Source organism: Squalius cephalus, assembly GCF_949319135.1.
Source record: "Squalius cephalus genome assembly, chromosome: 18".
Classification (NCBI taxonomy): domain Eukaryota; kingdom Metazoa; phylum Chordata; class Actinopteri; order Cypriniformes; family Leuciscidae; genus Squalius; species Squalius cephalus.
This window is the reverse complement of record NC_137139.1, coordinates 17,376,851-17,514,439: the sequence shown is the minus strand read 5'-3', so window position 1 is coordinate 17,514,439 and position 137,589 is coordinate 17,376,851. Positions and strand designations below refer to the sequence as shown.

General features: G+C 37.3%; 7 protein-coding genes across 19 annotated transcripts in view; 4 read left to right on the top strand and 3 right to left on the bottom strand.

Moving 5' to 3' along the window:
- Window positions 1-44,317: 44,317 nt before the first annotated feature.
- On the bottom strand, window positions 44,318-56,427 carry slc17a9b (solute carrier family 17 member 9b). 2 transcript variants are annotated; one of them, XM_079849487.1, is made up of 13 exons: window positions 55,759-56,427; window positions 54,534-54,731; window positions 52,880-53,019; window positions 51,087-51,186; window positions 50,880-51,010; window positions 50,302-50,398; window positions 48,686-48,782; window positions 48,315-48,402; window positions 47,988-48,022; window positions 47,456-47,571; window positions 47,208-47,263; window positions 45,543-45,572; window positions 44,318-45,414 (listed from the first exon to the last, which is right to left on the bottom strand). In XM_079849487.1, the coding sequence occupies exons 1-13, from the start codon at window positions 55,887-55,889 to the stop codon at window positions 45,236-45,238; spliced, it is 1,398 nt and encodes a 465-aa protein (XP_079705613.1). In that variant the 5' UTR covers window positions 55,890-56,427; the 3' UTR covers window positions 44,318-45,235. The 2 variants fall into 2 exon arrangements, with proteins under 2 accessions (XP_079705613.1, XP_079705612.1); XM_079849486.1 differs by lacking the exon at window positions 47,988-48,022 and having other exon boundaries at window positions 55,759-55,989.
- Window positions 56,428-57,487: 1,060 nt separating this feature from the next.
- Window positions 57,488-66,239, bottom strand: gid8b (GID complex subunit 8 homolog b). Its single transcript, XM_079849483.1, has 5 exons — window positions 66,160-66,239; window positions 65,406-65,534; window positions 65,106-65,302; window positions 64,493-64,690; window positions 57,488-58,293 (listed from the first exon to the last, which is right to left on the bottom strand). Exons 2-5 carry the CDS (start codon window positions 65,524-65,526, stop codon window positions 58,120-58,122), a joined length of 690 nt encoding a protein of 229 aa, XP_079705609.1. The 5' UTR covers window positions 65,527-65,534; window positions 66,160-66,239; the 3' UTR covers window positions 57,488-58,119.
- Window positions 66,240-66,579: 340 nt separating this feature from the next.
- dnajc5ab (DnaJ (Hsp40) homolog, subfamily C, member 5ab) lies at window positions 66,580-88,431 on the top strand. 2 transcript variants are annotated; one of them, XM_079849484.1, is made up of 5 exons: window positions 66,580-66,767; window positions 80,762-80,922; window positions 81,409-81,622; window positions 82,140-82,311; window positions 84,959-88,431. In XM_079849484.1, exons 2-5 carry the CDS (start codon window positions 80,813-80,815, stop codon window positions 85,060-85,062), a joined length of 600 nt encoding a protein of 199 aa, XP_079705610.1. In that variant the 5' UTR covers window positions 66,580-66,767; window positions 80,762-80,812; the 3' UTR covers window positions 85,063-88,431. The 2 variants fall into 2 exon arrangements, with proteins under 2 accessions (XP_079705610.1, XP_079705611.1); XM_079849485.1 differs by lacking the exon at window positions 66,580-66,767 and adding an exon at window positions 80,440-80,472.
- A 566-nt stretch (window positions 88,432-88,997) lies between these two features.
- On the top strand, window positions 88,998-96,167 carry trim101 (tripartite motif containing 101). The gene is made up of 10 exons (XM_079849163.1): window positions 88,998-89,297; window positions 91,879-92,027; window positions 93,797-93,974; window positions 94,050-94,145; window positions 94,263-94,496; window positions 94,593-94,615; window positions 94,707-94,831; window positions 94,911-95,140; window positions 95,465-95,556; window positions 95,719-96,167. Exons 1-9 carry the CDS (start codon window positions 89,133-89,135, stop codon window positions 95,549-95,551), a joined length of 1,287 nt encoding a protein of 428 aa, XP_079705289.1. The 5' UTR covers window positions 88,998-89,132; the 3' UTR covers window positions 95,552-95,556; window positions 95,719-96,167.
- Window positions 96,168-97,694: 1,527 nt separating this feature from the next.
- On the top strand, window positions 97,695-108,735 carry tpd52l2b (tpd52 like 2b). 11 transcript variants are annotated; one of them, XM_079849029.1, is made up of 10 exons: window positions 97,702-97,908; window positions 99,010-99,161; window positions 99,725-99,873; window positions 101,111-101,170; window positions 103,479-103,526; window positions 104,436-104,537; window positions 105,670-105,696; window positions 105,957-105,998; window positions 106,204-106,252; window positions 107,113-108,735. In XM_079849029.1, exons 1-10 carry the CDS (start codon window positions 97,890-97,892, stop codon window positions 107,197-107,199), a joined length of 735 nt encoding a protein of 244 aa, XP_079705155.1. In that variant the 5' UTR covers window positions 97,702-97,889; the 3' UTR covers window positions 107,200-108,735. The 11 variants fall into 11 exon arrangements, with proteins under 11 accessions (XP_079705159.1, XP_079705155.1, XP_079705152.1 ...); XM_079849026.1 differs by having other exon boundaries at window positions 105,954-105,998; XM_079849030.1 differs by lacking the exon at window positions 105,670-105,696.
- Window positions 108,736-109,818: 1,083 nt separating this feature from the next.
- ppdpfb (pancreatic progenitor cell differentiation and proliferation factor b) lies at window positions 109,819-111,862 on the top strand. Its single transcript, XM_079849038.1, has 5 exons — window positions 109,819-110,016; window positions 110,566-110,658; window positions 110,746-110,823; window positions 111,213-111,312; window positions 111,470-111,862. Exons 2-5 carry the CDS (start codon window positions 110,604-110,606, stop codon window positions 111,591-111,593), a joined length of 357 nt encoding a protein of 118 aa, XP_079705164.1. The 5' UTR covers window positions 109,819-110,016; window positions 110,566-110,603; the 3' UTR covers window positions 111,594-111,862.
- Window positions 111,863-123,894: 12,032 nt separating this feature from the next.
- The window catches only part of ptk6b (PTK6 protein tyrosine kinase 6b), a 14,994-nt gene continuing 1,299 nt past the window's right edge, over window positions 123,895-137,589 (bottom strand). The window contains exons 2-8 of the mRNA XM_079850080.1: window positions 130,881-131,002; window positions 130,624-130,784; window positions 130,105-130,273; window positions 127,502-127,660; window positions 127,231-127,412; window positions 125,298-125,451; window positions 123,895-124,739 (exon numbers count right to left, since the gene is read on the bottom strand). Coding sequence (XP_079706206.1) covers window positions 124,528-124,739; window positions 125,298-125,451; window positions 127,231-127,412; window positions 127,502-127,660; window positions 130,105-130,273; window positions 130,624-130,784; window positions 130,881-131,002 — 1,159 coding nt within the window. The 3' untranslated portion in view covers window positions 123,895-124,527. The remainder of the gene's footprint in view (window positions 124,740-125,297; window positions 125,452-127,230; window positions 127,413-127,501; window positions 127,661-130,104; window positions 130,274-130,623; window positions 130,785-130,880; window positions 131,003-137,589) is intronic.

Here is a 137,589-nt window from a genome sequence, read left to right as displayed (position 1 = left end):
TCTTCACTGGTAAGACGGGGCCTGCTGGCGGAAGCGCCCCGGGGCCGGAGGGTCCTGTCCTTGAGTATTTGTGTGATCGTGAATCGTGTTCTGTAACCTATAGCCCTTCCACTTATTAACACGATTTCAGCGCCTGTCGTCCACAGCCTGATAATGCATGAGCGCAGCAAAGACAGTTTCATACACACTGATCTTTAACCAAACCAGACCTTTGTCACTGATCTAACATTGAATCGATATATCACCTCGTTTTGGACTGTTCTTCTTGATGTTTGTTTAGCCTCAGAGAATATCGTTTTTAATCGTTTTGCACAGCCTATTACCATCAGAGGAGGCAAATATAAAGCTTTGCGCGTTCAAATAAGAATTAAATTATATTCTTAATATATTTAAAAGATAATATATTTTTACTTGTTAATGTAGGCATGTAGCCTACTGTTTTTTCGACTTCTGATTTTCAATAAGAATTTATGTAATAGAAAAAATTATAACACACTCCTAGGTCATGGCACGAAAAATGTGCTTTTAGTTCCCCAATAAACATAGACAGTGCCGCTAACAAAGACAAGATGACACCAACTTTTACTTATGGTATTATATGACACATAAACAATCTAGTAGCCTGACTTAATTTCATTTGATCTTTTCTTTAGGATTTTTTTTGTTTTGGTCTATCTCCACGCTGTCTTTCCACCTTCTCTAATGTTCACATTTTCTTTAGAAAAACACCGTGTCCCAGGGCAATGGCTAACTCCGTTCAAATAATCAAACACGTTACCTTTTAAATGCATTCAAATGTTTACGCAGGCTATAGCTCGATATGGCACAATGCAAGTTATTCACACTTGTTAAATTGCATAATGAAATTGAATGAACTTATTTGCATATTATTTGTCTGAGGGAATGTTTAAAATCTTTTTCTTTAAAAAAAAAGCAGCTTTTCAAAATGAAAAACGCTCCCATTTCGTGCAATGAGATAATATTTATTTTACATATCACAGGAGCATGACCTTATGCACGAGGATATTTTGAATACCCGCTATTTTAACGTGTATTTATTATCTACAGTTCTCAAAGTTTGTGTTTTATGGTTATTACAATGAAAAGTGTTCTTTAAATATAGGATTCCCCTCGCATTATGCCATCACCTATAACGAGCTTCAGTCTTTGTACCTGTCCACTAAGTGTGCACTCGGGAGAAAGTGATCTTGAGCTCGCGCTGCGTTAAATGAAAGGTCATCATCACTCCCAGTGGGGTGTCGAACCGGCGCTGTCCTGACACAAGACTTACCACTGAACACTTCTGACAAGGAAGAAAGCGGCGATTTAGAGTGACACGCGAGCTGCTGTTTCAGTTTTCTTAATCACTCTTGATTTAATCTAATTGGTGTGAATGAGGCCTATAAAAATTTGACTGCTGTAATGGAGTTTATTTATTCATTGCTCTTTTAAACTTGTTTAAAGATTTGTTTCTGATAATTGTTGAGGATTCTTGCTTGACTGCTGGTTTTAAAGAACTTATAAATAGCTAAAAAAAAAAAAAAAAAAGGTTTTGCACAAAAAAGTATAGAGCCTACAGCATGTTTACTCACAAGACTTTAGACATCAGCTTTCTGGAAAAATGTATTATTTTACCATCGCGAATGAATTGTTTTGTAAATGATCGATGTTTTTAGCGAATCATGTTGACTCGCAAATACTCATTAAAAGACTCTCGTTTATCGCCACCTACTGGCGAGAATCGTGAGATTCACAGAGTCGATTATTGTCGGATATTTACGTTACTTACAAAACATATAGCCTATGGTATTTAAAATATTAAATAAAAAAAATAGTTAAGAGTTAATTATGTGAAGCGATACATGTAGGGGAAAGTAAAAGAAATATAGGCTATAACAATAAATATAAATACATAGCCTTGCCTGTAGTAAATTAACACTGTAAAAAGGTGTTGTTTACTTACCTAAAAAAACTTAGTAAACCCGTTGCCTTACAATTATTTGACAATTATACTTGACAATTCCACATTACTTAATTTGTTCGATTAAGCATGAAGTTTATATATAATTTTAATGCAACGGTTTCCTCGATTTTTTTTTAAGCTAAGCCAACTGATCACTTTTTACAGTAATTTACAACAAAATAACTGAGTTACTTTTTTAAGTAAGTAATGCAAGTTACTGTTTTCCCATTTATTGACTGACACCTCTCCTGTCCCCATGAGGGAAATCAGGAGTAAGTGCAGAGGCGGTGTGTGCGGTGTGTAAACATGATGAATATTATGGTTCTAATGTGAGCATGTATTTACTCATCTTACTTTCACAAAAACATATTCGGTATTCCTCAAAATGAATAAAAACAGTGAAATGCAAACTCAGAATATTAAGCAAACCTGCAATAATTAAATATGTTAAATAATACAAATATATTTTATGTATTTAATCTCACTTTATTAACCAATTTCTTTGCTGTTGACCATTGATGATTCATCTCAACATGCAAATGAGAAAAAAAATTACATAACATTTGTGTTTAATTTTTTTATTGCTAAAGTACACACCAAAACACACCGAAAAAACTAAGCCGACCGATGGTCAAAAGCGACCCGACATTGCCCTACGGCCGACCATCAGCTTGGTATGTTCTGGCCTTAAGAGTGTTGAACTTTCTTCTCCTGCATCCTATTCTTATGCAATCCAGAATGGCAGCACAGCTGATTTTGGTTTGTTTGAGCTGCGCCCTCTACTGTACAGGTGTGAATGTGCATTTCCTTCAGCCTGAGGCTTATTTATTTTTACTTTTGGTGTGAAAGGGACTTTACATTTTTTTGTTATATAAAAAAAGCAAGCGAGCCTATAGGTGAGAAAAAGTAATGCAAAAGTAACTTTAGTGTCAATTCTACTGTACAGGACATAGAGGATTGAAATTCCGTTTCCCTCAGACCCACGGTGTAAAACACCAACATAACACAAGACAAGTATTCAAAATAAATAAAATACAATACGTACAATAAAAACATCACTTAACATGAGGGTTTAAATATGTTTACATTGTATAGTGCAAACGATGCATAAGAGATAGCAGCAATTGTAAAAGTGTCTAGTGCATTCCATAAAATGTAACTAAGTAATGTAATAAGTTACTTTTTTAGGGAATAACACAATATTGAAACCCATTACTTTTAAAAGTAACTTTCCCCAACACTGGTGGCCAAAACAAACTAGTCAACCAAACCTGAGCTTTATCGGGCACAATAGAAAATGGCTGCAGAACACAGATATTGAGAATGCTGTGTCTAACACTGATTTCGCCAGACAACACTTGAAGTATGAAAACAACACTTGCTGACAAGACGTAAATCTGTAAGTTATGTAAAACTATTCCGCCTATTCTTCAAACATATTTGTCAGAATATGCCATTAGATGCGTTTCCGTCTTTCCTGCAGCCAGATGTCTGATATGCAAACAAATGAGTCTAATGCACTGGTTCTTTTTAATGAGTCTGTCAAAAGAATCACGAAACAGCCTTGAATTTCCATGTAATGACAGGAACACACTACATGATTTGCCGGGGAACACTACACAAAGTCGTCGGATCGCTGTTCTTCTCACACTACATGACTGGTGTAACATTAAACGACGAATCAGTAATAGGGGGTCACACATTACACAACATTTCAATAGGAAGAATCACTGACTTCTCTGCCTGGTCTACAAACTATGTTTCACAACCAAACACACGCAAGTGATACAGGAAATAACATAAGATCACGCGTGAAGCCGCTGTCACACTAGACTTTAGCTGCGTCCCAATTCAGAGGCCGCATCACTTCGAAGGCTGATTGTGTCCCCACGGCGCGACGAAGGCTGTCCCAATTCAAAGGCTCCTTTAAATGCGGCCTCCAAATATGGCCTTCGTTTCCCTTGAAATGGAGGATACAACAGATGGATCCTTCGTGGCCTTGCCTACCCAAGAATTTATTGCGCACCAGTGACAACAGGATTTTTTTTGAGAGAAATTGACAAATTACACTTTTAAACGTTCAGCTTACTCAAATATCTAATGATACAAATGTAAAAAATAAAAACTTTAAAGCGGTTCAAATGTTGACATCTCTGACTAAGATTAGATTATAGTTAATACTCTGTATTATACAGAAATGGACCATGGTGAACATATTTAGATAGTTTGTGAACCCTGTTTTGTTTTCAGACAGATTAATATAATTTTTACAAAAAGTCCAGTACAAACATTACAGTCACTCATCGACTGGAGCTGTCACAGTTGCCGGCAAGAACAGTCCTCTGTAGGCTAGACCGTCCCATTTAACAATGCTCAGTCCAACCTTCGTGGCCTTCGAAGGATGCAGCCTCTGAATTCGGGACACAGGCAATGACTCCTTCCCCTGAACTTTCCCTTGCCCTGTATCTTGCTCTCTTATTGGCTGTAGGTCATCGCTGATGTAATTTCCAGTCAAAACACATTTCACACTGCATGACTGAGTTGCAGACAGGTCCAGATATTTAGTATGCTACATATCTCATGGGCGTCTGCAAAAAATCTTTCAAAAAAATAGTAAAAAATCCCCCAAATCAGAGACAAATTGGTGCTTGTTCACATGAGTGACAATCGCTTTGCGTCTTTGATAATACACACAAAGCGATTGTCACTCACGTGAACAAGCACCAATTTGCTTCCTTTTTTGGGAACTGTTGGCAAGTGAAATTCAGGGCTAAAATTGTGCAGTGTGTACCTGGCATAAATGGCAATTTGATTCAGACTCACTCTCGAATCGTTCAGAGTCGTTTACATCTGACTCCTTCACTGAACTGCAGTTAATTTTTCGGTCTGAATCGAAATGAAACAGGAACTGTGATGTATAGGCCTACTTTAGGATTTATTAGCAATGCGCTCAATGAGCTGAAGCGCTTCTAAACAACCATTTTTATTGAGTGAATCTAATTTGTCAACTAATTAAGTAAGACTCCTAAATGCTTCATTCATTGTCCTGCACCTGATCAGCTGAACTATTTAAAGGCTTATTATGAGCGTTTCTTATAGAGAAAGATAGGCACTATATGAAAAGCTCTTATTATTTGTAATCTGAGCATTTATATTGTGTATTGCAAAACTTTATTCTGACGAGAAAATCTAATTTGCACTTTCTTTAATTCAGACATGTAATCAGACTAACAACATGCAAACCCATTAATTGATGTTTTATGGCATATATCGTTGCTGATAAGTGCACCTTCTATATCAGCCTCCTAACACAAGTTGTTTATAATAGGGTTACAGTTATTTCTCACGTCTTACAGTATTTGCCCTTCTTTTCCGTGGGTTCACTGCAGAATGATTTCATTACCGTAGCTGGGAGCTTCTGTTTGTGTGTGTTTGTCGCTCTTTCCAGGCGGCTGAGGAGAGGGAAAAACATATGCCCTTAAGTGCCGGACTCTGCCGAGTGTTTCTGACAGCACTGCTGAGAGACATTAAGCTCTTGAGGAAGCACATCACAGCTCTGGCCTCGCTCATGTACATTCGCATATAGCTGCACACACATGTTTGGGACTGTGAGTTTCGGCGATGCAAACAGGCCGAGAGCAACAAAGGAGAGATGGGGGCGGACTGCTGGAAACCTCACTCAGGTTTATGCTTGTTTATGCACAACAGACACTGGAAGGCACTCAGGCTTAGTGTCAGAGGCCCCTGGAATCAGAAGAGGTAGTTTGGAAGGAAATATGAAAGTGCATAAAGCAGTACGTCTGCATGTGATGACCCTCAATAGACCTGCGTGTGCGTGAGCGCGGGTTGAAATGCTGATTTAGAGGGTACAGATGGTCCGTATGAGATAATTAGCTTATTTTTATGTCCCTTTAGTGCTGTTTTTGTTTGTTTCTCCATATCTTGTACTGTATGTCCATGTATTCAGGTGCTGGGGATCCCCTTCGGTGGGTCTATGACATCATCGCAGCCCCCCTGCTTGCGGCCCAGTTTGTCGTATGCGATGACCGACTAAGTCATTTGGTTCCGAGGAGCCATGTGATTCAGGCCGACGTGAGGGACAATGCGGCGTGACGGACCAGCCCTCTGTTCGTTACTCTAATCAGACGTGGATGCGGGAGGGCGGCGCTGCCCGTCTATATGCCCGCTAACTCTCTTAACATGGCACGCAGGCCAGAACCCTCACCCATCGCCACAAGGCACCTGACACCATGCATTTAAACTATAGAATTACTGCTGGATGAGGCCGAGGGGCAGAGCGAAGAAGAAAAGAAGGTTAATGATCCTAAGGAGGAATACCAAGGTCCATTCAGATATTTTATAAATATATATTAGTGTAGTCTAACAGAACCAGCTGCAATATTCAGAATCAGCATCTTTATTTTCGGTCTTTTTAATTGCACAGGTAAAGGAATAATCCAGTTTCGATTAAGTTAAACTAAATGGTAACAATTTACAATAAGGTCTATTAGTTAATGTTAGTTAATGCATTAACTAACATGAGCAATACATTTGTTACAGTATTTATTAATCTTTGTTAACACTGATAACTGTTCATTGTTATTTCATATGAGCTCAGGGTCCATTAAACAATATTAACAGATACAATTGGATGATTAACCTACGCTTAATAATTGCTTTAGAAGTGTTTTTCATTGTTAGCTCAGATTAACATATTTCAACAAATGGAACCTTGTTGTAAAGTGCTACCATTAACATTACGCCACAAATGTTTCAAATTTAGCCTGACTCATATTGAAGCAAATAAAAATACAGAGAAAGTTTTGCTTTAGGCCTTGAGGCAGGTGGGCTTGCCAAGTCTTTAAAAGCTGTGTAAAAGAACAAGAGAGGAAGGATGAGAGATTAAGTGGTTGTCTCCCGGTTTGTCAGTGTATGTGAGCTGACACACAGGGCAGCCAGTCCACTTCCTCAGCTTAATCTCTGTAATGGCCCTCAGACGCCAAACTGGTGGGGGGAAATTTGGGGACACGCAGGAGAATAGAAACACTGAAAAAAGAGACATGCACCAGTTCAACCACATTCCCTCTCTACTGTCAAGGCCATTACATTCATGAACATGTAATCAGAGCTTTTGTGGTAGCACACGACATGCCGACACATACACGCGAACAAAGTCTCTTTGAAAAAAAAAACATAAATTGATTTTTAAATATGTAATGTGCAATTGTAGTACATTAACTAACATATGGACATTGTGTTGTACATTAATTTATTTAGATGCCACCCTACAGACAATACGCCTACACACACACAGTCGCTCGGGCTGCCCTCCTTGAGGCAGCTTAGTAGAAACTGTTTTGTAAGGAGCAGGGGGAGATGGTTAACATCATTAATTAATGCCAGAAACTATGTAATTGGCCATCCATAATCTTCCATGCATGCAGAATTCTGACAGGCAGGGAGAGGTGTGCTCCACTGCAAAGACTGATAAACACATTCAGAAGATTAAATCGTAACGCATCACGCAAGTGTGTGTGCATGTGTTTTTCAGGAGGAAAATCATAGTTTTTACCTTTATAAAAGAACATGTTGGCTTCAGTTCAAATTCAGTTTTGAGTATGGTGGCTTCAGTTTAACTTTCAACAAAAATCTGAATGAGGCAATACAAATGAAAATGGGTTAAAATACTCACTTTTTCAAAAGTATAGCCAGAAGATGTAAACAATATTGTGTTGACATGATTTTAGTGTAAAAAAACAACAACTTTTAATTGCTTACCTTTTCTGTGTATTACATTTTTTAACAATTTGCTCAATGCTTAAAACCCAGAAATGACCATAGAAAGTGATGCGCTCAACTTTACAGCTCAAATAATCACAAAAATTAATGAGTCCTTTTATAAAATTAAGTTTTTCATTATATTCTAAAATTGGGTCCATTTACATCCATTGTAAGTTGGTATCCATAACCTTGATTTTTAATTTTTTTCCCCCAAGGAATTAGTTCAAATTCATTTTGTTGTAGTCAACATCATGCCACAAATGCTGTCAGCAAAACTATTGATTTGAATATTCCTTTAATTAAACCTCTAATCCAACAATGGCAAATGTTTCTCACAGATTCCTGTGTAGCCTCATATGTATGGAGCGTTTCTTTTTTTCTATACAGTTTGACATGCTTTCACTTGAATATTGAATTCATTAAGCGTTGTGAAATGCCTTTCGGTTTTCACACTGATGAAAGAAACTCCTCCTAACTTGGACATGCTCGTCCGCCGCCCCCAGCTCAAGCCGGCGCACACATTCCCTCAGGCTGGCTGGCAGACAGGAGGCGGAGGCTGTGAGCGCGAGCAGGGCTGGCTCTCCGCATTCCTGGGCGTCTGAGATGGAATGAAAGGAAAGATTAATGGCGTTTAGCACGGCGGTGAGACTCGTGCGTTCCTAATTAAAATCGGACGAACAAGCGCACGGCCAAGGATCAGTGGCTTTTAATGAGGAGCTTGTAGGCTGATTTGGGCATAATTTTCTGCTTAATAAGGCTGGTTTAAAAAGTCATTTTGGAGGGATGGCACTCTTTTGAACCTGCTCATTATCAATGAGGACACCTCACTTAAGTACTTCAGGAAACGGTGGCTTTAATTAATATAGAGCTGCCACGTGGCTGTGCTGACAAGACAGAGAGAGAGAGAGAGAGCGAGCGAGGGAGGGAGGGTTGAAATTGATGAAGAACTTTCAAGGGCAATGGTTTCATTAAGTGGCTTCATTACGAACTGAATAACTCTTTGTGTCATTTGAATTCCTGCCGCTTGCGCTGTACAGTGCAGACTGGGAGGTGATGTACTGTCACTCGACAAGTCTTGACATGAGAGAAGAGCTGTGTAGAGTCAGACATACTAACAGGCCCTAATGACCCCCCCGCCCCCCTTCAATGTCCCATTCAGAGTTTACAATTCACCACACACCCTTGTTATCTACATCAACGGGTGATAGGGCAACGGGACAAAGCATTTGTAGCACAAGATTAGTGTTGTTAGGGTAGCAGGCAAACTCAGCGTGAGCGCTGGTAAGTCATGTACTCGTTCTCAGCGAGTCATTGGTTTCTGGACATGGCCCACGCTGCATCAGGTCCAGATGAGGCATGCGGGGTTCAAGAGGGATGTTTGGCCTGAAGGGCTGAGTGCAGGCAGGCAGGGAAGGAGGGGGGCGTTGAGATTTATCTAGACTAGTCGCAGTCGATCTCTTCTGCAGTGAATTGGGCTAAAGACTCTCAAAGCCTCCTCATCCCATTGTACTAATCTGCTTATGGATGATTCTACAGTTCAGGATCTTTATCACGGGAAAGTGCTTCACTCCAGGGATTCCCACTTAAAGCCCAGTCAATCACTAACACTCGTGTGCCTGTGCCACTTTTCTCTTTTTAAACTGCTTTTATGTTCTGCTAATTACACCTCACTTTTGAAGAAGTCTGAACTTTGATTTATGCACGCTTTTGATAGATTGATTGATTCATAATATAGTTAATATTAACCTGTATACCAATGCAGTATAATTAATATAAACACATGTAAGATATTCAGAATCTATAAACACATCTATGCAAACACAATATGGTTAATATGTACACAGTCTATAAACACATTTATACTAACACACAGAATAGTTCATATTAAAGTCCCCCTGTGGTGAAAACCGAGCTTTTAATGTTGTTTATATGTCTATGTGGTGTTTTTAATAATATTTTTTAAGACAAACCATGTGTGAATTCACAAGTCAACACCTTTGCTGAGTATTTTCTCCTTAAAACTGCAGTGATCTAAAGACAGTCTCAAAAACGCGGTTTGAAATCGCTGGTGTTTCTGACGTCACAAACTACCTTGTAACCAATCACGTCAACGTTTGATCGTCAACGAGTGGATCTCTGAGCTGGTGTGAGTGGGTGGAGGCGGGGCTCATTTTCATAACCACGTATTCTAAATGAGGCAAGAGTGTAGAGTTACATTCAAGCTGTTGTAAGGCATGAAGAAATAATTTTTCAAGGAAAAAACTTTTAAATATGTCAGTTTGGTGATCAAAGATGAGTTATAAGGGATACAATTATTGACTACAGGGGGACTTAAACATGTATATAAAGGCAATCACTGTAAAAAGCGATCAGTTGACTTAATCAGTTGACTTAACTTAAAAAAGTGAGGAAACCCGTTGCCTTATGCATAATTGAAAACATTAAGTTATGTTCACATAACTTAATTTTTTCAATTACACATGAAGTTTATTACTTAATAATTTTAAGGCATCGGGTTTCCTAATTTTTTAAAAGTTAGGTCAACTGATCTAAACAGATTTATTTTTGTATTTTTTCCCTTTATTCTGATAGTGTAGTTGGAGACATGACAGTGTGGGAGACAGGATCGCCACAAACCAGGACTCGAACTCAGGTCGCCCTAAGCACATTTCAGAGGGCTGCCCACAAGGCCATCGTCTCTGACTAAACACATCTATACATCTTTCTATACATTTTCTTTCTTTCTTTCTTTCTTTCTTTCTTTCTTTCTTTCTTTCTTTCTTTCTTTCTTTCTTTCAGACACTGCTTGCTTCTCTATTTTTTGTTTTTGTTGTTTACTTTCTCTCCAATTTTAATTTCTACCAAAACATTACAACCGATTTGAATGGGTTATAATGGTTTCTAATTCTGAAGAGTGGATAGAGGCACGCCCATGCAGTGAGCAGGAGCACACACACACACACATACACACACACATACACGCACACACAGCGGCTCATTTTAATCATCTCAATGGGATCCACAGACATGATTCCAGGCTTTTAGACTTGTTGATGTCATTCACACTCTTACCCCATGCAAACCCAATCAGTATCAGGTAATATCAGCCACTCTTTGAAGGATTAAAAAGAATAAATGGGGTTTTATGGCGTTTTGTCTGAGGGATAATGCCTCTGAAATATTGTAATAATGAAAATGGATTTGATTTATGTAATTTCTTTCTGACTTAGTTTTCTCCAGGATATGGGGGGTGGCAGAAGGGCTTCTTAACATGCTTTGACATTAAAGGGATCCAATTGTTTTTCAGTTCTTCTGCCCTTGAGATGGAAGCTTTAGAGTAGGATAGTGAGAGAAGAGATGTTCCCTAAAGCCTCCTCAACTAATACTAATATTCAAGATAAGCCCTTTCACAAATAACTTGTTATCGCACACGCAATACCACTGAAAGTCAATGATGTATAGTGTTTTTTGTTATATTTATCTTCATTGTTTCATGTTTGCTTTGTTCCTTTGTAGCACAACTGCTCACTTGTTTTGAATCTGCAGGCTCGTGACTTTATCATGTTTACTGTAGAGTGACAATTTATCACCTCAATCCACTATAAAGCCCACCATTAAACAACACATTGTAAATTACATTTGCGTTTATTCATTTAGCAGATATCGTTTCTCTAAAGAGTCTTAACATTTTCCAGTTTGCGCAAACCTACAGTGGTTTGAATGATCTTGATTATTGATTGATTGATCTTTTATTCTTTGCCAAAAGAAGCCATATTTTTCCAGTTTCCAGTCCAAATTAAATTTTAAAAGACAACAGGCCACAAAATAATTGCAAGAAAACACGCCTTTCTATTGAGCCGTCTTCACAGGCTGCACACAAGCACACAAGATTCAATTTATCAACAAATCTTTAAATTAATCATTCAAAAAGACTCACTGAATCCATCCTAGTGATTACTGAAACAACATGTTATTATCATTTTCACTGGTGGAATAAAACACTCAAACATTTATTTACCCTACCGTTCAAAAGTTTAGGGTCAGTCTCTCTCTGATACTCACCAAGGCTGCATTTGTTATCAAAAATACAGTAAAAACAGTAATACTGTGAACAATTTTCTCTTATAAAATATTTTAAATCCAATTATGTCATTTATTCCTGTGATGCAAATCTGAATTATCTTCAGTAAGTCTTCAGTGGCACATGATCCTTTTGAATCATTCAAAAATCATTTGTAACATTCTAAACGTCTTTACTGTCACTTTTGATCAATTTAATGGATATTGTCTTAATAAAAAAATTCATTTATTTTAAAAAGTTAGAAACTTCCCTGTATAAACTAAACTGAGAGAGAATTTCTTAATGAATTTATATGAAAATGAATTGGAATTGAATCTCAATGAAAATCTAAATGAATTGAGAGCTTAGTGTATAAAGCAGAATCAAATTGAATCAGGAAATATGTATCAATATCCAACCCTACTTACAAATGAGGAAAACGTGATTATAATGAGCATGTTATAAGATGAAATACATGAATTATGCCTAGATGTCATGGCTTTCCAAATCTAAGTAAACCTCATTCAAGACGGTGTTATTACTCAGCGATCTGAGTAATAGCCATCTGCATTTTGACAATTAGAGTGTGTAATGACAAGTGTTTGGTTTTATGTGATTAGAGGTGTGTTATGACCGGTCCTGCACCCCTCTGCTGCTCAGGTTGATGTGACAGCCCTCCATCCATCATGCTGAGAGGGGCCGATCCATGAGAGGGTGAGGAGGTGTATCTGGGGTAATATTCTCCCTCTTAATTACTCTGGAAGGATAATGGCCCAGATGACTTTGAGGAGGATCAAGACAGAACACAACAGATAAACTGATACTGGGTAGAATCACTCTCACATTCAGTATGAAGAAACATATATAGCCCTCAAAATCTTGATAAACAGCCATAGAGTCTATTATAGAGTGCGCATATTCTAGTGCATAGCATGAATGAACACTGCCTTACTGAGCCTGGTGTGTGTGTGTGTGTGTGTGTGTGTGTGTGTGTGTGTGTGTGTGTGTGTGTGTGTGTGTGTGTGTGTGTGTGTGTGTGTGTGTGTGTGTGTGTGTGTGTGTGTGTGTGTGTGTGTGTGTTCTTACGCTTTCGAGGAGGTCTCTTCATTACTGCCACTCCCCTGCACTTCCTCAGATAATCCTCACACCCTGCAGAGACTACAGGAAAACTGGCAGAAACACACACACACAAACACTCACGATCTGCATACACACACCACTTCAAGCAGTAAATCAACTCTATAGGATGTTTTAGAGCCATTATTGAAAAATTAAGCATTTTGCTCTCTTTACAGCAAGCTTACACTGGAAAAAAAGGTTTTATTCCAAAACAATTGCTAGAAAATTGCTAGTAAATTTCATGAATAATTACAAAGAAATGGCAAGTAACACGTTGAATCAAATGTGAAATTTTGAAGAATGAAGCAGAAATAGCATTTTCTTACTCCAATAATCTTTTAATACAACTTTCATATTTATGAAAATCCCTAATAAATCTATTTGTTATAATATGAAATGCATACCACTATTTAGGTTTATTTTAAATTCATGTTTTAAGCATAAAAAAAGAATAAATATCTGGAACTTAATTTAAGATATATTATTCATCTGCAAATGTATCTTGTTTTAAGGATGTTTAGATTTCATTATTGTAAACCGAGACAAAAATACACATTAGGAAAATTATTTTTCGCAGTGTAACAGACAATAACAGTCTTTTAAAATGAACAGCCAAAAACCTTTACATTCTCCACCTGAAGCTTTTTGGGCCAGTGGTTGACACTCTGTCCCTGTCAACCAATCATCTCTGGCCCGTGTATTGTTATCACATAACAGCAAACAATGGCTGATCCGTATCAGAGACTTACGACAGATAAATTTGCGTTCCTCTGCCCCTCCTGATATCTCTTATATTCAGAACATGGGATTTTCCATCATGTTCTTGGCTCTCTTTTCATTTTAATCATGACAATGGGATCAGATAATCCAGGCCAGAGAGTGGGTTTTGATTGTTCTGATTGAGTCTCTTTTGTTGGGCAGATATGTAATATGGAGTTGTAAGAGGATTTAACACAGTAGATTGTCTGATTTAATCATGTTTGCAGAGGTAAAGCAGCACTTACATGCTTGGAGGGGGTTAAACAGAACATGACAGTAGTTTGAGGCAGTGAAGGGTTTTGTTTAATACTCAATGGTCTGATCGCCGGTTTAAATGTTTCTAATTTGGAGCTAAAACTTCCCTACACTGCAAACATGAATATGTGCAGTTAAGGAACTATTTCCACCAGAAGTGGCCCTTAAAAATTACACTAAATTATCTAGCCCTTCATTATAACCGCATGCCCAGGGCACACACTCCCTCAGATTCTTAAATGGGTTTTGAATATAACTCGTAAATGCATCACACCTTGTGCAGATCAATTACTTTAAATGTTTATATATTTACATGCATATATTTTACATTGTGGGAGTATGTAAATTCATAGGAATATATTCTTAAATATTTTCTTGCAGTTATGTTATATTTATCCTCTCTATCTCCATCAGTGAGAGTTTCAGTCTAGCTGAGAGTGAAAGGCAGTGTGAGACAGAAGACACACACACACACACACACACACACACACACACACACACACACACACACACACACACACAGGGCAGCATGGAGTGTGTGGGGATTAGGGGGAGATATACTCACCCCATCTATTAATCCCCTCAGTGGCAGGAGAAAGAGTCTGCTCATACACACACACAAATGCATGACATTTTAGCATGTCTGAATGGCCTTGCTTTATTTCTGTAGACCGGCAAACTGTTTGACTCTGGTTTACAATGACAACATTTCTGTTTGTGTCTGTGTGTGCATGTACATTACTGTCAGTTACCATATTAATTCAGTACTGACCATCTGACAGTGCCAGATCTGGTGATTACTTGTGTATAATCTATATGACTGGATGTTTATTGGTAAGTGTTAGTATGTATTTGTGTATGGATCTGTGCTAACAGTCATTATTTACATTAGAGCTGAATGGTTTTCTGTGGTCTCTGCTCTAATGCTCTGCTGTAATCCAGCTGAGAACTCGAGCCGGTCTCAGACTGAGCAGGAACAATTTCCCTCACACACCCAATACAGAAACATTCTGTTTCATTCATCTCATGCAGCTCTTCGCAACCTTCGCATTTATAGTGGGATCCAAAAGACTGAGGCCACATTGGGAATAAAAAAAAAAAATCAAATTTAAACCCAAATAGAATGTTTTGAGAATTCTAAAATAAAGCACCACTAGCTTTTGCCATAAAATAATAAGGAATAATGTGATACTGCACTATTTCTATGGCACTAATCAAATACTTTGTGGCTTACTGTGGTGATACCATAGTGCGATGATAGTATCTAATATCAATACCATGGCACTTTAATATGTGGGTAATTAACAAATAACATATGGAAACAGGAAATGCAAGAACACCAATATTTTTGTATAGAGAGAGAGAGAGAGAGGGGAAAATGTACATCTCTATATCTATAAAAACAATATTTAACAAATTTTTAACAATTTATTTATATTTATTGCCATTTTTAATGATCATTTAGCATTTTTGCAGCAGTTTACTTAAACTGGTCGTGAATAAATAAATTCATGAATTAATTAAGTAATAAATATTCCTTGTAGTCATTCAATTAGTAAGAAAATGATTCATAAAATGGCATGTACAATAATTTAAAAAATATATATTTTAAAAACTTTAAAATAGTTCTAGATATAGTGTGTAACTCTGCAGCACACTAAATGATTGCCATAATTATGTTTTCTGGTATTAGAATGGTACTTCAACATGCTTCAAAGAACACCATGGTATTAGTTTTGTTAGTGAAACATTATCCAGTTATAACAAACATGAGAATACTAGATCATAAATCAGCAATGCATATTACAGATTTTCCAGTCATTGATGTTAATACCAGTAACATTCTGTTAATAGCATAACTATGCACATTAAGGTGCATCAGCTCTCAAAGTACATCTGTTATCATCAAGTGCCACATGTGCCATTTGGATCAGACGATCTCTTCCAGACAGGAGAGACAGACCCCCATCTGCCTGTGTCTCCTCCCCAAGAAAGAGATCTCTTCTCTGGGTCATGGGTGGGCCTCTTCCCTCCCCTGTGAAGTATCATAGCTGCTGATTTGTGTGTTCATATTTAATGTGTGTTTGTAAGTGATTATGACTGATATCAGGTCACAGAGGCTCAGATTAACACCAATAACTGTAATGGCGACCAGCTGTTTAGTCTCTTACTGGAGTCTCTCTGTCTCTGGTTAAAATCACTCACTCTCCTGTCCTAGAGATTGTTCTAGATTAGGAGGGGGTGTGGCGGTGAACGGGGGTTTTGTGCTCAACCAAACGATGATCCATATTAAATCTCTCTAAAATGAAAATTGCAAAGATTTAGCCAGGGATCATGAGCAGTGGTGAATTTAATCACAACCTGCTGGTGGTGAAGTGAGTGTGTGTGTGTAATGTACCAGCATTGTAAACCAGGATTACTGTATTTATTTACTGTTAATGTACACTGTAAAAAATGGGATTATAGCATAATTTTAACAGAAAATGTCCTTGCTATATACAGTGAATAAGTGTAATGAATCTAACGGGTAAGTTTACAGTAAAATATTGTTAAATTTACTGTTCTTGGACATGAAAAAGAACACGCCGCCTTATAATTTACAGTGAAAAATTGTAAATTGGTATTCCCATAATTCCTTTATATTTGATGGTTAAATAATAATTATTATTTTATCAGTTATGTACATGCTTATTGCATTGTTTTAGTGTTGTGTTTGTTACCATTTTGTATTGTTTTGTGCACCTTCAATATATTAGTAATTACCTCAAGTTGTGGAAAGGCTTTTTGGTGAGCTTTGACTCTACATGTGGCTTTCTCATTACCACCTGTGTTTTTATGGTGGTTGTCAGTAAAGTACAAATCAGATTTTTTTTTTTTACTTCAGTATAAATTGACATTATCAGTTAATGAAATAACTATTAGTTTTTTTTTACTGTATATTTTTACAGTAAAGTTCTGGCAACCTCAGATGCTTAATTTTACAGCACATTCTTAATTAAAAAAATTAAAACGGTATTTTCTTGATTCACACACAAGAATTCACACACTTTCTCCTGATCTGAGTGGTAACTTTACTTTACATCTGTGAGTCACATGTGTTGTATTTTCTACCCCAGGGCTGTATGTGTGTGTGTGTGTGTGTGTGTTTTGCTGTGACACCTCTGAGTGTGAGACTCATGTCTGACCGTCCTACTTGTGCTCACCTTCATCTGTGTCTGTTCTTTCCCTAAACACACATGATGGATCGCTCGCCTCTGAGCAAATCTCTCTCTCTCTCTCTCTCTCTCTCTCTCTCTCTCTCTCTCTCTCTCTCTCTCTCTCTCTCTCTCTCTCTCTCTCTCTCTCTGTGTGTGCTCCTGGCTTGATCTCTCTCTATATCTCATTCTCTTTCTCTTTCCCTCACACATACACATACACACACACACACACACACACTGTCTTTCCATCTCTGACTGTCTTCAGTAAGTGTGCTTGGCTGTTGATTCGTTCTCAGAACACAGTCGTGTATAGAGCAGATGGTGACCGTATTCAGTTTTCCAGACTTGCATTAAACGTTCGTTATCGACCACAAATGCAGCCAAGCTCTTCTTCCACCACCAGCACCCCCTCAACCACCATAAACTTACCCCCTCCACACACACACACACACACACACACACACACACACACATTTTCTCTCTCTTTGTCTTGTCATAAAACAAGTTAGATCCATTATCTCTTGGTACTTTTTCTATATTATACATTATTATTATACAGCAAAGCTGCATTTACTTGACAAAAAATACAGTAAAACATGTAATATTGTGAAATATTATTAGAAATTTAAATAATTTTTTTCTATTTTAATATATTTTAAAATGTAATTAATTCCTGTAAATACAAAGCTGAATTTTCAGCATCATTACTCCAGTCTTCAGTGTCACATGATCCTTCAGAAATCATTCTAATATGCTGATTTAGTGCTCAAGAAATATTTCTCATTTTTTATTTTCAATGTTGAAAACTGTTGTGCTGCGTAATATTTTTGTGGAAACCGTTATGCATTTTTTTAGGATTCCTTGAATAGAAAGTTAAAAGGAACAGCAGTTTTTCAAAATAGAAATCTTTTGAAACATTATAAATGTATTTACTGCCACTTGATAATTTTATTGTATCCTTGCAGAGTAAAAGCATTCATTTTTCCAAACCTTACTGATCACAATCTTTTGATTATCATTATATCAGATTGTCTGTCATTGTGCTGGAGAATTGTCACTTTGTGGACAGACAAATTGCTTACTACCCAGAAACGTCCCATGATGCCTCTGGTTAGGACGCAGTGTTAATCTCCATGTTGCATGCTGAGTAACTCCATGATTACATCCTTCCTGTACATTTGCAGAAATAAAGGTTCTTCAATGATTCATCAAAGAACCTTCTTAAAATTGGTAAAAAGATTAAGGTGGGGATAAGTAAAAGTAAAGCTCTGTTTAGGAGTATCATGTCCAATCATATCTATAGCACGAATTGTTTTTATCAAGCAATTTATATGCAAATAATATTTGATACGTGCATATGATACGTAGATACGCATATGATATGATATGTAAACCCCTTGGGTAGGATTAGTGGTGTGGAGTAGGTGCGCATTACACGCCATAAAGTGCGTATCATATGCACGCGAAAACTGCGTATATCGTATGCACGTAAAAACTCTTTTTTGTGTATAAATTGCACAATAAATACAATTCGTGCTATAGATACGCATTTTCATGAGATCGTGTTGGATGTTCTGATATAAACCAACAGTTTGTAAACACTTTTAAATGTAGCAACTCCACTTACAGGAATTACATCAGTAAAATAAGGACTGCACATAAGATAATAAACTATTTTTACTGAATAATTATAGTAAGTGCTTTAACAAAAACAAGCTTCACATTTCTATATTTAACTCAGGATCATCCCATTGACTTCATTACTGTAGAAGCATTTTGCGTGCTTTTATAAACTTTAAACCTTTATTTATCTAAAGTATTTATTTATTTAGTTACTAATTAATTTATTAGAAAAAATCCACCAAGCTTTGCATGGTCCTCCAGTTCTCCAGTCTTCCTCCAATCTTAGGTTCCCCATATTGGATGATCAAATATCCCCAACATCCTAAAAACTTCTAATGAAAGTTTCTAAAACCACCTAGAACTTTTAAGCTACCAAATGCGGTACAGACCTTCTGTCTAATAAACTTTACACATAAAGGCTTTTTCAACTTTTTTAAACTTCCAGGCAAGACTTTGTCAAATTGAACATACTGTCGATTGCTACAGGCGTGGACTAAAACCATAGACTAAAAAAAAATAAAAATAGGTTAAAACCCAGAAGACTAATTGGCCACTGGTTCCCTCAAGATTTCCTATTCTCAATATTTTTTGTACAGTTTATGGAGGAATAAAATGTTTTGAACAATTTAGTATTTTTTTAAGAATTGTATTAGTAGCCTACAATTTTTGTGAAGACTTTCAAAGAAATTAATAAAAGAATACATAAAATCTGTTACAAGTGAATTATAAGGCAACGGGTTTCCTCAATTTAAGTAAGTAGACAGAACTCAGAAAAACCTGTTAGTTTTAAGTTAAGTAACATTTTTAAGTAACTGCAATTTATATTAAGTTAATCCAACTTAAAATAAAAAGTTATCACAAATCATTTATTTTGTTTAAACTATTACTTGTTTACTTGGTAAACTTGAAATTGGAATTGTCAAGTTTACATAACTTATTTTTTTCAATTACGCATACGTTTATCTACTTAATAATTTTAAAGGAGTCATAATCTAGTATTACCTTGGATACCCACGCTCTATTATAGTCTTTCAGGCCCTTCTAAAAAAGAAAAGTGGAAAAAAAATAAACACAGAGCTCCTCTGACCCTTATTTCTGAAGGCATTATTGTCTCGCGAGATCTGATGCGATATTTTGGCTGTCGTGGACGGTCATTTTAATAATGCAAATGAGGGGCGCGTTGATTGGTGGCAGGAAGGAGGGGGGTTGACACCGCAGGTAATTCAGCATATCATTCCAAAATGACATCATGATGGCGCAAGTTGTGAATGAACCCAACCTGGCCGCGACCTACGGGATTCAACCGTATATGTATGAGCCAGACTCTGAACCTGAGCTGGAAAGGGAAGATGTAGAGTCGATGGAAGGACGTCTACATCAAGATGTCTCTGAATGGTAAAGACAATCATTTTGACTGAGACATACATTATACCTTTTATTTAATGTAGATTACATTAACGGAGATGTAGTCTACTTTTTTTATCAGCTTACAGTGGTTATTGAGATCAACGTTTGCTATCATGTGGTGTTTTTGCCTTGTTTCACGTTGTGGTTTTTTAGACATTCAATATTTTTGATATCAATATCCGAACGATTCCGGCGTAAAATGTTTAGTTAGCACAGACACCTAACGTTAAGCCAGTGGGAAGGGTTGTAGGAACCGCGTCATTAAAATGAATTTAATCCACTGGTCCCTGACAGCTTGGTCCGTTCTTGGGAGAGAAAACACATTTACATGTTGATTCCGGCAGTCAACAACAGAGCAACTCACGTGTGCACTACGTTTCTGCATCTTTCGCGACTGAATATGAGGGGGAGAGGGGCAGGGCGGGCTTCCTGCAGCATAGGTCTGCGTGTCCATATATGGTATATCCTGCCCCGTCTTGACGTCAAGTCGGGGCAGAAATTAAAATCTCGTATTTGAGTGCGCGTGCACGTGGGCTGGTTTACGAACCCAGGGGTAAACAAACGCTTCACTTTTAAATATCGGCTTCCCGGCCAGTGTATAATCGTTAGGCAATCATAACATACATTGATTCTCGTGGAAAAGTGAAAATTACAGGTCATGACTCCTTTAAGGCAACTGGTTTCCTCACTTTTTTTAAGTTAAGTCAACTGATCACTTTTTCAATGTTTAGGGGTTTTCAATTTATGAGTAAAATAAAGCCTGTGGTAAACATCAACGTAAACTGCACACATTCACACTCCAAACTGTCTTACTTATTAGAAACATACCTTTAAAAAAAATAAAAATAAATAACAGCTTCAAAATTCACGTTTTCGATATGAGTGTGTGTAATTTACGTTGTACAGCAAAATGTTCAAGTATCATCAAGTTATGTTTACCACAGGCCTTATTTTACACATTGAAACCCCCCATTATAAAACCCCATAGGAAAATCTTGAGGGAACCAGTGACGGATTAGTTTTCTGAGTTTTGATGTCATTCCTGCACAACTCTATTGTCTTGACAAACTTTCCTTATAGTTTTAATTGGCACATTAATTCAATTCAACAAGTCAATTGTTCCTCTTATCTGCAGAATGCACGTCTTTTAACATCTTCTCATATCTTTTGCCTCTCCCTCTCACTTTCCCTTTCTCTCTCTCTCTCTCTCTCTCTCTCTCTCTCTCTCTCTCTCTCTCTCTCTCTCTCTCTCTCTCTCTCTCTCTCTCTCTCCTCTTTCACTGTAATCAGAATTACAGAGAAAGATAAACCCTGTTAGCAGTGAATAAGCTCTAATCTCCTTCATGAGGCAAAGATGAACACTAATCCACATCTGTCCATACAAAATGTTTACCACTTATATTTCATACTGTCCTTCACATGCCATATATACAATCAGTCATATGTGAGAGAGAAGAATATATATAAACTATATGTGTATGTAATGGAGTGCATGTTGTATAAGGTATTTGCAATGCACAGTGCTTTTTTGGACAAATTGAGCTTATGGTCAATCTAAGACATAAATATGCAGCAATGAATGATTTAGCTTATGATTACTCAGCGAGGTCAAAGCTTAAAGGCACTGGTATGGCTTTGTGTAGGTGTTGATGATCACATAAAAAGGCTGAAAGAGGGAAAACAAGACACTTATGGAGGAAACTTCTGCTACAGCCTTGCACTGCATCTACTTGTATTCTAACACGCTAACTGCATTTGCACTGTGATTCAGTTAGTTGTAAATTATCCAAAAAACTATTTATACAGACATTGACTGTATGCATGGTGCACAGGCATTAAATGGTCTTTATTTCATGTCCAGGTCTCCCAAGGCGCTAGACCAGATCAGTGCTGGGTCTGATTTTTGTATGAATCATCTGTGCAATAGGACACCATCTGGCAAAAGCCTGATTAAGAAGACAGAGTGTATTTTGGCTGACCACGCTTTTGCTCATGCATTAAGCAGAGTGTATTGAGCTCAATATCACCTTTAAAATACATATTTAAAATATTATTAAATATTATAAAATTATATATAGGCCTATCCTTTAATTTAGATTAACTTTGGAGTGATTTGACGCACCTAATATAATGCCATCTCTTTTGTGTTTTAAAGGAACACGCCGACTTTTTGGGACTTTAGCTTATTCACCATATCCTCCAGAGTTAGATAAGTCCATACATCCCTTTTTCATCTCCGTGCGTGCTGTAACTCTGTCTGACGCACCCACCGCTAGCCTAGCTTAGCACAAAGACTGGAGGTAAACGGCTCCAGCTAGCATACTGCTCCCAATAAGTGACAAAATAACGCCAACATTTTCCTATTTACATGTTGTGATTTGTATAGTCACTGTGTGTACAAATAACAAGGTCACATGAGACACAGCCATCTTCTAACCGTATACATACTGGGAACTATATTCTCAGAAGGCGAAGCACTGCTACTTGGGCGGAGTGATTTGCTCGCAGCACCTGAGAAGCCCTGTGGTGAGGAGCAGAGAGTTCGCTCAGAGTTGGAGTAAATCACTCCGCAGACGTAGCAGTGCTTCGCCTTCTGAGAATATAGTTCCCAGTATGTATACGGTTAGAAGATGGCCATCATTATACGGTGAATAAGCTAAAGTCCCAAAAAATCGGCATGTTCCTTTAAGAGGATATTCCATAAATTGACTAAATAATGAATGTCCAGATAAACAGTTTATTTCTCAAGAGTTTGCTCTTTCATTGCTCTGTAAAATTCCTTAGGAAAAATAAAAAGAGACAACTGCTGACAATTGTTGATATAGAGGTATAAAATGAATATGGATACACCTATACCATTTGGTCTTGGAAGAGTTTGATGAGAAATGTTCATGTTGAGATCTTTAAAGCAAAGGTCTTCAAACTTTACAGAAAGAATCAAGAGAGATGAAGTAGGGACTGTGTTTTGCATATTAAGCCTGCTCTATAAAACATGCATAGACTACAATATTAATGTATTTACATGCTTTATAATGCTCACATTGTAAAGCCATACAGTACATTATTTAATTTGACTTAATACATTTTAATGTGGGAGGAACAATGAAGCTGGGTACAGCTATGAAGTTTGAGATCCAATAATAATTGATAGCCCCACAGAGGTTGAAAAAAGCAAAAGACTGTTGCAAAATACTCAATTTGCTCTCCATTTATGAGAAACAGTTGGGTTTATTATTTGTGCTTTTACTTGCTTATGAGGAGTTGTTTGTGGTAACTCTTTACCAGATGTTTCAGAGCACACAATTCACAAAAAGATATTGTCAGTTTAACACCACAACAAATTCACTCAAAATGACATGCCACATTTATTTGTTTGCCATTTACTAACCTGGAAGTCATCTTTGAGTGAAAAGGAGATGTTTGACGGCCACAGTATGATTTGAAATGTTATGTTGTCATTGTATTCGTATGGTCATACTGTACTCCATCCATCCATCCATCCATCCATCCATCCACGTCTCTATCACCCCCCACTCTCTCTCTCTCTTTCTCTCACACACACACACACACCTACACACAGCGTGGTGGGCCACCTGTCTCTAATGGCTGTGATCTGCTGAGTTGCGTAACCAGAATGTCCATCAGCTCCGGCCTCCTGCTGACAGCGCCACAGTGGTCCGTGTGTTTGTGTGTGTACACTTGTGCAGAATGCTGCATCTATTAGCGTTCGAGCATAACCCATGGATTCCTGCCGGTCAGAAAACTTTCAAGAGGCGTCCTTGTCCCAAGGAAATTACGAGCGCTTTTCACCCACACTGAGCTGCCCACTGCCCCAGATGACTTAATCTGTTAAGCGACGTTTACCACTGAGGACGGTGCCTAATAGAGAATCTGCAGTGATTTAAAGGGATTGCTTTAATTACTGTGATCTGTGCGCCGTATTTATTTAGTAGGATCTAAAGTAAAAAGCCAAGCGTTTGGCACATAACTAATGCGAACCATTAGTCTGATTATGTTGTCTTGTACTCTGGTACGAGCCGTGCACCTCTCGCTCTCTCTCTCTCAGGAGAGACGGGGTGTAATGGCTTTTAAATAATGGTTCATTGTTGCAGTTAATCCAGATTAACGGAGGATATGCTGTCTCCGTTATGTAGTTAAGAATGAATCTGTCTACTGACTTTTTGGCACAAATTTCATTTATGATCCAAATCCCATAGTAACAGCAATACAGCTGTTCTCCCAACCTGCACTGATATTCATTAATTAAACTTTTTTGTGTGTTGTTGGGACGGCAGTGACAGGACCTACACCTAATTGCAGGCCTGGACATCTCGTTTAATATTTGATGAAATGTATTTTACAGTGTTCTTGGACATGTGAGTGAGAAGACAGCTTGACCAGGCACCGTGTTCCAAAATCCTCCCCCGTGCAGTCCACACTTCCCTCACGTCCATCTCTGATGCGTGTGTGTGTTTGGCGTGGTGGTGTTAGAGGTGTGAGATCGGCGTGGATGTGCTGCCAGGTGGCTCGGCCCACTTGTTCGCCATTGACTTTTACCTTAAATACTGTCTCCCTGATCCAGTTCTGCAGCCTGTTATTCAAATCTTTGAGGGACACTTCTGTCATCATTTACTCACCCTCATGTCATTCCAAACCTGTATGACTTCTGCTGAACACAAGAAGAAATATTTTGAAGAATGCTTCTGTCCATACAATAAAAATCAGTGGGGTAAAAACAACATTGGACCTAACTGACTTTCATTGTATGGACAGAAAAAGAGATTATTTTGTGTACAAATATGTTTCATTTTTAAATTGTATTTGATCTAATATAGGTTCATTTGAAAAACTTGCCTCTACATTTGGAAAACTCCCAGAAAATACCTTTACATACAATTCAACTGAATACTAGTGGCATTAAAATACCAACAACTTATTCCTTTTTACACAAATTAGTATTGCCACTTTTACATTCATTGGTTTCAGATAAACACTTTTAGCTAAACTCACTTTGAAAGTTCTGTGAAAGGTGCAAGAAGCAACATACTATCATTTTGCATGCTTTCCTAATGAGCCTAGGCTTATTTTATCAGATATTTTATTTTTTTCCAAGGCAATAGTGAGTACTACTGTTGCTCATGTTTTGATACTTTGATTTAAACAAACCCCAACCCTAAGTATTAACTATGGTGTGTAACTCATCCTGAACCGTTTGTGTGAAACAGACTTTTACAGCTTGTGGAACATAAAAAGTGCATTGAAATGGTCACAAATCTAGAGACCAAAATACCATAGACTGAAAGGGATAGTTCACTCATAAATTATGTCATCATTTACTCCCCCTCAAGTTGTTCCAAACCTGTATGAGTTTGAAAGAAATGCATACAGGTTTGGAATTACATGAGGGGGAGTAAATTATGATATCATTTTCATTTTTGATTGAACTATCCCTTTAAGGAGACTCTTAAGACTTGGTCCATAAGAAAACACCTTATACTGTGCTAAAAAAAAACACACCTAAAAAAACTTTAGCAACCGCATAGCAACACCCTGGTAACCGCCCACAACATCCAAGCATCATGGTAGTGAATTTTGCATTGTCAAACATTCATATTTTCTTCCAAAAATATAAATATCTAGAAATAAATGAATAATAATTGTATAGTTCATACAGCAATGAGCCACTATAATGCAGGTACACTGTCACACTCCTCTCTTACCTTACAAAATGGATTACGTGCAGGATATTTCAAACCATACTTACTAGTGAATGTTTATATCTCTCTCTCAGTCTCTCTCTCTCTCTCACACACACACTCTTTCCAGCTCTCAGATTGCAGATTATTACAGATATATTGCTATAATTATCTAACTTTATAGCACCTTTAAATGTCTCATGTAGTCAGAGTTATGGACTTAATATTACAAAGAGGGTTGAGGCACACGGATGCCTTAATAAAATCAAAATTTCAGCGAAGCCAATCTCCATTTATTTTGTGCCTGTTTCTACATATTTAACCTTTGTGTATGTGTGTGTGTGTGTGTGTGGGTATAGAAACAGAAACCGAAAAATATATAAATGATTCAACTTTGGATCAGATGGTATGCATTTGTAAATGAATGAGATTTTAAGGCAGTGTTTTAACAATCCGGATATAAGTAACTGACAAGTGTCAGAGCTGTGAGGATGAATCATATGTCAGCTGCCCGCAGTTGAGTTATTTATTTAATTATGACTCATGTGTTTGGGCCATTTCAAATGTCCACTTCTGGAACATCTATATACATGCTATTAGCATTAAACACTCATTTATGAGGTGATAACACGTAATAAGGTTCTCGGGTTCTTGTTCCGTTGTGTAACCAGGAAGAGAGTATTTGGCCAGTTCTGATGTTTCTTTACAAGCTTCCTGTTCACAGTTCACTTTAGGATTCAGTTTAAGGTCTTATTAATTGTTTTTAAGGGCCAACATGGCTTGACATCACATTATATTTCTCTCAGTATCAGACTCAAAGGTATTAAATGGCCTACATCTGTCTGTTCCCACGTCTCGTTTAAAGTTTAAGGGTGATCGTTCTCGTTTGTGGTCACATGGCTTTGGCATAGTTTGCGACTTCACTTTCGATTCTCTCCCACTGTAGATGCTCAGTTCAAGTTCAGTTCGGCTATGAGCAGCTCTACAGAAGACAATACTGTCATTATTCAGCTCAAATTAGTTCAGGGTTGATTCAGTCAGATGAAATGTTTTTAATATTAATATGCAGTGGGGTCTTTAAAATATTGAATGAAAATATAATATTAAAATATGAAATGTAGAAAAAAAAATTCTTAGAAATGTCATTATTTTTTCCTTCATTATAATAGGACAGTTGTATCACCAAAAATTTTTAATTAACTTATTTTTTATTTAGTTAGTTCATTTTTATTTTATTATTGAAAATGTTTTTTTTTACCAGTGCATTCTTTAAAATTGCTTTTTATGTTATATGACAAAAAAGAAACCATGAATTATTTTTATTTTTTGGGGGGTGTATGATCCCTTTAAATCTCTTTATTTAATTACTCTAATTGTGCAGCTCTTCGGTCACCATTTGTTGTTTGTAAAATGTGCAATAGCAAAAGATGTGGCTTGACTAACCAAAAATCATGAGTTTAGGCACAGGGGGTTCAATTAAGTTTGTTGTCTCTCCCTAAACAGGTTTGTTTTCGAGTGTTTTTTATGAAGGACTCTTTTTTTTTTTTTTTTTTGCTACCTGTTTCCAGCTTTGCTCTCACCTGGTGTCACAGTGGAATCCAAAATGAGATATTTGAATGGCCCACGCTCTGCCAAAACCCGGCCTGAGCTGTTTACTCAGTGATGGGAGCACATTTGGGATCTGTTCAAATTCAAAGACATGCCAAATCATTCTCTCTTTCTTCTTCGTTCCCCCTCCGTCGCTTTGTGCGCCCGTGTCTGTGCCTCTCACCCTCACCCTCTCTCTCCCTTGTGGTAAATGGAGATGTGAAATATTTAAACACACTTTGTTGTGCGGGGACAATGCACTCTAGCAGATGGACAGGCCCCGCACGGGTTGGATGTATGCAAATCTCCATACAAAGCAGCCCAGGATGTTTTCAATCTAACACCAGCGCCTCAGGCCCTGTTTTAATCCCCCTTTACCCACAGCCAGCCTGGTTTTTTATCAAGTCAAACGCCGTAAGCGCTGTGTCAACCTGGACATCTGGCCCCACCACGAAACCAGAGGGAGAGCAAGACAGGCGAGCGAGTGTGGGAGAGAGGATCTGGCTGGCCTGAAACATTTGGAGATGGGTATGGGATATGGAAAGACTCGGAGAGATGAGTAAAGGACTGTGTGGGATTGTATTGGAGCTTCTGAATAAAAGCTCTCTAACCCTCTTACTTCACTCTGCCGCCTCTGTGGAGATTCAGGCCTGGGAGGCTTACGTTTGCCTTGGAGGTAAACATGTTGCTGAGACGCTCTCTCTCTCTCTCTCTCTCTCTCTCTCTCTCTCTGTCTTTCGTTTCTCCACCACTTCTTCTTTCCCTGCCGCTTTCTTTTGCGTTTTCAAAGGAAATGAGTGATGCTGGGGGCTGTCGGGTTTGAATTATTGCTTTCTGATGTGACAAATGAAGCAGAGAGCAGCCAGACACCTGGAGACACCTGGCACCGCGGCGCCGAGCGAGCGCACCATCACACAGGCATGCGCACAGCTACACGGACACTCCTTATTCAATTACTGGCTCAATTAAAACATCGAACCGATGGTGCGTGAAAACTTCACATTTCCATGTTACAACACCCGCTAACTGATGAACTGATAAACCAGCCGGTTAACTGGAGCCGACTGATGTCTGAGAGGAAAGAGGGTGGGTTTGATAGATGGTTTGTCTAATTGGATATGCGAGTATTCAACGGAGTCTACTAATATCTAGGTCAATGATATATATGATGTTCACAATAAAGGAAAGGAAAAATCTACACTCTTAAAAGAAAAGGAATCTTAAAGAGTTCTGTTAGGCGCTATATATAGAATCTTTTAGGGGTTGCCGTCGTGGGCATTTTATGAATTAAACAGCTTGTAAACACACTTTATCTCAAGGGGAAAAATTAAATAACCTGTTAAATATTATGTTAAGACATTTCTCCTTATATAAAACCTTTTTTGCATAAAGGGTTCTTGAGTCAAAAATGAAGTCAACATTGAGTCAAGAATCCCATGAAGGGTATTTAACACCCCACTGAACCTTTTTTTTTTGTGCCAAGTTATTAGAAATACTCTTTGCGTTCATGTTCATTTCATATGGTTTTTAAAATACATTAGTCAGTGTACTCATGTTGCATCCTTTGAAGAAATCTGAGGTTCGGATCTCACACCACATGACATGACTTTGCTGTGTCATTAAAAGTTCAGATTATCAAATATTTTAAAAGACTTATTGATTTTAACCCACAGTCTTGAGGGTCTTCAGACGCCCTCTCTATGATATCATTTCCTGTTTGATCTTATCACATTATACAAAAGCATACAAAAAGTTTCAAAGCAGCTCCACAAAATAATATACAAATATTCAGTAAATTATATTCAGTTCAATAACTGTGTCAATGTTACAAAGTTCTTTAATTATGAAACAATTCAACTCTACAGAAGACAAGTGTCATTATTAAGCTCAAATCAATTCAATGTTCTTTCAATTCAGTTGCATTACGTGCCTTTGCAAACATTTATTTTTGCAGTGAAGTGTTTAAAATATTTAATTATATATAAAAATGTTAAAGGAAGAAAACAAATCAATTCCCTATTGTCATTCTTTTAGTCTTTTGTTCTTCAGTTTTTTGCAAATTTTTTACTTTATCCCCCAAAAATATTTAATTTAGTAACTAAAAACATGTTCATCAATAGAAGGTGTGTTCAAGTAATTGTATATAGAAAATACACCTTATAAATCTACACCTTCTCTTTGTTTTTTTCCAAAGAAATGTAGAAAAAATTCACCTCTGGCTCTCTTGTGAGACGGAAGGTAAGCGAGAAACATCCCCTCTCTCTCTATCTCTCTATATGTGTGTGTGTGTTTGTGTGTGTGTGTGGGGCAGACGTACCTGTCTCTTTCACAGCTGCCTCTCAGACTGCAGGAGCCCAGCTAGCATGACACCTCACATCTCTGAACAACAGGGCCTGAGGACTGGAAAGATAAACACACACACACACACACACACACACCGCTGCTCCAGCCCTCCAGACCACCACCTGCCTCCATGCACTCGTCTGCACACAAAAACACAAGATTGTCTCTCTTCCTGCGTTTTTCTTTTCATAAACTTCATCTGGCATACACGCATTACCTTCCTATGCTCACGTTAGTCTACATGCATACACAAAAATGAATATTTGTATGATTTCTGTACGATTATATACATGATCAGTGCCTAAGGCCCTCGTTGCACGCTGCAGGCCAGGCTATGACCCTGTACGGTCCCAGTGACCCTCACTGAGTTCACTCATTCCTTCAGGTGCAACACAACACACACACATATTTGACTTTCTAACATGGTTTCTATTGTTTTTTATACAGAGATTTCTCAATCCCCTTCACCTAAAATGAACACTCAAATAAACCTTTTTGCAGTTTTAGATCTTAGTTAAGACATTATTTAGTATGGTTATTCAGGTGATTTCAGGTTTTACTGTACATCTGATGTTTGTAAAACCTGACACACACACAAATACGCCATCTATATAGATAACACAACTTGAAGGTGGTTTTTGTTTGTTTGTTTGTTTTTATTTTATATGAGAGATTATGGCCCTGACTTAAAAAAGACAAAAAGAAAGAGAGAGAGATAGTTGGAGAAAGAGCGAGGAAAGAAAGAGAAATCTGGGGGTAAAAGCAAGTGTGAATCTGACAGACCAGATTGCCTGGCAACAGAATGACCATCATCTGGTGCAAGAGAAAGAGTGAGAGAGAAAAAGAAAGGGATTGAACATAAAAAAGAGAAAATATGGTGGCAGTTATAGTTTCCACTATGCCAATACCAAATAATCATTTTGACTGAATTAATTATCTTCAGATGTCCATTTTACATTTACAGTATGTGAGAGTCAGTTGTGTTAATCGTAATTACATGTATCAGAAACCTTTGCAATAATAATGATGCTGAAGCAGAAAACTTCTCCTCTGTGTGAATAGGACATACGAGCAGTGTCAAGGGTCAAATCTTCATTTAACGATGGGGTATTATTACAGAGATTCCCACTGGCCCCATCAGCGAATGACATTTTGTTTTCCTGATGTCTGGTTGAGACTTTTAGCCAAACGTTCTGGGCTGACTGTCACAGCACAGCCTCAGGCACAAACTACACCAGTCCCCTCTCTTCACACACAGCTCACACTCGCTCGAAACACGCTGGAGGAGGGGGACATCAACCTAGACTGTGCCAAATTATGTTTTGTATTCTTAATCTATATTTTATTTTTAATATTTTAGTATAAAGTGAAGCACACTGTATCCCACAAAGCAGCGCTCCCAATTTGAACTTTCATTCCTGTGACCTGGAAGTAATATCAACCATGATTTTTATAGAAGTTCTTTCTTCACTCATTATTTCAGGGGACATTTACACGAAAACAATGTACAATGTCGACAACGTTGTCAAAGCGATGCAAAACGCTGTATCGTTCATGACTGGCCAGTAGTTGGCGATGTCACTTTGTAAAGAAACACTACGCTCCTATAGACTGAACAGGTAACATGCATGCACATGATGTCACCGTTTTCAAAAATAGTTTACACAACAATAATGGTATTGTTTTCAAAAACTTGCTCTTCGAAACCCGTTTTCAAGTTTGGGGTTTCAGGCCCCCAAAACGCTGTTGTTGTGTAAATGAACGGCCAAAATGCATACAATTTTTCCGTTGTTTAGTTAAAAACGGTGTCGAACTCAATATTTGATTAAAATGCACAATAAATATGCAACATTATGAGATCACTATACTGTTTGAAACAATGCTTCATATGTTCTCTCACATTGGCTTCATGTTAAAATATAGTAGGCAGTTTACAACACACTACAGTATGCATTAGGCTAATGTTGCATTCTGAATATAACCATGTTGCTAATTCAGGTGTCCCAGATACTTTAACTATGTCCGAAATCACATACTGTGAGAGGATTTACTGCATTTGATGAAAAGCTACATTTTCTGCATCATTTCTCCAGTTTTTATTGTTACATGATCCTTTAGAAATCACTTTAATATGCTTATTTGCTGCTCAAGAAACAGTTATTGAAAACAGTTGTGCTGCTTAATATTTTTGTGGAAACTGAGATCAGGATGCTTTGATGAATAGAATGTTCAAAAGAACGGGATTTATTTGAAATATATATATATATATATAACAATGTAAAATTCTTTACTGTCACTTCCGATCAAGTAAATGCATCCTTACTGAATAAAAGTATTAATTTCTTTAAAAAAAAAAAAAATCATTCTGAACCGTGTTCCACCCAGTGTTTCCTAGTCAGGTCTGCTTTTATAAGCGACTTGGGCTTGTTTTTCCAATAAGTCGCTTATAGATTTGGCAGTCACAGGTTGCGTTTTTTTGGGCCTATTTCCAGAGTACAGTTGCACATTTGTGCTTGCTAGTGGTTGGCACCCATAGGACAGTATGTTTGACCACTTTATCATTAGTGTGTGATGATGTTTCTCTGTCTGTCAATAGCATGGCTGCTCTGTCTGTTTGAATGAGCACTATGAGTCAGGGTCAGAGGCAAGTAAGCGCACTCTTCTTTTCCACCGAAACGGTCTGTTATTCGTCCCAGTGCTGCATGTGTTTAAAGATATATTACTGAAACCACAAACTGATACAGGTTGACTTCAGCATCTTTATGCCATTACAACAGTAAGTTGTATTTTTTTTTTGAAAGGGAAATGTTTCAAGGAAAGAAAGCGAACAGCATTTCTGGTAGAACATAATAGAAAACTTAAACAAAATCATTTTAAAGGGGAGCATATGGGGTACCCTATGCAGACTGTGTCATGTGCGTACGTCCCACCCCCAATTTGGGCTTACTTTTAAAAAACATTTTATGACAACATATGTTTTTGCATTGCTTTAACTCATCAAAATTTTTTTTTATAAATTAAACAAGATTCAACTCATTTTTTTTTAAATCAGTTAAATGTGATTTATGTTAAAATGAATTAAACATCCAAGTTGATTGAACTTAAAATTTTTTTTTTTTTTACAGTGAATTGTTTTTTCCTGACCGGGTTGCTTATTTTTTTTTGTTTTGTTTTTCAGACCAGGTCACTTGTTTCTTATGCACATTTCAGACTTTCAGCAGAAGTAAATGTAGGAATTTGTATAGGCTTACTATATAATAGAATAATACTGAGTAGTATAAGTCATGCTGTCAAATGGTTGAAGAATGCACAAATCTGTCCTTGACCCTAGTTTCACCTAGTACATTGATTAAAAGTAAATTAATTAAAAACAATGAGATACAAAAGCACATATTACAAATAAAGAAGTCTAATTAGCCTTTAGGTTTATGGCTACGACATCATTAGAAACATGGATATTAGCTACTCACACCACACACTCTGCTGGCATTTTCATTAAAGACGTAAAACCAGAAGTTGTAGAAAACGACATAAATAAGCTGTCTGGAGAATGGTTTATGGTCCGGCTGGAGCTCGTGCTCACCCTCTAAACTTCTTCAATAATAACAGTATCTCGCAGCTTTAATGGTGTCCTCCGTATGTGTGCGAGTCAGTCTTTCTTTTCCCTCTTTTTCACCCAGTAAACTCCCGCTGTACTAATTAATGAATGCTTAGTGTGGGTGCCCTTTCTTTTGAGTCCCTTTAGTATAAACATAATTAATGCCCGGCCTCTTTTATGGAGGCTGTCATCAGTATTCATCCGCATCCCCCGGAGGAGCGTGAGCCGGACCGGCTCGCCTCGGCACAGCAACACTTGGAGCCAGAGTAAAAAGACCTGGGAATGCACACAAGTGGTATTTGTGAGCCGAGATCAAAAAGCATTTACCTTTAGATGTTTTCCTGTTATGAATATTCAGTGGCCTTATTGAAATCTAATTTAGGTCTCCTTATCTCTGGGGGTTTTTAATCAGTGCACATAGCCGGAGGGTAGATCTGATTGACAGCCGAACTTTAGTGAAAGACAGAGAGAGCTGGTGGAGGGGGGAACAGACACAGGGCATGGACAGAAGCAGAGAGACAGATTTAGTGGTGCACTTGTGTTTGGGACACAAGAAATGAAGTGTAAAGCAAGGTGCTGTTTTGAATTCAAAACAAACTGGTACCTGAACAACATGTTACAGCAACTCTGTTTGACTATAACGAGAACGAAATATAACAGTTCGCCCCAAAATGAACATTTTGTCATTAGGCCTATTTACTCATCCTCATCTTGTCCTATATGACATTAATTCTTCTTTTGAACACAAAAGGACAATTGACCCTTCGCTAAGCCACGCCCGAAAACCGCCACAGGCCAATCGTGGCTTAGCAACCGTAACTAGGCACGGGAGGTCTGGCAAGCTTTCGAGCGAGGGAAACATGCCGAAGCGTTGTGCGTATGGATTGTGCAAATCTGATACCCGGTATCCTAAAAGTTTTTTTTCCCTTCCCAAAACCTAAAACCCATGGGGAGAAATTCCGGGCGTGGATCAAGCATTGTGGGAGGCCCCATTCACAACTAAATGTCGACAGGTTTAACAAAAACACCTACGTTTGCTCCATGACATGCGAGCAGTAGCCTGGCGCGCTAAAAATATAAGCGGGAGAATGTTATCATTGCAAAGTGGTCAGGCTAATGTCTTGTGTTTATTCCACAAGACTTATGGATAAGCTGTTTGATTTATAATTATTTGATTATTTTCAAATTTCACTTACCCTGCTGTGTATGAACAAAGCTGTTCCTCAATTTGTGTGTTTCCCGTTTGAATGGCAGCGTATGAGGCGGCTGCTGCTTGCGCTGGGACCTATAGGCTTTATGATTCAATTATTCTCTAATCGGTTGCATATTATGTCGTGGATATATCCCTCGAATGCATACTGCAGTCCCTTTTGTCTTGTTTTGTCAGATATTTCACCTGTTCACCAAAAATTACTAATTATCTCCTTGGGAATGTCTGACACTGGTGCATACATACTGTAATAGACGTGCCAGGCGCGAAAGCTTGTCAGGCGTAGCAACAGTAACTAAGGAGGGTGGGGCTTAGCGAAGGGTCAATTCAGCTTAATGTTCACATATATGAATTTTTCAATTCAGACACATAATTTTTATTTCAGTTACTCAGCCCACGGACCGTTGGTTGAACGTCTGATTCATATGGCACACTTTACTGGAAACACTTCAGGAGTTTCAAAGTCGCGATCTGATTGGTTGAATTCTACAGGATGTCCGGGAGATGTGTGTGTTGCGTTCTTTAACGGTCCACCTGGAAACAAATGCCATGACGCCAAACCCCTTTGCGGAAGAAGAACGACGTCATGTTTACAACTGTGACAATGAGCGCTTACCATGATCAGCTAAACGCTGAATTTTCAAAAGTACGTGAAGTTCGCGGCTCCATTGTTGCAGTAAACTTGCACAGCGTTCTTGAATGAATAATTTATAGATGCATGTCGGTGTGTTATTGTAGGGACATTTCCATGCTCCTAAACATGACTCTGAACAAAACGAACGGTGATTGGTTGTGTTACTCTGGGCGGTCCTTGGCCAATGAAAGCTGCGATAGAGTCCAGACCTTCTGCCGTCAGTCTGAAGGTCTGGCTACACCCCTGACCTCACGATTCACTCTTAAAAATAAAGGTTCCTTATTGGTATGGTTCCATGAAGAACATTTTACATCCATGTTCTTTAAAGTGGAAATTTGATGTGTTTTTTTAGTAAAAGGAAAGAGCTGTTAGTGTTTAATGCTGTTATGTTTGACATTTGAAAGAGTTCCTGTTATGTTGAAGTTTGTGCTAATGATTAGTGTTCATGGTTAGGCTGTGGGTGACAGAAATGTGTTATATTAGGTTACAGTGATTCTATGAGCAACAATTGTGCTGATACAAATAGTAATATCTTTACATGTTAAATTCAATCCATTTAGCGTGTGATGTGCTATAGCTGTAACAGCTGAAATAGATAAGTTTGATTGGTTCCAGGTCCGCCACTCAATTATGTTGACATTTGTTGGAACAACTTAATTCTTTTGACTAATCATCATAAAAATGTGTGTTTACTCTTCAAGTTAGTTCTTCTACCTCAATGTAGTTTGTTGGTTGAACATAATTTCGTAGAATTTGTCAACTTTTGTGAAATGAATGCAAACTCTTACGATATGTTTTTGTGTTGTTGATGAGCAAAACTTTTTTTCAGAGTTTGCATTACAACTGCCCTCTGTTGACTTAAGAAAACATGAAATACAGCACATAGGTCAGGTTACTTGATCATTTTATTTTATGGAAAACAGCCACTTGGACATTCTTCCAAAATATCTCCTTTTGTTTTCCACTGAAGAAATAAAATGGGTTTGGAACAACATGAGGGTGAGTAGATGATGACCAGTTTTTAAAAAATCCAGTAAAACTTGAAAAATCCAGTTCAACTTTACTAGTCTAAGAAGTCTTTTTTTGTTGTTTTTTTTTTTAACAGTGAAGCGCTGCTAAGCTTCACTGATAAGCGATGGCACGTTTTGAGCTAATGACTTACAGAGACTGCTCAGTTTGAAACAAGAGAATGAAATTTCCTTGCGTGATGAGCTGATAATCAACAAAGAGGAGACTGCCAGAGGATTGAAGTGGTCCACCAAAGCTCTGAGCTAATAAAGATCCTTTGTTTGGAAAAAGCCTTCTTGTCCAATTCTTAAGGACATATAGCGCTATCACTCCTGCAATTATAAAACACACTCATCGATGAGCACAGCGAGAACTAAGTGAGTATTAAGCACATTGTTGTGTCTGATCATTTGAGACCTTCTGTCAGGGAGAAAAAGATGGAGGGGGTTGGAGTTATTTCTGAAGTGGCCAGCATACGACGACTCCCTGCCAGAGCAATGCATCATATTGTTCTGTAAACATACATTTGGCATTTGTTGCAGTTTGTGTGTCGGTTTAAGAAAGCAGGATACAGAACTAACTGTCAGAATCAGAAAGATGAACGGAAAGCATATTTCGGGGTTCTTTCTGTTTGTTTATGTCAATGACATCAGGACATTCAAAAGCAAGAAATACAGACAATCCGAAAATAACAGCAGCTGTCCTCAACAACAATATCAACTTGATTAAATAAATTTAAAGCGACAGTTCAACTGAAAATGAAATTTTGTCTTTATTTTCTCACCCTTATCGAGTTACAAATTCATGACTTAATTTCTTGTGGTGAACAAAAAAAAAAAAGATGTTTTGAAGATTCTTGAAGAAGCATTTAAGCAAATAAAGCAGCATAATGCTATCATAAAAGTTGGTCCAGAGCCGATCCTGACCTTCCTGGGGCCCTAAGCAAAATTCTGTTAAGGGGCCCTCCCTGACCCGTGAGCCATGTCAACAAATTGCCATTGCCACACAGTCACACCTGACACCCCAGTGCTCCCATTACAATCCTCCTTCCTTTAACTAGTACTAATGAAAATGTAATTCCTGATATCAGAAATAGACATTGCTACTAGAAAAAGTACATTCTTAATATCAAGAGTTCACATTTTAAATAGAACAAATGTAATTATTAATATCAAAAATGCATCCTGTGAATGAGTAAAAGCTAAAATGGCGTACCACAGCATGTCACTGTGTTTTAAATGATAAAAGCAATACTTGATGGTTATTATTTACTGAGGGATGTGCATCCATATTAACCAGTAGGCCTATGTCCAGCCAGTCAACATTTTAAATGCAATATAGCCTAGGCTATAAATCAATAGTCATTGTCAATATATTGCTTTCCATCTTGCTTTATTGCAGAGTTGTAAGAGACTAGATAATTAATTGTCTTATTTTAAAAGTATGTGCGCCTATAATGAGGAGTGGCATCACGCCCATATTGTACTGGTCCCCACAGATGTTGCTGGAAAGTGTGCGTTTCATTTCGTGCACGCGCATATGAACGCATGTTAACGCGCGACGCGGTTTCCGCAGTTTATAAACAAACACCGTTGCCCTTTGTCGTTTATCAAACGTAATATTTCACTCTCACTTTTTTTTTTTTGTCAGGCACAAAGTCACAGAAGCCCTGGAAGTGGCCGGCTTTAGCAAGCAAGACACAGAAATACCAAAAGGTGCACTGCCCCGCTGGGTGAGACTAGAGAGAGATGCACATATTTGCTGACATCAAACTTGGAGAGGAGAGAACACAAGTCTACCTGATAGCTGTTTCCGCAATTCACTCCCATGGTGTGTTTTTTTCTCTCTTTTCGTGACCAGAATGATAGTTCCGCTTAATTTTCTCATCGATTTTTTCAACTTTGATCGACGCGCTTTGACACGAGGGGGAGTCGGGGCCTTGAGTAATTTGCGGGGCCCTACGCAACTTGCGTAGTGTGCGTATAGAGCTGATCGGCTCTGAGTTGGTCTGTATGACTTGTACACTATATTTCATCTAAAGTCATTATAGCTTTTTATGTAAGGAACAGGTTGAAATTTAATTAGTTTAGTAGTTAGTTTAATTGCTCCTTTATACGTTCATGAGAGAAGTTGCAGTTTGTTCTGGGTTGGATCTTTTTAATGAATCACAAAAAGTGGTCAGAATGATTTGTTCACAAATTTAACTGATTCATTTCATCTCATTAATCCAATAATTTGGTCATAGCCAACAATAGCTCACTTCAGGATAAAAAATTATCAGCAAACGGTGATTTTAATTTTGGTCTATTTCTCACTGAAAGATCGTATGTATTATATTGAGCTGTATGGACCAGTTTATATTTAAATGGTGTTTTTGCATCCTATTTTAAAGTACATTCAGTGGTTCTTTAGCTAGCATTAGCATGTCTATTCTTTGTACACTCCTGGGCGAAAAAAGGAAATTAGCAAGAATTGCAAAAATACTGCAGATAAAGTAACTTGGCACAGAATAGCCTTCCCCGACTTGCAGACAGCTTTTTTACAGTGTCAGTGTTGTTCCACTTAATGTTAAAGGCTTCAAACAGTTCATGAGTAGTTGAATAATGTCTCCCAGTTCGTTTGAGTTTAATGTAAGACCAAATATTCTCTATAGGGTTCAAATCTGGACTCTGACCAGGCCAAACATGAGCCTGATGGACTTGATCTCAAGCCACTACTTGGTTGTCTTTGTAATTTGTGCAGGAGCATTGTCTTGTTGAAAAATAACATCTGATTATTCTTCTTTAGATAACAACTTTTCATTTGTGGGAAGCAAGCCATTCTTCAATATTCTCCTGCACTCCAAAGCATTAAATGGCTTTTCACCGTGAAGTATTTCACCAATACAGCAGCTAAAAAGACTCCACACACAATGACACAGTCTCTTCCTCCATGCTTCACTGTGGTAGAGATTTGTTTATTATTATATTTCTCACCAGATTTTTAAAGACACATCTCTAGAGCAACACCTTGTGTTTCATTGTGATCCATCACTCCACACACAACTTCCCAAAAACTTAATTCTGTCCTTGATGTTTTGCTGTGACAGCAATTGCTTTTTAAGTAGTGCATTTGCTTAAATTTTGCCGATTTCCTGCCAGATAAGACAATTTAAAGCTCAGTGTTTAGCCATTTTGGTCTTGTCCTTTTTTTTCTTTTGCCCAGGATTGTATATAGTTCAAATACTGACACAACTGCCATCTATCGACAAGGTTCAGCATGATTGTCCCTCGAGTTTTATGTAAAGTTACACTGATAGGCTCCTAGTGAGTTTTAGAGTGGTCAACACAATTCCCTTACGTAAAAAGAAACAACCTGGGTGTCACCACTCAGGATTTGCTTAAATCTTTCCACCCTCATTTGCCGTACCATTTTTTGTCTTGGACTTCTGAAGTGTTCTGCTTCTTTAGCTCCTGTACAGGTATGCCTACTGATTCTCCCATTTTCTCCACTGTTTTAAGCACGATAATAAGTGTTACATTGCCTAATTTCATTGCGTCACTGAACAATACTACAAAACAAGCGTATTCATGAAATTACAGTGTCTTGGACATTCATCACTGATTTCAGTTAGAAGACAGAGAAGTTCTTGCAACACCTCTTGATATATCATTATATGGGTGCTTCGCTGACACTTCCTCAGCACGGCATGAGCGCAGGTGTGAGGTCCTGTCCCGGAGGGCTCCATTAAAACACTGTCCCTCGCTGCTCAGAACTACAGGACAGTGTGTGTAACGCTGGCCATATGCTTACCAGGAAGCCAACAGCTGACTCAGTTAATTGACAGAAATCAACATATCTGGACACGCGCGTGTGTTTGTGTGAGATGTGAGCCGGCGGAAATGATTGGCGATCAGCAATACTAGAGTCGCTCCACAGGGAACGCTAAACAAAGTGAGGGGTAATTTAGTTAGTAGAGGGAGAGTTTATAGCCACAGGGCTCAGCTTTTAACAGGCGAGAAAGACAGAGAGGAAGCTTGGAGCTTTCTTGTGGTCATTGAATATCTTTGTTTTTTGGTTTATTTATTCATTCATTTCCATTAAGCAGCCTAAAAAAAAAAAATTAGTTCACCAGATACTCCATTAAATTATTTAAAGTAATCCCATTTGAAGATGCAGTAAAATGTATTCTTATGGATTTGAAGTGTATAATAAAAATATTTTGTTATTGTGGAGTCTAAATAGTGCATGTGTTGGAGTAATTAGCATGCAGATCAGGTCTAAGTGGGGGGGGGGCTTTATAAGGAGAGGGTATTCGTTGAGACGACGACACAGTGACATTGTCATTAGCTGGAAGTTAATTAGTAATTAACGGCGCTATTTCACTCAGGCGCATCTCTCGGTCCTCTGACAGGCTCTTTACTCCTCCATTGCGACGAAAACCAATAATGCGCGGTGGGCTGTTCCTCTGTCACTTCCCGCGTGAGTTAATTAAGAGCTTTGCCACGATCCTTAAGATATGTAAAAGCTGTGATATTACGGCATGTCACAACCAGCTGTGTTAAATTCAATAACATCCCGAAAACATACAGTGCCCTACCTCAGTTTTGATGTTGTTTAATTAAAAAGATTAGTAATGGAAGATTGTAGGCTATTTTATATGGTTTTAAGATTAGACTAACATTAACTCAATTACTTTTAAAGGTCTGTGTTAAATGTAACACCATAATTTATCACAACAAAGCTTGTTTATTCATTCTTGGAGTAGTATTAGTATTGGTAATGGTAACAGTAGAATGGACTGTTATGGCATGTGGATTGAAAGCTGATGTGAGCACATGCAAAATAAAACCCACAAAGAACAGCCAGTACACTGGAGAATCATTTCATTTTCAGTCATTTGAACCTCATGGTCACTTCCAACACATCTCAAGCATTCTGTGGTGGAAATGATGGAAGGAAAATTACATTTTTGGAATAAAATGACTGAATCCTCTGTTTCATAGCTGATTTCTAGCTAGTACTTTTATAGGCCTATGTGAAATACACACAATTAAATAATATTTTCAGACTTTTGACGTCTGCCTATGTATGCCACATAAGAAAAAAACTTGTGCTTTGGAAAATTATAACTGAGATGAAAAGTCATAATGAGATAAAGAGTCCCGTTTCATTTTATCTCATATTTCAATGTTTTGGGTTGTTTTTGTCACAATGTTGACCTTTTCTCATAATTATATCTTAGGCCTATCTCATTATTTATCTCTTAGTATGTCAATTTTGACTTTTTATCTCATAGCCTAATTATGACTAGTATCTCATAATTTCGCTTTTTGATGTCATAATAACGCATGATTGCATGCATGATGTTTTCCCCCTTATGTGGCGGAAATGATCTTCCATATATTTACCTTGATTTTGCTTTATTTTTTCATACATCCGATTACATCTCAAGTTCTTCACTGAAACTGTTGTTTTCTTGGTAAACAAGCTTGTGAAAACATTTTCTTAGTCAATCATTTTTAGTCATTGTGGAAATGATGGCACAATTAAATGACATCATTTATGTAACAAACATAGGCTACCGAAAATCAATTTAAGACAAATAGGCCTAATAAAATTTATTTCAATCATGCTTTGTTTCAATTATTCTATTTAAAAAAAAAAATTAATTGATCATTTTTTACTGTAGATTTTTACATTTAAAAACATCGTCCCAGCTTGGGACCAGGTAACACAATAAAACTGCATCTAAAATGCCAGGAGTATTACTGTTGTCTACATGTACACACACAGACATTGCATTCGCACATCAGCACAGATCTGGATATTGTCACCTGTCACTCGAACGGTCTGGACATAAACCGGATCAGACTCTGAGAGCCTGGGGATGTTATTCTCCTCTCACTGTAAAACATTATTTTCATGAATTGTTATCACAACTTTTAAAATCTTTTATCAAATCAACTAATGTGGTTCAGAAAACAATCTTTTGAGTTTCTATTTATTATACCAATCTCCATTGAATTAACTAAATTTTTTAATTTCAATGAACTTACTTTTTAAAGTTAAATCAACAATAATCTTTAGCCTTTCACACATTTTACAAATATCAAAATCAGTAAAGGCCAAGTGAACATAGGTGTGACAGTAACTAAATATCCTTTCAGATAATAAACAATCAGGCTATCTGCATTACTGAATCACACGAACGCAATATTTTGTACTGAAAACAATCAGATATTTTAGATAAACTATTACCAAACAAAACGAGCCCAACATATATCTGGTCTCTTGAACCTCTTTCAGTAGCCTACATGAAGCACCTCTCATCTTCAGGTGTGACACAGTGTCGCCCACTTTGCCCCAGGCCCCTGATCTCACCCCCCCTTCCCACCGCCATCGCCATCTGTCTCTATGGTAACCCGAGAGAGTCCCGTGAGAGGGGTGACGGATGCCTGGCACACGTACACATTGCCAACTCACCAGCATGGCACGCAGCGACCTGCCATATGGTGCCACCCCATATATCTAGCGACAGAAGCAGAGGAAGACCTGCATGTCCATCCATGCTGATACAGCTCTGGAATTACGACAACAGTGTGAACAACTAGTTGTATGGCTCAGGCTCTATACGATTAATTAACGCGCTAGCATTTCTAGTACAGACTACTTACAGGCATATATTTAGGCTACTCAGAGCGTTGAGCTCCACGAAAGTGTGTTAGATTATCGGAACTGAAGTATACTACTAAAGAGCCTGTGTGGAAGTTGGTTGGACGCAGTTGGCGAAGTTTGACTGGAATTTGAGGTGTAATGATGCTACAAACAGTCAGGAGGTGTTAGCCATGACACTTCAGCTAAATGCACACATATGCCCGCCCTCGCACTTTCAGTTGCACGCATAAAGGCCTCTTTTTCAGCATTTAAATGTTTGTGCCAGACAGTTAGCTGACTGTAAACCTGTAAGCAAGGCAGGGCCGCTACACTACGCTATTTTCTGGACTCTGCTGCCTCCTGGTGGTGTGGTCCCAAACACAACTTTAATACGTCTTGGATCACCGTTGAGAGTAAAATGAATACACAAAACTTATTTCCCTTGATAAAATATAGTTTTATATTTCAGCAAAATATGCTTACAAATACAGAATACTGCATTTACATGGGTTTACATTTCTTTTTTCATGTGATATTTGTCTCTAAAAGAATGCAATATTGATTAATTCAGTTTTCTGCAAAACCTATCATTCATCCACAACTCAGGACAGTATGACATTGCGTTAATTCACAGCTCATCTATTGTATTTCCTAGTCTTGAGTGAGAAAAGTGACGCAAGCGTAATAAATATGCAAAGTTTCTTCATCGCAACTCAAATGCAAGTAATTGTCAGCTGTGATGGTGAAACAAGCCCCACAATCATTATCCAGTTATTGCTATTGTAGAACAATAACACGTTTAAATATCAAATTAAATGGAATGGAACATAATATATGCGTGATATGGCATTTCTATAAAGCTGCATCAGCCAGAACAAGAAAACATGACAGGAAAGAAAACATACAATATATATATGGTGGACATAGACAATAATCATATAAGCATTTTTAATCTATTCTCTAAATCAAATATAAATCAATAAATATAAATGTATTCTGATATTGTCTACTGTATATATTATACACAGTGGTATCTAATCTATGTATAAAATAAGATTTTAATCACAAATAATCTTTGTGAACATATTTCCTATGATTTTATGTACTGGAAAAAAATAAAACTTCTTTGAGTCCCTTGCAGAGAAGAGAGTTATACAATAATTCAAGTTTTTTTTTTTTTTCACCGTTTCTTTGCAAATCTGCCATGATCTTCCCTAGCAGTAGGCCTGCAATAACAGCAGAAACGTATTGCATGTTTTAATGCACATTGAAATAAGACCCATTAAAGCCCAGCCAAGCCTTCCTAGGAACTCGTTTTCCTTCAAATTCTTTATGTAACTAACAGTAACATTTACATTACTTCTCAAAGCAGTAACAACTGGGGAATGGGAGATCTACAGCACGATTTATGAGATAATATCATTTTGTGACCCTTTCAGAATTGAACTTAAAAATATGCACTTACAGGCTACATATTCGAAATAGGTTTTGGTCAAATCATTCCCATAACGTTCAGGATCTTGTCTCTACATAATAAAGCTTTTCACCATAATACATTCATTTCATTGTGCAACTTCTTGGTCCAAACAAATGACCCATGAGAAAAGGTCCCTGATAATTAAATCAGACAAAGACAAAAGGAAACGAGCAGTTTGTCTCAAAGGCTGAAACAGAAACTTCCTTTAAAGATCAGAAACTCTTCTCAACAGGAGACAGCGGAGACAAAGAAAATGCTTTAAGGAATCAGCCAGCTAAAAGATGCACAAGAGCACGTGTTTAACTAACGTTTAACAAGACAGTAACTTTCTTTTCCAACTGGGACAAACTCTAATTCTGCAGTAACAAAAAAAAAAAAAAAAAAACAGTAATCTCTATCAACAGCTCATACCCAGTGGAAGAAACAGACGTCTGAGGTGAGGTATTTTAAAATAATATGGTATTAATAATTTAATAAACACTGTAAATTCCCAGACTGTCAAACTCTAGCTATTGGCCTTCATCTAATTAAATGGACGGCGTACTGCGGGTTTCTGAACTGCTTTGGTCACACTGGCACAAGTGCTAGAGGATAAAATAGAAATGAATGAAAGCATGGACCTTAACAAAATACTCAGTAACACTCTTCATCCTGCGGCTCCTTGTAATCTATTACAGATCTATTAAGTATCCTCCTACAGCTTTTCCAATATTCTCTTCAGCCAAAGAGAGCAAAATAGTTTCCATAGTGAAGAAACCAGTGACTGTTGAGGACGTCCCCCTTCTTCTCAGAGCCAGTCATTTCTCTGTGTCCTTCCCCACCCCTCATACACAAAACTCCATATATCCTGATGGTGTTGCTCTGCTCCAGGCCCCTGTGCTCTCAGATGTGGATGTTGTGGTAACGGCCCTTCACTAGATCTATGTCCACTCTGCGAGCTTCTGCAAAGCTTAAGAACGTGGCTAAACCCAGCAGATTCACTACCGTGATGAGGCCGAAAACTGACGCCCAGGAACCACTGGCCTCGATCAGATACCCTGAGAGATACACCATGATGACCCCTAACAAGGACACACAACAGCATTAACACATACAGCATACTAACAAAAAAACAAACAAGTGTCCCTGTTATATCATTTGATATGAAGAGATTAACATTAGATTTTAAATGTAAAAGTCATGTTCTTACCTGTAAAAGCTCCACAGGTATTCATCACCCCTATAAGAAATAAAAAAAAACATATTACAGATTCAGAAAAGACAAAGGAAATAATGAGACTTATAATATTCACTGTACTTTGTTTAAATAGCAGATGATCCTATTGCTCATTGTATTACAAAAAATCTGTGCCATCTGTGCAAAACAATGACACCGTAGAACAATATCGCTAGAATCAGGATTATGGTTAACTAAAACTATTAGAAAACATTTTCTTACTCATTTATGAAACGTTAAACATAACGTCCTTCAAATAATTTCCGCCGTGTTCTTTTCGAATGAGAAATGAATCATGTTGTTGAAGAATAGGGAATTGTATCGAAATTTTAGATTTATGGTGAAGGTAGACATTCTTATGGTGATTGTAAGAATGATAAATGCATTTTGATGGAACAGCAATGTTGAGAATCAAAACAAAAAAAATCTTTGTACTCTCTCATTTTCTTTTTGCCACATTTCATTACGTCTTTCCAGATTAATCTGATTAATTACAACATTTCTAGTGCTGTTTTTTATTACCTATAATCAAGCAATAATTTAGTTTTTTTCAAATCAGGAATTAAAAATAAATGAGTTTGTTCGGAGCAAAAACTCAAGACAGTTACCGGTTAGAACGAAATAAAATACTGCTTTATTTATTTCGAAACAGAAGTCATTTAAAATGTTCTTTGTACAGTATATTTTCATTTTCAATTGATCAGTCTACAGTAAATGTACACCGCTCACAATTTTCTATTTACCGGGACTGGTAACATTGAAAACCCAGACGAAATATCAGGACACTATTTCCTCATCATATGTTCTCAATTAGATATAATTAAAGTGTAGCCTAAATATGATTTTTTTTTTTTTTCTTTTACAAATTTTTTTTTGTTGGACAATATAAATATTAAATATTCAGAAACAGGTGCAGTTACAGCCTACATAAGCTACCATTTAATTTTTTCTGTTTCACTTTTATTAGACTGCAGATCGAAATAAAAGAATACTTAATATTATTATAAAATGAGAGAAATTCTTATTCTGAATTTTTACAGAATGCAGTTTCGTCTTTTTTTCGTCTGCAGAACAAAATTAATTTTAATTGCAATGTTAAAAAAATTATTGCAATGTTAACTTATGAAGTAATATAAAAGAAACATAAAAAAACGATGTGTAATCAAGAAAAAATATTTGACAAAATTACAAAAATAATGATGAATGATGTTTGACAGGGAATGCACAGCATGCAGTCAGTAACTAAAACATTAATAAAAACTATATAGACAACAAAAATGACTAAATAAATGACTAAAATTGAAATGAAAATGAATATAAAACTAAAAACTATATATATTAATGATACCAAAATAATACATGCAATAATCACTTTATAATTTTTTTTTTTTTTTCAGCTGATGATTGACAGCCAATCAAAATCCTTCCTACTTTAAAGCGTACACTGAAGAACAGAACACAGAGCATGACGGAAGCGTTACAAAGGTATTCTCCATCAGTGTATATGCCAATACATATAGCATTATGGTTATCATTAAAGTTATCATTTGGTGTATCATCAGTATTCATTCACTTGGTGTGAATAAGCCTTAAGTGTGCAATCATAGTTCTGTTTAGAGCAGAGAGAATGACACTTACCAAACAGAGCCCCAGCACAGGATGGAGCGAGATCTTGGACATTCACTGAAACCCCACTACAAAGACAGAGATAATGATGTGTTTACATTCACATTCATGCATTTGGCAGATTCTTTTACATATATTTGATCAGTGCTTGCATTACCCGGGAATCAAACCCATGACCTTGCGGTTGCTAGCATTTACCAAGGTCTACTGTTTGTCTGTTTGTTTGCTTCAATGCATGTGTAAGCAGTGTGTGGCATTACCTGTGGCTGAATGTGGTGAGGCCCATCGTAGCAGACACGAAAGCCACAGCTGTGGGGAACGTATTGGTCCCGCACAGTAACAGAGTGAACACACTGGACACGCCCATAGAGAAGAACTGAAAAACACACAGATCAATACATTGTTATATACACTACAATTCAAAGGTTTTTTTTAAACCTTTATACAGCAAGGACATATTAAATTGATCAGAAGTGACAATTAAACATTTATAATGTTACAAAAGATTTATATTTCAAATAAATGCTGTTCTTTTGAACTTTCTTTTCATAAAAAATATTTTCATATTTTAAGAAGCATAACTGTTTATTGATAATAATAATAAAAAATGTTTCTTGAGCAGCAAATCAGCATATTGTTTCTGAAGGGTCATGTGACACTGAGGTCTGTGGTAATGATTCTTTGCCATCACTAAATATATTAATACATTAAAATAAACAACATTTATTTTATATTGTAATAATATGTTGTTGTTAATGCAGCCTCATGAGAGAGTGTGGATTTCAAGTGTACCTGCATGAGTTTCCTCACTGACGCAGTATCAAAACCTTTAAGAGTCAAAGAAAGGGGCGAGAGTATGAGGAACATTTAACAGATTTTATAGGACAATTACAGTTGAGTAGACTTGACATTTACAACACCGTAAAACTCGAACAGATGCGTAACATTGGCAGGAAAGAGCAAAGTCACGACACAATGATTACAGAGCCGTTGACACTAAAGAAAGGAACGGGGACTATTTAATTGCCTTCCTATTGTCAATCAAGAAGACATTGATGCGAGAAACAAATGTGAGCTTATATCTTTAAATGCGTTTGTGTAGTACGTGTGGTTTCGTACCCTGACTGATTAGATGGTCTGAAAGGCATCCACTAAACAGGGAAGAGGGGATGGCCACAAACCATGGGATCACGTTAAACACCCAACCCTGAAGAAACACACACATGCAGACATACAATCAAACACACACACAGGAACACGCAATGAACAATAGGTCCGCCCAACGCATGTGGACATACAGTTCTGCATACTCAGATGTGCTGTTGTTATGCGGAGCCCCCTGCTGGAGTTCAACCAGAACAGCATCATACGAACAACATAAACAATCTCCAGTTATTCATGTCTCACATAGAAGGAGAGAAATCTCAGTATGCAAACTGATATTATTTTGCTTTGACACAGATCATGTTCTCACACGCAGTTCAGTTTACCTTGGCATCAGGGAAGGTGTCCTTGAAATACGTTGGCAGCCATGACAGCAGTGTGAAGAAGGTGCTGGCGGTGCACAAGTGTGTAATAATGACGGCACTGAAAAACAGACAGAATGAATGACACCAACGCAGCTGGCGGACAAAAGACACCGAAGGTGCACTCAGTCATTTTTCTTCCTCATTAAAAAAAGGTTTTGAAAGATAAATAGGTTTCGGCAAATATGTTTACAACTATGTACAAGATTCTCCAGTCATGCCACCAAGTTGCGATCACATGAACAGCCGAAGACTAACATTTACCTTGGTAAACCCTTATATCTGGAGACTTTTGCTCATGGAATAAATGAATCATGGCTAACCGCAAATAGTGCACTTCTACAAAGGCATTAGTGATCATTATTTGCGTGATACTGCATCCACTATGTTTACGATAACACAATATTAACAAAGGTTACAGAGAATTCAAAATTGATTGAGAGCATTATAATATTTGAATAATAATTCATATAAATTATATAATGAATGCAAAAAGAATCATTTTAATTAAAAAAAATAATGTGGGTCCTTTAAAAATGCAAGAAAACTTAAGTAAGTCTTAATCGAGTGCTGCAGGGAGGACATATTTTTATAGGCCAGAACCCGGAAATGAGCATTTTAGCACTTCTGGTTCCATTGTCCTGAAGTCAATAGGTTTTTTGAGTGTTTTTTGGTTAAATGCCTGAAAAAAGGTCTGTGGTTAACACAAGATCCAGACATTTTCATATTTTACCCTAGGACATGAAATACATAAGCCCTTTAAAGCTTTAAAAAATCGATTTATAACAAGTTGTTAAATGGGACTACATGAGTTATAGCTGAACAGTAAAATCCTCTACGCACTAGTCCACTTTCACAGCCTCATTATGTTTATAATTGTGCTCTTGCAAACTATTTTAACAAACGTTCAAATAATTTTTATTTTTTATTTTTATTTGTCAGAAGATTAGTGATGGTTACGTTTGGCTTTAGCTTGATGAAGTTAACTTCAGCTTTTTTTCTGCCGACTGTTTTTAGGCTTCAAAACGTGTAAGAATCATACAGTTTTGTAGGTCACAGAGCTTATTTTCTGCAATAATCCAAAAGCCAATGAAAAAAATCCTCTGTTTTTTTTGTCGAGGGAACCGTGGTGATGCAAACTTCCGGGCTGGCCTACGAAAACACTGCAGTCCTCTATTGCTACAACAATAACATCAGTAACAACAATCACTACTAGAGCACTCACTCTCACTCAACATGGTAAAGTACAGTTGGGCAGTGACAGCAAATTCTTTTATAATTACTATCTACTTTTCCTTATACATTAATATCATTTTTTTTAAATATCACAAAAAACATCCACGTCATGTGTGCAGTCAGAAACACTCTGGCTGACGGGACAGAGTACTGTGTTACTGTGTGCTCTATATATAGACAGACATAGAGTGGATGTGAATCAGGCCTTTATGGGAGCTCAGTAAAGACCCTTTGTTCAGCACACACACACACACACACACACACACACACACACACACACACACACACACACACACACACACACACACACACACACACACACAGTATTCAGGTGCTAATCTCACCACACAGCTGGCTGTCTGAAGAGACGCAGCCAGTTTCTCTTAGACACTTTGGACTGGGTTCCAGCGCTGCCGAGAGACTCCAGTGTGATGATGGGACCTGACAAACACAAGCACAATCGGCCTTTAAACAAACCGTTGTTAACACCTGTTATGGAAAAGAATAACAGCACGACTTTACATACAGAAAGGATACAGTAAATTGATCAAGAGTGACAGCAAAGACATTTAATAATGTTACAAAAGATGTTCTTTTGAACTTTCTATTCATCAAAGAATTCTTATATATAGTTTACACAGTAATGTTTTTTGAGCAGCAATATTAGAATGATTTCTAAAGGATCGTGTGACACTGAAGAATGGAGTAATGATGCTAACAATTTTACATCAAAGGAATAAATTACATTTATTATTATAATCAAATATAAAACAGACGTTTGAAATTGCAATAACATTTCACAGTATTACTGTACTTTAGATCATATAAATGCACCATACACTTCTTTCAAAAACATTAAAATCAAACTGACCCCAATCAAAATAAATGTGTGTATGTTTGTGCTCGCGTATCCTGTACATACCCTCTCCTTTGAGCAGATACTTCCACATGCAGTACGCCCACAGCACAGACAGAAGCCCAGAGACGTAGAACACGCTCTCCCAGCCGTACAAGTCCAGCATGAGAGAGCCGAGACCGCCAATCACCAGGGTCCTACACACACACATTCAATCTGAAAGACATCGGCTACATTTCCACATTTCCACAGAGACAGCGATCAGACACTAACCCCAGGTATGAGCCGCTTCCCACTGTGCTCATGAGGAAACCCCTCTCACTCTCCACCACCTTCTGAGAGCACAGACTGGCCAGAGACGGGTAGTGAACACCTGAGCACCAAGAAAACAAACACACTCATTTTTGGATAGCCATAAGTGTAAGTATTATAGTTTATGACTAACAACAAACCAACAAATATGCCCACCCTTTACTAAAAACAAACTATTACACACTGTGGTACTAATAAATTTACTGATACATGTTATACTGGCCATCCACACACTTTAAAAATATTCACTGTGTATTTTATCCTGTATTGTAGATTCTGTGTTGGAATGTGCAAGTAGTATTGTATCGTAATATTGGGTCTCATTCATGAAAAACGAGCAGAACGAATTTGTGTGTAAATCGTGTGTAAAGTGGTTCTGGCGTAAATTTTCGGATTCATTAAAATGTTTGTATTTTCGAAATGTTAGTTGGTACGAAAGAAATCTACACCTGCTGCAGCCACGCGTAAATAGTGCGTTTAACATCCGAACGTTTTGCTCATTAATAAGGCTGCATTTGAATTCACCTTAATCGGGTACATATTTACACAGCATTTTGAAAAAATATTATATATAGTAATTACAGTTTTTCTTTTTACTTTTATTATGAGAGCCAGTAATAGCATCTGCAAACGGAACACAAGTCCGCAAGTCACAAGTGTTGCAGTCAAGCTTCATGTCGAACCATTTTCTTTTCACTTCTGGGACTGTTCGATTAACAGATGAAACTCCATTAACTGCATCTGTAATATGCTGCCAAGCTTCCTTTTTTTTAGGACCTGATACGCCACTATGTACGCTTGAAAATAAAATGAACTTCTGATAATAAAACTTCAATTTCTGCATCTGAGAAATTTCTCTTTTTCATTCGCTTTTGAGAAGACATGTTGAAATCCTTCGTTTGGTGTCATATGATGCCGATATATAGTTGTCAGTCGGATTTAATGGGTGGGATTTATGGTAATTGAGAATGAGCGTGCACGCGCGTCCCATTTACGACTGATTGGAATTCATTAACACACACACACACACACATTTCACTGACACATCTGACGTTTACGAAATATTTGTGAATCAGGAGAAGAGTTTTCGGGAAGGTATCTTTACGCGCAAATCACTCACATATTTACTCGTATATTTACGAATGTTTCATGAATGAGACCCATTATGTTTTGTACCCATCTCATAATTCTGAATAATAATGCAAAGCTGTTTTGCTGCATTCACGCCATGTCGTAATTACGAGATCACATCGTGATTCGTAACAGAAGCATGGAAAAGATGATGCCATTAATAAATTTGAGCAAACTTAAACATTTTTATAACAAAAAGCCAAACTGCAGCTCCCTCTATGCTGATAAAGGAATCAAAGTGGCATATTTTATAGCAGTCCAGTGACTGTTTTTCAGGCCCCTTTCACTAGATTCAAGAGAACACAACAGCAGAACAATGACATACAGCATAATAAAAAACAGAGCATGATAGTGGTTGGATTCCTCGCTTTGCCAACCACAGCACAATTATGCTCCTCTTCTAATACAAAGAGGTCAAAATTTGCAGGAGGGAACATTTAGCAATTTGCAATGATTTACTAAGCAAGCAAAGTTTCCCCTAATAACAGCACAGCTCTGCTGCATTTGCAACTTCCTCCAAGCTTAAACTATTATTGTACTTCAATATCCTTAGAAACCTTCGAAAGTACACAATCCGCACAGCATGAAAGCACAGTTATGGGAAGTTTGGTACGCTCTCTCACCCTGCAGAAGGCCCATGAGGAAGCGGGAGACCGTCATGGAGACGATGGGCTGGGAGCAGAAATGGGCTAAGATCGGAGTGAAGGCTGTCATTGCTCCCCATGCCGCCGCTGACAACAGCATCACTTTCTCTCCTCCCACCCTAAACACCCAACAAATCAACAAAAACACATACACACGCATTTATCAACATGACATCAAATCCAAACATATCTTTATGAGTATTTCTCCAGCAAAACAGACATTCCATTCCACATTTTAAAAACGTCACAGTGCTGTTTCAGTCCTTAGATCTGCAGCATGGGACCAATGCAGACCAGCGGTTCATGGCAAGCTTCAGTTGCATCACATACTTCATTGTGTTCAGTCCTGTTTCTGAGCAGGTTGTGGCTCTCTGGTGGCCAATAGACTTGAAAATGACTGCATTTTAGCTCACAGTTTATAAGTGTATCATATTATTTGAATGTCAGGAAATGGAAATTACCGCTGGACTAAACCGGTGCGATTAACCAGACGGCATGGAAAAGAGTCCTCACTCAGAATTGTTTGCATATTAGCCACAACCTGTTTAACAAATATTTAAAGCAGTTTCAACAGATGGCAAAGGATGACATTATAAAATAGAGCCACACCCTTAAACCAGAGACTGCCATCACATTCACGTCATTTCTTCCAATGAATTCACTGTGCACTCGCCCTTTAAATGCTGCGTTACTTTCAATAACGAGATAGTGATTCATTCATTCAACTGCTGAAGCTAACTTATGTGACTGACTTATGCCCAATTAAAGATACAAATATTTACATTCTATTAAAGGGGTGGTTGATTATGATTTCACTTTTCTAACTTTAGTTAGTGTGTAATGTTGCTGTTTGAGCATAAACAACATCTGCATAGTTACAATGCTCAAAATTCAAAGCAAAGGGAGATATTTGCTTTTAAAGAAATCGTTTTTTAAAGACTACAACAAACGACTGGTAGGAACTACAAGACATGCCTCCCGGGTTAGTGACATCATGAACCCAAGAATTTACATAAACCCCGCCCCCGGGAACGTGATTTATAGATTATCATGACAGAATATGCTAATCAATGACTAGAAGATAACTACACTTAAGCTGTATAAATTCATCAACTAACCATTCAGAAATGATTACATGTTGTCTACATGTTGTCACATCTTCTTGAGTCTCTCCATCATTGTCTGACTCTGGTTTGAACATAAAAGGCTAGAGGTTTTTGAAATTTTCAGTGCATGTCTGTGTGAGGTAAAAGGACACGAAGCTCCGCCCCCTGTCCTGGGAGCAGCAGCTCATTTGCATTTAAAGGGACAGACAGAAAATTGTTGCGTTTTTGCTCAACCTCAAAAAGTGACAATATTAACATGTTATATAAAAATATCTGTGGGGTATTTTGAGCTAAAACTTCACATACACACTCTGGGGACATCAAAGACATTATTTTACATCTTGTGAAAAGGGCATTATACCACCCCTTTAAATATTAACTTATAAATGTAAGGGCCACTTTAAATTGTAGAACTCAAGATCCAATATTACTTAATATTACAAACTTAAAGAAATCTTTATGTAAAGTACACAAATAAAGACATTTATTTTCAGGTTTCAGCAACAGAAACAATGGAGTCAGAGGACCTGTCACTGACGTAGCCTCCAAGGACCTGAGTGAAGCAGTAGCCCCAGAAGAAGCTGCCCAACACCATGCCCGTCTCTCTCTTGGACCAGCTGAAGCGCTCTGCCATGCTCACTGCACAGATAGGCATGGCCACACGGGCACAGTACAGCAAACATGTGCCCAGCAACAGCACCACCGTCCATATCCTCGCTACTGGCCTAAAGACAGAGAGATAAACCGTATCTTTAAAATCAAACAAGATTCATGTGAAAAGTTGTTACAGGCCAAAGCACACAAACTGGCAGGTGCCCATCTTGGTTGATTTGCTTCAGATGCACTATGATGCACAGATGAGCCTTAGTTCATCAACCTTTTTACTCAAAAGATGACCTAAATACCAAGTTTAACAAAGTTTATTTTAATCCTCTGATTTAGAACAGAACTGTGACTAAGCACTTAATTAATAATAATAATAATAATAATAATTATTATTATTATTAGTATGTTAACACTTTACAATAAGTTTACATTTGTTAACATTGGTTAACTATTAGTTAACATGAATTAACAATGCATGAATGAATACGTCTAAAGCCGTGCTGTCAAATCGATTAATCGCGATTAATCACATCTAACATAAAAGTTTGTATATATATATACACACACACGCGCACACACACACTAATATATATATATATATATATATATATATATATATATATACATATACATACACACACACACATATTATGTAAAGAAAACATTCTGTTAGATGTGATTAATCGATTTGACAGCCCTAGTCTAAAGCATTTATTTCAAAATTTACTAATACATAATTAAAATGAAAAGTTGCATAAGATAATATTATTTAATTGACCTGAGCTAACATAAATTAAAAATGAAAAGCTGTATTTTTATTAAAATTAAATGCAATTTATTACTAATGCTTGTTTAAAATGCATATGAAACGTGTGAAATGTTTGAAAAACTGACATTAAAATAATACTTTTAACTACTCATAATTTGTTGCTGAGATAAATTTAAATTTGAAATGGTAATTGGTGTGCCTTAGAATAAAGTGGATATACATACCATTAATATACTTTTGCTATACAATGTATTCATACTTTATTTAGGCTACTATACTTTATTATCATAGTAATGCACTTATATTAATTAATTGTTTGCATCAGACTAATAAGCATTATTTTAGAGGAAAGTTTGGTGAGGTGGTGGTGGTCTCACCTTGTCCAGGTCTGACTTGACTCTGCCCACTTCTTCTGTGATCCAGCTTGTCCGATATTTTCTGCGGGATTCTCCTTAATACTGGGCAAATCTGGACAAGAGTTCTTTCCATGTTTTTGTAAAATTGCCATTCAACGACAAATATATTCGTTTGTGACTATCTGCTCTGATGTCCTCTCGGGTCAGTCTTTGCGAGCGTGATAGGCAAAAGAGCAAAGCAATGAAAACAATATGTTTCTATCCCAGTTTCTTCGCGGAAGCATCTCCTTATAACATCCCTGCCGCAACCAATGCGCTCCAGCGACCAGCAGAAACCAGCGGACTTTCGTCTTTCACAGCTGCTATAACGCAGCGAGACGAATTTCAGCTTGTTCCTGATTCCTGAAGTATTGATGATGATCCACGTGTCAGTTTCTTTTTTCAGCCACGCAGTTCCTCCAACCACTGGCGCCCCAAACCAGGAAGTAACGTGACTCAGCCCCTTCCACATTCAGTCATCATTTCGCATCTGTCCTAGGCAACAAACCTGAGCGTGAAACTGAAAACCTTACGAAGACGGATTTCTTTCATGCAAAATGCAAGCGGACAGGTTTAGTAGACGTAACACGACTGATTGGTATTACAGATACACCAGGTCCGACTCATGTGCGCGAATCGATTCTTTTAAACATTTTGTTTAACCAAACGACTCTCAAAATATCCTGTAAACGACTCATTCCTGTATGTATTATGTTCAAATAAGGTTTAATGCTGTTTTTAGGGTGCGTAATGTAAATTCAAGCATCCCAGTTTGGTTTGTTGCAGTCATAGTTCAGCTCATTCAAAGTTTTTAACATAATTAGCTTTTACACGAAACAACTCTCGTTAACATCTCCTGACTGAAAAAAGTTTTCACTCTTCTTTTACAGACTTCTGTTTATTAAACTAACTCTGTTCCATATAAATGTTGATAAAACGTTATTAATCAAGTCATATGCTTTATTTTTGTAACATTTCTACGATTAATAAAGTAACTTACTTTTCAGCCTATCAGTAAAATATTTGGTTAAATCTATTATGCATCGCTTTATAATGAATCAGACATCGTCTGATAGAGATGATTATGTTCAGTCCAGTTACAGCTGAGAACCGAATCAGTCCGATTAAGTTAACGACTCCTTTGGACTCGCTTTGTGAACCGGTTCATCTGATTCATTAAAAAGATTCGACTCAAAATAATTTTTTTTCATTAATCGGATATCGCTGTATTATATATAAAGAAATAATTGTAGGCCCTAGGGTAATAATCGTGTCCATTACGTGCACAAGATTACATTGCTAAAAAAATCAACTTTTACAAGTCAGAATCCAAGTTGTCATAGTAGATTCTTGTTCTTCTGACTCATTTGAAGTGTAGTTTCTGAGGTTGCGTCTTTACCAGCCAACAGCAAGCAATTATCATAATCAGTCATGACATGAGACAGCCCATGTGGGTGGCTTTCATTCACCACATATTAATTTGTTATAAAAATAGCCTTCTGCAACCTTTAATTAGGCATCACAGCATAAGTATTTGGCCATAACATTCAACAACAGCAGCAATTTTGATATTCAAATAGAGTTTGGGGATTAAAAAAAGAATATTTAATACCTATGTAAAGCATCTGATTTCAGAAGCTTACAAATTGATCTCTGCAATATCTATAAATCACAATTGAATGTCAATGTAAGCAGGAATACTATGACAATGTACAGTAGAAAACAATGTCACATGACTTTATAACATTATAATGCAATAACATTAGTACTCAAAAGGGCAGATTTTCTTTGACAGGGCCCTTTTACACGCATACAAAATGTATACCCGTGCACTGCAAATAAAAGTTGTGAAAGCACACATAACTCGTTCATCGTATTGGTACAATCAATTCACTGTCCTTGATGACACCACTATTGTGCCTTAGGTACCTCACGTCAGAGGACACAGTCAAACAGAAGGAAAATCTAAATAGTGTGGTTCAGTCCTCAACTGTATTTGTAGACTTTCGCTGACAAAATAGAAAGATAATAATCCTCTGCAAAAACAAAATGGCTAAAATGCTATCAATTCAGCTCAGCAAGTCAAACATTGTGGTAACAAAAATCACAGAAATCCATCTGCGATAAAAAGTGTTTCCATTTTGGCTAGAAGTCATCCTTAAATCTTAATCTCATTTCCACAGCCCATTTAATGCAAAGTCTCTGACAAGCGACGAGTAAACGAAACAAAAGGTTGATAAAAGGATGTTTGAGTGTCAGTCACTGAGTATAAATAGTTAAAGAGAGGGAAAGCGTCCGTTTTTGTTCCCCGCAGAACGCAAGCATAGAGATGCCGGTTCGTTTTCACTTGGGGTCCTCGATGGTGCCTTTGCTAAGATCTGTCATTTTGGGGTACTTGACTTTCTTCTGGTCCAACTCGTTCTGAGCCCACAGCAGCAGTTTGAGGAGTTTGGCAAGTTTCGGTGTCGACTCCCTGTTTTCGTAGTCCAGCACTGCCTGGTTTACCTCGCTCCACACCTGTTATAGAGGACCACATGCTGTCAATCACTGGCAGATTAAAAGGGGCTATATGTAAACATTTTCATGCATTAATCGCTTTTTTATTGCGATTGTTTGAACAGCTTGTAACGAAAGCCTATAGACTGACTTTTATGTGAAGGACTCTTAAAATCAAATGAATGTATTATTTACGTGAGCTCCCGAGATCCTCTCTTCCGTTCTATGACATGAAATTAATGCGTTTAGGATAATGCAGAAAGGGCCATTCTGTACTGTAATGTTAATGTGTCATGGAAAGAAAAGGGATTAAGTCAAACTATAGTCTCACATAATCTCAAATATACTTTATAATCAAACTACCATAACAGTGTAATTTTAATGACCTCATCTGTCAACATAATGCGGGTGAAATGCAGACCTGGTGCAAACATATCCATAGCACTATGATCAGATGCTTCTTAATTGCTGTTTTCTCACCACTGTAATTTTTGTTCTGTGTATTGAGAGGAAAGCATGCAGCACATATTTACATATACATCTAAACAGTGAATGAAAAAGAACTCTGCTGTGAGTATATCGGGCATTTAATCACGTATGTTACGTGTGCTTGAGCAATAAGTTGCTGGCTGCAGTTCACATACCGGCCACCGGTGTCGCTAATAACAAGGTTTTCTGAATTCTACATATAGCCCCTTTAAATAAATGATGCCTTTCATTACAATCTACAAATATCGTATCAAGTGACATCTGCAGAAACGGAAAGTCATTTCAGAGTTATTACATTTTGATACAGATTACAAAAGACAAACTATATATATTTTTTTTTTTTAAATAATAAGCGCTGATGTATAATTTACAGTAAAACTGGGAATGTACATTAAGTACATAGGATAAATTTCATATTGACATAATTTACCTTTTTGCCTACTGGCCAAAGTACACCACCTTTCAAAAGTGTGGGGGCAGTAAGATTTAAAAAATGTTTTTATACATATAAATTAATACCAGCAAGAAATGTTATCTAACAGGAATATAATTAATCAAATATGACAACAAAGACTTTTACATTGTTAACAAAATATATATATTTCAAATAAATGTTTTCTTTTGAACTTTTTATTCATCAAAGACTCCTGCAAAAATGCATCACGGATTCCACAAAAATATTAAGCCAGTGCAGGAATAAATTATATTTTAAATTATACTGAAATAGAAAATAGTTCATTTAAATTGTAATAATGTGTTACAATATCATTGGTTTAATACATTGATCAAACAAATACAGCCTTGTTGAGCATAAGACTTTCAAAAGATTTTTCAAAGAGATTTTTTATTTATTTTTTGTAATGGTTTTAAATGGTAGTACAGCTGATGAATGCACTTTTTAACTAGCCACTCAGATTTCTTATCAGACATTTTTATTTTTCAATTCAAATATATAAACTACCTTTATCTGCCAATGTGTAAAAGGTATCCACAACTGGTTGGTAGATGTTTATTTTATACCATACTTAAAGGGATAGTTCACCAAAAAATAAAACCCTCACTCTCATGTCGTTCCAAACCCAAACTTTCATTAATTTTCGGAACACAAATGAAGATCTTTCTGATGAAATCTGAGAGCTTTCTGTCCCTCCATAGACAGCTATGCCACTACCACTCTGACGCTTCAAAAAGTTCATAAAGAGATCGTAAAACGAATCCACATATAAATCGAGCGGTTTAGTCCAAATTTTCTGTAGAGACACGATCGCTTTTTATGATGAACAGATTGAATTTGAATTTCACATATAAATATTCACCAACTCACACATCAGCTGTGGTAAACGGAAGCTCAAGCATGTTCACTTGAAGTGAGGTTCATTCTCGTGTAACGCAGCACGTTTGAGCTTCTGCAAGAACCAATGAGGTTCAATCTCATGTTACACAGCACGTTTGAGCTTCACCAAGAACCAATGAGGTTCATTCTCATGTTACACAGCACGTTTGAGCTTCTGCAAGAACCAATGAGGTTCATTCTTGTCTTACGCAGCACGTTTGAGCTTCTGCAAGAACCAGTGAGGTTCATTCTCATGTTATGCAGCACGTTTGAGCTTCACCAAGAACCAATGAGGTTCATTCTCGTGTTACACAGCACGTTTGAGCTTCTGCAAGAACCAATGAGGTTCATTCTCATGTTACACAGCACGTTTGAGCTTCAGCAAGAACCAATGAGGTTCAATCTCATGTTACGCAGCACGTTTGAGCTTCAACAAGAACCAATGAGGTTCATTCTCGTGTTACGCAGCACGTTTGAGCTTCTGCAAGAACCAGTGAGGTTCATTCTCATGTTATGCAGCACGTTTGAGCTTCAGCAATAACCAATGAGGTTCATTCTCATGTTACGCAGCACGTTTGAGCTTCTACAAGAACCAATGAGGTTCATTCTCATGTTACACAGCACGTTTGAGCTTCTGCAAGAACCAATGAGGTTCAATATCATGTTACGCAGCACGTTTGAGCTTCTGCAAGAACCAATGAGGTTCATTCTCATGTTACACAGCACGTTTGAGCTTCTGCAAGAACCAATGAGGTTCATTCTCATGTTACACAGCACGTTTGAGCTTCTGCAAGAACCAATGAGGTTCATTCTCATGTTACGCAGCACGTTTGAGCTTCTACAAGAACCAATGAGGTTCATTCTCATGTTACACAGCACGTTTGAGCTTCTGCAAGAACCAATGAGGTTCAATATCATGTTACGCAGCACGTTTGAGCTTCTGCAAGAACCAATGAGGTTCATTCTCATGTTACACAGCACGTTTGAGCTTCTGCAAGAACCAATGAGGTTCATTCTCATGTTACACAGCACGTTTGAGCTTCTGCAAGAACCAATGAGGTTCATTCTCATGTTACGCAGCACGTTTGAGCTTCTGCAAGAACCAATGAGGTTCATTCTCGTGTTACGCAGCACGTTTGAGCTTCAGCAAGAACCAATGAGGTTCATTCTCGTGTTACACAGCACATTTGAGCTTCTGCAAGAACCAATGAGGTTCATTCTCATGTTACGCAGCACGTTTGAGCTTCTGCAAGAACCAATGAGGTTCATTCTCATGTTACACAGCACGTTTGAGCTTCTGCAAGAACCAATGAGGTTCATTCTCATGTTACACAGCACGTTTGAGCTTCTGCAAGAACCAATGAGGTTCATTCTCGTGTTACGCAGCACGTTTGAGCTTCAGCAAGAACCAATGAGGTTCATTCTCATGTTATGCAGCACGTTTGAGCTTCACCAAGAACCAATGAGGTTCATTCTCGTGTTACGCAGCACGTTTGAGCTTCAGCAATAACCAATGAGGTTCATTCTCATGTTACGCAGCACGTTTGAGCTTCTACAAGAACCAATGAGGTTCAATATCATGTTACGCAGCACGTTTGAGCTTCTGCAAGAACCAATGAGGTTCATTCTCGTGTTACGCAGCACGTTTGAGCTTCAGCAAGAACCAATGAGGTTCATTCTCGTGTTACACAGCACATTTGAGCTTCTGCAAGAACCAATGAGGTTCATTCTCATGTTACGCAGCACGTTTGAGCTTCTGCAAGAACCAATGAGGTTCATTCTCATGTTACACAGCACGTTTGAGCTTCTGCAAGAACCAATGAGGTTCATTCTCATGTTACACAGCACGTTTGAGCTTCTGCAAGAACCAATGAGGTTCATTCTCATGTTACACAGCACGTTTGAGCTTCAGCAAGAACCAATGAGGTTCATTCTCATGTTACACAGCACGTTTGAGCTTCAGCAAGAACCAATGAGGTTCATTCTCGTGTTACGCAGCACGTTTGAGCTTCAGCAAGAACCAATGAGGTTCATTCTCGTGTTACACAGCACGTTTGAGCTTCAGCAAGAACCAATGAGGTTCATTCTCGTGTTACGCAGCACGTTTGAGCTTCAGCAAGAACCAATGAGGTTCATTCTCATGTTACACAGCACGTTTGAGCTTCAGCAAGAACCAATGAGGTTCATTCTCGTGTTACGCAGCACGTTTGAGCTTCAGCAAGAACCAATGAGGTTCATTCTCGTGTTACACAGCACGTTTGAGCTTCAGCAAGAACCAATGAGGTTCATTCTCATGTTACGCAGCACGTTTGAGCTTCTGCAAGAACCAATGAGGTTCATTCTCATGTTACACAGCACGTTTGAGCTTCTGCAAGAACCAATGAGGTTCATTCTCATGTTACGCAGCACGTTTGAGCTTCAGCAAGAACCAATGAGGTTCATTCTCGTGTTACACAGCACGTTTGAGCTTCTGCAAGAACCAATGAGGTTCATTCTCATGTTACACAGCACATTTGAGCTTCTGCAAGAACCAATGAGGTTCAATCTCATGTTACACAGCACGTTTGAGCTTCTGCAAGAACCAATGAGGTTCATTCTCATGTTACACAGCACGTTTGAGCTTCAGCAAGAACCAATGAGGTTCATTCTCGTGTTACACAGCACGTTTGAGCTTCTGCAAGAACCAATGAGGTTCAATCTCATGTTACACAGCACGTTTGAGCTTCAGCAAGAACCAATGAGGTTCATTCTCATGTTACACAGCACGTTTGAGCTTCAGCAAGAACCAATGAGGTTCATTCTCATGTTACACAGCACATTTGAGCTTCTGCAAGAACCAATGAGGTTCAATCTCATGTTACACAGCACGTTTGAGCTTCAGCAAGAACCAATGAGGTTCATTCTCATGTTACACAGCACGTTTGAGCTTCAGCAAGAACCAATGAGGTTCATTCTCATGTTACACAGCACGTTTGAGCTTCAGCAAGAACCAATGAGGTTCATTCTCATGTTACACAGCACGTTTGAGCTTCAGCAAGAACCAATGAGGTTCATTCTCATGTTACACAGCACATTTGAGCTTCTGCAAGAACCAATGAGGTTCAATCTCATGTTACACAGCACGTTTGAGCTTCTGCAAGAACCAATGAGGTTCATTCTCATGTTACACAGCACGTTTGAGCTTCAGCAAGAACCAATGAGGTTCATTCTCATGTTACGCAGCACGTTTGAGCTTCAGCAAGAACCAATGAGGTTCATTCTCGTGTTACGCAGCACGTTTGAGCTTCAGCAAGAACCAATGAGGTTCATTCTCGTGTTACGCAGCACGTTTGAGCTTCAGCAAGAACCAATGAGGTTCATTCTCGTGTTACGCAGCACGTTTGAGCTTCAGCAAGAACCAATGAGGTTCATTCTCGTGTTACGCAGCACGTTTGAGCTTCAGCAAGAACCAATGAGGTTCATTCTCGTGTTACGCAGCACGTTTGAGCTTCAGCAAGAACCAATGAGGTTCATTCTCGTGTTACACAGCACGTTTGAGCTTCAGCAAGAACCAATGAGGTTCAATATCATGTTACACAGCACGTTTGAGCTTCAGCAAGAACCAATGAGGTTCAATCTCATGTTACGCAGCACATTTGAGTTTCTGCAAGAACCAATGAGGTTCAATCTCATGTTACGCAGCACGTTTGAGCTTCTGCAAGAACCAATGAGGTTCAATATCATGTTACGCAGCACATTTGAGCTTCTGCAAGAACCAATGAGGTTCATTCTCATGTTACACAGCACATTTGAGCTTCTGCAAGAACCAATGAGGTTCAATCTCATGTTACGCAGCACGTTTGAGCTTCAACAAGAACCAATGAGGTTCATTCTCGTGTTACACAGCACGTTTGAGCTTCAGCAAGAACCAATGAGGTTCAATATCATGTTACGCAGCACGTTTGAGCTTCAGCAAGAACCAATGGGGTTCATTCTCGTGTTACGCAGCACGTTTGAGCTTCAGCAAGAACCAATGAGGTTTGTTCTCGCTTGTCAAGCAGGTTCGGTAGAGCTTCTGTTTATGTTTGCAGATCAAAGTGAATAAAAGCCTAAATTAAACCTGTTCATTATTTAAAGTGATCGAGTCTCTTCGGAAAATTTGGAGTAAACTCAATTCATATGGATTAGTTTTACGATCTCTTTATGAACTTTTTGAAGCGTAAAGATTTTAGTTGCATGGCTGTCTATAGAGGGATAGTAAGCTTTTTTGAGTGAACTATCCCTTTAATAATATATTAAAATAACAACGTTTATAAAGAGACAGACAGCATATCATCAATTGTACTGGTTTCAGGTTCAATAAATAAATAAATAATATTTTAAAAAATGACGGATGTTTTATGTAAAACAATATGTTACCTTCTGTCTCTGCATCATGTTAAGCAGGTCTCCGAAGGGTGACTCTTCTGGGTTATCAAAAGCCAGGAGTGCAAGGGTGCGCTCCATCTCTGTCAGGCACTCTCGGCTTTCCTCTCCCTGTTCAGCCAGCTGTGTCTGTGCAAACTCCAATGCAGCCTCAGTTTCCCGCAGGCGAATCAACTCAATCAGGTGTTGTTGCTACAGGAAGGAAGCACTAGTTGTAAGTTTGGAATCAGACAGTCTTTCTAAAAACTACAAATCTATGATTCACTATGAAACAGTGCAAAACCTTTTGCAAGCGTTATATACATATATATTAATAGGTTAACAGCCAGTTTACAAAATAAAAGTCCAAAAGTGAACAACTTATAGTGGCCCCAAATAGTATTTTGGACTCTTAAGCCACACCTTTAAGTTGGTTTGATGTTTTGTTAGGTTCTGAATGATAAAGTAACAGATTTACTTTTCGAAATTGAAATATTATTTTTAGTCAGATGCATTTTTACATTGAGATTTTCTCAGATGCAATCAACTGAAACAGTGTCTGCAAATGTGTGTTAAACAAATGGTCCACACAATTAGAATCGTCAAATGAATAATTGATCTGCTTTACCTGAAGATGAAAGTACAGGTAGCGGTTAGTGTCCAGCAGCTCAGGATGCAGACTGTTGATCAGTGCAATGGCCTCTTGAATTTGTCCCTTCAAGACCATCTCCCTAATTTTTATCCTTTCATCCAGAGAGTCCAGATCAACACTTGGTTCAATGCCTGATTCCATCCTGAACTTCTCAGCTGCCTCTTTAAAACCCTCTATGTAAGTAAAAACAAGCAAATTATGAAAAAGATCTACAGACACTTGTATTAAAGCTGTAATGTATGGTGAATAAATACAAGTGTTCAGTTGACCGCTTACCTGTCACCAAATAATTCATAATGAGTCGATTCATGTCTGCCCGCTGAATGTGAACATTATTGAGCTTTTCCATCCACTCATCTCGTGTTATGTCGTCTGGCTTTTCAGCATAACTCATCATGAAGTGTTCTGCACAGACAAAAAAATACACAAACATGATGTATAATAATAAGATAATAATAATAAATACATACAATTTTAAATTATAGTTTCAGTTATGGGAAAAGTGGCAGCTTGAAAGCTAGACACTTTTTTATGTATGGGTTGTTATAATCTCACAGTTATAATCTTCATCTAAGTTAAATAAATGAGTTTAATTAAGGTCATTTAAAATACATATTTGTTAGTGTATAGTCTGCAAATGACACTCTTGATATAAACGCATACTATTATGTTTACTTTATAAAGCTTTTAGTTCGAGAAAGACTAGGGCAACGAAACAATAATCTAAAGAAAACGCCAAAGAATCAGTGAATATACAATGAGAATATATATATAAATCAATAATGTTACTGAAATCAAGCAAGATGACATTTGCGCTTATGATGACCGGAAGCTCTAATTATAAAGGCCTGTATCATAACATTGAAGCCTGTGCCGCTGGATAGAAGACAACAACAGATTCAATACTTTACGTAACAACAACCACATATGAACGTTAATAAACACAAATATTCTCCAAGCATTTACACAGTACGACTCGTTGGCGACATTTGGAGTAACAAGTCGATTATGCAAAAATGTTGCATTTTACCTGAATGTGTACACTTTCCTCACCAGCAGCTCGGGGAGAAAGGCCGTACTGAGCTCTCGCGATGTTCAAGAAAAAACGAGATTACAACGATACCTCGTTTGGATTGGCTGGCGATCAAACGTCAACTTTATAACATCAACGTAGCGGACTGCTTACATTTTTATAAATTAATGTATTGTCAAAATAATTAAAATATTGCGTTCGTTGTAACTGTTGATTCTTCATTTTTTTGTTTATTTTTAAATGTTACATCAGCCATCACTTAGCAGCACTTACCTTGGCGTTTTCTTACAATACCACATATATACCACTGCCCTCAATAATTTCGACAATGAAAACACAGCAGCTTTCACGTTCAGAAATGCATTCGTTAGCTCTGGTCATTTTGCCCGTCTCTCGTTTCCGCCCATTATCCTTTCTAGATCGGTTGTGACGTCAGGCACGACTCCCATAGAGCGGAGACGCTGCTTCACACGATCATAAGACCAGGACGCCGTATCTGAGCACCGCAGGTTGATTCACTCCTATTTGAAGGCCGTTATAGATATAGGATATACTATACGAAGAACTGACGATCTGCACTTCTACCTACGTTTCTCTCCTAGACGGTAAGAAATGTGAACGGAGCCAGAGGAGAATCTGTGCGTCTCAATCCTGCTGCTAACGTTACACATACATGCTGCCCTTGCTCGTGGATTAGTACTGCTGTCTGCTGTAGTGGGGTTTTGAGCGAGAAAGATTAATGCAGTCCGGTGAACCAGCATTAAAGGGATAGTTCACCCTTAGTGAAAATTGTGTCATCATTTTCTCACCCTCATGTCGCATGACTTTCTTTCTTCCTGGAAGACCAAATGAAATGGGAAGCACTGACATCTTCAATCACTGTTCACTTTCATTGCATTTTATTTTCCAAACAATTAAAGTGAATGGTGACTGCGGCTGTCGTACTGCATCTTCTTTCTTTTTTTCTGACGTCTTACGGATTTGAACAAATAAATGATTTGATATAATAAGGTTAGATGTGTGTGAACTATCTCTTTAACAAGCAAACCAATATGGATGCTGAGCGCAGGGGGATTAAAGGCTCTAAATCTCCAACCGGTCAGTAAACACGCGTTTGGCCTCCATCAGTATTGAAACTCTTCCCATCAGGCTGTCAACGTATTTGAGGTTTTTGTTAGATTTGTGCTCCTGCTGAATCTCAATGGTCTTGCTAAACCTCATTGGGTAAGACACTGCCAGTTGTTATTGGCTTCCCTGTATCTTGACAGAAGGAGAAGTAATACGTCCTTTGCTCTTTTTTGCTATCTGGTCTCTGATTTGTAATGATCATCTACACATAGGCGCTGATTTGTTTCTGTCAGTGGGTCCTCATCATGTTTATTGATGAAACAGCTTGTTCTTGTTGTTATAGTCCAGATATGACTTGCCATAACCAAGTTTTCCTTCTTATTTCATCTTATGATATAGATACTCATTTTTTGTGCTCTTTCTGAAGTACTCAGTCTTCCACCTTCTTCTGTTGTCATTAGCACATATTTAATGAATCAAATCTCAGGTTTGAATTTGGGTTGTCCATCTGTTTTGCTCTAAAATGCTGCATAACTCTAAGTGGTCCATCTCATTGAGAGGACCTGCTGAAAGCACCTTTGTGCTCCATTAGCTAATTAACTGGATGGTTTTAGAAGTTGTTTTCTCGCTATCGCTGTGCCAGGATTCTTGAAGAGTTTTGTTTAGTCAGTATTGCGGTTAAAGCTGGCTAACTAACTGCGTATAGTCTATGACGGGGGTGTTAGGAGGTCCTCCTCTGTGGCGTGAGATGGTCTTCTGAAATGAGGACGAAAAGTCCCCTATCTGCCATCCCCTATCTGAAAAGTCCCTTGGTTTTTTTTTTTTTTATCCAGCCAGTGTAAACTCATGTTCAGTGGTCTCATCAGGTTATGCTTTTTTAATATCACTTCAAATAACCACAATAGTACAGTTTTTAAAAAAAATCAGGTATACTAACTTTCAAAAGTTTGGGGTCAGATGATTTTTAATGTTGAAAGAATTGTCTTATGTTCACCAAAGCTGCAATTATTTGATCAAAAATACAGTACAATAACTGTTTTCTATATTTTAAAATCCAGTATTCAGTGTCACTTGATCCTTCAGAAATCATTCTAATATGGTGATTTGCTGCTTAAGAAACTCTTATTATTATTATCATCAGTGTTGAAAACAGTTGTGCTGTTTAATATTTTTGTAGAAACCATTATATATATATTTTTTCAATATTATTTGAAAGTTCAAAATAGCAGCATTTATTTGAAATAGAAGATATTTGGTATCATTATAAACGTCTTTACTGTCTCTTTTGATCAGTTTAATGTGTGAATATTCTCACCCTGAAGTCTTGAACTGTAGTTCGGTCATTCCGTGTCAACTCAGAGGTTAATTTTTTATTTTATTTTGATCATTTCTTTTCATTTCATTGTGAAACGTAAAAAGAAATACCCAGGGTCCCATGGCAGAGCCCTTAAATGTTTAAAAGTCTGAGGTATTATCAGTCACTTCACCAAATATTATGCCCCTGTGCATACTACTCGATCTTTGACTATGCTTCACATGTTACAACAATTGGAGATTGTAATGCAATCCAAGCCGGTGAAGCAAATCTTGTTTGTGTCTGTGTGTGAATACAATGTTTGAGGAGAGAACAAACACACTTTCCTAAGGCATGAAACTTGTTTCAAACATGTTGCAAAACTGCAAATTTGAACTCTAGCTTCAGAAGCTGTCAAAATCAACAAAATTCCTTCTTCCAAATATCTCTGAAACGGTTCATTGTGCCACAATCTTGTCAGTGTATATTTTTGGCACTCAAATGTTTTTTTGCAATTGTTTTAATATAGGGTAACAAGCTACATTTCTAGTTTCAGCATCTTTTATTCTTCAAACATTCAGCTTTAAATACATTAAGTATCAGCTCTGCAAATTGGGTAATATTCAACTATTTGAACATGGAGCCGCTTTGAGATCCCAATATCTGAATATGAACCATATTGAGCCTTAAAAATTAACATACCAAAAGAAAAGTACTAAGAGCCAGAATGTAATGTCATATGGAGATATCTCTAATTCTTCTTGAGTTACAGGCATGCAAACTTGGGGAAAAAGAGTATTTATGGCACTCAGACAGGAATGTTCTATGCTATTGTTTTCATATAGGGAAACAAAAATTAATTTCAGCATTATTTGTTCTTAAAACATTCCTCTTTAAAAGAAAAAAGCATCAGCTGTATACAAAGTGGCCCACATTTGGTTTTTGACAATGAAAATGTGTTCAATTTAATTCTTGGAGCCGTATTAAGATCCCAATATCTCTGGTGAAAAATTGGAATTAAACCATATAGTGTCTTCATGAATGAAGATGCCAATTGCCAAAATACAAATTTAAGAACCAGATTCTAAAAGGATGTTAAGATGTCTTTAATCCTGAGTTATAGATATGCAAACTGGAGGAAAAAAACTTGAAAATTGCTTTTTCCCATTTTTGAACTTTCACCGTTGGCATTTAAAGGTGCAATGTGTAATATTTAGCAGGATCTGTTGACAGAAATGCAATATCAAATACATAACTATGTTTTCAGTGGTGTATAAAGACCTTATTTAATGAACCGTTATGTTTTTATTACTTACAACGAGCACTTTCTATCTACATACACCGCTGGTCCCCTTTCATTGAAATGTGGCGAAATGGTTCTACAGTAGCCCTTAACAGACAAACACGTTTCGTTACTATGTTGTTGTTCTAAGTACTAAGTCAACAGATCTAACTATCAGCATATCAATATTTGTGTAAAAATAAAATAGTAATGCTGCCATCTTTCTAAAGATATTTTTATTCCCTTGTTGGATCCAAATCTCTGGTGAAAATTGTCATTTTCATCCCCCTCTACAAAATAGTGGATTACTCAATAAATATCCATCCATGACATTTAATATTTTGTCTTTATTCACTTTTTATGTTTGTATTTCTTCAGAAAAAAAGATAAACAAAATCAATCATTTGAGGCAGGAAGTAGGGCTGGGCGATAAAACGATAACGATAATTATCGCGATATAATTTTTCTCGATAAAACGATATCAAGAGCTCGATAAATGTTCGATAATGTTTATGCGCCAAAAGCGGAACGAAACTAATTTGAACCGCGCGCCACACGGACCTTTTATCCGCTCGGCTCAAAGTCCAAACGGCAGCGCGAGCGCGAGCTCACCATGGAGCTCACTAGAGCTGAGGCGTTTACGCTGATCGCTCTCGGTCACGAGATCCAGTGAGAAGCGCTTGAATTCAGCGAAGAACACAAGAGGCTTGTTCGACTTCATGCAGCTCTGCGCAGACCGATCGGCAGCTGACTTAAAGCAGTGCATGCCGGTTAGAAATTTTGTCCGACTTGATACAGCGCCGACACCACGTGACTGTGACGTATGCCATCAAAGTACTGCGAGAGCAATTCGAGAGTAGCCAGAGAACTCAGCCAGCGCAGCTTCTCAAGAGCGGCTCCACTGGGCTGCAGGAGGGCTGATGACGACACAGCTGTTCCACGATTGGCCGGATTCACTGCATGACAACGATCACTTGTGTTTCATGTTTATTCGAACACCTTTAGTTCCTCTAAAGCTCTCAAATCAGTTTTTTATAACAGTAAACACTCTTTTCATGTCGTTGCGATGTTATATTGTGTCATGTTTATCAAATTAAAACTGATTAAAAAACGTAGACTCCACTTCATTGATAGTAGCTTATGTTTAACTTTATTCTTGTTCAAACAGACGCTGTATGAAGCAGTACATAAAGTATTGAATGAAAATGTCTCTGAAACATCTATTATTTGGCAAATATTGCATTTATTTCACTTCAGCTGTGGTGGTAAAGTATGCAAACACCACGTGAGCGGTCACTACGGGAACCAGAAAGTGTCCGACTTCACGTCTCCGTTTGCAGCTCCTCCCCGCCTGCACGCGGCTACTCTCGCCGATCGGGTGCATCCAGCCGCAGCCGATGTCGAACACACCTAATGTCTCCGTGATTTAAACCAGTTTAAAGGCAGATGAAACAGCGCTGACAAACAGGAGAAACACTGTGCGCAACGATACAGTCAGAAGGCTTTTCCGTCTACAAATTCCCATCATTTACCATGGATTTACTGTAACGTTAGCATAGTAATATTAACTGCACCATGAAATGTGGGATATACATATTGAATTGTATTATATTATTAATGTAGACGATGTATTAAAGGACTGATGGAATATAATTACAGTATTTAGGCTACTGTTTTTCATACAAATACCATAGAAACCATAACGTTACATTTTGCCATGATAGTGAGGTTATCATGATTTAAATGCATGATACTGGATGACCAATGTGGTTAAGTTTAATAAAACTCAAACAGTCAGAATATTACATTTTACCAAATAAAAATTAGCACATGCAGAAACTAAGAAATTAATTGTCCAATAAATATATTTATTTTGTTAAGGAAAAATGACAAATGTTTGAATGCTCTACCTCAGATTTGTGAAATGTTCACCAGTTTGGCAAGTGTTTGTCCTGATATGATCTGACAATAAAGAGTAGTTTAAAACCACAGTTAACGCTCTGGTTTACAGTTAACTTTCACTTAGGAGCAAAAATCTGCCTTTAAACTTGAAAGAAATAAAGATTTGACTTTTATCGTGATAATTATCGATATCGACTGATATAAAAAAAAATATCGTGATTTTTTTTTTTGGCCATATCGCCCAGCCCTAGCAGGAAGTTTACAAAATTTGGTTGATTTGACATGGAATGACCCAGTATAGCTTTTAATATGACCAGTTGATCCATAGTGACATGTATTTTGCTGTTACCCTCCTTACATGGTTCATATGATGGTTCAGAATTTTAGTCAAGGCATTTTTGTGACTGTTTGGACCACTCATATTGCAACAGAACCTAAAACTGAAAGCAAAAATCAAAAGTTAACGATTGATGAAAACCATACTTGTTCTCACAAGACATTTTATTATGAGATAAGTGCTAGTTAAATATTAAGGAAAACAATGTTTTTAGATATTAGACTCTTTGCTGCCTTTATCAATTCAGCTCTTTACTTTTTTAAGAGTTTAAGAGCTTCTCTATGGGTTACCCTGATTGAGGAGATCTTTGATGGGGAAACCACCACACATGCTCATACAATTTCCCACTCAGCCATATATATATATATATATATATATCTCATCATGTCAGAATGAGGCTTGTTTGTTAGACCCTCTTTCTGAATCTGATAATCAAAATGACACACAGTGTTGTCACGCTGGATTAATACAATCATAAAGTTCACAAATAAATGTAACAATCTGTTGGCTTGGAAATGTTGCTTACTGTATGGTCAAGAGAGATTGTTTTAATCCTGGCAAATGGGTTGTTTTTTACCTGACAATCGTGGTATAATAAGACTCGCACAACAGTTTCAGATGTCTCACTTGATTTAAATGTGCATTGAATAATGCTTGTCTCTCTAAATGATTCAGTTTTGATAAAGATTACACTTGAGTGATATTACAGTCTTACAGATGATGATTACAGGTGTGATGATCACATGAGATTAAAGCTCTTATCACATCTCTCTGATGAGAGTTCATTAGGATTCATAAGGATGCTTGACATTTTGCGTTTTTCTTTACACATTTTTTTCATTTGTTAAAGGTGTCGTTCACATTATTAAAATAAACACACTGTTACAAACATAGAATCGAGGAAAAGAGAGAAATGTTCAAAGAAAATGAGAATGCTACGAAATGAGACAACGCAGACTGAGAAATGAGCAAGAGCTGGCCGACAGATGCTCATCATCATCATCCCTTGTCTTGTGTATGTGTGTATGCATATGTCTATTCCTGACCTGAAAATTCACACCTCACATGATGGCACACATATTTCATTTAGGTCACCATAAGCAATCACAGGAGGGAACTTACTCCATCAGCTTCACTTAAAACAGGGATTCCCAACATTTTTTGTCTATCGAAGTCAAACTCATTTGTCTTAAAATATTTGCTTGAAGTACCCCCTGAGATTTTAAATGAACGTTTTAATAATTTAATAACACATTCGTTTTATTTGTGGTTCTCTGATGTCAGTCTCAGACCGTTGGCTGAACACATATGGCACAGAAAATGGGAAACACTTCAGGAGTTTTCGAGTCGTCATCTGATCTGATTGTAATTCTACAGGATTTCTGGGAGATGTGTGTGTTGCGTTTTTTTAATGGTGCACCTGTCCTGGAAACAAAGCCGCCATGATGCCAAACCCACTCATCATATAAGAAAGCCGTTATGCGGATCAGCTAAATTCTGTATTTTCGGAAGTGTGTGAAGTTCGTGGCATACAGGGCCGGATCTACCGGGGTGGCAACTGCCACCCTAACAAAGAGCTTTGCCACCCCAGAATTATCCCAGTATAACATAAAAATGTAAGCAATGTTTCCTGTACCACATTTCAGCAGCAAACACTTCAATGTGATGACATATAAAAAGACAGCGAAAAATAAAAATTTCTATAATTTGTCCTTGCGGGTACAAAATGACTATTCTATACAAAATTCTGTATTGTTTGGCAAGCAGATTCTCTGACTGCCTGTTTATATGGTGGTAAATGAAGGGAATGCTAAATATAATTTAGTGTCCCATTCGTTGACCACCATATAAACATTCACTGCGCTTTCTAGATGGTCATATTGCTGACATTTCTGTCAAATACAGGCTATTTTTGCTGTGTATAAAACATACAGTACGCTTCAAATGATTATTCATATATGTAAATAATATGCACTACTTTGAAGGGGTCCTATTATGCTTTTCCGCTTTTTCAACTTTAGTGTTTCCAAATCCCCTTTGTTTGTCCAGACAAACTTGGAGTTGTTAATTTATTTTTAACACTATTCCTGAACATTTTAACCCCAACATTTAGAGCTCACAGTTATGGAGGCACGGGACATTTCCCAAACACTCACTGCACGGTGTCAAACACTACACACTGGGCCAGCTAACCAATCACAGCACATTTCGGAAGGAGGGGCTTCATTGAAACAGGACCTAGACGTCGTGTTCGAGCCAGACTGGGGAGAGAGGTGCTGCAATAATGTAAAATATGTGAAAAATAATGTGTTTTTTGAACGTGTATGTGAAGGTAGAAACAAGGCAAACATAGGAAATGAAACGCATGAACCATGAGAACAGGAACCACATATCATTAATAAGAGTCCTAAGACAAAAGTAATTGTGAGTAAATGTGACGCTGTAGATTTTTGTAAGAACTAAAGTAACTTGACTGGCAACCGTTGATAACAGAGTTAGTCTGCGGATCTTAACAACCGCACCATTGTTTCTGTGGCGACTGCAGACATTTCTCGGGGTTAGTGATGTGTCTAACTTACGACTGATGTTACCCAGCATACCCCTCTCTGTCTTCCCAGGCGCTGATACTAAATCACATCATGTGACAAAGTTTCCTTTCACTGATATTATAGGTAGTTCAACTGATAGCTTGTTTTCCAGTCAGTAGGATATGATTTTTTTTCTCTCATTTTGCAATAATTGGCCACATAAATGATGATTTAATGAAGGAACAAATAGTTTTACTGTATTTTATAGTCCTCGTGTATTTGGAAGTAGTAAAGTAGACTGACATTATGGATGCAGAACAATGACAGAAGATAACAATGACACGAGTTGTGTGACGTAAAGTGGCTGAAATTATGAACTCTAATACTTGTGTGATCCTGGGATATAATGGATTATTCATTTCCATGAGAGTAATCGTGGTATTCTTGTAAGAAGTTGTGGCTCTTGATTTCTTCATATCTATATTAGAAAAATGGTAGGCAGTTTCCATCATCGACACAAGACCCCGTGACTTTTCATAAAAACCTTGCTTCTGCAGTGCTCTCAGCTGTTTGTTCATCCACTCTTCATCTGTTTGGTGTCTGGTCTTCTTCTCGGAGAGCTTTTGTGCCCCGTCCTCATCAAATCCACCCAACCTTTAAACGCCACCTGTTTGCTCCTTATGTTGTTTTGATAAATGCTTCAGATCCATTTAATTATGCCTAACAATAATCAATACATGTTGTTTTACGCAGTGATATACTACGACTATAGTTTTTGCAAATATTTTGAATTAGATTTTGTTTGTATATTTTCTGTTTTAACTTTTAGATTAATTTTAGTTTACACTTTAGCAATTTTTTTCTACACTGTAAAAAATTATATGATCCATAAGTTATGATAACATATGTTTTTACATTGCTTTAACTCATCACAATTCTCTACTTTTTTATAAGTTAAGCAAGATTCAACTGTTATTTTTTAATTCAGTAATGTAATTTAAGTTGAATGACTTAAACATCCAAGTTGATTGTACTTTTTTATGTCTATATAGTTATTTTTTTAATCAAGTTTAAGTTTTAGTTTGTTTAGTGCTTCAGTTTAAACTAAATAAAAATGAAAAATGTTGCCTTGGCAAATATCTTAAAAATATATTTTGTTTTATTTTAATTAATGTTAATTTTCTTTCAATTTATGAAAATGTTTTTTGTGGTTTAATTTTGGTTCATGAGAATAACCCTGGTCTTAGTTACGTCAACATTCTGTGTGTGTGTGTCGCAGCCTCTGTGTATTTGTTCATTATGTACAGACTCTCATCAAACATGTCCTGCTCTTCCATCCCTCTACAAACAGACCTTTTAAAACCAGCACACATAATACAAGCTGCATCACTTCACCTGCTCAGATGCACATAGTGGCGTGGGAGGGATGTTAGAACACAAACAGAGGGACCAGACAGAGAATTGATGGACAAACATTTATGGGAGAGACATGGACTCAGTGATATTCATTAAGCTGTGGAGAAGAGATTTTGGCAGCCTTCTCTAGTACTAGTCCAAAGGCTGAGGTGGCCACTAAAGATTTAGCTGGACCATATGGTGGCGCAGAGAGACGGAGGGGGAAGGGAGTGTGTGAGAGCAAGAGAGATGGATGTAGTGTTTTGGTGAGGCTGCATTGCAGAGCCTTCTCCTGATGAAAACCCTATTAGTACTCACATTTAATGAGCCGCTGAAGCAGGAAGTCTATCTGCTAGCAGCCCACACACACACATGCTTATTACTGACACAATATTAGATACTATGTGTAATTTTGTTAAAAACATTTTCTCAGCAAGTGTTCTTGGTGCATGGTGCTAAGCTGCTGTTGTGGGAGGTTGATCTGTGCTTGCTAATGCTTGTTTTTAACACACTGCGTTATGGTTTCTACAGTGTGCTGGGGGGTTGAGATGTCACTGCTTATTGGTGGAAGTCAAAAGAGGCTTCGTCCAAACAAGCATATAGTATCAGGGAACTACACTGACCTTTTCCACTGGTGGCACTTGCGCTACTAACTTTTTCAGTTACTGGCGCAAAACATGATTTGGTTGCACAAATTGTTTATACTAAGCCGCTCTGGATAATAATGAACAATAATGAAACTGTATTGCATACAGATGTGCTTTTTATTTTACTTGCCATCTTTTAAACCACATGCCTTCTTGTTTTTGTTTTCTTTAACATTAGTTGGGATAGATTTACTGCAATAGAAAATACAGTAAAGTGCAAAATGGATTTCAACATGCTATGGTTGGCACAGATGGGCAGACTCCTGAACTCTTAAGTAGTGATGCACCGATGTGAAAATTGTGGCCGATACCGATAATAACCGATATTAATATTGCTGTTATGGCCGATATCAATATCTCTGTATAGAAAACAAATTTACTGATAATCAAATAAAGAGATGTTTTTTTTTTACTTTAGAAATGACTTATGTTGGGCACCTTTACCTGTGTGCAAAATATGTCACACATAGGACACACATGCATTATATTGCATTGCATTTAATGTGTGCTGGTCAACTTGTCTAAAATTAAGAAACCCCTAGAAAACAGTAAAAAAAAAAAAAAAAAAAAAAACAGGTGTACAGTAAAGATAGGCTACTAAATTTATTATTCCAATATCCAAATATGATACTAAATAGCACAGGGACAAGGGCTTCTATTTGTGACGTGCTGTCTTTGCATTTGAACCTATTTTTTACAGTCTATGATTTGAACATTGCACATTTTAAACAGGACACGCATTAGCTGCACAAATGTTAGCCAATACAAACATATTTATAGAAAACAGTTGACAATGAATAGACAGGAGTCCAATAATAGCATAACGAATCACTTATTCTAAAAATAATATCAAGTGCTAAGTTTGACGAATCCGACATATAACGAGGGCTGTGTTGTAAAACGTCCGTCATTTAACGAATTTTAAAAACACGGATGGATAATACAATATGCTTTCCGACATTTTGACAGAAAAAAAAACAAGCAAGAACAAAATTTAAACTATAGCCCGTCAATTTTCATTTTACAATTATCTTCTCTCTGTGTGCGCGCGCGTCCGTATTTGTGTGTGAGAGAGAGAGCTCGCGAGTCGCACAGATAAAATGGTACGTTACTAATCTAAGTAACGGTCGCGGGGCTGAAGCCAACTTTATGTGTTGAATGCTCAGAGCACGTTATAAAACGTATTCTTAAAATACACATTTCTGTTTTAATAAATGCTCATAGTAAATCATAGCATATTGCCTAAAACATAGGTACAAAAATAATCAGTGATACATTTGCGACCCATTAAAAATTTTGGTCGCAATGGCATTTCAAAAGGTCGCATATGCGACCATTTTGGTCGCAGTGTAGTTCCCTGAGTATGCAGAATAGATGTTACTAGGATTGCATTCATACTACAAACACTATCCTTCAAAACTGTGGGATCAGTAAGATTTTTTTTAAAGAAATATAATTCAGCAAGGATGAATTAAATTGATCAGAGGTTACAGTATATAGGCTACATTTATTATGTTACAAAATATGTCTATTTTAAATAAATGCTGCCCTTTTGAACTGTCTTTTCATTGAGGAATCCTGAAAAAAGTAGGCTATCACAAAAAAATGAAGCAGCATAATCATATTAGGATGATTTCTGAAGGATCATGTGACACTAAAGATTGGAGTAATGATGCTGAAAATTCAGCTTTCACATCACAGGAATAAATATAAATATTGAAATATATTAAATATATTGAATTACAAAAACAGCTATTTGTAACAATATTTCACAATATTACAGTTTTTACTGTGTTTTTGATCAAATAAATGCAACATTTCTGAAGACTTCTTTCAGTAGCATTACAAATGACTCCAAACTTTTGAATGGTACTTACATGCATACTTATACAGTACAGTTGACAAGGTCATTAAATGCTTTACATACTCTGACAGCACACAATTTTGAACAAATTAATGATATTGTGGTCCTCCTTGAATATGACTGTGGTATATATATATATATATATATATATATATATATATATATATATATATATATATATATATATATATAATGCCAAGCAAAATTCGTAATTTGTAATTGCAAGGTTTTGAGGGAACAACTGTGTATAAAGACAAGTTATGCACTGAAGTTTAATTTTAAGGGGGTGGTATAATGCCCCTTTTTACAAGATTTCCCTTGAGTGTGTATGTGATGTTTTAGCTCCAAATACCCCACCGATAATTTTTTATAGCATGTTGAAATTGTCCCTTTTTGAGGGTGAGCAAAAAAACGCATCGTTTTGTTTGTGTCCCTTTAAATGCAAATGAGCTCCTGCTCCCGGCACAGAGGGCGGAGCCTCAAGAGCTCTTGTCCTTAGCAGCTTGCAGGCACGCACTAAAATGTCAGAAACTGTTCTGCCTTTTATGTTCAAACCGGAGTCGGACAATGATGGAGAGACTCAAGAAGAAGTGGCAACATGTAGAATGCAACATTACGTTTCTGAATGGTTAGTTGATGAATTTATGTTGCTGATGTGGAGTTAACTATCTTCAAGTCCTTGATTAGCATATTCTGTTATGATAATCTATAAATCGCTAGTGTGGGAACTGTTGTAATATGCCTACAGAGTGACATGCTATTGCATTTGTGTTACGTACTGTATTGCAATAAATGTGAAAAGACAGCTGTATCAGCTTGAGCAGAATCCCAAATGTGCTCTACTACAAAACTCTTCCTCTTCTCAACATTCCCTTTGTTGCGTGTTCTCGGGGGTGGGGTTTATGTAAATTTGAGGGTTTGTGATGTCACTAACCTGGGAGGAAGCTCATGTAGTGCCTACCAGCCGTTTGTTGTAGTCCTTAAAAAACGATTTCTTTAAAAGCAAATATCTTCCTTTGCTTTGAACTTTGAGCGTCGTAACTCTGGAGATGTTGTTTATGCTCAAACAGCAACATTACACACTAACTAAAGTTAGAAAAGTGAAATCATAATCAACCACCCCTTTAATAAGAATTTTGAAAATCCTAAGCATGAGCAATATTAAATAAGCACCACTAACATCTGAACATATGCTGTATTTGTTTTGACACAAATGAAATGGTCAAAGGCTACTCTTAGATAACATCTAGTAGGCTAGCTGTGAAGCCCAATGAAATCTCACCCAAACACACTCTCTTAGAGTATCACACCTAGAGGAATTATGGGAAGAAGCACCGAGGGTTTGAGAAGGGACAGAAATAACCCTTCACTCATTCAGACGCTCCGCTAATACTAATCTGCTAATACTCTCTGACAAGCTGCACGATTAACCTGGAATGGAAACGAAACTGTCTCGCTAAGAAAGAAAAATAAATAAAAAATTGTACTCAGAGTCATTATAAATCTTCTTCTTTTCTTTTTTTTTGCTAACAATTGATTCATTTATTGACCTCTTGTGACAGTGAAATGTCTCTTGTTCTCCTTGCAGCCATTTTGTGTGGAAGTGTCTTAACGTGAATTACTCTGGGTTAATGGGTTAATTGACTTTCCTGTGTACAGGAGGACGTAACTTCTGATTCTCCCTGTGTGGAAGACATTGCCTTTTTGTGTGTGTGTGTTTACTATGCTGAAGCATACTCGTTCACCAGTGCTCAAGGGCTATTTGTGCACTGGAAGAGCACCCGGCACCTTTGGCATACTATTTTAACATACTATGATTAGCTTGTATGCAAATACAAGGGTTAGCCATGGCAAAGAAATCCGCACTTAAAGGGAACTAGCATCTCTCCCTTCCTCTCAAACACCGCCCTGTGTGCTGCAGTCACATGACTTTTTGTAGTGCAGTGAGTGTACACAATGTTAATGCAGTGACTCTCAGAACAGAGACATTTGGGTCACTGATGAACCTATGACTCTGACTGACATAATAATGGTGGTTCTCAGTATTTTGCTAAGCTAAAGAGTAATAGGGTGAAAAAATAGTGGATATGATAAATTAATTTGAACACTGAAAAGTTGTATTTCTGCATTCCTGGGATGGCGGCATGTACATGCTTGCATTTTTTGTATGTACATGTTATGCTGCTGTTTGTGAAAAGGAAGAAACCAGAAAGCAGTGGAAATAAGACATATAGGCGCACACAGCACATATAACACGCACGTCTCTCTTCTTTTTCTTTCAGACAGAGGAGGTGGTTGTGTGAGGGGAGAGTGTGTGAGTGTGTGTGATAGTAATGGCGGAGCAGCAGAGACAGCGTTCACTCTCCACGTCGGGAGAATCCCTATACCTGGTCCTCGGAGTTGATAAGAACACCGCACAAGACGACATAAAGAAATCCTACAGGTGAGACACTCTGGAGGGACATAGAAAGATTTACAACATTACCAATAAAAATAGTGGAGAAATTGCTCTGAATCTTATTTTATTTTATTTTATTTTACTTTACTCAAGAGGGATTGGGTTGGTAAACACAAATTTCCTTGTGTTGAGTACATTTGAGTTTTGAATTAAATCCACTAGAGGGTGACAGAACATTTTCCTCACTTCCTCTGTGTGTTCAAGATAACATTCTACACACTGCGCAGTATGTATATTTTCTTTGCGCATGAATACCCAGATGACTGACTACATTTACCAACATTTATTGTCAAATAATGCTTAGTATTTCACATACTTTTTTTAAATAATAGTTGCCAGATATTATACCATTCTGGGCATAGCCATAGTTTCACATTAACACATCTAAAAGCAGATTGGCAGTGATGCCAGGAAAGATCATAGTTGCATTAATAAAAGTTTCATTCTCATTTCTTCTCTTTTGGTTTGCAGGAAGCTAGCTCTGAAATTCCACCCAGACAAGAACCCCGACAATCCAGAAGCGGTTGAGAAATTCAAAGAAATCAACAACGCTCATGCCATTTTATCAGACCCCACCAAACGCAACATCTATGACAAATACGGATCTCTGGGCCTTTACGTGGCAGAACAGTTTGGAGAGGAGAATGTTAACACATACTTCGTATTGTCCAGCTGGTGGGCCAAGGTTAGTCATACACACAAGCACACATACAAGATATACACTAAGTAACATACACTACCTTTCAAAGGTTTGGGTCAGTAAGTTTTTTTTAGTTTTTGTTTTTTAAGAAATTAATATTTTTTTTATTCAGCAAGTGTGTATGAAATTGATCAAAAGTGACAGTAAATACATTTATAAGGTTACACAAGATTTCTATTTGAATGCTGATAATAAGAAGAAATGTTTTTTTGAGCATCAAATCAGCATATTAGAATGATTTCTGAAGGATCATGTGACACTGAAGACTGGAGTAATTATGATTATAATTCAGCTTTTGTCATCGCTGGAATAAATGACATTTTAAAATATAAATTGTAATAATATTTCACAATATTACTGTTTGACTGTATTTTTGAGCATATAAATGCTGTTTTGGTGAGCATAAGAGACCTCTGACCCTAAACATTTGAACCATGGTGTAAATACATGGTGTATGTGCATCCTGTTATTTCTGTTGAATTCGTTTTCCCCCTCTTGCCAGGCATTGTTTATATTCTGCGGTGTGGCCACGGGCTGCTACTTCTGCTGCTGTCTGTGCTGCTGTTGTAACTGCTGCTGTGGGAAGTGTAAACCTCATCCTCCGCAGTCAGATGAGCCGGATTTCTATGTGTCTCCTGAAGACTTGGAAGCTCAGATGCAGTCTGATGAGAGAGGTGAGACACGCTGACTCGCTCATTCATTCACAATAGTCAAATTAACATGGTTTCAAGATCAAAATAGAAGTTTTGTGGCTATTAGTCCATGCGTGTATTTTTGAGATCATGTATAAGCTAGTGTATTTCTAAAAGTCTAATAAAAGTTCTCTAGAATGAGACCGTCTCCTCCCACCAATACCACCTGACGCTGACAACCAATAGCAAGTAGCATGTTGTGATTTGGTGACTTATTAGACTTATTAAACAGGGCAAATTAGCTTGAGAGCGCAATTCCAAAAAAGCAGTGATGGAAGTGAAAGTTCTGCGCTTGATCTGCTGACGATGCACAAATTAAAGAACACAGACGCAGCTGGATCATTTCCATAATGACCAACGCAGTGTACCAAGTACAGTTTTTTTGCTGGTAAATAATGGCTCAAAAAACAGTAAATTGATTAGCACAAACCCAGTAAATCACCTTGCATGATTCATTTAAATTCTCTCCTCCCATAAATTTTGCGTCTGAAAGTGAAACTCCTACAAAAGCATGTGCAATAACTGTGCCAATGCCTTTTCAGTGCTAATTTTTCACTGCCTGTCTTTTAGTAAATCATGACAGTAGTTTTTTAATACCAAAAGAGGGTTTGCGCTGGCGCAAGCTGTTAGTAAATCTGGCCCTTAATGGGTTTTTTTTTTTTTTTTAAATGACTGTTTGTTATTTCAATGTTTAGTCATACAAATAAAAAAAAATAACAAGGAATGCAGTTCTGCAGGATATTCAATAAATTCTATTTTATTAAAATGACAGTATATGTAAAATAATAATAAAGATTTCAATATTTCAATTATCTAAAATAATGTTTAATTTGTTTAACTTATTAATTATTAAAACATTACATATAGCAAGTTAATTTATCATCACTAATAATTTAATAACACTGTTGAATGTAATCTTTAGCAATATTACTATAATGTTGTCAAACCTAAATTCATAGCATTTGAAACTGGTTAATTTTAGTTTTTTGTGTTCATTTTTTTTTTTTTTTTGACCAAATTGTAAATAATTTTAATATCAGCCATTTATTGGTTACTGGCTATAGTATTAATAATTAAAAAATTTTGGTATCAGACAGAATTTTAATATTGGTTCTTCTCAAGTTTAGTGGTCTTAAACTAAATGCTATTAAGTATTTTTTCGCCCCCTCCCCTACGTTTCAAAAGGAGAAATAAAACTACGTTCATCAAACAATTTCATGGGGTTTTAAATAAATGTACGGTGGCTGAGAGAGCTCAACGCGCTGCAACTGAAGAAAACACATGCAAATAGAAAAAAAAACATCATCAGTTTCACAACACACGTGTGCTCCAAATACTCACAACACAACTAAATACAGAAACACGCTGCAAATAGAACAGAACACAATGAAAACGTTACCGGCTGGGACGTGCTTACAGCTCAAAGCCTACTTTATTTTATTTTATTATTTATTATTTTTATTTTTTGCAAAACATACAGAGATGACATGTTGATGACATACAACTTTGTTGTATACAATATACAAAATGTATTAACAGTAATGTTCAATGCCATCAGAATACTAATGAGAAAAGAACAATGAGCTGAAAACTAAATTAAATAAATAAAAACATGAGAGAGAGATGTTAATCTGTGCATCAGTTACATTGTACAAATGTTGTCATGTTATGTTTAAATAAGTTTCATAAGAAATGTTAGGTAATGCATGGTCCAAAGATGAGATGGAAAGTTTTAAAGTTGAGACACTCACACACAGATATATACAATTTTTTTGTATAAAATGTATATTTATTTGCTACAGTTATGTTAACAGCAATAATAAGATATTTCTGGTAATAACAGCTATTCAGCTGATGGACACCGTTGTCATGGGAACATCCCAGGTGAAAATAATGAGGAAATGACGTTGTCTGTCTTTGCTCCCTTCATCAAGTCCGTTCCAAACGGCTACATAATGGCACACATGTGCCGTGCTCACTCCAAAGTGCCCACTTCAAGGGCTCTGCCGTCTGCCCTTCGAAGGGAGTAGGGCATAGGGATGCTCACGAGCTGTAAGCACGTCCCATACGGGTTCGTCACCCGAAAACGTTTCCGTTGTAGTCTGTGCTATTTGCAGCGCGTTTCTGTATTTGGTTGTGTTGTGAGTATTTGGAGCACACGTGGTGTGAAACTAATGACAATGTTTTCTTAATTTGCGGGTGTTTTTTTTTTTTTATTTGCATGTGTTTTCTTCAGTTGCGGCGCGTTGAGCTCTCTCAGCCACCGTAGAAATGTCCCTGGCACTATTGTACACAATTCATTGCATGTTGTTGTAAAGGAATAACGTTTGGTTTCATTCTCTTTCGGCACAATGTCATAATTTTATCTGAAATGAAACTTTTCTTTTCTGCTGGCATAACCAAGGCCGCGCAGGTAGGTCAATAGTATCATTGGTTTCAATCAAATCCTAATGGATAAAATCAATTCCCGCCCAACATTATTGCCTGTTTCACTTAGAATTGCAGTTAAATGCCTTCAAAGGTCTGTTCAGCTTCCTGGCGCTTAAAATCATGCCTGAAATGCTTCTCACCAGGGTTCAGTTTGGGCTGTTAGCTGGTCGTATTGTAAAGTAGGTGTCTGTTTCCACAGATGGCAGCAGCCCCATCGTGATGCAGCCGTCCTCCGCCACAGAGACCACTCAGCTGAAAGCAGACTCTTACCACACCAGCTACCGGACAGACGCCAGCTATTAAAACCTCCCTCGCTCTCTCACACATGGGACCACCATCCCCGGAAGAGGTCTCGTGGGGGATGAGTGATCCAGAGGAAGAGGATGAGGGGGGCTTAGTTAGTTACAGATCTTCTGTTGAGAAACCTGAAATGCTCCACTGTACAGGGCAAGAAGCGGGTTGTTATTTTTATCTGCCTTTTACTTCTATCATCCCCAAACCTACTTATATTCAACACACACACACACACACACACACGCACACAGACTTTCTTACAGTGTCCATACAGTCTTCCTGCTTTGATCCATGCTTCATCTTTCACACTGCATTTGTCTACATGATCAGTGAAGGTCATTTTGATCAATCTTATTTGAGAATTAATTCGTAACAACAGGACATACACAAATATTTGTGTATGTTTTAATGCATTCAGCTTTGATAATGGCCAATGAAGCTGGTGTTACACTAACTTACTGGAAACAACTTGATAACGGTTCAAACACTACCTTTCAAAAGCCTGGGTTCAGGAAGATTTGTTTTTAAGGAATTAATACTTTAATTCAGCAATGATGAATTAAATTGATAAAAAGTGACATTTATAGTGTTACAAAGATTTCTATTACAAATAACTTTTATTTTAAATTCAGTTCTTTTGGACTTATTCAAAGAATCCTGAAAAAAAAGTTAAAATATTAAGCAGCACAACTGTTTTCTGAAGGATCATGTGACATTGAAGACTGGAGTAATGATGATGAAAATTCAGCTTTTGATATCACTGGAATAAAAAAAAAAACATTATTAAATATTTTAAAACAGAAAACGGTTGTTTTTCATTGTAATAATAATTCACTTTTTTTCTAAGTTTTTATTGAAAGAAATGCTGCCTTGGTGAGCAGAAAAGACATCTTTTAAAAACATTTAAAAAATCTTACCGATCCCAAACTTTTCAAAAGTTATTGCCCTTTCCATGCATATGATTAGCACAAACCCCACAATCGCATCATAAACGCTGTCCTGGGTTGTTTTCATATTTCCACATTCTGAACAGTGTTTATGTCTTTGACAAAAAATTCTGCTCATGTTATATAGACTAGTAACAAAGAGACCTGTGCCATTTTTAAACTAAAGTCACAATATATAACTTCAAATTTCAAGCGTTTCGTTACATCAACAGGAAAGGGTTTTCAGTAGTACACATACATTTATATTTTTTTAAACAGGAAAGCAGTGTAGTGTAGTCACTGAGGACACGATTGAGGAAACATTGCTGTGTCATGCTGTGAATGTTTATGTGAGACGGTTATGTGTTAATGGCATCCGGTGGACATGTACTGTCAAATATAATCATGCAGTGCTTAGCTATTGCTTAATATCAGCCACATGTCTTACTGTGGTGTGTGTGTGTGTGTGTGTGGTCACTGGAACAGGAGATTGGGATTGTCCGATACATACTGAGACTGTGCTTGGTTATTTATTCTTGTACATGTGTTTTGTATTTCCATCTGTATTCTTAAAGGGATAGTTCACCCAAAAATGAAAATTCTGTCATCATTTACTCACCCTCAAGTTGTTCTAAACCTGTATGAGTTCCTTTCGTCTGTTGAACACAAAATAAGATATTTTAAAGAATGTGGGTAACCAAACAGTTTCTGATCCCCATTTACTTCTGTAGTATGAAAAATATATATATTAATGGTAGTCAATATAAGGCTTTAAGTTAAAGGGTTGCGCATTAGTTTTGCATTCCTCAGGTTTGTGGTTTCAGAGGACAGACAGATTCAATTCAAGCACAGGAGGATTGTGGGTATAGGCATTCATCTGCATAAATCATGTTAACTTATGTTTCCCATATAATTTAGAAACATTGAGTTCACTGACTAATTGATTCTTTAGTTTCACACTGACCCGAAGTTGTTTTATTAATGAAACATTTTAGTAAGATACATTTGTGAAATTTGATTTGAACTGTTTGTTTTGGCTGTAATTGTACCCATAATTTGATCTTGATCCCTAGTGCCTGGTTTAATGTAATCAGGTCTACATAACATTGTGCTCTAGTTAATACACATTAACAGTATTATTACTGTTATTATGCCAAAAACTCTGTGATCTGTATCCTTCAGGCTATAATAGTTCATGCTCGCTGGTTTTGATCATGTCATTCATACACGATTCAGGGTTCCCACACTCATAGAAAACCTGGGAAGTTTCAATTTGTGACTTGGAATCTAGCAAATAAGTAAACTTCATGAGCTACACTCCTAAAAAGGAATTTGCAAAGCCTTATCTAGTAATCATGGGTGAATGGAAAGGTCATGGAAAAATCCTTGGTTGAAAGTTTTGGGAACCCTGACACTTGCAATCTCTGAATGCATGCATTTTGATTTTGATAGGAGTGAACATGCTATGGAAGCTTGTTTCCGCCAAGAAAACAAGACGACATCTCGCAACTGTGAGTGAAAAAGTCAGATTTGTGAGATCAAAAGTGGCAATTACTTTTTTTTTTATTGAGTGGCGGAAAGACGCTTCAGTAGCATACAGACTTTTAAGTAAGAAAACCTAATTTCTGTTTTAGACACTATATGTGTGTTTGTGTGTGTGCTGTTTAAACTGAGCTCTGAGTTTAATCACTGTACCACCATCTATGTACTGTGTTCAGTTGTCATTTCTTTAAGCTGTATAGCTGTCACTGTTGGGCATTTGTATATTAAAAATTCATTTACATGCACTTGAAAGAGGATGTGCGGAAAACTTGTGTAATTTACCCCAAATGTGTATGTTTTATTTGTTTAGGTTCACATTGTGGATATTTCATAGGTGTCTAGATGTATCTCATAGTTTGTTTTGTAATTAATTTATGTCTGAAGCATTAGGCACTGGCAGATTATATTAGTGATCATGTTTCTAAACATTTCTAAAACTGTTCACAATGTGTAACGCTTTTTATTTGCAAAATATTATTTCTCAACACAAGCTCCACTGTAACACAGATGATCTATCTTTGGTTTCAATTATCCCAGTTTTCCTGTCCAATTATTTGTTCATGATCATAAATGAAAGAGCATTGATCAGATATTGATCCTGTTGCTTCCAGTCTGAGAAGGAATGGAGTGCTACACCTAAACACAATCATGTTATAAATGAAGGAAATAGTGGTGATGAGAAACAAGATTTTATTTATTATTTTCCTGTTTTTAATAAATGTTAATAAATAATAAAACGTAGTTCAATGTGTGTAAGCGAAAATTACCATTGTACAGAATTATTTGGCGCATTCTGGATCAAATCAGCTGAAATTGTTGTAGCATGAATATATTGTGTCAGAGAGATGTAACATGGATAATTGGTCTGAATTACAACTGTAAAATAAATGTGAAAGGAAACTTAAAATGTATCTGTGGTGTTTTTGTGTATTTGTGCAAAGCCAATGATCTGCTAAAAAAGCGCTAATGTTACTTTTGATACTTATAGGGATGCAAGAAATAAATCTTAGTTCAGTTAAAAGTTAGAATATCAAGCCAAAAAACATATTTAAGGGAAAATAAGAAAAGTTATGTATGTATTAAAGTAAAATGTTTTTTTAAAAAGTCTGAACTTTGACAAAGTGTCGTCCCATTGGACGAAATCAGTTGAAACTCAAATACACCCGTACAAGCTTAGATGTTTTTGTGTTAAAAGATTCAGGTACACTTCATAAACATTCTTTCCTTATGCTGTTGCTATTCTGGTATTATTTACTTTGTTGGCTGGTTTTAAGACTGAGGACATGAATGATTGGAGTAACAGGAGAAAGGGCATCATCTATATTTCCCAGCATTCCACTGGCTGCCTGAAATGGGCACAACTGATCAGTGAGCCAGCAAGAAACCAGACACCTTCCCCTTCTGGCACATGCACACATTTCCAGCTGCAAACCAACCATCGTCCCGTTCGAGCTCTGGGGCAAAGCGACTGCCCTCTGTCTCGAGAGACTGGAAATCCACATAAGAACTGCACAGAGACATGGAGACGGTGGCGTCTCATCTCCTCGGCTGTGGTTTCGCTGTCCTAACTTAGTTTTCCAGTGAGTGAGGGGTCAGCGGGGGCACACGGCCATGTCTCTTCCACTGGATATACGCTCTGACCACAAAGACCCCTCGATGGGGACTCTGGAGAAACAACTCATCTGTCCCATCTGCCTGGACGTGTTTACGAAACCAGTCGTTATTCTGCCCTGTCTGCACAACCTCTGCCGCAAGTGTGCCAATGAACTGTACCAGGTGTGTACCATATGCCAAGAGGAGGATGGTTTATGTGTGGATGTAGGAACACTTACGTGTTACCCTTATGAAAATGAAGTATACTTCAATTTCATTTTATGAAGTATACTTAAGTGAAGTTCAAGTGTATTTTAAGTATACTTAATGTAAGCTAAGTACACTAATATCAATGCACTAGGAGTATACTGTTTCAATACTACTTGGGACTAAATTGCCGCACTTTTTAGTGTATAAAACTATACTTTTTAGGATACTTTAAATGTAAACTTTGAGTACACAACTGGTTTACAACTACGTTTTTTGTTTGTACTGCAACTATACTTTAAGTGAACTTATAAGTATACAATTAGTTTACTAGTCAAATACATATTTTTTAGTTTATGAAAGTACACTTTGAAGTATACTCTCAGTAAACTACTAGTTTACTGTAGTAGTTTTATACTGCAAGTATGCTTGTACTTTTTTTTAAGTGAACAACATCATACTTATAGTTTTCTATTTCTACATTATTTGCTTTTCATGTATATTACTATGTAAATTCCTATATACTTGAAATATACCTTTAACTACTCTTCCCATTTTAAAAATATTTTATTCTAGCTTCATGTGTCATTTTTATCAACGCTTCAATGTATGTTTCATAAAAAAAGCAATATTGTAAACAAAAAGCTAAATCTGAATCCACAGATGCGATTCAGAACGATGATCAAAACACAGATGGAGTAGATCAAGTCCATCAACACCCCAAAAGCTTCACAGTTGTTAACCCTTCCCGGTTTGACTTTCTTATTTTTAGTTTCAAAGAAATATACGAATAGCACACTTGAATAAACTTCTTTTTTGTAAGGGTAGCCATCAGAAACATGCTTACAAGTACATTTTCAAGCCTTTGTTAAGATGATAAATTCTCAAAATAGCATCTGCACAGGATCCTTTCCATTGCACAAAAGGTTCTTTATAGTGGAAATTAAGATTAAGATTAATTTTCAGATTAAGAGTGTACACAGACAGTTCATCTGTACATGACATGAGGTGTCAGTTTCCTAAACCATAGTCTTTTCTATGAGCTAAAATGCTATTTGCTAAGAACTATGGATGGTCAATAACATGTAAAAGTGCCATGACTGCAGTAAACAGACAGTTTTCTAGACACCTGTCATGCTAATATGTGAAACCCAACAGGTGGGGATTGTAAATGTTTAAACTCAATCCCCTGCCTGAAATCTGAGGTATAAAAATAGGTGATGGCCTACATTTGATGCATTTGAGCCGTCAGGGGTTTAGCGCTCATGCAATGCACAATGGATGTATTGATATGAAAAGAGAGTCCTTAGTAATGTGAAATGTTTTGCCTGCATAATCCTTCTCCTCCTCTGCACCTAACTGAAGTTTGACACCTCACCAGTCTTCCATTACACTTCCACATATAGGCAAAGTTTAAAAGCCATGAGTAAGTGGTCCAAAGGAACGCTAAAAACACTTGTTAATCTCTTCTCCTCTAAGAACCATTGTTGGAAAAAATTTAGAATTTAAGACCTGGAATTTTAATTCTAGTGTTAAAAATTTTATTATTTTTGCTCAGGAGGTTAAATTAAAATCTGAATTGGATTATTAGAAAGTGACATTTTTAATTGCAATTCAGAGAAATTCATCAGATAATGCCATTCAAGGAAATGCATGAAATCTGGTCCATAAATCTGTAAAGAATATAAAATATTTTTTATATGATTTTTTTTTTTTTATTCATTTTAATTCCACTTCCTAAAAGCTGTAGTCCATAACCTTTGGCGTTCTAGCGGTTGATAAACAGAACTACATGCGTCTTGCGGAAGAACATTGTAGCCGGAGCTATTTTTCTCTGTTTATGTCTATGATGAGTCACGCAGGCACTAAGCTACTCCGCAGCGAGGCCGACCCGAACCAGTCTAAAATAGTCCGAACATTTACACTTACAGGTGTACCATAGTGATTCAGGATAACACAAAAACACGGTTTGGTATGTACTGGATGTACTTGCTTATTACATTTTGAACACAAAAAAAGCTTTAAAATTCAAATTTGATTTGCAGTTCACAATTCATATACACTTGCCTTTTGACCCCTCGGAGTGAGTGCTGTGTCACTTTAAAACTCAAGCCAAGAACAAGTTAGTTGCATTAGTAGCCTATATGACTCGCCGCATAAGCCTCAGCTGCTGAGAGATATTAAAGAGATGACTATTTTAGGATTCCTGTCTCAAACTCCTCTGTTTACAATCTCTATTCATGCTCAGGAGGACAAGACTTTCCGTGTTGATTAAGGCAAATGCAAGTAAATGGTTATGTGGACTGTATTACACAGTTACTAGTTTACATAAGTACATATGGGTTAACACATTTCAAGACAGCAATTCTGAAAGGACACACAGAACAAAACGCAGATTCACACAACCACAGAATTCAGACCATATAAGATGATCTTACCCCCTTGAAGAACTCATGGTGCATCTCTATAGGGGCTACATAAGAGTCCAATTAGTCAAAGAATTGATGCACAAATCATGCTGACAGCTGAAGAACAGCATGCTGAGTAAGATGTGCAGCCATCTCTCTTCCAGGTTGGAATTGGAGGCCGTTTCCGCTGCCCTTCCTGTCGGCGTGAGGTTGTCTTGGACCGTCATGGAGTTTATGGACTGCAGCGCAATTTACTTGTGGAGAACATTATTGATGTTTACAAGCAGGAGTCTGAAAGGTCAGGTCAGGAGTGTATTGATTGAATAACTTTTGTCAAAAGTCATCTAGTAAATAATAATAATAATTTTTTTAATAGTATTTTCTAAATGGAACAAATTATTGAACCTTTATAAAAAAATTACAGCAAAAAAATGAAATACTGTAAGTTTGTGTATGTGTTTTTTGAGTATTATACTGTATTCGATACATTAGGCTTTTATGGCTCATATAGTATGATAGGATATAATCAGAAGTGGACAGTAACAAAGTACACTTTCTTGAGTATCTGTACTTTACTCGAGTATTATTTTTACTTTAACTTCACCACATTTGAAAGACAAATATCATACTTTTTACTCCTCTACATTTCTGTCAAGGTCTTTGAGTAGAAAGTAGTAATGTCAGACAGACGTTGGATTTTGGTTGGAAAATAAAGTCGGTTTGACGTCATCATCCGATGTCGGACAGATGTTGGATATTGGTTGGAAAAGAAAGTCGGGTTGAAGTCAGAACCCAACAGATGTTGGTTTCTGACGTCAACCTGATTTTCATTTTCAGCCACAATACAGCGTCTGTCCAATGTTGGAGATTAACGTCAATCTGACGGTGGATTCTGACATCAACCTGATTTTCATTTTCAATGTTGGGAATGGTCTTCTAAATGCGAATTTTGTCACTGTTTTGGCAAGGCAAGGCAAATGGACCATTGTGGATGTTATTGAGTGCACTTATTCAATCTCACATTCAATCCCACTACTGGAACTGTGTTCTAGAAATAAATTTGATATTGATATGAGGTCAGGTAGGCAGGCATAGATTCAGAGGCATAAGGTACTGTAAGTATTACATACAACAATAATAAAACAATGCATTGACATTTACTTTTTACTTTTGATACTTAAAAACAAGTACTTCTGTACTTTTACTTAGCCTAAGTGAAAATCGGTCTTTACAACTTTTACTTGTAACGGAGTAATATTTGACCAGTAGTATCTGTACTTTCACTCAAGTAAGGAAGTTGTGTACTTTGTCCACCTCTGGATATAATAGTTCATACTTGAGAATAATCTTTTTTTTTTCTTTTTTTTTAAATGCAATTTGTAATGTAAGTTAATTAGTTTTTTATAACAAATTAACAGATTTCTTACATATAATTAACAGGGGTGCCGCTGGGGTTTCTGGGCCTCCTGGCTAACTTTTTCTATCAGTGGGGGGGATTTCAGAGCACAGAATTTCGCTGTCAACTCACATTTTAATGTTTTTTTTATTATAATGGATAATCAAGTAAAATGCAAAATGACACCTGAAGAGGGACATTTTTGCAGTCAAAAGATATTTTACTGGTGCTAAAAAAAAGTATAAACTATCAATCAGATAACAGACGGCATGGAGTAGATTGTGTAAACAGTTTTTCAGCATAGTTTTAATCATTTTGATAATCATTTTGTTCATTTAGTGGCTATAGAAATGTGTGTTTGAGCTGTTTTAACTGGAAGCAACTTGCACTGATTTATCTTAAAATATGTCAGTGCTATTGTTTTTTCTCAAGATGCACATCATTAATGTTTTATTTTTATTTTTTATAAGGCACGTTTATAAAATCTGCTTAAATGCCCTAATTGAACTAGGCCTAATCCTGGCTTAACCTAAGCCCTGTCTGGTTAAAATTCAAGGTTATCAATACAAGATTCTGGTTAATATATAGCCCCTTCTAGTAACACTTTGGTTGTTGGTATATGGTATTGAACACTTTGGCCTGATCTTGAATTTAAATCAGTGTGTTTCTAGCTCTAGGCCTCCACCACCAAAGCCTCTTGCACAGTTTAACTGTGCAGAGCATGAAGATGAGAAGCTTAATATTTATTGCATCACGTGTCAGGTGCCCACCTGCTCTCTCTGTAAGGTGTTTGGGGCACACAAGAACTGCCAAGTAGTTCCCCTACCTGATGTTTACCAGCAAAAGAAGGTATGGCCTAAATTTGTTTCATCATCTTGCATCTTTACACTATTCAGAACAATTCATTAATTTCACTTCTTGTAGGCTGAACTAAATGACAGAGTTGCTTCTTTGGTTGCCACAAACGACCGTGTTCAGTCATTTGTTAATGAACTAGAGGCACTCTGCAGGAACATAGAGGTTCGTGTGGATCTTTCTGAAGAAATTACTTTTACAATGTCATGCAATGAAACATCAAAAAAAGACATTTAACAGCAAACAGATTATCCATTAATGCTTGCAATGCCCATTTGACAGGAAAACAGCAAGATTCAGAAACAGATTCTGTGTGAGAAGTTTGATCGCATGTCTGCCATTCTGGAGGAACGTCGTAAGATCATGACCCAACAAATCACTTCTGAGCAGGAAGGAAAGAGTGGCTGGGCCCAGTCTTTACTGCAAACCTACAGTGAGCATGTGGACACAAACTCAAAGTTGATCCAGGAAGCCCAGAATGCCATAGAGGACCCAGAGATGGCTTCTTTTGTGCAGGTGTTATATCTTTTGTTTGGGGCTCCTCAGTAATCCTCCATTTTGAATGTCAAGCATGCAACTTTTGATATATATATTTTTATCTCTTCCTTATAGACCTCAAAAGATCTTATTGAGAAGTAAGTCTCATCTTTTTAGCTAATTTAGCATCAGTTAGATTGTTCAGAAGATTTATCTAACCATCAACAGTATCTGTCATTTTCTCTGAAGGGTTGGTGAAGCATCTAATTGCTTCACTCTGGAGACCCTGGATCCTGATTATGAGAACATGAATCACTACAAAGTGGATTTCGATGCAGAAGAGAGAGTTCTGCTCCAGCTGGATTTCTTGGAGTGTGAGCATCAGAGACCCAATAGATTGACTAATACCCTTTATTTTTACAACTCATCTGATTAATGCTGGAAACTTTACAGTTGAAGAATTGGAAACGCCCGACGAACAAGAGTCAGAACCTGAATCTGAACCCGAACCAGTTCTGACACCAGAACCTGACCCTGAACCAGATCAGGATCTGAAATCAGAGGCTTCTGAGATGACAAATCCAACACCGGAGACACCGGAGGACAATTGGCAACAAGAAGATGTCTGTGCAGACATCAGAAAAGTAGCTGTTTGTGAGAAGAATAGCTTAAGCACTTCACAGGTATACATTCATCTCCTATCTGGTCACCGTGATTTTGCCAAGTAAACTTGACATAAACTGTAAACTTGTCCCTCAAACCTGATTGGTTGATTGAAATGTTGTTCCAGATTCAACAAATGTTGATCCAGTAACATGTTGTAATTGGTGGAATCACATTCGCCGTGTGGGTCTACAATTTCAGTCAAAGTTTTCAAGAACGTTTTCTGGACATTTCAATAACTTAAAGACATGATAAACACCATCATCTTTGGTTTTTGATCTCATTCCCAGTCATACTGCTATTGACATACATGTCAGTGATAATACTTTTCCATCTTTCCTCAGGTTGTCACTCTAGCCCTTTATTTCCTGGTCTTTCTGGTTATCCTACAGCGAATATGGGGAAACATTCAGTACCTTACTTGTATATAGCAGAGGTGAAGAGACAGTCTAATAAAGCTCATGTTATTTTGAATAGCTATACAAATAAAATCAAAGATTTGTGTTTAAATTGAGGAAGGTTTAAGATAAGACTGGATTAGTAAAATGTCTCTATGCTCATGCATGAAAATAAAGTCACTTTACCTAATTTTCTGCAGACTGGCAAACCTGTGAGCTCCGCACTAGAAGGACTGAGCCCTCCAGGTCATCAGTGAGCCGATTCATCTCTGATTCTCCTTCTCCTGGTTCATTGCACCTACCAATAAGAAGTGAACCTTCTGCTCAAAGCAAGAATGATGACAGAATGGGTCATGTGGACCATCTTCTCCATTTGGTTCTTGACAAAACCTTCCCTGTGTTTGTGCAAATAATTAAAACATCATGTCTACTTATTTTTGTTTTTGTTTTTTTAACTTTACTTCAGTTACTCTTCCAATAATAATCAATGACACTTCTCCACTCCCCCATTTGTTACAGGAGTGCTTCAAGGCAATATATTACCTTGAGTTTTAAACACCCATCTCCCACCCTAGGTTGTCATGAGATGAATGGATGAAATGTTTTTTACAGTAGTGTTATATTCAATAAAAGGCTTTTCTTATATGTTGATGAATTTGTTTGTATAAATAGTGTAATCCTAAGAGTTTGTGGCTTCAACTGTCAATTTGTCTTTGGAATGATTGCCTAACTGCTTTGAGCTGCGCATTATGTAAAATTGACAAAAATAGCCTAGAAAATCAGTCATAATACAAAAACAACATATTGTGCCCACGAATTAAAAGCTCCTTCACAATTTATTAACTATTAGTTCCCTCATTTTAGTTAAATTGTCGATTTAACTAAATTAAAATGAGGTTTAGTAGCCTACAACATGGCCATGATTTTGCAAAAACGAGAGAATGAATTAATAAAACGTGGCCACGATCAAGTCTTGAGAATGAATTCTTATGTGGCCACAATACTTCCGCATGTTGTGTCAGGGCTCGGCATGAAACAGAAGTTGCGATAGTCTTTTCTTCCTTATTGTGACATATATCTGAGTGAAATGGCTTCTCAAACAAGAACAAATTTAGCACGGGACTTGATTTTGTTCATCGGTAATTTATGAGATTGGATGGTTATGGTTTGCTATTGCTGTAATGTCATGTGAGTGACAGGTTGCCCCGCCCTCACGCCAGTAAACACGTCATAAGAGAAGAGGAGAGGGGTGCTTCTTAATATCCCTCCTCGTTTCCCCGCTCCTCCGTCCTCCATCCTATGACCTGGAAACAAATCGAGCTCAGCCATCTTGAAGGACATCTCAATTCTCTAATTGCACCACGAGGAGCGAGGAAGCTTCCAGAGGAGCTATGAGCGAGGATACACATCCTATTTATGCTTTACCTTTGCAGTCATATATCATATATCACAAATATATCAACAGGGCATCTTGCTTGTTATTATTTATTTATTTCTTAAATAACCACACTTTAACAACATAAGGGCAGATCCTTTGAGAGCAGCTGAGGCAGGGAAGTGACACTCGAGTGGTCAAGGATTTTCCAATATACAAATAAGCTTTCCTTTGATTACTCTGTCCCTGTTTTCTTTCCTTATAGCCTTCCCTCGCATCCTACAGGAAAATGAGAATGCACAAATAAGAATTGAGAAGCACCCTATGTCACTCCAAGAGGGAGGGGAAGTTATTTTGATTAAAGATTACAAAGAAGGGCACATTATTATTATTATGATATTTTTTAAATAATGATGTGCTCAAATAAATCATTTATAATAAACACTGCAATATTCCATAAAAATAAGAACTGTCATATTGATTTCATTTAAAGTCGAGCTGTTAACGGGATCGATTGATTCTCTGCAAAGCCAAAAGAGCCTTTATCACCGATGCTCTGTATAACTAAAGAATTGTCAAGACTCATGATTTGATGAATAATTCAAAGAATGCTCATATAGTGTCCTCTTATAACCAAAGTTTACGTGCAATTTCTGGTATTCGGTTTGTTCTATAGAAATGGCATGCTTCTCTTAAGTAATGATATGCTAGATTTGCCTAAAAAGAAACAGCAGTAATTGGCTAATAGTGTTTTTCACAGCTAATTTGTTGATCGCAGGAAAAAGGACGCTAGTAGACGTCATCTCAAGGCGCCGGAAAGAAAGGCACTTGACTTGGGCAGCTCTTCAAGCTGAGCTGGCTGATCGCTCGGGATCTTGTGTTGGCTTGTCAAGCTTTTGGATGTTTTGATAGAAGAGGGAAGACACGTAGTTTTTTGCCCAGTCCTCTGAATTACGTAACTGTCAAAGCAACATTTTGAAGATCCAAACTGACGACATGGATTCCGCCAATCAAGGTAAACAAAAACAAAGCGCTCGAACACGATACATTGGATTGATAGAGCAGCATGTTTGTTTATTGCGTAATGTAACGTAACTGTAGCCTTATCTCTTGATCCCAGCGTGGTGAATATGTGGCGGTGAAGGGGAGAACAGGGCAGGGCAGGCGATCGGGTTACTAATGCACGATAAAAACACGTCGAGACTGAGTGGAGGTGTTTGTATTTTATTTGATTAAGTTAACCTTGAACTCAAAGAGATGATGTAGGAAAGTTATGGTGCCTTTGCTCGACTTGTGCTTTTTATGGCGTGATGATTTTCAACTTGGATTTGGTATTTTAACATTAATCCAACAGTTAAGACAGCACCGGTTCTTTGTCTTTTGTGTCACATTATGTGATGCTATTTAAATGGGCAGTTTAGGGTCAGCGAGGAGCCGATGACATGTCTCATTAATATAAATTACACCCCACGTGACCTGTTACAGCCTGACCTAAATTGGACACAGTTTGATCAAACCTTTGAACTGTATGTATTAAACGGCTTAGAATATACACACAATAAATATATAAACAACATACTGTATGCTGTTTTTGTTTATAATCTATAAGTATATGTGTGTGTGTATTGTATGTTATTGTATGTCTGCTGTTTATGCTTTTGCTTCTGAATGTGAGTTACTGTCATGTGAAGAGTGATTATACTCTTTTATACTTTTTTCTTTCTGTGGTGACATATTTACTATTGAAAAAGGAAGTTTGGGTGGAACAAATTGAAAGACTCATGCCTTTAAAAGATTTGTCACATCCACGAACCATGATTTGCTACTCGCTTGTCTGTTGCAGGTAGTATTACAGGGACGTTCTTATTTTAGACAATTGATTGGTCAAAAATCTGTGCCGTGCAGAATGACTCATCATTTTGGGGTGAAAATAAAGGCTTTAACATTTAAATGTATCTGCCAAAAGTAATAAATAATAATAATAAAAAAATATATATATATTCTTATTAGTGGGATTCTGTGATCACAATTTTTACATTTGACATGTATAGCATCACAGAAAATATGCACTTCACCTTTAACTTATGTCACTAAACACACTCTCTCTTTCTTTCAGACATCAATCTGAACTCTCCACATAAAGGCCTGGGCTCTGACTCTCTCTCGGACGTTCCTGAAGAGAGGGGAGCGGCAGCTGTGAGTCCAGAGACTCTTCCCCCAGGTCTGACAGAGGAGGAGGCCGAGGAACTGAGACTGGAGCTCACCAAGGTAAATGCCTACAGTCAGTGCATGACACTGCCATACTGAACCATGAGTTTGAAGATGTGCTCATCTTCTCCTATAGGTCTTCAAATTAGCTTGTTTAACATGTTCATTCAGAGTGTTTAAAGGTGCAGTCTGTAAGAATGACAACTAGTGGTCGAAATAGGTACTGCAGTCCAATATCGGAGATCGTTGTTTCTCCCGCCACCACCTCCTCAGACTGGGCGGTGCTCTCACGGGTTGCCAGTTTGAGTGCACGCAACAGGAACGAGTGCAATGGACAATGAAAATTGCCACTGTGCAGTATCACAGACCAAAACAAAAACAAACATTCCAGCCTAAAACGTACATTTCAAAGTAAAATAACTATCTGTAGAAGTGTTTTTCAGAGAAACGAGTATGTGAACTTAGCATGTTTCCTCAATATATGCAAATATATTATGGTATTTGTATGCTTTAGTAGAGTGAAAATGTTACATACAGCACCTTTAATTATAAATAGAAAAATATATATTCCTGTTGAGGCCTGTTACCTCTCTAAAAAAAAGTCTGTGACATCCTGGTATCAGGTTGAGGAGGAGATCCACACCTTGCGGCAGGTGCTGTCGGCTAAAGAGCGCCATTCGGCGGAGCTGAAGCGGAAACTGGGACTCAGCCCCCTGAGCGAGTTCAAACAGAACATCACTAAAAGCTGGCAGGACGTCCAGACCTCAAACGCGTAAGGATGCCTTCCTTCTACATGTCCCGCTTACTCAAACTCAGGAGGTGAATGGGATGCCATCTGCAAAGTCGAACCCTAAACCCGCTTCACAGTGATTTGACATAATTTTGGACAAAATGTAACAAAATTCAGAACAATTCAGGTTTGTTGAAGTGGCAATTGGGTAACGACTCTGTATGATGGCAGATCCTGTAGCTGCGAGCTGTTAGCTGGTGCCATCAGCGGAGGAATTCATGGCAGAACTGAACCTTTTTGAACTAATCCACCCTCAATTCGCTCTCCTCCGGCTCACACACATTCCCCTTGCTTTATGCAGCCTAAAAATAAAGTCAAAGTTGTCTAGATGCATTTTCTGTAGGATTGTACATTTCCTCATGAAAGCATTAGAAAAAGCTCTTTGAGTGCCTGATCAGGCAGCGGAGATGACTGTGGTTTTCTGTGTATATTATGGGCGGGCATCTATGTCATCCGCTGAAAGCCCTTCAGTGTAATTGTTTTATCAGTTGAAAAATGGCTGTCTGGTTCCAAAAGGCTCTGTGGGAGGATTGTAGTCGACTCATGAATCATCACTATTTATTGTGTTCAAGCTGGGGCTCATGGCCATTGGTTTGAGTGTGACTCTCGAGGTTTTAGATAGAAACAATAGATGCTTGATGTTTGCGGTTTTTGATCCTGTAGGTGGATCAAGTGTATGTTAAATCAAAGATCAAATTTGCCTGCAAGCTTTAAAATGACCTCTATGGTTTTTTAAGCCAATGTCATTAACAATATTTTAGAGGGGGCTTATGGTCAATAATGGACCCTTTTCACATAGTCACCATAGATGGGTAAACTTATAGGTGAACGGTAATATAACATTTAATGCTAAGGTAATATACTGCAGAGTATGTTATAAATGTACATTAAATGTAAAAAAAACTTTGTTAGATCTATAATTTTAATGGAAACGCATCAACACAGTCTGAAAATGATCCATACAGTAAAATGTACATACAATTTTACTTTGCTCATACTCTATTCAAATAAATACTGAAATTAGCCAATGGAAACTCCAAGTGAACAAATATCAGCAGAATAATTTGCCTGGCCAGTATATCAGTCTGTCAGTAGTGAAGTTATTGGTCAGAGAATGTCAGTCATTTTTTGGATTATCAGTAACCCCACACTTTGCTTTAGTGATGTTCACTATGTGCTCTGCTCCAGGCAGCACATAACTATGTCTGTGTTTTTTAAGCTATGTGAAGATGTCAGAGAAACTGGGCCAGTGGAATGACAAGGTTACAGGGTGCGATGTGTGAGTGTTTGACCACATCGGCACGTATCCAGAGTGTATTTGCAGTGAAAGCATGAATTCCTCTCACCTACTCTCTACACGTCAGTGGGGATGAAGCATTTGAACACCTGATCCCAGAGCTCAACCCTTCTCACCATCAAACAGCGTTTCAGGAGGAAACATATCTGATGCCTTGAGGGTTTTTCTGGCTTGTTGATCACAAATCAGTGGATGCAGTGTATCAAAATATAGATTCAGGTGTTCAAATGCTCTGCCCATTGATGTGTTAAATGAACCATTCTTAACAGCCTGACATGAATAACTAAAACCTATCTATTAAAATGCTATGATCTGGTTTTCCTGTAGCGTCGACTCTAACCTGCTCTACAATACATACATTTTTCAGCCCTGTTGATTCTCCACTCAGAGACTGACTGAAACCTTTCACATTTTTGAAGGAAAAAGGCTGTTAATAAAAGAAAATAGTATCTTAATTGACATGGTGAGGGCCAGAGGCATTTTTTCTATTTTTAGTTTAAGTGGGCTTCTGAAACACTGAATCGTGTCACATATTTTTGATGTTATGTGTTCACAGTCAGATTTGTCCACCCATGCAAATAGTACATGATCTCTGAAACAAAAAGGATCATCGCACAGATGTTTCCTTCTTTAAGTGCTATGCTGCTTTCATGTACCCTGAATTAGCAGCCACTGACATTTGAATCAGCTGTTCACCTTCTCATGTATTGAGTTTTTGTGTGTGTATGTCTGTGCAAATACTTAATCGCTTCATTAATTCAAATCTATTTACAATACTGTTCAGATGTTTGGGGTCAATACGATTTTTAAAAATGTTTTTGAAAGAAGGCTCACCAAGGCTGTCTCTTATTTATACAGTAAAAGCAGCAATATTGTGAAAGATTATTACAATTTAATATAGTTTACTAGCTGAAAATAACAGCATTTATTTGAAATAGAAATCTTTTGTAACATTATAAATGTCTTTAACGCAATTTTTTAAAAAAAATCAATTTAATGTCTTTGATAAATAACATTTTTAATTTCTTATTAAAATCTTACTGACCCCACACCTTCGAATGGTGCACCAGCCTACTCTGCCAATAATAAAATGGCATATCAAACAGGTTGTTAACTGTTGAAGCCACTGACAATTTGCTTGATTTACCATATCAAAAAGGCCAAGATTCAGTACCCGGTTGCATAAAGCACCTTAACTTTTATCCCTTAAAGGGATAGTTCTCCCAAAAATTTAATTTCTGTCATTAATTACTCTCATGTCGTTCCAAACTCGTAAGACCTTCGTTCATCTTTGGAACACAAATTAGGATATTTTTGACGAAATCCGAGAGGTTTCTGAACCAGCCATTGGCAGCAACATCATTGCCACTTTCAAGGCCCAGAAAGATAGTAAAGACAAAGTTAAAATAGTCCATGTGACTACAGTGGTTCAACCTTAATGTTATGAAGCGACGAGAATACTTTTTGTGCGCAAAAACACAAAAATAACGACTTTATTCAGCAATTTCTTCTCTTCTGTGTCAGTCTCCTATGCTGATCACGTAGTAAACTACGTGATTACTGTAATTACAGTAATATTAACAGGTTTAGCTACATAAATCAGGCCCTGTGATGAGACTAAGGTCACTAAGGGCCGCTATGTTTTTCCCCGGGTCCCATGAATCATAGCGGCAGTCCTGATGTAGTTGCAGGTTCGTAGCTGAACCTGTCAGACAGGGTACATTATCACGAGAGTGTGAGAGATCTCCCACTTCCCTCTTTACACACACAGTTTGAATCACACATCCAGACTGAGACTTCTAGACAGAGAGCATATGTTTGTGTAAGGAAAGTCTTGTCATGTTTAGATGAACGAATGCCACGTCTGCATCAATTCAGACCAATTTATGCTTCCTGAAACCATACTTCCAGTAGTCATGAATATTACATCAAGACCTACTTTGCAATATCCTGCACGCTAACATGCTACTTGTTTTCCCAAAAGCTAAGGCAGCTTATAATGTCACTTTTTTTTCTTGGAAAGCTGAAATATACTCACACATCTTATTTGATCACATGAGTTTCTTAAGTCAAATGCCTGGAGTTTGTGTGTGTAAGAGTGATGTGTATTAAAATGCCATTTCTTTGCTGACTATGCAGTTTAGCAGCGCCTGACACAAATCAAGCTTGTGAGGCAGCATAACTGTATAATCGTAATTTAAAAATGAAAATGTTGAATGCATGTGTGTGTTTATAGCACCTTGTGGTTGTGAGAGTGGAGATTTGAATGTATTACCCTGTTCGTTTGTAGCTATGTTTCAGCTTCTTCCACTCTGGATGACATTACCAGCTCTGAAGTGTGAGTTACTTCATTCTTTACGTTCATTTTGTGTGTGTTAAAGGTTGTTTTCTGGTTTTATTATGGTCCTGAAGGCTTAAAGGATTGGTTTAGGGTGGCTTGCTTTGCTTTGTGGATATTTTGCTGATGGGTTATTATTTAGATATTACAGTCTTATATTGCTTTTTTAGTAGTGGGAATTGCAATTGCAAATGTGCTTACTCTGTAGATGTTTTTTGTGGTGATACTCTCTTTTTCAGGATTATTTGATAAATAGAAAGAACAGCATTTATTTGAAATAGAAATGTTCTGTAACATTATAAATGTCACTTTTATTTTTAATTTTAATTTTAATTTTATGCATCCTTTTGAACAGTAGCATTTTTTTTTTTTTTCAGGTGCTGTCCAGTGAGACAACTAACATTTTTTTGTAGGCGTGCGCCGATATAAAATTTTTGTCCAATATCGATAATCGATCATTTTTTATATTTACCTTAAATGACAGACTTGTGCTGCACATGATGCGCTTAACTGTATTTTCCTTTTTTGATTCCAATCATATTTCAAGCAATTCAAAACCATCATTGTGAACAGTGCGCATCTGAAGTGTCTCAGCAGAAGGAAATAATCCATTATTTATCGGCTTTAATATATCGGTCAGATTTTCTTATTGGGCCGATAACCATAACTTTAAAAATTACCATATATCGGCCCGATAACGATATGGTGGCCGATATATCGTGCATCCTTAAATTTTTTTAACGAATTTAAGGGTATCTGACTTGATTTTGTCATCTGGAAGCTGAGGTCATGTTGACTAACTCCTGAAAAGTGGAGAAGTTCTTGGACATTAATGAGTTTCACATGTTTTTTTTGTTTTTTTTCTCTCTCTCCCCACATCCTCTTCTCTCTGTGCTCTTCCTCTCACAGGTATAAAAAGACTCAGGAAACGCTGTCTCAGGCTGGACAGAAGACCTCAGCCGCCCTCTCCACCGTTGGCACGGCCATCAGCAGGAAACTGGGGGACATGAGGTAATGCACAAGTCAAAATGCCCACCCGTGTTCTTCCTGTCTTTCTCTTGTACTCTTATTCCAGTGGCACTGCAATCACTTGGGGTACTATGAAATATAAGACAATAATAATATAATAAGATTTACTTATAGTTCCCTGTTAATGTCGTTGTTAATTATTTTGTCGAACACTGCACATGATTTATCTTAAACTGCATTTGCATGTGTGGCATTTCATGGACTTCATCACATGCCTCTTACTTTTTTCATTTTGTCTTTGGGTTTGTTCACACAGGCAGTACAAATCCAACTCAAATTCATTATTTGTAATGGCAAAAAAAGATGAAATCTAAGTGCGAACAGTCATTCTAAAAGATTGTATTGAAAACTGAAAACTGTCCCAGCTCTCTTTGGTTATTAATCCACTTGTTTTCATTTGTGTCACATCCTGCTGTCATTCATCATCACTATAAAGCCATGATTATCCATAGTGAGTGTTAATGCAGTATAGCCACCGTCAGAAGAGCCACTTCAACTGCATTCAGCTGTTTTACTTTGAACAGAAGCTCTCCCTAACCTGTTCTCCTGGCTTCACTTCACCACATTGATTCGGTTTCTAGTTCCTATCAATATTTGCACACATTAATTGAACTTCCTTCACCACCCCTAACACAAACAGAAGTCAGAAGATATGGAGTTTTATGGAGGCCTGTATTTTAAAACATCATGTTGTTTTCTGAAATGCGGAGGGCCTGAGACTCCGTTATCAGTTTCAAAATCACGCGACTGGTGTGTTGAGCTGCTATGATACATGACAGAAAGAAGATATTAGCTTCATTCAACAGATCAAAAGCTTCAGGCGTGATTTATAAATGAAACTTCCACTGCTCTGTCCTTTCAAACCTCATCCTTCATTCATCAGACAAATAAGTACATCACTCAAATTTATTCAGTGTGCAAATAACATCTATTTATGTTCATCCCAATTTGTTTTTTTGGTAGTCAGTGTATTCACCCTGTAGTCCTCTATATCAGTACAAACAGTAATTCTCATCATTTGTTCTTCCTGCTTGCTCCGGTCATGCTTAACTCCCAATCTGATTGGTTTTGTATTCCCGTTTCTTTTTAAACGCTGCCTTTGCTTGGTCTACAGAGCTCTTCCTTTTTCTAACTCGTTTGGGTAAGACTGATTAATGTCTTTAATGCATAACATAGAGCTCTGTTTTTAATAGCAAGCCCATTTAATTTAGAAAAAAAAATGCTTTTATTATCATTTGAAATTAGTATTGATTTTAATGTTAATTTAACTCCAAAACCCTGCTTTTGCATGAGTGAAATGAAATGTGCTAGCAGTCTGTGTCTGATCTCTCTGCTTTACATGCTTTCCTGCTTGCTTGCTAACACACACAACTTTTTCTTCCTTTAATGCTTTCGAAGTAGCAACTACTCCATTCGCCATTCAATAAGTATGCCAACTATGAGGTAAAGTACTAGTGTAAAACAATGCCACTCAACACAAACTGTTTCTGATTCATTGAACATTCAAATATTAGATATTGTTCACACAAATGACTACACTTTTAACCTTTTATCTGCCAGTTTTCTGTGCACATTTGCTTATGTATAATTAATTTGAATGCTTCTTTCACTATGAATTCTGGGATTAATATGTGTGTTTGTTAAATAGGAACTCTCCAACCTTCAAATCGTTCGAGGACAAAGTTGGAAACATCAAGGTAAGAATTCACTTTTGAAACTGGGTCAATGACATGACGCTTATTTTTTTTGGCAGATGATCTAATAATTTATTTAAAAAATACAATTGACAAATATTTAAAAAAAAATGTTCATCCATCAAATCAAAGTAATTTAGTGCATCCAAAAAGAGTCAGCAACAACCATATATATATATATACTCTAACTGTTCAGAAAGATATTTTAATGTTTTCGAAAGAAGTCTCTTAGGCTCACATAGGATGAGTTTATTTGATAAAAATTACAGTAAAAACAGCAAAATTGTGAAATAATATTAACTGTTTTCTATTAAAATCTGCATCAGCCTCATTACTCCAGTTTTCAGTGTCACATGATCTTTCTAATATGCTGATTTGCTGCTCAAGAAATATTTCTGATTATTATCAATGCTGAAAACAGTTCTGCTGCTTAATATTTTTGTGGAAACCACAATACAGAATTTTTTTTTTTTTTTTCGGAATACAAAGTAAAACAGCATTTATTTGAAAATGAAATCTTGTGTAAAATTGTAAAATGTACTGTCACTTTTGATCAATTTAATGTGTCCTTGCTAAATAAAAGTATTGATTTCTTAAAAGTCCCTCAGAGCCAAAAAAACTTAATGGCTTCTTTTAAAATAATATTTAAGATGCAAGGAAAATATGGTATTACTTTTTTTCTGGGTGATTACACCACATTTAAAAATGTTATAAAAGTTAATTTTTTATATCATTGATATGATGATTTTTCAAAGCCAGATAAAACCACATGAATGCGGAAGAGTACATGTCTAAAAACTTGACGGATGCATTTTAAAGTAGAACTGCACTTTTCTTGATCTTTTTCTGTTTGTGTGTCTCAGTATAAGGTGGTTGGAGGGAAAGCCAATGGTGAAAGCGCTCACTCTCCGAACGAGTCAAACCCAGTGCAGGACAACGCTCCATTCTGAGAGCCCACCCTCTCCGTTCAAACACTCATCTCATTTCTGTGTGAACCCTGACTACACCCACACTTCAGTTCTCCCAATCGTTCCGTTCTCTCTGAATTCTTTCATCCCTCCTTTGATACTCCTCCACCTACTGCTAGCATGTGCTTGCTCATCTCACTAAAAACACACACACACACGCATAGTACAGGTTCTGTGACATGAAATCATCACAGGTTGTACAAAGGAAGAAAAATGTTGAATCATTTTGTATTAGAAACTATTTTACACTGCTTTGCATAATGTTTTTACATAACTTTTATCTATATATGACTATAAAGGAATACAAATAACTATATTTAATCAGTACTGCCAAGCAGCATTCATCAGATGGCAGAGGGGTACAAAACACACAGAAGAAACATTCAAATCTGAAGGGGGGGAGGATTCTAGGCCAATAAAGAAAAGAACAGAAACTTTCTGCAGGTTCCTATGCTGCTGAGCATTCAGTTGAGTTCTTTTTTACTCTCAGTACAATGTGAAGCGAGGCTTCGCTGTACACCTGGTGAATGTCTGACCTCCTCAGTCGGCCTTACACTCTCACTCTGTATTGCTTTATTGGACTTTTGCTGGTAAAGTTTTTTATTTTTTTGGCTTTATATCCTCTTTTACCTTTGCTCTTGTTCGATTATTATTATTATTTTTTGATTGATTAATGGGAATGTTTTATTTATGTTGGAAATCACTTGCCTTTGCTTTGTGCCATACTGTGAGTGCCAGTTAGTAGATGCCATAGATCTTTTTCTGTCAGAATGTTTCACACGCACACAAACTATCACGTCACAAAGATCACTTTGTTCAATTGTAAGGAATAAAAATGCAATTGCTCATGTGCACTAACCCAAAATGTCAAATGGCGAGTAAGACAAATTCCTTTTGTTAGTGGCACTTGTTGATTTTTCCAGACAGATGCAAACACTAGTGTAGTCTGTATGGTAGCACAGTCACTTTTTACCTGAAAGATATTGGAATATATTTCACTATTAGCAAGTGTAGTCTCTTATTTGACCCTTTTTTTTAATCCGTTCTTTCCTGATATTTCATTCACTTGTATGGGTCAGTGGGTGGCCTTGTTTCAGTATATTACACAATGATGATTATATGCCTCATTGAGTGAGATGTAAGGGATTACATGCGTTGACTGACTGATGCTGATGAGGAGGATGCCAATTTCACATGACTTCCTACTGAAATCCGTGTGTTACGCCATAGAATTAGAATGCACCTGTAGTTCTGCATAGTGCAAAACGTTGAAAAGATGAGGAAAAGATAGTGAACATTCAGAGGGAAAGGACTTTATTATTATTATTAATTTGAGTAGTATATTAACAAGTCATTTGGGAAGGTTGTTTAGGGAACAGGCACCGTATAGCTTTAAATTAGGGATCTCAGCCTAGCTGTTCAGGCTCTGATCTTTTTCTTTTTTTTAAACAACAGTGGTGTAATGCTTCATTTATTTTGTCAATTGTTTGTATATCAATAAAGCATTCATTCAAATGGCTTTTGTTTGTTTGTTAGTTTGTTTCTCTCTTCCATTCATATTCTTCATGGCGTAAATCTGCCACTAGATGGCAGTGTACATTACTTGAAGATTGGAGAGGTCGTGCTTCTGGGTCTTTGCTCCTTTTTCAGCAAAGATGCCCAAAACATGCCATATATTCATGTTTTAACAGTTTTCTTTTGTTCTTGCATTAACATGTAGATAGGCTTGAGCACCTTTGATTCATTTTACAGACTCTGAATTCCACTTTCAGTCTGCCCAGGTATTCTCAGTATGATCATTTTTCTAGCCAACACTTATTGTATAATGCCTATCAGTTCATTTAGTTACCATATTAGTTGGATAGTAGTTAGAAACGTTTATTAAAATTATTTTAATTAAATTCTGTGTTACAAACAATTCTTATCGGACCAAATTTGAAAACGGTGACAATACTAAAGGACGTAGAAAAATAAAAATACAAGACAAAAAATAAAACCATGCAGCTGTCTAGTGAACTTTGAGCTAGAAATTTTCCTTCCTAGCTCAAAAGCAAACATCTGCGTCAGTCTCACAAGATGACTGAGTAAGCTGGTTTTATTCGTCAAACGCAGAGCTAAATCTGATTCGAATACGAGTTCGACCCAGATTGATTACGAGTAATCAATTACAAACTAAATCACAATATTAGTGTTAAACGTTTATGCTCAATTAATGAGCTGTGTTGTTTTACAAATGATAAGTGGCATGTTTGAGCAAAACACTACTTCCCTGACCGGGAATCGAACCCGGGCCGCGGCGGTGAGAGCGCCGAATCCTAACCACTAGACCACCAGGGATGCGTATACTATTTGCTTGTTGGATGGCATTAAAACAAATTACCAAACTTATTCAACTGCAATATGTATTCATTATGTGCATTTATTGATATTGTTATCCGGTATTATGCACACGATGTGCAACAAGACCAAATCTTGGCAACACTTTCATTGTTTCTGAACATTTTCAGAAAGAAAGCACCAACCCTCCCGTCCTTGATTTCGCTGGTTTGATCCGGTTTCACGCGGAGCTGTTTATATAGAGGAGAGAGACGCCCCGCCTCCATTCAAACGTCTCTGTATAAATGGCAGCGAACGTGTTGTTTTTGTTAGACAGCATTGCGGTAGTTATTTCCTGACGTGGAGGGTCTTATCCATCCAAACCTTTTCAAATGGGCCCCGTCGCCTAGCGTTTTCTCCCCAAAGCCTCCGACTGAATCGAGCAGGGTGCTTTAATAACATCAGCACGAGCGGCAAAAGAAGGTGAGGATGTGGTCTTACACCTAATATTTTAAAGGGTGGTCATTGTTTGGGCTAGAGAATCTGAGCAGAGTAACGTAGCCTACATTTAGTCTATCACTGTAAATGCTATGTATCTTGCTGTAATGTTAGTGCTCTACATGCATGTTTTTTCATGTTTGGGGCAAAATGTTTCTTTTGTGAGTGCATGACCATGCCCCTCAGTCTCAACTGCCAAAATTCCTATGGGCTTACTGTAAGTAACTTCCTGGCGTAGTCTTCTGAAACATACGGTGGAAAGCCTTTTCTTAATGAATGCCTTGTGTGGCATAATGTCACTTAGGTTAGTATTGTGGTTTGACTCTAAAACCTAATGAGTAACCCTTACAATAACAACATCTAACCAAAACAAGGTGTCAAACCACACATTAGTGATACAACCTCTTAAATGCCTTCTTTTGAGTCGATCTGTATTCATTAGAAGCAATTTTTCAGGGTTAAGAAGGTAAATAATAGTCTGGCTGCTACAGAAGCTGTCATATCTGACCAAATCTCTTTTTGCTCTCATCACAGGGTTTCCATCTAAGTCACGACTTACACAAGTCTGTAAAATGGCAGCCATCCCAGCTAGTGGTTCTCTTGTTGCCACTCATGACTACTACAGAAGTAAGTATCCTTGACTGTTATAGTAAATGCACCATTAATAGTTGATGTTATACTGCGAATTTGCCTTATAAGACTGTTTCTTTTCAGGGCGCATTGGCTCTACATCCAGTAGCAGCTCATGTGGCAGTTCAGAGTACAGTGGGGAGGTTATTCCACATCATCCAGGTCAGTTGCATTTCATTTCAATCTCCCTCCAAGCCCCCACCTAAATCAATATTTTATTGCGACAGTTTTGACAATTTACACGCATTATGCAACCATTTGCACATTCACCACCCACATCAGCTCTGTTCAAATGGGTGTCCTTCTGATTGTTTTGGGTAACCAACTTTTGATGAAGTCACTTCATTGAATTTAGAAAGAGGACTGTTGCTTAGTCATCTGGCAGGGCTCTGGTTAGGCCGTATACGTATGCACCAGCCTACATGTCTTTGTTTAGAGACTCTTTTAACAGTGATTGTGTTAGTGCTAGTGTATTTGTATACTAAATCCATTAAAAGATTAGGAAAGATTGGTGGTGTTTTGTTCTGACCTGTTGTTTAATTGTGCTTTAGGTCTGCCCAAACAGGATTCTGGTCATTGGTGGTCCAGTTTCTTCTTTGGGAAGCAGAACCAGCCTGGTATGGGAACTCTTACTGAGGAGGCGCAGCAGAAGTGAGTCACTGGATTGAATTTCACCTAAATTGGTGCATGTAACATGAAGGCCTTGCCAAGTGCTGATTTGAAATGCCTATGCAGTTGCAAATTTGTAACGGGGTATCAGTTTGTCGTATCAATGGCTACAATTCTTAATCTGGTTGTCTCTCTGCAGGTCAGGGGTGGTGAGCGTGACCAATGGGCAGGTGACATGTGTCGCCCGGGAGATGGTGATGAGGCAAGCGAGCGAATGTAGCGATGGAGGCAAGTCGGAGGCGGGGAGTTCTCCTCGTTCCTGAATCCGAGACCAGATCAGGACACCAACGCTAGGGGACGGAAATGGTTCCCTTTTTATTTTATTTTAATTTCCCATCCATATAATTGGCTGTTTTAGTACCTTTTCTTTTTGTATTCATTGTTTTATATATATATATATCACGTAATAAATGGAAGAGCTGAAACTTGCAAAAATTTTGTACATTTTTACACACCTGTAACTCTGGAGATTTTGTTACTTGTTATTGTCTTAACCTGTGTTTTTCAGCACAATAAATTGTCTTAAACAGCCCACTACTGCTACTGGACTTTGTTGTGTGTGTGTGTGTATATAATAAATCAACCATACACCATCCTCCTTATACAGTTGAGGGAAAAGACCTCCTTTTCCAAAAATCCTTTGCTATGCATTTAGTAGTTTACTGGAAGGTGCAGTTGAAATTGAATAATAAAAGAAGAGCAATATATGGGGTCTTGGGGAGAGACTACATTCATTGTCCATTTCTTTTGCACATGGTTCTTTTACACTCCATGGTAATTGGGAATTCTGTATGTGTGTACATTACAGCTGATTTGTACTAAATTAATTCTAAATGTGCAGTGTGGAGGAAAGGCTCCTGCGTTTTGTTAATTTAAAAGAATGATCAGATTACGTAACAAGCATGCAGACTAAATTCAGCAAATCCTTTCAACTTTGACAAACAGACTGTTTGATCGTAACCGAAGGAGACAAAATGTCATGGCCATGAAGAACTGCCCTTGAGTGAAATATCAGTTCCCCTTGTATAGAAATGATCCAAGAATAATAATAAAAAAAGCCAACAGTTAGTTTTGGAGAAAACGTTTAATTCAAATAAATGCATTGAGCTCAGCATCCTTCTGAACAGGCTGAGCTGCAGGTCCAGGAAATAAAAATAGGTTCAAAGTGCTCTTGAGTGGAATAAAGCATTTTAAAGACATTTTACTAAACTAGTGCATTGCTTTCTGAATAGAAGACATCTACTTCATACTTGGACATGGTTTATGAAACCCCAAAAGGACAGAACCTAGTGCCTGTGGACTTCAAAATATGCAGTGTGGGCGGTAAACCCAACAGTGAGTATGGAAAACTGCTCTGTAGAGATGACGTTGTACGGCTTTGTTCCCATGTGTACATGGATTTTCCAGGTCACTAAGTTCTGATGGTTGGTTAGATACATGGAAAGGCCTCTTTGTGGCATGCTGACTCTGTTCTTTTTCAGGCATCATTTGTTCACAGCAACAGGACCAAACTAAGAGACTGTGACAGATGCTGTGTTATTGATAGTTTACTTTAATGTACTTTTTTAAATGCAGAATAGTTGGATGTCCATTAAAGACAAATCAGTTCGCTCAATTGCCATATTGGCTATTTTCTATTTAGGCAATAGATACAGTTCCTATGAATTTGAACGATGAAAGAGCAAGATCTCCTAAATTAAAAACAATATTACAAATTATTCTCTGTCAAATCACGTTACATTTCAGGTTGGTCCAGCTAACGCGCATGCAAAATAATAATAATAATAAATAAAAAAATAAACAGGCAATGGCTATCTTAAAAAAATAGATATTTTAACTGCAAGCTAGGACCGTCTTCCTATAGTAGTCATATTGTGAGCCGTTGGTGGGAATATGCTTTGTGTAAATTAAGCAGAGTGAATTCAACACATGACTAAATGGATATTACACCGTATAATTACACACCCGTTCAAAAGTTTGGGGTCAGTAGCACATTTGTTTAAAGAAAAAAATATTACTATTTTTTATTCAGCAAGTGTGCATTAAATTGATCAAAAGTGACAGTAAAGACATTTATAATGTTACGAAAGATTTCTATTTCAAATCAATGCTGATCTTTTGATCTTTCTATTCATCAATGAATCCTACCAAAAATGATCACAGTTTCCACTGAAATATAAATAAGTGTTTTTATGTGATAATGATAACAATGTTTATTGAGCAACAAATCAACATATTAGGATGATTTCTGAAGGATCATGTGACAGATGACAGGATTAATGATGCTGAAAATTCAGCTTTGACATCACAGGAATAAATTACATTTTAAAATATATTCATTTATTTTAAATTGTAATAATATGTCACAATTTGACTGTTTTTATTGTATTTTTGATCAAATAAGTGAAGCCTTGGTGAGCATAAGAGACTTACTGACCACAAACTTCTGAATGGTAGCAGATAAACTAATTTGTTGTTTTCTAACATGCAAGTCTTCTGCAGACAATGCAAAAAAAAAAAAAAAAAAAAAAAAAATCTAGTAGGTAATAATCAGCAGCACATATAAGTCATACCCTTTTTTTCCAGCACTCTATGCATTATTTTTGTGCAGGTGTCTACTTGACCACACGATCAGCAGGACTTATCCGTTTGGAAGAGGTTTCGCTTGATGTCTGGTTCCTTAAAACCACATTTATTGTCCAGCGATTGTTCATAGGCCCTGAGAAATCTGCATTCAGACAGAAAGACATGGAATAAAGAGACATTCTTGTCAGAAGTGCTAAATGTACATCTAGTTAGATCAACAGATCTCAGCTGAACTTTTACCATACCTTGCTGTTTGGGTTTGGTCAACCAGGCAGTCACTTGTCTTTGCTCTGGTTCCATTAAGTTATCAGAAAGACTATTGACTGCCTTCATTTTGTCTGTTGGGAAGATGCCTGCAAACAAAATCAATCACACACTCATAAACACATGAGAACATCCTCTTAATCCATTTGATAAAAATAAATCTGAATCTGCACTTTATTCAGCATTGATAAATATTTTAAAGTCCCCCTGTGGTGAAAATTCAGCTTTTAATTTTGTTTTTGTCTATGTGGTGTTTTTATGCTTTAAGACAAACCATGTGCAAATTCATGTCAACACCATTGCTGAGTATTTTCTCCTTAAAACTGCAGTGAACCAAAGACAGTCTCAAAAACGCGGTTTGAAATCGCTGGTGTTTCTGATGTCACAAACTACCTTGCAACCAATCAGGATCTCAGTGGATCTCTGAGCTGGTGTGAGTGAGTGGAGGCGGGGCTCATTTGCATATTCATAGAACCACATATACTAGATGAGACAAGGGTGTAGAGTTACATTCAAGCTATTTTAAGGCATGAATACATTTTTTAAAGGAAAAAACATTTAAATATGTAATTTTGGTGATCAAAGATAAGTTTTAATGGATAGAATTATTGACTACAGGAGGACTTTAAATGTAATTTTAAACATTTTTGTTTTCTATGATTTCTTATGATGATTTTAGTACCCAGCAATGCAATTAGGTCTATTTCTGTCAATTCACAAAAAGAGGAGCAATGTTTTTATTTGTTCAACAAATAAGTCAATGACTATGTCAGTTGATAAGGCTAAAATAGGAACAGTGTGTGCTGTACATTCAGGTACAAGTTCATTCAGGAGAAATAAACAGAGCTTTGGGATACTGCAGACAGTCAGAATTACACGTGTCCTGTAGCTGGTTAAACATCAGAGAGCTAAAAATAGTGCTGCACTTACTCCGATAAAACTCATTCCGAGCGAGCAGACACACGGGGGCATTTACGGTGGTCATGGTCAGCTTTTATGTGTAAATATGACAGAACCAAATGCTTGGAAATGGAAGTGTTCTTTGGAACCTGGAAAAATATAGCAAAAGAGGTGGATTTAAGGTCAGTGCTGAATAAACTTTATTTGTTTTAAGGTCAGGGAACAAATATCCTCATCAGAGCGACATAAACATGATAGAAAAAAAAATTTCTGGGAAAAAACCTGGTCAAAGTCCATTTTGGAAAACTAAAATCTCTTATCATACTTTAGACCAAACTTGTTGACGCCACATAAAACAAACATGCTGATTGTAGATAGGTGGATCACAGGTGTGTCAAAAGTCATAGAAAGAACCTTTGTCCCAGTTTTGCTCAAATTGTAAACAGAATCCGCTGGTCCTATGTAGGGTTGCTGTGCACATAAGCTGTATTAAATATGTATGGCTTTGCGTGAGCAACATCGATGTTGTTCTGAGTAGCAGCATGGCTGTGATTTCGTCCAGAGATAGTTTCTAAACGAATCAGTGTTTTTGAACAAACCGGGTTGAGTGAATGATTCAGTGACTCTTTCATATAGAGAGTCACTTGTCGCCACCTACTGGAGAGTTTCAAAGAGTGAAAAACTGTATGTTATGTCTGCCTGATGGGAATACACTAGGGCTACTGATGGCTGACATTGTAATATGATTTGGCATAATTCCTGTTACTCTTCGTCTTCAGGGTGTGTTGAAGTATCTCTATACCAAAATACTTTTCCAACTCTAAAAATAAAGTCACTACCTTCACACAAACAGTCTGAGATAGGAAAGTATGCGATCATAGCTGGATGATGCTAATTATGGAAATGAACTTTACTCTATATAGCCAGCCAGAAGGGTATAATTTGATCTTGTCTTATATATTGGGAGCCTTGTTGTGATGCTGAGTATAAAATACAATGCTTCTCAACAGATCTGCAGTCTCCTGCATGGTTCTTTTTTTTTTTTTTTTACTTTTTACTTTTTAGCCAGTTACGGCTCTCTTAAGCACTAATCCTTCACTGAGTCAACATGAAATTGGTCTTGAACACAAAAGCCTTTGTGTGAAGGAGGTGTAATCCACAATGACTTAACACCAGTGAAAACTACGCTTCATCAGCACACTCTGATCATTTTAAATGGGTGAAGCAGTGAGGGATTAAAGGAAAACTTGATGTCGTTTAATCTCATTTGAAAGATCATAAAAGGTTAGCACATTAGAGATGTCTGGAATTGAATGCAGCAGTCTGAAAAGTTAATGGAAAAGGGTGTCATTCTTCTACAAAGACTGATGTCCCCTAGGCAGTTTACAAAGACCAAAAGACAAAAGTTTTTCTGTGAATTGATGTATGTGTTGGGCAGTTGTGTATGAGAGAGAGAGAGAGAAAGACAGAATTAGAGACAAAAGAATGAAAGTAAGAGAGACAGAGAGCTGGCCTATAGAAAGAGCAACAAAGAAGCAGAGGAAATCTAATCCTCACAGATGTGAAAATTCCCCTGCTAAACTCCATCCGCAGTCAAACAAAACACATTAACAAGCCATATTTCTAAAGAAAAGTAAAAACAACTTGACTCAATTCAAAAAGTTCTGGACAGATGCAATTTTCAGAGACCTGCTTGGTTAGTATCATGTCAACCTATTAGACATATCTAGGTCAGTTTATATATACAGCTTGTGGTTATACAGTCGGCTTAATGTTTTTAAGTGTTTAACGTTCCTTCAAATCTAAAAACAGTCACGTTGCTGATTATATATCTGCCAATCAGCCATTTAATTAGAAAGGCCATGCATTATGCCTTGATCTTATCTTTAAGTGGACCTTGCCTTTTTGTCTGTCTGTCATGTGTAAAATCCTTAAAGTCCAATGGCAGTATGTCCCAGAAAAATACTTTTTAAATCTTGTGAAGAAGGGAAAGCCTGAGGAATCGTTGAGCATATCCAAACCAGCAGGCAGACTGTAGTTTTATATCAAACCCCTCCTTTGCTCCAGGCTCAAGGACTGAAAAGCTATTTGCTAAGGAGCTGAAGGTCCCACCCTGAGGAACACCCCTATGCTTTCTTGACCATTTGGAAAAGACTCAAGGAACGGTTGGGATGCCCTGCTTATGCTCTGCAACAATATCTTCCAGTTCTCGCAAGTGCCAGTGGAAATTCATTGCACAAGAGATAAGCTTCTACTTTTACACATGAATGCTATACTGATTTAAATGGACTTTTAGTATTTATTATAATAATAATAATTATAATGACACTGTTTATTAAGCACACTGTCAGTAAATTGTGTTTGTTTTTGTTGCCTTTTGTTGTAATTATAATCTCACATTGCAGGTCTTTGAGAAAACCCTGCAAGCCATCAATCCACTTTGACCTATATTCTCGATGGTAAGAAAAACAGGACTATTCCATGTGACATGCCTGCTAAAGAGTCTTGAGCAGGGGGAGCCATTGGGCTGAAGCATGTACGTCTCCTGTTTACTCTCCTGCCTTATATTTGAAAGGTCATTCTGTATAAAGGTTAATGGTGGGCGGAGAATAAAATTGGGGAAAGCAGGAGAAATAGGTATATTAATGAATAAATAAGGCCTTCAGAAAATCTCAAATGTGGCAGTTTTGTGTTTGAGATGTTCTTACAATAAGGACGTAGCAGGGTAATCTGACTAGTGCTTTATTATTATATTTACAGCCTTTTGTGATGAGATTAAGATCAGTTTCCAAATCTCTGAAATTAATCTTAATTATTTTTTGCATCCGTGAAAAAATGGCAAATTATTATTAATATTTTAAGCATGAAGCTGAAATATGCAGATTGTGCCCCATTAGTTAATCAAACAAAAATATTTCCATTGAACAAATAAAAAAAAAATTGTTTGCCAGGTTAATGTACAGGGTGGGCCATTGGATACACCGTAATAACATGGGAATGGTTGGTGATATTAAAGTCCTGTTTGTGGACTTCTAAATGGCCACCATGGTCACCACCCATCTTGAGGAGTTTGCCCCCTCACATATACTAATGTGCCACAAACAGGACTTTAATATCACCAACCATTCCCATGTTATTACGGTGTATCCATATAAATGGCCCACCCTGTACTGTATATGTGTAAATATGTGTAGACAGTTCTCACAACTTCTGTCATCATTTACTCATCCTCGTGCTGTTCCAAATCATTGCTTTCTTCAGCAGAACATAGAAGAATATTTTTATGAATATGGGTAACCAATAGTGTATTCTCTGGCAAAACTGAGAAACTTTGTGTCCGCTCCCTAAAATTGTGACAGAAATAATATGGAGCTCGGAGGCAAAATGACATTTCAATGCTTTTTACAAGTAAACAAAGAAAGAATGCAAAACCTTTGTGAGACATAAAAAGTTTTGTGTGCAAATGTGAAGTTATTCAGGGGAATGCAAAAGCATTTAATCATTATTAGGGGCTCCGTATTAACCGAGTCATTATTAAAGGTATATAGGAGGATCTTTCCGAATTTTAGATAAGACCCGCCCTCTCCACTTTTTGAATAAGTTTGATTGATTCACCAGAATGATTGACAATTAGGAGGACCAATAGTGTAGGTGATCCACCCGGAAGTAAAAAATCCTCCATTATACCTTTAAGTCATTATATTTTCTCAATATTTTATTTTTGTGCTCCACAGAATAAAGAAAGTCATACAGTTTTGGGGTGAGGGTGAGTAAATGATGACGGATTTACATTTTTCAGGAGAACTATCCCTTTAACATTAATTAAATTAAAATCTGTGGTACTGTTTCTTCAGAACTATTAATATTAATTTACTGTAATTGTATTACTGACTAAAGCACAGCTACAACAACAGATGCAGAAAGGCCCTTTATTTATATTACTCATTCCTCAATCACACTTTACATTTAAAGGAACAGGAAGGTTAATTAAATATTAAGGCCTTAAGTTGGACAGGTTTGAACCTGAAAATTACACCCACATGAAAGCACCACTGAAACAGTACATGGCGGCGGCAGTTACCCACACTGCACCCACAACACTGTAAAAACTTTGGCTTGATGCCAGTTAAAAAGGTTAGTGGGTGCGTGTCTATTTGTGGTTGACCTCAATTGACTGTATAATTTTGCAAAAGAGCAACACGAAACCTGCTGCTATATTCATAAATACAGACTTTCCAACACTGTTAATATTATCTCCATCAGCTGAATGTTGGCAGCTTAAGGTCATATAAACTGCTTAGTTAGTTGCGAGGTGTTGCCCACATCATTACCATATCATCACTCACGTGGTTAGCATTATGGCTGGCACGCAGCAGGCAGATGTTGCTGCTCGGGGAAGCCATGCAGGCCGCATGACCTATTTTCAACTATATAAAACCACTAAAGGTTGTTGAACTGCTGAGTCACAAAAGTGATAGATTTAAGCAATAGCCATTACAGCGCCAGGCATATAAAAATATAAAATAGTTATTATTATAAACTTATATTACACGAGTAAAAAGAAATTGCTTCAGGCATTCCAAAACTGTATATCAAGTATGTTGACTTATGCTAAATATTTTGCTATTTTTGCTGGTTTTATTCAAGTTACTGCCACACTGTGATGCATAATCGAGTCATTAATAAATAAATAACTCAAATATCCGCTCCTTAAACTTGGCCATTGGCCATGTATTAGTTTTTTCTATTAAGAATTAATCTAGGGTTTGAATTTTTGTGACTATTGTTGTTTTTTTGTTGTAGCTGGTTGTTGTATTTTTTATTTAGGCCTAATGTTACCTCAGGTGAAGAATGTAAATGTTATTCAAAAGTCCAGGTCTATGTACCAAGCCTGACCCAGAATCCAGTCAGAATTTCCCTAATAGCTATAATAATGAATCCGTTTAAATAGAAACAATTATACATTAATCACATGGAATTGCCTACTTTTTTTTTAATGAATTTTATTAACAAATATGTACAGAACAAAACTGTATGCCAGAGGTACAAACATTAAAAGAAATAATGTTACAAGGAGTATACAAAAAACACATTAGTTGCATAGGAATTTTTCCAGAATAGAATTTGTTTTTAAAGCCTTTGACTGTTTAAGATCATTGATGGTGGTGCTGTAATGAGATAGCTCTTGTAGAAATAAGTTAAATAATGGCTTGCTGTCAGTCCATTTTCTTTTATGAATGTGAAATTTTCCTAAAAATAAAACAAGTTGTACAAAGAAAATCAAGTCCTTTTCCAAATTAATGTCCTCAAAGTAAAGAAGAACGTCTTGCAACTACTAATGGTTAGTGCAATCACGTGACTTCCGAAGAGAAAGACGTGCAATTACAAAAAAAAAAAAAAATATTAAAAAAGTTTTTTTTTTTTTTATCAGTTAGAAGGTTTGCAAGCTCAAACTTAAGACAAACGAGGAGTCAGAATTATTGATTTTCCAGTGAAGTGAAAACAGCTGGTTTAAAGGGGAAAGAGTGTGACAGGAGCAGGTCGATGTTCAGAGTCTGTGGAGTGTGGACTGACTCTGAAGATCACGCTCTGACAGCATGAGCAGCTCCGCGAGCCTCTTCCTGCATGGCCGATCATAAATCACTCACACAGGGAACTAGAGCAGCTTTCCCTGGAAGAGATCATGTCACCGTTAAACCATCATCACAGTCCTATAGTCTGAGCGACCTCAAGCGAAGTTTAATGTGTAGCCTATATTAAGCACAACAAAACCTTCCTATATAGGCTAATTCGATATTTATTATGCCCATGTAGACACAGGCCTAACATTTCTTCACTTTATTTGTTTGTTAATTAATTATTTTTTAGTCTGTGGTAAGAAAAAGAAAAAGACACCCATCTGGAAAGAACAGGGCAGGATGGAAACAAACTAAAGCTGAGCATCTAAAATTCATTTTTTACAGTCCAAAAACAATAACAATACTCTACTTGTCACAGTCTGTTCTGTTCAATTGAGTCATCACGGACATTCAGTTTTTCATGGCACATGCCTTGCTTTGTTTGTATTCCCGCCATTTATTAACATGATCACCTCATAATGAGATCATTCTGTTCAGCTGTGTTGCTCATTACCTAGTTTGTGTTCTTATAAAAGTTGACTTTCAGTCACTCCTTGTCTGTTCACTGTCTTGGTTAGTGTGTGTTGCTACAGGGCTGCTAACTACGCGTTCAGCACTTCTCACCACACACACACACACACACACACACACACACACACACACACACACTCTCTCTCACACACACACTCTCTCTCTCTCTCTCTCTCTCACGCCACACATCCATTAGGCTGTCTCATGCACAAAAAAATCGAGGACACGGAGACCGACAGATAAGACAGACAGAGCAGGTTAATATGATACAAAAAAATTTTTAGCTCTCAGATTCTGTCAATTTTATTATGAAATTCAAACAATAAAGACCGTTTGGGCGCTTGAAATGTGACGTGACAGATCCCTACGCCTCAGTTCAAGCGGCACCTGAACCGATCATATAGCTAATAGTGAATAAACACGAATGAACAATGTAGAAAGATACAGTATAACTTACGGAATTGTATAGTCCGCATACAGAATATGATCAATCAGTGTTTTTCAACCGCGGAAAGGGTCAATAAAACAGCTGGAGAACAACTGTCACATAACATTTACCTCAGGAAAGCCATTTAATGACCATATAGCACGTTAGTTGGCTAGAAAAAAAGTTAAATATGTGTTCTATATTACATATTTATTATATTTTTATTTATCATTAAATAAAGTTGTTATAGGCCTAATAAAAAATCCATTGTATTTAATTCAATAATAGGCTAGGCTACTAACAGCTTATAGGCTCCCTATGTTTACAGCATTAGGTGAGATTTTTCTTTTTCTTGAGAAAAATTAACGCCTATCTTGTGCTACCTAATATTTATCCAAATGAGTCAATTTTGAATCAAATCACAAGAACTGAATTGAATTGAAATCGTGAAATTTGTGTCAAGCAATAATACAAAAAAAAAACAAAAAAAAAAAAAAAACGTAGCTTACCAGAAATTGTACCGTGTAAACATTGTGACATGTCACTAAACCTATAAACTCTGTTTAGTTACTAAAATGTTTTGACAATCACAATACACTTATTGTGATGCAAGATTGTTTATTTTATTTCTTTTTACATTGATGTAAGCTGCTCTTTGCACTTGGAAACATTTTCTGGCATTGTATTCATGTGAAAAAGGTATGGTATGAGGTGTCTGTTTATTAAAGAAAATATACTCTTTCATTTTGTCTGCATTTTGAAAATGTCATTTTTGGATATTTAAAGTATGATAAGTGGGAATAAGGAGGCTTTTGTAATTTATTGAATTTTATTAGTCAAATTTCACATTCATAAGTAAGTTATGCCCCTTTTCTCAGTATTCCTTAAATTTTATGGTTGATGTGAGTGACAGGTTGGGGCGCCGGCAAACACGTCATCAGAGAAGGGAAGAGATGCAAGAGGGGAGGTTATTTTGATTACGAGGGAAATAATAATAATAAAGTAATAATAATAATAATAATAATAATAAATATATAATGATGTGAATGGATAAATCATTTATAACACTGCAATATTCCAAAAAAAAGCATCGTTTATTTAAATGTCATGGTGACGGTCTTTATGGCGTATCACCAAAAATTGGATGTGAAAAGAAGTGAAAATATTTAAAGTTCACCCCATGTCGATACTGTGATTAAAAAAAAAAACTAACATTTTATTTTCTTTAAAATAGTGAGTTTAAAATTTAAACAATTGGGTAGCCTATATTAAGAAATAGTCAAGTCAAGTCAAGTTTATTTATATAGCGCTTTTCACAACGTAGGTTGTATCAAAGCAGCTTCACAGTATTAAATTAAAACAATACATCAATGTTTGTTTCTAGTGGAACGTCCACGTTTGGTAATGCTATATTATGTATATTAAATATTATGCTGAAAATGTGCTTCGTAACTGGAATGACACTGATGATGATAATGACAATGACGAACATGATCCCATACATCAGCAGCTCTTGTCAGTAGTTCAAACACATAACAACTTAAGCTTACTTACAGTGCCAGAGCCTCCATAGGGGTATAACCTATATCGTGTTTGTTGTTGTAGTGAAAGCATGAAGGTCGCAGCGCTTATGGATAGGCCAAGTACATGATTGAACATGATCATGAATAATTCTTTTATTTATTTGCAGTTTCACGCTTTATGACAGCTGCACTATGATGAAATGCCATTGAATTAAATTAAAATACAGACTTCTTGGTTGCAAGCATAGGGTTGCAAGCTATACATCTCATCAGTGAAATAATGGTGTGTCGCCATCTGCTGGTGAATTTTCATATTGCACAGGCCTGATTCATTGGTTCACCTATTGTGAGAAGTATCGCTAGTTTTAACAATGACCCTGAGAACAATCTATCATCACCTGCTGCATCAATGTAGAGTATCACATCTGCCAAAACAAATCAAAAACTGTTATCTAATAGACCTTTGAATTTGCAGATATTTGCATGATATGATCGCAATCCTTCCCCATCTTTACTGTTTTCTTACGCAATTAATCTCAATTGAGACACACACCAGGGTTGTGCCTCTGTCATAATTTAATTTAGAATAACAAAGGAGCTCTAACATATTTGTGTGTCTGTGCTTTTTTTCTTTGGAGTTTATCGGCAATGCAAGATTGCCATGAGGAATTTGTTTTGGTGAACTGCAATAAACATTAACAATGCAATACATTATAAAATATAATAAAGTATATTACGACAGTACAGCACAATTTAAAGTGTACAAATCAACATAAAGCAGCATGTCTTAATTGTTGTTTTATTTTGTACATGTTCTTTGGCATTCATAGCTTCATATTTAATTGTATAATTCCACTTGTATGATGGAATATCCCTCTCTATTGCTTTTCACATTTGCATTAAAGGCTTGAGAAGAGGAAAAAACATTAAAAACAAGAATACATAAAAAAAAAAAAAAAAAAGATTAGTAGCCTAATTTTAACTTGCCCCTGAACAGATTGTTGATTACAAATTTAAAATGGTTTCATGGTCTTCTAATCAGTTCAGTCTACTCTACTTGAGAACAACAAGGTTTATTATTACAATAAAAACAACAACAACAACAACTACAGCATCTGTCTCATTATACATTATATTCAAGTCTAAACACAAATAAATTATTATTTGCCCTTAGCGCTCCCAAAAAGTGCTTCATGTGCACATCTTCCTCATTATCTGAAAACTGACATGTTGGACTAATCGACAGTCCATCTAATCCAACAAGGATAATTCAAAGATGATTTTATTGCATCTGTCTGTTGCAATTGTTCATGGCCAGTCTAGTTTTGGTTTCCAAGACTTTAAGGCCTCAGGATTTCTTCGGTTTGCCCGAATAACTACAGATGCTGTCTTGATAGCAGTTTAGTTCATGCTTCACAACCTCAAACGTGGGACGGCCCTCTGGCTCTGCACTCCAGCAAGATGTCATGATGTTATAGATGATCTCTGGACAATCGGCTGGTGAAGGCATTCTATAGCGTTTTTTTGTGACGAGATCATACACCTCAGAATTATGAACACCTATAAAAGAAGATAATGGCTTGAATTCAGACTCAACTGTTAAGGACTTAAGGCTGCAAGGCAAGAAACCCAAGATGAACAGGGCAAAAAAACAGTTCACTGATTACATTTAGCATCACAAACATTTTTTATATTGAAAGTTTTCTGAAATGTTGCAAATGAGGCATTATCTAATTAAATATTCACAAATTTGCATACTTTTCTTGAACAGAAATCTGAATTCCTCTTGACTTCTTAAGGGGTTTACAGAAGGAATTTTTTGATATCCCATTTTATCACTCTCAAAATATTGTCAACAGCCAAAAAAAAAACATTTTTCTCCATGTTCTCACATGTGAAAAAAAAAAAACCCTCAGAAAACGCCCCTTTATTTGTACTGTAACTTAAATCGACATAGATAAAGTACAATAAAATAAACTTAATATTTTTATAATTTATACAATAATAAAATATATAATAATAAAATAAAAATATGATTTAAAAATGATAAATATAAATGATAAATATTCTTAAGTCTTAAACAAAAAATGATACAACAATTAGCATGTTAAAACTGACCTGGGTAAGGCATGGCTCCATGTGTGACAATCTCATAAAGGAGAATCCCAAATGACCAGACATCAGATTTAGTTGAGTAACGGCCAAGCCCTATAGCCTCAGGTGCGGTCCATTTATATGGTATTTTCTTCTCATCAGATATATAAACAGGCTCCTAGACATGTTAAAAGACAACTTCATTGAACAAACGCATGCGCTGAAGAGCACTTAAAAATGATTGTAAAATCGCTCTTGGGAATGGTTAAATTAGATTGTTCGGTTTCATAATATATACCAAAGCTATAATTTCACAGGATCAGGATCACAAAACCATGTTCCCTACTGCTATTTCAACAAAGCAGGAAGCAAATGTCCCTATAAACAATTTCAAGAGTAATTTCCAGGATGCAGTATATTTTGTAAGTTGACAAAATAAGGTGCCGGTACTCGCTTTTGTGTGCATGCTGGTATGTGTAGGGCCCTATAATTTCCGCGATCACGGAATCGCGGACGGAATCGCGGAATTGGCAAATTAACGCGGAATCTAGTATCAACGCGGAATTTCGCGGAATTTTACATATTTGGAATAAAATTCTGTTTTTGTGTGGGAGACATATGTATACAAACGTATGTCTGAGGAAAATCGCATATTACTGAAAGAACGAGCAGAGAGAGAGGCCCGGTCGCGCGCGCGTCTTCAAACTGTCTTGCTCTCTCTCACTCCCTCGCGCTTATTAATCTAAATCAATTGAGAATTGACACAATGGTAAAAGATCGGAAGAACGAAGTTTCACGTGGAGCATTCGGATATTTTTTTCCTGAATTAGGCTACCGCTGGGTGTGAATTGTGCCAAAAATAAACTTTTTTACCTTGCCTTCTCTGAGAAGCGTTCTGCCCATTCAGCTGACATAAAAAACACTTAATAGCCTAAACTAAACAAAACCTATCCAATGATGAAATGTTTTCTGTGTTGACAAATCTTGTGCGATGTCCTAACTGCCGGGATAATCACACAACGCGTACAAGTCTGCTAATGATACGTCCGATTCGCGAACTAATGACTCCTTTGAACCGATTCACTTTAATGAATGGTTAAAACAACTGATCTGTCCAACACTGAATCGGTTCGGTGTATAACAAAATCGGTAACACTTTACAATAAGGTTCCATTTATTAAACTCTAGTTAACTAGATCAGTTAACATTAACTATTAATAAACTGCACTTCTACAGCATTTATTCATCTTTATTAATTTCACCATTTAGTAGCCTACATTATTTAAATGAAAAGTTAGTTAGCTTAATGCACTGTGTGAAGTAACAATAAAAATATAGGGTTAGGGTTAACTAAGATTAACAAAGATTAATAAATAAATACAGTAACAAATGTATTGCTCGTGGTTCATGTTAGTTAGCCTAATTCACTAATGTAAACAAACCAAACCACATTTAACACCTCTTAAAATGAGAATTTTGTTTGTTACCTCAATAAATTTAGGGTCATTCCTATTTTATTTGTGTACATTTTAATCATTAACATTAAAAACACTCTTTTTACGACTAAAATAACAGTAAAGGGTAAAAAAAAAACTGAATTCCCAAAAATTAAAACGGAAAAAACGGAATTTGCAAAAATTAAAACGGAAAAAACGGAATTTGGGAAAAAATAAAACGGAATTTGGGAAAAAATAAAACGGATTTTATAAGGCCCTATATGTGTATATATCTATCTATCTATATATACACACACATGTAGTGTGTAATAGTTAGTAACATAATATACTGTACATTTAATGTAATATAATCTGAATACTTTTTGATTAACTTTTGGCCTAACTAGTTTATCACATATACAGTCTCTCACTCACACACACACAAATTATATATATATCAATCACTTAAGATCCAAATTGTGATCAAATCAACAAATCAGCATAAAAATCAGTTTGCTCACCTTAATGACTCGAGCTAGGCCAAAATCACCAATTTTGCAGATGTATCCCTCTCCGACTAGAACATTTCTTGCAGCAAGGTCTCTATGAATACTGTTATGTGCCTCTAAATATACCATCCCATCTGCTACTTGAGCTGCCATGTCGATCAGAGACTCCATGTCCAATACCATACCCTCTTGACCTGAATGATGGGGAGTGATGTATAAGATTATGAGACAGCATTATCAATGCAAGACATCAATCAGTTATATCTAGGGGACAGTGACTGACTTCTGAGGAAATTAAGCAGGTCGCCCTTCTCTATTAGTTCGGTGATGATGTAAAACGGGGTGGAGGAAGAGCAGATGGCAAAGAGAGAAATCAGGTGCCTGTGACGTAGACGCTTCATGATCTGCACCTCCAACTGAAAGTCCTTCTGATTCAGAGCATCTGTGGTAAAAAAAAGAAAAAAGAAATAGACAAATATATGTATTTTTATTTTTTATTTATAAAAATATATTCAGTATTTATTAGAAAATCAGCATTTTTACCTTGTTTACCAGAAAAAATATATAGATACATTAACTTCATTGGATAACTCCTTCGGAAAATGTTCTTGTATTTTTTTATTTCTTGTTTTAAACATATTCATTAAATTTAGTTCGATTTATGCTTAAAACAAGAAAAAATAAAGTCATTACATAAAGCAAATTTATCTTGTTTTAAAGTTTCGATTTTTTATTTTATTTAACAAGGCAAAAGTGTATTGCAACATATAGTACAACATTTATTCCACATTACTTATTTTTCTGTTCGAGGTATTCAGTTGCAGATTTACCAGTGTAATGTTGAGGATCACTTGCCATTCTGCATGACTTACATCGTGTTCAGCCTCAGCTCACATTTACCTCACCAGTAATGTGTGCAATGTACAATCTGAAGCCGTTGGCTGTAAGGTATTCATGCCCTAAGGCTGCAAAGCAGGTGGTTGCCTTCATAAGGATACATTTATTTTGTCTGAATTATGCAGTTGATTTTAGCCCAATGTCACATTACCCATTTACATCCAAAAATTGCTTATCCATGTCATGCTTCAGTTCCTTCCCTCAAGGCGATTCCAGAACACTGACTACGTTTACATGCAGCCAATAACCCATTCAAAACCGGAATATTAGCAATAACCCGGTCGCGCACGGCCATGTAAACACCGGCAAAAACCCGGATATGCTCATATCCGGGTTTTTAAAAACCCTTTTCTAACCCGAATATTTGGTCATGTAAACGCGTATCGGCATATCCCCATCAAAAGGAACATTGATTTGTGTTCTGCGCATGTTCTATTCGCAAGGAATCTTGGTCTTTTGAGTAGAGACGGCGCATACAGAAACCCGCGTGCAGTATACCGGAAGTAAACAAGAAGTAGAGGTAAACATGGCGAGACGCAGCACAGCACCACACTTTTGGAGCGAGGAGGAAAGCGCAAACAAACACGATCGCTATCTGCCTCGAACTATTCATTATCCGCGTGCTGCTGCTGTTGTTGTTGTCTTTGGATACAGGAAGAAGAATCGGAAATGACGCATATTGCGTCTTAAGGTTGTCCGTACGTCCAGACGCTAACCGTGCGTCGCCGTTTACACCGGGATATTGCCAATTGATTACAAATCCCATGTATACAGGAGTAACTCTCTCTGCTCACGCATGTAAACGGGTTATTCCGAATGTTTCAGAAACCCAAATAGTGACCTTAACCCGACCATAACCCGAATTTTAACAGCTTGTAAACGTAGTCACTGTAACTGGGAAAAGAATTCCCAGCAGAGCCTGTGGTTTTGTCTGGAGTATTGTGTATCTTACCTTTGAAATGTTTTTACTCGGATAAAAGTGGTTCAAAAACTGGTTTGAGTTTATTCTCTTTCCTGTATGAATGTGTTCATGTTTAATTCCAGCCGTGTATCTTCTTCTAAGGCACTCAAAAACCTCTTTTGATCCGCTGCATTAACTTTATTTTTCACTGCATTAACTGCTGTCAGTGTCAAGTAAATGAATACATACACACTCTTGTGTTTAAAGCTATGAAAAGGTCATATTCAGCATTTTTACAACAAACAATGCCTATCTGAATCAAAGATTGTAATATCGATGTGAAAATGTTTTTATCTTTAAAAATGTTTTTTTTTAAGATGACAGTCCTCTCATATTTTAGAATGAATTAATTGCAGAGTTTGTGGAATTTCTTCATTTAAAGCTTCAGACTTTCAGGTAACAACATTTTTTTTTTTTCACATTTAAAAACAGCCAGAATTTCTTTTGGATAAAAAGAACAGGCAGAGTTGAAACTAGAAGACTTGTAAGTTGCATTTGTAAAGGTCTGTGACACACCAAGCAGACGTCAAAGAACTAGCGGTGACGAAAGCTATGTTGCCGAAAAGCTGCACTTGAACACACTTAAAGGACTACAGCTGGCTGCCAACTATCTTGTGCGTTCTGCGCCTGCATGTAGTGAAATAACTGTCTATATCAGCAGGTATCAATAGTCTATGTTCATCATACCAGTCACGCTGATCACTTTCTTCATTCCAGGCGGCTCATGTTGTTATGAAAATGTTCTTGTATTTGGAATGCTCAGTGCTTTCATCACTTTAGCTTTTTTTCTTGTGCACTGACTCGCGCGCTAAACTGAACGGCCAATGATCTCTCACCAATGATGATTCAATATCCTGCTGATGTGAGCCTGACAACAGCTGACAACAGCAAAAACTAGCCCGACGTTGGTCGATGGCCGACCGTGGGATTGATTGGTGTGTCATTGCCCCTTATATGTTATTTTGCTGTGCAACATTTACATTCTTATTTTTAGCTCTGCTCTGTGGCACCACTAGCTATGAGCTCACCGTTGTTCTTGAGGATTTTGATGGCCACTTTAGTGTGATTCTTCCACGTGCCACTGTAAACTTCAGCAAAGTGGCCACTGCCCAGCTGCTTCTCTAAGGTAAGTTGTTCTTTAGGCACCTCCCATTCATCGACCGTGGAGGGTGGCAGATTCTCAAGCCGGGGCTTTTTCTACAGGAAGATGAGTCAGTGGTGTCAGGAAGTAAGTTTACTAATGCAATTCATTTTATTTCTGCTACTGTATATATATATACACACGTCACATATTTACTGGGTTGGATGCTTTACATTTAGACATCAGCATGTGTTTGCTGGAGGACTGAAAAATAAGTTTCTTGGTGTTGCAAATATTAAGTCTCTAATGCAAATAGACAGAAGCTGGTGTTCTCATAAAAATTAAGAAACTCTTTCAATCACTTCCTCATATGACAAAACTGAAAGAGAATGTGAGAATAAGGGAGATAAAAAAAACAAGCATAAGAGGAGAATGGGGGAAAATGGGAAGAGAAAGAGAGTCTCACCCGAACACAGGGTCGCTTCAGTTGGTCTGAAGTGAATAATGGGTGAGTTCGATAATATTCAACCACCTCTAATACACTGGTGAATGTAGGAGATGGATCCACATAGAACTTTCCACCAGACTGGTAGATCTTGAAGTGCTTTGCTTTGTCCTGTGTCCTCACTAAGAGAGAAGATTCAGAACTTCAGCCTCCAATAGCAGCTTTAAGGATATGCGGTAACAGACTCACTATTGACTATCAGAAAACAACATACACACCTGAGATCACAAAGCCTGTGCTGTCTGTCTCACTGATTCGTACAAGGAAGGATCCATTATCATTTCCAGCAAACATGAGGTGACTCAATGCTTCAAAACGGCTCATCTTTCCAAAAAACCACCTAAAGATACAGAAAACACATGGGTTGTACAGTATAATTTCCTTTAGGGTACAATTGATAGCACAGGTGTTTATTAATGTATTACTAATTTGTGATCCTCTACTATTTAATTCACATTCCTTTGAATCAGATCTGTTCAATGAATCAATCACCAAACTGATTCTCAAAACGGTCTGAACGATTCATTCACGAAACAGACTAATCAGTTTCTTCCGTTCAACTGTGTTTCAGTTCACTTAGTAAAGGGCCATTCACACCAAGGGCTAGAACTATAAAGTTTTAATAATCATTGTGGTTCTATGAGAATAGGGAAGTCCACATCACAGCTACAACAATAATGACGCAGAGAATGATATTGTTGAAATCACTTTCAGAGCAATATTTCCGGTTGATGGATGATAGAAACGTTGACAGCCATTCAGAATCCATCCTGCTTTAAAGAGCTTGAGTATTTAAAGAGGCAGATGACAAAACTGCATGCTTAAAATAAACATAAAAATATCCTCCACTGGTGTGACACTGTCACGTTAATATAATTATCGATATAGTTATCTTTATATTTAACGGTATTGGTGTGAACAGGCCTTAATCCTTCACAGCTGTTATTAGCTCACTGGAGAAAAACATTATCAGTGAATAACAACTTAAATTTCTGTCATTTCTTCACCCAAAGCTTCAGTACCAAGGACGTTATGAATTTTTTTTATGGTACTATTACATGTTTTTTTTTTAGCCTTGACAGCTTCAGCATGCATTCGGGATTGGTGGGAAGGGGAAAAAATCGCACAGGTAAATGCAAGTACACCTGGCTGCAGCTTGCAGATCGGGGCGGGGCTGCACATGTCGCTCCGCGCACACTTACTCTGATTGGCTAATTGGAAGCGATCGGGGTCAAAAGTCTTTAAACAAAACGCGTGAATTTTGACTGCGTCAACACGCACCGTTTGTCCGTGTTAACGTGACAACACGCACAGCATCCAATGAAATTGTTGTATTTGAGACTATATTTGCATATGTGACGGGATGGTACGTTGGTATACAAACATCAGACGTCATGTTTATTCATGAAGGATGTCGTAATGGTATACTGGTATGCACGTATGCAAACATCAGATGTTGTATTTGTTCATGAGGGATAATGCATTGGTACGTTGTGAGTGATTGAAGACATGTCAGTCTTATGTCATGATTTGTCACGCCCTTTTAAGTTGTTCGTTTAACGTTCTTTCTCAAGGTAGAAAGGTCAACAGCTTAAACGATGGCTCTTAGAATGGCTCTATTATTTTAGCAAACTGCCAAAAAACCTTTTCAGACTGTGTGCAGCTGAACCAAGAAAAGCTTAAGATTGCATGGTATCTGCATGGTATTGCATGGTAAGCTGATAAGCATGAATGGCAGAAGAAAAGACTGCAATTAAAAAACAAAACAAGAGAAAATTATTTTAATGCAAGCAATTAAAAAACGGCACACATCAGCTGTGGAATAAAAGAAAAGAAATGCATGATTAACTAGATCAAGGCATACTCCTGTCTTAATTTAAACCCTGTCTGGGAAACCACCACCCACAAAGGTTTCACAAAGTTATTCTTACCACTGTAACTTATAGCTTCCTAAAAACAAGTTTATGGGTAAATAAATTAATAATTACATTTTCTAAATGTATTTTGTTTTCTTTTGCTTTTTGTAAAATGTAAAATTCTAATAAAAAATACGGGAAAAATATATAAAAAAAAAAAGAATAAAAAAATATATCAGGGCTCAACATTAAGCCTTTTCATTTGATTGTGCTTGGGTCGGTCATTCACTTGTCCGAGTAAAAACATTTGTTTGTCCAGGAAAAAAATTGGATTTTTTTTTGTGTGTGTGTTGTAAATATAATTTATTCCGAAACAATATTCTCATCACTGTTCAGTCAGCTTTGACATATATAAAGTGGCATATTTATAATATTTTAACCTTTATAAAGGGCATTTTTCCCTAATCGTTTTAAATATATGCTTCATCTTTCATTTAAAATTCTTAAAGAAGAACTCGGCAACTCTAGCGAACTCTAGTAACTTCTTCGCTGATTTTCGCGCCAATTTCCAATTTCTGTCTTGCCGGGACGGTAGTCCCCAAGTTGCAAGGTTGGTTTTCCGCCTGGGAACGCTGGGGGGAGGGGAGAAAGTCACCAATATCACCAGAACAGGTTGTTTAACCATCCAAATGATTTCTAGACAGTTTTATTAAGTTAAAAAAGTTACCAAGTTCTCCTTTAAATTTGATCAATAAATTAAAATATAATAATAAGATGCTAAAGGGCTGTTACCAATCAAATTAAACTGCATTAAATAATGTAATGAGATTATTTTGAATATTTTTTGAATATACAAATAAGAAATTTTGGAAAGAATGACGCTTTTAAACATTAAACTAAACCACCAGTAGGAGGCGGCAGGTGACCGTCTTAAAGGGATACTTCAGGATTTAACATTAAGCTTTGTATTAGTAGAAAACCTGTAGTATTTTCGAATTACCATGCTTTCCACCCTCATATCCCCCTGAGTCGAGAGATTGTATTTTTTGTCTGGAAAAAATCCTCAGATGACGCAAAAATCGTCATTTTGCGTCATTGGAGGATTTTCTGGCCAGAGGCTAAAGACTACAGCCAGTAGGAGGAGCTGTCCCGCATGTTTTCAACCCGCCCATAGAGGGTGGGATCTCACTCACAGAATGTACACATAGTTTCAGCCGTCTTTCTTTGGAAGCTAAGCTATCAGGCTCTTGTTCTGTGGAGAAAGCTGAGTAGTAGGGGTTACCATCCTCTTTTTCCCGGACATGACCGGTCGTTGAGATCGTGCAAAATGTCCGGGATTCGGCTTTTGCCTTCTGCAGTCGCCATTCATTGTTTACATGCACACCTTTTGTTTCAATCTAACTGAATTCATTCCGATTGGTGAATCTGAATGTAGTGTTTACATGAACGCTAAACAAGTGATCGGTTGATGTGCGTTTTAACATTGCTAAGAAAATTCCTGCTCCTCCGTGAGAGATACGAGACCGGCGCGTCTCAGTAATGACGCCACCGGCCTCGCGCCGTTCTCCCGCGGCCCTCTGCCTCGTCCTGCTCGCCACAGTAAACATGATGAATGGCGACTGTAGAACGCAAAAGCCGAATCCCGGACATTTTGGGCGATCTCGAAATCCCGGGCAAACTCGTCACGGAGACTCACTAGTAGCCTAACCTTGTTGTTTTCAACTGCGCTCTCTTACCGGTAGGCGTGGCTTGGGAGTGGCCTCCTAGGGCAGCGAAGCAAGTGCATTCTGGGAGTTGTTGTCTTTCATCCACAAAAGCCAAAAATACATTTTCTGGCTTTTCTCAGTCTAGAAAGCTCCAAATTCAAAAATTTCTTCAAATTTCTTCTACATAAATGACCTATTTTAAATACACATTCATCTTTCCAGAGGTGAAGTATCCCTTTAATGAGTGAGTTATTGAGTCATTTATTCAAACGATTCATTCAAATGGCTGATTCATTCAGGAATGATGTGAGGCAGTTGTAAATGAATAGGAATTCATTGAATCTTTGACTCAACCGATTCGTGCAAAACCCTGTATCATTCGGTAATGAGTTGAGTTTTCCTTTGAGATGCTCGTTCAAATCAGTCGTCTTAACATAGTAAAACTATGTGTCTTTAAACGTACTAAAGTAACACGATGACAACTGACGCCTTAACACGACCAGAATGTGCATGTCTACACACAAAAGAAACACGTAAAAAATTGCCGCGGACAAACAGTGCGTGTTGACCATAGACTGTAAAAAAAGATGGACGACGCCCCTTTGCTCTCTTCCATTGGTGAGAACTGAAGCCGCCAGTGTCCTGATATGGCGCTGACATTTTGGGACTTGAGTCTGCGCAGTAGCGATCTCGGGACCAGACCTGCGCAGTAGTGAGCAGGAAGTAAAGCCGCGAAATCAACAACCAGCAACCTGTCTGTCTTCTAGTAGCTGTGCCAAGAGAAATCTGAATCATTCCCTTCCGAAACTTGCAGAGACGGAGAGTGTGAGTAGGAGGTGTCCATGAGCTAGGAGCAGGAGAAACTTTTGCTAAGTATTCTGATTAATTATTTTGTCATTTTGCCTCCACGTCCCCCCGATTGCCTGTGAGCTTCTCCTCCTGTCCATACGGTAATTTCTCTACTGTGCGACAGAGAGTCGCGTGGTTAATTATGACACAATCGTTAGCCTATTTTTACAAAAACTACTTCTACGGGGCCATAACGTAAGATACAAGGTAATGGAGCCTTTTATACATTTTCTTGTTTCTTTAGAAATAAAGAATGCACAAATGGAGTCTTTAAACGCCTCAGATGTAAAGTTATTCGCTGTTAAAGTGACGCCAAAATGAATGGGAGTCAATGGAATGCTAACAGCAAGTGATGGTCTGCTAATCAATGGCGGCCCTGGGGAAGCTTCAGTTTTTTCTGAAAGATTACCCCCTTGGTTCTCACCAATGGAAGAGAGCAAAGGGGCGTCGTCCATCTTTTTTTTACAGTCTATGGTGTTGCGTTCAACTTTCACGCATTTAAAGACTATTAATTGGCCCCGTTCGCCTTCCATACTACGAGTATAAACCTAGCTTTATTCGTCTTCAATAGGCATTCATGATAGAATGGAAAATGTGTTCGTAGTTGGTGTAGGTCAGAGTCCACATAAATAAGATGGAGTTGAGCTCAGTCTAGAGCACACCTAGTCTAGATCTGAGACAACTTAAGTTGTTTTCTGTTAACTCGCTATGTCCATATAATTATCACTAAGTTTTTAGCTAGGCCTACTGCAAGTTTAATCTTCTACATCAGCCGAATTCACAAATCAATGTTTATTGTGAACCAATTGATTTAAAAGGTTAAAAAAATCGGTCACGAAACGGAGATCTTTACTTTAATTAATTAAAAGAGCTAATTTAATTAACTTTAATTAATTAAAAGAGTATAGGCCTACTTCATAAAGTGAATCACAATATTTGACCGCGGGGGTTGTGAGAAAATGATTTTCGGATACAATCTGAGCCATGGTTCGAATTACGTGGGAGCCAGTGGGAGCTGAGCTCCCATAGAGAGAGGATGAGCTCCCATGAAAGCAGTAAAATCATACACCTGTGGGGGTCTCTAAAAATCATCAGCACCATTATTTTAAATTACAAATAAAGCACTTTTTCCTTCAGACTACTGTAGCATGACTTGAAGACAGGACAAGATGCCAAACACATGGATCTCACGGGATCTCGGATCGTCATCACACTACATCCTTATGCTTAAATCAAGTGATCAAAGTTCTCGTTGCCGCTGCGATCAGTGGCGCGGTGTTTGTTTGTGGCTCGCGCACAGTCTTCACTCGAACGCGCGCTTCAATCCGTTGTGTAGACTCTCTATTCGTTCCGGTGAAATTACAAAACAAAATGCTCACAAACGTTTCTCTGTCTCATATACAACCACTGATAAACATAATCGGATTTGATAAAAAAATAAAAAATAAAAAAAACACTATATGAGTACGGCTTGATTCGAACCCAGAACCTCTGACATGCTTGGCAAAAGTTCTACCACTGGACCACACTTAAATATGTCAGATCTATATCCTCATTAAACGACAAATTAAACCAAATGTACTATTTAAATTGAATTGTGTTACCAACGCTTTTTTTTAATTAAATTTGAATTATATTTACAAATTTTTATATTTTTATATTACATTATTAAAGGGGTGATGAACTGAGAAATCAAAATTTCCTTGAGCTTTTGACATATAAGAGATCATCATACTATAATAATATCCTGTAAGTTTCAGAACTGAAAACTACCTTGTTAGTCCAATAAAAGCTTTTATAGACATCAGGCTCAGCAAACGACTCGTTTTTCAAAGTGGGGAACTATGACGTCAAAGAGGATAAAACACCGCCCTCCACAAAAGAAGATCAACGCCTACTTCAACACGGCCTGTTTAGCCCCGCCCACCGATTCGCCCAAACATGCTAAATAACATAGGACGACATGATGATTGCTTACCGGATCGAGCTACTTCCAAGCAATAAACATGCTGTTTACTAAATATTGTGCAGTGCCTGGTTGTGGAAGAAGACAGTCTGCATAAGCTTCCTTCGGATTCCAGCATGGTTAAACTTTATTAAATCAGTCAATCACAATTTCCCGACACGGATCTGCCAGCAACATGTAAGTAACCATGTGTACTCTAATGCCTGATCTGCGATCAGTGGTTTCTGTGTAATTATTCAAGTTCAGATTCTCTTAAAATCGTTCAATACTGTTTATGCATCAGTGACTAAACGATCAACTTCACATAATTTCTCGTAGTATTATGAAAATAATCCTTTTTAAACTGTTATTAAATTAGATTAAATCAGAAAGCGATCAAAGAACGATCCCTTTCCATTCGCCCAAGCTGTCAATCAAGCACAGCGCGAGCCGCGAGAGCTTATCTGGACACTTACCAAACTCGTGATGAAATAATGACACTGTTACACTACACAACGAAGCTCTTACTGTGTATTCACATCGTGTTTGCACTGTGATTTGGTGTAAGCAT

What these genes read in the sequence shown, in the direction of transcription:
- slc17a9b (XM_079849486.1), bottom strand. Translation starts at nt 55,889, where the DNA reads ATGGCAATTTTACAAAAACATGGAAAGAACTCTTGTCCAGATTTGCCC. An exon ending in CCTCATGGGCCTTCTGCAGG is followed by an intron (nt 51,187 to 52,879) that starts GTGAGAGAGCGT and finishes CTTGGTGCTCAG; the next exon opens with GTGTTCACTACCCGTCTCTG. An exon ending in TACCTGTGGAGCTTTTACAG is followed by an intron (nt 45,415 to 45,542) that starts GTAAGAACATGA and finishes TGTCCTTGTTAG; the next exon opens with GGGTCATCATGGTGTATCTC.
- gid8b (XM_079849483.1), bottom strand. Translation starts at nt 65,526, where the DNA reads ATGATGAGTTATGCTGAAAAGCCAGACGACATAACACGAGATGAGTGG. An exon ending in ACCTGTACTTTCATCTTCAG is followed by an intron (nt 64,691 to 65,105) that starts GTAAAGCAGATC and finishes TCCTTCCTGTAG; the next exon opens with CAACAACACCTGATTGAGTT. An exon ending in ACATGATGCAGAGACAGAAG is followed by an intron (nt 58,294 to 64,492) that starts GTAACATATTGT and finishes CCTCTATAACAG; the next exon opens with GTGTGGAGCGAGGTAAACCA.
- dnajc5ab (XM_079849484.1), top strand. Translation starts at nt 80,813, where the DNA reads ATGGCGGAGCAGCAGAGACAGCGTTCACTCTCCACGTCGGGAGAATCC. An exon ending in GACATAAAGAAATCCTACAG is followed by an intron (nt 80,923 to 81,408) that starts GTGAGACACTCT and finishes TTTGGTTTGCAG; the next exon opens with GAAGCTAGCTCTGAAATTCC. An exon ending in TGTCCAGCTGGTGGGCCAAG is followed by an intron (nt 81,623 to 82,139) that starts GTTAGTCATACA and finishes CCCTCTTGCCAG; the next exon opens with GCATTGTTTATATTCTGCGG.
- trim101 (XM_079849163.1), top strand. Translation starts at nt 89,133, where the DNA reads ATGTCTCTTCCACTGGATATACGCTCTGACCACAAAGACCCCTCGATG. An exon ending in TCAAAAGATCTTATTGAGAA is followed by an intron (nt 94,616 to 94,706) that starts GTAAGTCTCATC and finishes TTTTCTCTGAAG; the next exon opens with GGTTGGTGAAGCATCTAATT. An exon ending in ATAGCTTAAGCACTTCACAG is followed by an intron (nt 95,141 to 95,464) that starts GTATACATTCAT and finishes ATCTTTCCTCAG; the next exon opens with GTTGTCACTCTAGCCCTTTA.
- tpd52l2b (XM_079849026.1), top strand. An exon ending in TGAGACTGGAGCTCACCAAG is followed by an intron (nt 99,162 to 99,724) that starts GTAAATGCCTAC and finishes TCCTGGTATCAG; the next exon opens with GTTGAGGAGGAGATCCACAC. An exon ending in GACGTCCAGACCTCAAACGC is followed by an intron (nt 99,874 to 101,110) that starts GTAAGGATGCCT and finishes GTGTTTTTTAAG; the next exon opens with CTATGTGAAGATGTCAGAGA.
- ppdpfb (XM_079849038.1), top strand. Translation starts at nt 110,604, where the DNA reads ATGGCAGCCATCCCAGCTAGTGGTTCTCTTGTTGCCACTCATGACTAC. An exon ending in CACTCATGACTACTACAGAA is followed by an intron (nt 110,659 to 110,745) that starts GTAAGTATCCTT and finishes GTTTCTTTTCAG; the next exon opens with GGCGCATTGGCTCTACATCC. An exon ending in ACTGAGGAGGCGCAGCAGAA is followed by an intron (nt 111,313 to 111,469) that starts GTGAGTCACTGG and finishes GTCTCTCTGCAG; the next exon opens with GTCAGGGGTGGTGAGCGTGA.